We start from the raw sequence: 121,896 nt of genomic DNA, 5'->3' as shown, positions 1-121,896 counted from the left end.
CATTGAGTTGGCTGTGGCAAAAAAAGTCAGGAATGTCAAAGGCTACATACTGTGCAAAAAATTGGACATAGACACACTGACAGACTTGGTGAATAATTGCATTTTGCATAGAGAATATGACTGGAAAATAATTATCATCCATTCACATTAAACTGCGTACTAGACGTATATCTTTAATTTAATTGATTTCCATGAGAATTCCACATGAATACAACCAGTCAGCTGACTTTAGACGCCATTTTGTCAGCGGAGTACAGGACGCCCCATCTGGCCTCGCCTTCTCTGGCCGGGATTAATAAACAGTTACGAACCACGGAAAGACGGTACCCGGGTGGATGAGAGACTGTCTTGCGGACCGGTTCGCACCCAAAAGACGTCTACTTTGTCCCCGAGGACATAAGCGACAAAAGTTAGCCAACAGCCATGGCGTTGAAGATTGTTAAAGGGAGCATCGATCGGATGTTCGATAAAAACCTTCAAGATTTAGTACGTGGCATTAGGAATCACAAGGAAGATGAGGTAAAACGATTAGTTGTGTTTTCGTTCATGTCTGATTTCACACTGTCAGTAAGTAAACATTCGTGTAACACATCTCATTGCAAAATAGTTAACGTTAAACAGATCACCTACTATAATAGTTGATGGCCTTGCCAACGTTAGCTTTCTGCACGGCTGTAATATGCTATTCCTAGCAAGCTGCTATTCACATATGCAGATAAACTACAATAAAAATATGTAACGTTATATAACAAGTTAACCAAGACTGAGTTGTAAATGCACGAATAACGACTAGCTGTCTAATTAGTCAACTCGTTAACTGTCATTACTCCATAATAATCGTCATATGACTAGCTAACTAACGTTAGCTTGATAACGGTAGGTTTCATCGCCCCTTCGAATCGGGTTGTCCGGTCTTGCACGAGTCTACTTCTTACCGGTGGTGAAGCGCTACCTTGTTACGCCTCGTGGCAGTTGGTTTCAGGCGATCACCTTGACCGATAATGTGCCGAACAACCATTCAAACTTTAGTTAGTTAGCTAGCAAGTAACAGCTAGGAAACTAACTAGCCAAAACTATCACCTCAGCTGGTGATGATGCGCGGAATGATAACGCATCTGTCTTGTTCAGCACTATTTTATTCTCTTTAATTTATTTGCTAACGGGCAGTAGTTAAAAAGTTACTTTTGCGTATAATGGCCTTCTATTGCACTAATACAAATAACAGAGACATGCAAACAAGATCTAAAGGCTATTTTATTTTGTAGGCCTCTACAGCTTCAGTCAGTGACGTTGCATAGGTGGACGAAAGGATGCTTCTTCCACACACCTCTTGACAGCCTAGACTGAAAAAAGTTCCCATTTAATTTACCCTTAAACTACCACACTTTCTCCAACTTTAATTAATTTTGTTTGTACCGGTATGCAGATAAAGTGAACTGATATTCAACAAGTCAGACAGATCACCTGATGATGGGTTTATATAAATTCACACACTGTCATAATCATGCTTTAGTAATCTGGTGGTTGTAGATTATACTAGTTATGTATACTGAATAGCAACGTCAGAAGATATTCAATGTGGTTTGGAAAACTTGAATATTCATACAAGAAAATGTTTACACAAATATATCTTTAATGGGCACAGCCTCAATAACCACTGATACAGTTGAAGTCAGAAGTTTACATACACTTTAGCCAGTTATTTACTCTGTTTTCCACAATTCCTGATAATTAATCCTAGTAAAAATTCAGTGTTTTAGGTCAGTTAGGATCACCACTTTATTTTAAGAAAGTGAAATGTCAGAATAATAGTGTAAAAAATTATTTATTTCAGCTTTTATTTCTTTCATCACATTCCCAGTGGGTCAGAAGTTTACATACTAATTGAGTGTATTTGGTAGCATTGCCTTTAAATTGTTCAACTTGGGTCAAATGTTTCGGGTAGCCTTCCACAAGCTTTCCATAATGAATTGGGTGAATTTTGGCCCATTCCTCCTGACAGAGCTGGTGTAACTGAATCGGGTTTGTAGGCCTCCTTGCTCGCACACACTTTTTCAGTTCAAATTTGCAATAGGATTTAGGTCAGGGCTTTGTGATGGCCACTCCAATACCTTGACTTTGTTGTCCTTAAGCCATTTTGCCACAACTTTGGAAGTATGCTTTGGGTCATTGTTCATTTGGAAGACCCATTTGCAACCAAGCTTGAACTTCCTGACTGATGTCTTGAGATGTTGCTTCAATATATCCACATAACTTTCCTTCGTCATGATGCCATCTATTTTGTGAAGTGCACCAGTCCCTCATGCAGCAAAGCACCCCCACAACATGATGCTGCCACCCCCGTGCTTCACGATTGGGATGGTGTTCTTTGGCTTGCAAGCCTCTCCCTTTTTCCTCCAAACATAACAATGGTCATTATGGCCAAACGGTTCTATTTTTGTTTCATCAGACCAGCGGGCATTTATCCAAAAAGTACAATCTTTGTCCCCATGTGCAATTGCAAAACGTAGTCTGGCTTTTTTGGAGCAGTGGCTTCTTCCTTGCTGAGCAGACTTTCAGGTTATGTCGATATAGGTCTTGTTTTACTGTGGATATAGATACTTTTGTACCCGTTTCCTCCAGCATCTTCACATGGTTCTTTGCTGTTGTTCTGGAATTGATTTGCACTTTTCGCACCAAAGTACGTTCATCTCTAGGAGACAGAACGCGTCTCCTTTCTGAGCGGTATGACAGCTGCGTGGTTCCATGGTGTTTATACTTGCGTACTATTGTTTGTACAGATGATCATTGTACCTTCAAGCGTTTGGAAATTGCTCCCAAGGATGAACCAGACTTGTGGATGTCTACAATTTTTTTCCTGTGATTTCTTTTGATTTTTCCATGATGTCAAGCAAAGAGACACTGAGTTTGAAGGTATGCCTTGAGATACATCCACAGGTACACCTCCAAATGACTGAAATGATGTCAATTAGCCTATCAGAAGCTTCTAAAGCTAATTTTCTGGAATTTTCCAAGCTGTTTAAAGGCACAGTCAACTTAGTGTATGTAAACTTCTGACCCACTGGAATTGTGATACAGTGAATTATAAGTGAAATAATCTGTCTGTAAACAATTGTTGGAAAAATGACTTGTGTCATGCACAAAGTACATGTCTTAACCGACTTGCCTAAAGTTTGTTAACAATACATTTTGTGGATGGTTGAAAAACCTAAGTGTATGTAAACTTCCGACTTCAACTGTGTATAGTTCCCTGTGACGTACTGACAGTTTTTATGCTAGGTAGAAGTGCTCCTGTCTTCATGGGTGTTGCGCCAGTGTTTTCAGAATGATGTCAGTGAAGGTGTTTGGCTAATTACGTTAGATCATCACAGAATCAGCATCCATACAGAGTGGGTCGACAGCGCACTGTGGGTCGACAGTGCACTGTTGTTAGGATGAGGTTTTGGAGGAAGAAGTTACTCCAGAATGAATTCCTTTAGGTTTAAGAAATGATGTCACTTAGCAGAGACCATTATGCTCTTAGGCTGAATATATTGCCACCATTCAATAAAATGATGCCAGTCAGTAGCTAGGACATAGGGAGTATTTTATTGCTGAATGCTCTTAAGCAGCAGAGTGAGCATGACCAAGCCTACTAAGAAATGTTGAATTGGGAATGAGATTTAGGCCTAGGTGTGACATCTAGAGTTTACCTGTTCTAACATTTCAAGTTGTCTGTCTTGGGTTATTTTTATACACATCTTGACTGGTCACTGCTGCTGGTTTCAGCAGAGTTGTGGTGGCCACTGAGTGCTAATATGCCCTGGCAGTTATCTAGCAAAAGAAAGTTCATGTTTTGTCATGATTTTGTCCATTGCTTAGACAGACATAGAAAACATAATAACTTTGATTGTATTTGACCACTGTACTAAGCCATGATCTTTTGATTCGGGTCCTAATGCATTCCCCTTTGTGTAACCCAACCCTGCATACCTAGATACGGTGGTTACCCAGCCAACAGTGGACAACTCACTAAAATATTAATTGTGTGTTCTGCCCAAGGTTTCTCATGAACACTCTCGATTTACTTTACACATATATGCTGACGGAAATAACACAGATCCATCTATTCTGTCACTCCCTCATTTTGAAGGCAAGCACATCTAGGAAGGTGTGAAAGCACACTGAATGCAATTGACATTAAATCCCAGATTTTTAGAAGACAATATGTAACACTAACAAGTATGGCAGGTATTTTATTTGCCTATTCGTGTCCCCTGATTAAAAATAGTGTCTCTCCACTGTCTCCCCATACCTCCTTTGGAACCTGTTGTGCTGTAGAATTGTAGGTCTTGGCTCTAGAACAACAATTACAAATATATCAATTGGATCTGATTCAGGGCCTAAATTTTACACCTGGCAAATGTGGGTATATTTTGGCATTGGCGTGTCTATTTTCACCACCCACGTTGGCAGGTAGTCAGAGTTCCACAGTGTGACAATTTCACTGGCATTTGTGAATAAAAATAGTCAAGTATGATCACATTTATTGTAAAATAGATGCTGCAGTAGCTGTTTTCAAAGTATTTCACAGCCAACATAATCTCACTCAATTTGTGCAAATATGTACAAAAAGTATTTCAGCAGATTTTGTGTGTTTGTGTGGTTTAATTCGTGTGATACACATGTATTTGTTTTGTGGTATCGATGAAGGTATTTGATATGTCTAGTGAACAATGGATAAGCAGCAATGGGCATAACTGATACAAGTAGTCACTACAGGTGTGATCAAGCCTTACATCAAAGTTGCCTGAAAGTTCAATGACCTGACGAGTTATTCAGAAGTAAATCCTCTGTGACTGTATCATTTGAATAAATTAACTTACTAGTGTGGACCCAAGACAACCATTAAAAACAGGTAGTTTGTAAATGTGTCCTTTTGTTACGGAAGCTTTTTTTTAAAACATTGTTATTTAACCTTTATTTAACTCTTCAAGTCAGTTAAGAATGATTTCTTATTTACAATGACGGCCAAACCCTAACCCGGACGACGCTGGGCCAATTGTGTGCTGCCCTATTGAACTCCCAATCACGTCCGGTTGTGATACAGCCTGGAATCGAACTAAGGTCTGTAGTGAAGCCTCTAGCACTGAGATGCAGTGCCTTAGACCGCTGCGCCACTCAGGAGCTTATACAGTGCATTTGGAAAGCTTTCAGACCACTTCCCTTTTTCCACATTTTGTTACGTTAGACTTATTCTAAAATGTTTAACAATTTTTTTTTTTAATCCCTCAATCCATACACAATACCCCATAATGCCAAAAGAAAAACAGGTAGACTTTTTATTTACTTTTGCTAATTTTATTACAATTTTTTTTTTTAAACATCACATTTTACATAAGTATTCAGACCCTTTACTTGGTACTTTGTTGAAGCACCTTTGGCAGTGATTACAGCCTCAAGTCTTCTTGGGTATGACGCTACAAGCTTGGCACACCCATTCAATCATAGACTGAAAACCCTCACAAGCCTAAAACACATGTGATCAGAAGCTTGGGTTTATAACCTTTTATATATGTGTAAATTTAATGAAATATCAATTGCTGTAAGACTCCTCCCCTTAGCCTGTGTTTTAGCTGGTTCACTGAGGTAAATCAGTGGTGAAAAGTAATCCATGAGTATCATGTGGAGGTTGTCATTCAGTCTGATGTCCTGTCTGGTTTCTGTGTCTCCGCTCAGGCTAAATACATCTCCACCTGCATCGACGAGATCAAGCAGGAGCTCAAGCAGGACAATATTGCTGTCAAGTCCAATGCCGTCTGCAAGCTCACCTACGTAAGATCACAGATCAGCACCCCTCACTGAAACTGCCCTCACTGTGGACAACAACACAGAGATGCACAACCAAAAACACTTCAGCTATATCCTAGGCCTGCTATGCATTATTTTTTTGCTGGATAACAGCTACTTTGAATACTGCCCATACTCAGTAAAAGCTATTTGAGAATGCATTTAGCCTGTGAGCTCTCACTGTCCACAGGGACAATGTAGTGGATGTCCAGTGCTCTGACTCCCTCTCTCTCCCCTTGTGCGTTAACAGTTGCAGATGCTGGGCTATGACGTCAGCTGGGCTGCATTCAACATTGTGGAAGTCATGAGCTCCTCCAAATTCACATACAAGGCAAGATAATCTGTATGTGTGGTATATTTAAAAAAATGTGGGATATTCGAGAGCATTTGAGGTTAAATATGGTGCTTCCTCTCTTCAGAGAATTGGTTACCTGGCCGCCTCCCAGTGCTTTCATGAGAGCACTGATGTAATCATGCTGACAACCAATCAGATCCGAAAGGTCAGTGATACTTTTTTATCTTGCACCTTTGGCCTACCTGTCTATGATGTATTAAAGACCATCTCTGATACCGGCTACATTATATACACAAAATGAGTGGATTCAGCTATTTCAGCCACACCCGTTGGTGTATAAAATCAAGAATACAGCCATGCAATCTCCATAGACAAACATTGGCAGTAGAATGGCTTTACTGAGTTCAGTGACTTTCAACGTGGCACCGTCATAGGATGTCACTTTTCCAACAAGTCAGTTGTCAAATTTCTGCCCTGCTAGAGGTGCCCCTATCAACTGTAAGTGCTGTTATTGTGAAGTGGAAACCTCTAGGAGCAACAACTGCTCAGCCACGAAGTGCTCGGCGACACAAGCTCGCAGAACAGGGCCACCGAGTGCTGTAACGCGTAAAAATCATCTGCAACACTCACTACTGACTTCCCAAACTGCCTCTGGAAGCAACGTCAGCACAATAACTATTCGTCAGGATATGAAATGTGATTCCATGGCTGAGTAGATTCACACAAGCGTAAGATCACCATGCGCAATGCCAAGTGTCAGCTGGAGAGGTGCAAAGCTCACCGCCATTGGACTCTGGAGCAGTGGACACGCTTTCTCTGGAGTGATGAATCACGCTTCATCTGGCAGTTCGGCGGACGAATCTGGGTTTGGCTGATGCCAGGAGAACGCTACCTGCCCGAATGCATAGTGTCAACTGTAAAGTTTGGTGGCTGAGGAATAATGGTCTGGGGCTGTTTTTCATGGTTCGGGCTAGACCCCTTAGTTACAGTGAAAGGAAATCTTAACGCTACAGCATACAATGACATTCTAGACGATTCTGTGCTTTAACTTTGTGGTAACAGTTTGGGGAAAGCCCTTTCCTGTTTCAGCATGACAATGCCCCTGTGCACAAAGCAAGGTCTATACAGAAATAGTTTGTCAAGATCGGTGTGGAAGAACTTGACTGGCCTCTACAGAGCCCTGACTTCAACCCCATCAAACACCTTTGGGATGAATTGGAACGCCTACTGCGAGCCAGGCCTAAATGCCTAACATCAGTGCCTGACCTCACTAATGCTCCTGTGGCTGAATGGAAGCAAGTCCCCGCAGCAATGTTCCAGCATCTAGTGGAAAGCGTTCCCAGAAGAGTAGAAGCTGTTATAGCAGCAAAGGGGGGGATCAACTCCATATTAATGTCCATGATTTTGGAATGCAATGTCCTCCCCTCCCCTATCCTTTTTTTCTCCTTTCACTTTCCCTACCTCTTTCACATCCATTTCTTTCTTTCAGGATCTGAGCAGTCCTAACCAGTATGACACCGGCGTGGCTCTCACTGGCCTCTCCTGCTTCGTGACCCCTGACCTGGCTCGGGATCTGGCCAATGACATCATGACTCTGGTGAGTTACATTCTCCAGCTCAAGAGTTCTTGCTGCACATTTTTGTCTGTGGTTTCATGCTTCTCTGACCTCTTTCTCTCTCGGTCTGTGCTGCAGATGTCCCACACAAAGCCTTATATCAGGAAGAAGGCAGTCCTGATCATGTACAAGGTGTTCCTGAAGTACCCCGAGTCTCTGCGACCAGCTTTCCCCAGGATGAAGGAGAAACTGGAAGATCCTGACCCTGGTGAGAGAGACTAGTACATACCTGCCTACTCTGTTGGTTGGGGCCAGACACATTTTATCACCTAGAATCCTAATGTATGCAGTAACTAAGGAAATGATTGTCTTAACTGGATGGAAGCTGTTTTAAGTATTTTGGATGTATTTGATCTAATTCGTGTCCTAATGATTCCTTCAGAATGGATGTTATTGATCTCATCTGTGTGATGCCTCTTTCCTGCAGGGGTCCAGTCAGCGGCTGTTAATGTCATCTGTGAGCTGGCCAGGAGGAACCCTAAGAACTACCTTTCTCTGGCCCCGCTTTTCTTCAAGCTCATGACCTCATCCACCAACAACTGGGTCCTCATCAAGATAATCAAGCTGGTGAGTGAACAGGAAGGGATCTGTGAAAGTCACTGTCAGTAGCTAGGTTTCCATCCTATTGGTGATATATTTTCATGTGAGCATTTTTTACATCAGCCTAAAAAATATGCACATAGGCTGACTTAGGTTGTCAGTCGAATGGTGTTTCCTCTGACAAATTGGTGCGGCTGGCTTCCGGGTTAACCGGTCGGGTGTTAAGAAGCGTGGTTTGGCTGGTAATGTTTCGAAGGACGTATGACTCGACCTTCCCCTCTCCGGAGCCCTTTGGGAAGTTTCAGCGATGAGACAAGATCGTAATTACAAAAAAATTACTAAATATGCACATTTTCCCACCAGTGGTGTGTTTCCACCAAACTGACTGTTTGTGGATAGAAAGCTATGCGTTATGATATAGAAGATTACATGTACCGAATAAAAAATGGGAATTTTAAACACCACTGATAGTTCTATCACAAACTATTGCACTAAATAGTTAATGTGCCTACTTGTGTCTTGGCACAAGCACTCTAGCCAACAGCTCACAGATACAGTGTTGGTAGGCTAGCCTACATTATGAGATTATGGATAAGAGCAAGATTATTTGTCAAGCTGCAGCCAGGGATCGATCATAATGTCACCAGAATAAGACCCTCGATATGAAATTGGAAAGGAGCATCAAACTCATCCCCTTGTACTTTCACTACTCTGTGAAGTTCATTCGCTGGAGACTCCTATCTCCCTCACTAACTTTAAGCACCAGCTGTCAGAGCAGCTCACAGATCACTGCACCTGTACATAGCCCATCTGTAAATAGCCCATCCAATCTACCTCATCCCCATACTGTATTTATCTTGCTCCTTTGCACCCCAGTATCTCTACTTGAACATTCATCTTCTGCACATCTATCACTCCAGTGTTTAATTGCTATATCGTAATTACTTCGCCACCATGGCCTATTTATTGCCTTACCTACCGTAATCTTACCTCATTTGCACACAATGTATATAGACTTTTTCTGCTGTATTATTGACTGTATGTTTGTTTACTCCATGTGTAACTCTGTTGTTGTTTGTATCAAACTGCTTTGCTTAATCTTGGCCTGATTGCAGTTGTAAATGAGAACTAGTTCTCAACTAGCCTACCTGGTGAAATAAAAGAATAACAGTGAGCTACAAAGAAATTGTCAATGTCCCAATACTTGTTGTTTTGGCTCTGTACTCCAGCACTTTGGATTTGAAATGATACAATAACTATGAGGTTAAAGGGTAGACTGTCCGCTTTAATCTGGGGGTATTTTCATCCATCGCAGGCAAACCAGCATAGTCCCCCCATTTTTTTTTAGGGGACCAAAAGTATACAAATTCACTTATCTGTATTAAAGTAGTCCCCCAAGTAATTACTCCCAAGTAATGCTAACCTCTCACCATTACTACGTAAGCTTAACTTTCTGAACATTCGAGACGTGTAGTCCACTTGTCATTCCAATCTCCTTTGCATTAGCGTAGCCTCTTCTGTAGCCTGTCAACTATGTGTCTGTCTATCCCTGTTCTCTCCTCTCTGCACAGACCATACAAACGCTCCACACCTCGTGGCCGCGGCCACCCTAATCTGGTGGTCCCCGCGCGCACGACCCACGTGGAGTTCCAGGTCTCCGGTAGCCTCTGGAACTGCCGATCTGCGGCCAACAAGGCAGAGTTCATCTCAGCCTATGCCTCCCTCCAGTCCCTCGACTTCTTGGCACTGACGGAAACATGGATCACCACAGATAACACTGCTACTCCTACTGCTCTCTCTTCGTCCGCCCACGTGTTCTCGCACACCCCGAGAGCTTCTGGTCAGCGGGGTGGTGGCACCGGGATCCTCATCTCTCCCAAGTGGTCATTCTCTCTTTCTCCCCTTACCCATCTGTCTATCGCCTCCTTTGAATTCCATGCTGTCACAGTTACCAGCCCTTTCAAGCTTAACATCCTTATCATTTATCGCCCTCCAGGTTCCCTCGGAGAGTTCATCAATGAGCTTGATGCCTTGATAAGCTCCTTTCCTGAGGACGGCTCACCTCTCACAGTTCTGGGCGACTTTAACCTCCCCACGTCTACCTTTGACTCATTCCTCTCTGCCTCCTTCTTTCCACTCCTCTCCTCTTTTGACCTCACCCTCTCACCTTCCCCCCTACTCACAAGGCAGGCAATACGCTCGACCTCATCTTTACTAGATGCTGTTCTTCCACTAACCTCACCGCAACTCCCCTCCAAGTCTCCGACCACTACCTTGTATCCTTTTCCCTCTCGCTCTCATCCAACACTTCCCACACTGCCCCTACTCGGATGGTATCGCGCCGTCCCAACCTTCGCTCTCTCTCCCCTTCTCTCTCCTCTTCCATCCTATCATCTCTTCCCTCTGCTCAAACCTTCTCCAACCTATCTCCTGATTCTGCCTCCTCAACCCTCCTCTCCTCCCTTTCTGCATCCTTTGACTCTCTATGTCCCCTATCCTCCAGGCCGGCTCGGTCCTCCCCTCCCGCTCCGTGGCTCGCGACTCATTGCGAGCTCACAGAACAGGGCTCCGGGCAGCCGAGCGGAAATGGAGGAAAACTTCGCCTCCCTGCGGACCTGGCATCCTTTCACTCCCTCCTCTCTACATTTTCCTCTTCTGTGTCTGCTGCTAAAGCCACTTTCTACCACTCTAAATTCCAAGCATCTGCCTCTAACCCTAGGAAGCTCTTTGCCACCTTCTCCTCCCTCCTGAATCCTCCCCCCTCTCTGCAGATGACTTCGTCAACCATTTTGAAAAGAAGGTCGACGACATCCGATCCTCGTTTGCTAAGTCAAACGACACCACTGGTTCTGCTCACACTGCCCTACCCTGTGCTCTGACCTCTTTCTCCCCTCTCTCCAGATGAAATCTCGCGTCTTGTGACGGCCGGCCGCCCAACAACCTGCCCGCTTGACCCTATCCCCCCTCTCTTCTCCAGACCATTTCCGGAGACCTTCTCCCTTACCTCACCTCGCTCATCAACTCATCCCTGACCGCTGGCTACGTCCCTTCCGTCTTCAAGAGAGCGAGAGTTGCACCCCTTCTGAAAAAACCTACACTCGATCCCTCCGATGTCAACAACTACAGACCAGTATCCCTTCTTTCTTTTCTCTCCAAAACTCTTGAACGTGCCGTCCTTGGCCAGCTCTCCCGCTATCTCTCTCAGAATGACCTTCTTGATCCAAATCAGTCAGGTTTCAAGACTAGTCATTCAACTGAGACTGCTCTTCTCTGTATCACGGAGGCGCTCCGCACTGCTAAAGCTAACTCTCTCTCCTCTGCTCTCATCCTTCTAGACCTATCGGCTGCCTTCGATACTGTGAACCATCAGATCCTCCTCTCCACCCTCTCCGAGTTGGGCATCTCCGGCGCGGCCCGCGCTTGGATTGCGTCCTACCTGACAGGTCGCTCCTACCAGGTGGCGTGGCGAGAATCTGTCTCCTCACCACGCGCTCTCACCACTGGCGTCCCCCAGGGCTCTGTTCTAGGCCCTCTCCTATTCTCGCTATACACCAAGTCACTTGGCTCTGTCATAACCTCACATGGTCTCTCCTATCATTGCTATGCAGACGACACACAATTAATCTTCTCCTTTCCCCCTTCTGATGACCAGGTGGCGAATCGCATCTCTGCATGTCTGGCAGACATATCAGTGTGGATGACGGATCACCACCTCAAGCTGAACCTCGGCAAGACTGAGCTGCTCTTCCTCCCGGGAAGGACTGCCCGTTCCATGATCTCGCCAACACGGTTGACAACTCCATTGTGTCCTCCTCCCAGAGCGCTAAGAACCTTGGCGTGATCCTGGACAACACCCTGTCGTTCTCAACTAACATCAAGGCGGTGGCCCGTTCCTGTAGGTTCATGCTCTACAACATCCGCAGAGTACGACCCTGCCTCACACAGGAAGCGGCGCAGGTCCTAATCCAGGCACTTGTCATCTCCCGTCTGGATTACTGCAACTCGCTGTTGGCTGGGCTCCCTGCCTGTGCCATTAAACCCCTACAACTCATCCAGAACGCCGCAGCCCGTCTGGTGTTCAACCTTCCCAAGTTCTCTCACGTCACCCCGCTCCTCCGCTCTCTCCACTGGCTTCCAGTTGAAGCTCGCATCCGCTACAAGACCATGGTGCTTGCCTACGGAGCTGTGAGGGGAACGGCACCTCAGTACCTCCAGGCTCTGATCAGGCCCTACACCCAAACAAGGGCACTGCGTTCATCCACCTCTGGCCTGCTCGCCTCCCTACCACTGAGGAAGTACAGTTCCCGCGCAGCCCAGTCAAAACTGTTCGCTGCTCTGGCCCCCCAATGGTGGAACAAACTCCCTCACGACGCCAGGACAGCGGAGTCAATCACCACCTTCCGGAGACACCTGAAACCCCACCTCTTTCAGGAATACCTAGGATAGGATAAAGTAATCCTTCTCACCCCCCCCCCTTAAAAGATTTAGATGCACTATTGTAAAGTGGCCACTGTGTTCCACTGGATGTCTTAAGGTGAACGCACCAATTTGTAAGTCGCTCTGGATAAGAGCGTCTGCTAAATGACTTAAATGTAATGTAAATGTAATTACAATAACAGGGGAGGTTAGCATTTTTTGGAGGGTATGCTATTTATGCCTCTAACTTTCTCCCTTGTCTTTATTTACAATTCAGTCAGGATTATCCGTAATCATGGTAGCATCCACATTAACGTAGAAGTGTTTAGAAAAATCTGATATTCTTATTTACAGTAAGTGTCTCCAAAATGACTACATTATTTACAATTCACTTCTATTAAATCCAAAGTGCTGGAGTACAGAGCCAAAACATCAAAAAATGTGTCACTCTTCCAATACTTTTGGAGCTAACTGTATATTAATCTGTAGCCTAATAATCAGCATGCTTTCTTGGGTCGTAGTGGGAGGACCATACAACATCATCGCGTTCGATAGGATGGTTATTGTATTCATATTTGCTCATTATTAATTTTATCGACACAAAGATCTCACCTTTTCTAGCGTATATTGTTTTGTCGACATTTGGAATTTTTTACCAACATTTGCTGTTTACATCAGGTCTGTTTTGACTTTTTTTATCCGACATACTTTACCCACATAAAGGTTGGATGGAAACCTGGTTAGTGAGTCAGTGGAAGTTACAAATGATTGTCCTTATCACAACATGGAGAGGTGTTGTTCCTTTAGTGTGTGTAATGGTGACGTGTGTTTTTCAGTTTGGTGCCCTCACACCCCTGGAGCCTCGCTTGGGGAAGAAGCTGATAGAACCCTTAACAAACCTCATCCACAGGTGAGACACCTACAGAGATTCCACAACCAATATGGGTTTTGTTGAATCACAAAAAGTTGTATGAGGAAAATATTGACCTTCTGTCCTTCTCTACCCCTTTTCTTACCCTTTCTTCCTCTCACAGTACCTCTGCTATGTCACTTCTATATGAATGTGTCAACACTGTGATAGCAGGTCAGTAATTCCTCTTTTCACTTGTTATTCTTGTATCTCTGTTTAGTTGTCTGGTTATCTGTGTGCTGGGTAGCTGTACATCTTTGTGAAGCTTGTGTATAAACTGAAGATGTGCGCAGTTGAACCAAGCTATTTTCTCATAACATTATTTTTATAAAAAATGTAAATGTATATTATACACCTTGCCATGTCTATAGTCTTCAGTGTGGGCAGTTTTGTTTGCCTTTGATGTGCTACTGAGGAGGTTGTTGACTCAATATAGTTTGTTTTATGTTAAGTGAAAAACCTCACTGAGCTTTCAAGATCACATCTCTAACAGTGAACATTTAGTTTTTGACATGTATATAAAGTTGTTGGCACAGCAGGATCTTATTGTTTGTCCTGTTTCAGTGTTGATTTCCCTGTCCTCTGGGATGCCAAATCACAGTGCTAGTATTCAGGTAAGTCCCAGACACCATGTCCACTTTTTCTCTTTTGTCGCTAATGATGTGAACGCTTTCCACTCCAGTTTGATAACAATGCATGTTTACATCTTCTTTGTTTTATCATCACAAGTCTATCAGTAGATGAACACCAAAAGATTGCGCAGGCTAGTGAAATTGTGATTAAAAAGCATTCATTTCTGAGCTCCTAAAATGTATAGAAATTCAAACTGTTCAAATGACTTTAGCTGGGTTCTATGTCCAGTGGGTTTCACCCACTTTCTGTGAATGTGCAGAATTGCTGTGCGCACGTGCCAATACTGGAGCTTGTTTGGAAAGGTTTATATTGATAGTAATGGCATGTTTCTCTCTCTCTCAGCTCTGTGTCCAGAAACTGAGAATCCTGATTGAAGACTCGGACCAGAACTGTGAGCCCTCTGTCAATGCCTGCAGTGTGTCATTCTCTCATTGTCTGTGTGTTTCTGAGTAGCCATCCATCTAGTTTACAGCGATCTAGATCCCAAAACTCTGGATAACAACATTTTGACCACTCCCCTGAAATGCGGGCCGTTTGAAATGTCACTGTGCATAGTTGCAATTGCGACTGTCACAAGGTAGGGTTTTGTCTTTATACCTTTTATTATACACCGTTACTTCAACAGGCTATTTAGTTTCTAAACATTGAGTATATTTGAGCAGTTATTCATCAGTCTTAACAGGTTACAGCTAACAGTAAGTTAAAACCTCTACTATCATTATGATGCATCTGGTGATTCGAGTTATCTGGGCAACTTGGTTGTGTGTAGATTAGATATACGTGGGCAGCTATGTTTAAAAATAATAATAATAATTGAGTTCTCTATACTGATCCTCAAGGCTGTTTTGCTAGTTAGGATCATAACATCAACAGACTCTTGCCTTCTTTTGCTCCCATCGACACCTTTAAACTGTTAGTCTCAAACATAGTACTGTTTACAGGGATGCTCCTGACCTGCTCTGATGAAACCAAACCTGTATCTGCACAGCGATAGCACTTTACTTCAAGGTTGCATTCACACATATTGATCCATAAACCTGATATACAGCGATCTTTTCCGGAGGTATCAACCGCTCCGATAAGAATCTATTTAGTGGATGTTATATATTGCCTGATTCCGCAAAAAAAATGGTGTCTGTTATCAGATTAGTCCACTGTAGCTACATCTACCCATGACTCAAGTTGGTGGCAAAAAAACAAAACTTCCATGTGTATATGTGGTCTCGTGTGAATGTCGCCATCGTTCTGTTTGTTTGTATTTTCCTTTTCTTTGTGTTTTTAATTTCATGTTTTGTAGAGAAAATCTAATAGATGTGAAAATATCAGGTTAGTCAGTATGTTATGTATGGGCTATTCCATGCTAACAGAGACTCAGATTTTTCACTTTAGAATGTATGCCAAACAAAACATTGATTTCAAAGTTTAATAAACCGTACAACTCTATGCACTGACTACTTTGAAAAATGTACACTGGTAACAGAATTACGGCAAACCATTCCTCTGTTTTATTCTGTTACCAAACTTGTATCTGTACAGTTCTTCCTATAAATGTGTTTTTGTAAAATGTTCGGTGGGATTGTTAAAAGTAGTCCTTGTGCATAGAGTTCTACGGTTTGTTAAATGTTGAAATCAATGTTTTATGTTTGGTATATATTTTGTGGAGCTGACCTTCCTAATTTAGCCTCTGTTTCAATTGTCCTCATTAGAAAATGTGACAGAACAAGATCTGGGTCTTGGGAGGCGTGCTTTGATGTCTGTGTACTGTGTGTTTGAACTTGGGAAACCTTTGTACTTTCACTCTGCCAAAACAGTACCCAGCTAGTCACTTGAAACAGTAATCTAGAAGGAAGTAGCCTAGACTTAGAGTCTAAGCTACTTTCAGGTCTTGTGTTTGGAAGTAGCCTAGACTAGCTGGCAAGCTAGTCAACTTCTTTCGCCATTTAGCTTCAGCTGGCCGTTGTGCGACTGTGGCAAAGTTGATCTGACTTTGGATAGCTTATCGCTGGGGCTAGTTGGGGACTGTCAATCTATGGGACAATATTTTCATGTTGCACGTCTTTGTCTTATTAAATGCTTTCAATATTTCTATTTGAATTTCTACAATTTGTAGTTGGTTTGAGGTTAAGTCATTGAAATTTGCAGCTACAGAAATGTTAAATATTGTCCCATATACTGTACATTGTGTAATTTACTTATGGTCCCTAACTAGCCACATAGGGATATCGAATGTCAAACCAGATTGACCATTGGTATTATGATCGGGATGCGTGCAGCTGCGCTTTGAATTGAGGACTACTTGGGTGCTGTGGGCAGGATTGAAATAAACCCAAGGAAAACGTATGGTCCCATTAATTCCGTGACGTACCATTTCTTTCGTAATTATCTCGTAAATCTCAGTTTTGGATGAGAGTGACTATGACATGTATCCTATTTACACTTTGTAGTCAATTTTGACAGAATAAATATTTTGGAATAATATCGATGCCACATAGGTAACGGCCTATCAGAGAAGTTGTTTACTGCCTTCAAAGTGAAAAATTTGATTCTCAGTGTAATTATATAAAACAGGCATTCAGAATAGTGACACGGGCCTACAGTAATGAGTCTAATGTAATCCGTGAGGTTTCAGTGGATGAGAGCGGCTAGTGGAGACAGACTGCATTTGGGAAGTATTCAGGCCCCTTGACTTTTTTCACACTTCGTTACATTACAGCCTTAATCTAAAATGGATTAAATAGTTTTTTTCCCCCCAATCTACACATAATACCCCATAATGACAAAGCAAAAACGGGCTTAAACATTTTCTGTGGGAGGGACTATACATTTACTTAAGTATTCAGACCCTTTATTCAGTACTTTGTTGAAGCACCTTTGGCAGCCATTACAGCCTTGAGTCGTCTTGGGTATGACGCTACAAGCTTGGCGCACCTGTATTTGGGGAGTTTCTGTCATTCTTCTCTGCAGAGCTTCTCAAGCTCTGTCAGGTTGGATGGGAAGCGTCACTTCATAGCTATTTTCAGGTCTCTCCAGAGATGTTCGATTAGGTTCAAGTGTGCGCTCTGTCTGGGCCACTCAAAGGCATTCAAAGACCTATCCCGAAGCCACTCCTGAGTTGTCTTGGCTGTGTGCTTAAGGTCATTGTCCTGTTGGAAGGTGAACCAATCGCCCCAGTCTGAGGTCCTGAGCAGGGTTTCATCTTTCCCTCTATCCTGACTAGTCTCCAAGTCCCTGCCAGTTAAAAACACCCCCACAGCATGATTCTGCCACCACCATGCTTTACCGTAGGGATGGTGCCCGGTTTCCTACAGACGTGACGCTTGGCATTCAGGCCAAAGAGTTCAATCTTGGTTTAATCAAACCAGAGAATCTTGTTTCTCATGATCTGAGAGTCTTTGGGTGCCTTTTGACGAACTCCAAGCAGGCTGTTGTGCCTTTTACAGAGGAGTGGCTTCCGTCTGGCCACTACCATAAAGACCTGATTGGCGGAGTGCTGCCGAGATGGTTGGCCTTCTGGAAGGTTCTTTCATCTCCATAGGAGCTCTAGCTCTGTTAGCGACCAAGGCCATTCTCCCCCGATTGTTCAGTTTGGCCAGGCGGCCAACTCTAGGAAGAGTCTTGGTGGTTCCAAATTTCTTCCATTTAAGACTGATGGAGGCCACTGTGTTCTTGGGGACCTTCAATGCTGCAGACATTTTTTCGGTACCCTTCGCCAGATCTGTGGCTGACACAATCCTGTCTCAGAGCTCTACGGACAATTCCTTTGACCTCCTGGCTTGGTTTTTGCTGTGACATGCACTGTCAACTGTGGGACCTTTTTTATATAGGCAAGTGTGTGCCTTTCCAAATCATGTCCAATCAATTGAATTTAACACAGGTGGACTCCAAGTTGTAGAAACATCTCAAGGATGATCAATGGAAACAGGATGCACCTGAGCTCAATGTCGAGTCTCATAGCAAAGGGTCTGAATACTTATGTAAATAAGGTATTTCTGTAAAAAATATATATATATATATACACATAAATGTCTATAAAACCTTGGTTTTGCATTGTCATTATGGGGTGTTGTGTGTAGATTGAGAATTTTTAAAATGTATTTAATACATTTTAGAATAAGGCTGTAATTTAACCATGTGTAAAAAGTCAAGGGCCCTGAGTACTGGGAGGCAGGCTATAGCCATAAGGTAATGTATACTACAGAGTGTAAAGGCATGATGTATTGCTCGTGGACCAGTCTCCATAGTGCAGAAACGCTACTCTAGTGCATGTGGAAGTAGAATAGAAGGCCCTGTGTATAGTGTCCAGGCCACTCAGTGTGTTGTCTCTGTTCGTAGTGAAGTACCTGGGCCTGCTGGCCATGTCCAAGATACTGAAGACTCATCCCAAGTCTGTCCAGTCCCACAAGGACCTCATCCTCCAATGTCTGGATGACAAGGACGAGTCCATCCGCCTGAGGGCTCTAGACCTGCTCTACGGCATGGTGCTTGTCACTGTCATAACACACGGTCATTGAATACACACTGACCCTACCCCCATGTCTTCACCACCTATATCTACTCATGGGGAAATGCCCTAAGCTCAAAAACTGAATTTCATTGATATCTACAGTACCAGTAAAATGTTTGGACACTCCTACTCATTCCAGGGTTTTTCTTTATTTTTACTAATAATGAAGAGATCAAAACTATGAAATAACACATGGAATGATGTGGTAACCAAAAAAGTGTTTAATATATGAACATATATTTGAGATTCTTCAAAGTAGCCACCCTTTGCCTTGACCACAGCTTTGCCCACTTGGCATTCTCTCAACCAGCTTCATGAGGTAGTCACCTGGAATGCATTTCAATTAACAGGTGTGCCTTGTTAAGTTAATTTGTGGAATTTCTTTCCATCTTAGTGCGTTTGAGCCAATCAGTTGTATTGTGACAAGGTAGGGGTGGTATACAGAAGATAGCCCTATTTAATAAAAAACCAAGTCCATATTATGGCAAGAACCGCTCAAATAAGCAAAGAGAAAGGACAGTCCATCATTACAAGACATGACGGTCCGTCAATATGGAACATTTCAAGTACTTTGAAAGTTTCTTCAAGTGCAGTCGCAAAAACCATGAAGCGCTATGATCAAGTTACTTCTGCTACCCAAATAAATGCTTCACTGAGTTCAAGTATCAGACACATCAACATTTTAGAGGAGACTGTGAATCAGGCTTTCAGGGTTGATTGCTGCAAAGAAACCACTACTAAAGAACACCAATAATAAGAAGAGACTTGCTTGGGCCAAGAAACACGAGCGATGGGCATTAGACTGGTGGAAATCTGTCCTTTGGTCTGATGAGTCCACATTTTTGGTTCCAACCGCCGTGTCTTCATGAGACGCAGAGTAGGTGAATGGATGATCTCCGCATGTGTGGTCCCCACCTTGAAGCATGGAGGAGAATGTGATGGTGCTTTGCTGGTGACACTGTCAGTGATTTATTTAGAATTCAAGGCACACTTAACCAGCATGGCTACCAGCAGTCCCACTAAGCCTAAACCAGATGGGATGGTATCATTTGTTTTTCAACAGGACAATGACCCAAAACACTCCTTCAGGCTTTGTAAGGGCTATTTGATCAAGAAGTAGAGTGATGGAGTGCTGCATCAGATGACCTGACCTCCACAATCACCTGACCTCAACCCAATTTGAGATGGTTTGGGATGAGTTGGACCACAGAGTGAAGGAAAAGCATTCAACAAGTGCTCAGCATATGTGGGATCTCCTTCAAGACTGTTGGAGAAGTATTCCAGGTTGAAAGAATGCCAAGAGTGTGCAAAGCTGTCATCAAGGTAAAGGGTTGCTACTTTGAAATATATATTTTGAAAATATATACGACATGATTCCAAATGTGTTATTTCGTAGTTTTGATGTCTTCATTACAATGTAGAAAATAGTACAAATAAAGCAACACTCTTGAATGAGTAGGTGTGTCCAAACCTTTGACTGGTACTGTATGTGTATAGCCTAATGCCTCCCTGATCACAGTACAGTTTCTGATGTCCCCATTGCTTTGTTTCTCATTGACTACTCATTGGTGTGTTCCCAGGTGTCCAAGAAGAACCTGATGGAGATAGTGAAGAAGCTGATGCTGCACGTGGACAAAGCCGAGGGAACCACTTACAGAGATGAGCTGCTCACCAAGATCATTGACATCTGCAGCCAGAGCAACTACCAGTACATCACCAACTTTGAATGGTCAGCACAACTTACTGGCAGGGCAAATATATTGGTCTCTGATTCTTTTAGATTCATACTTTCTGTGAGTTTGAGTCTCCGTGTCTCTCAAATAGAGTTGAAATGCTCACGAGTCAAAACGCATTGCAGTAATGTGTCTTGCTGTAAATAATTCACAAAAGTTTTTGCATCGTACTGGCCCACTACTTATCTTATTTTGGGGGGTTTACCTGCCATTTAGGGGCCTACCTTCCACTGACTTTCTCACCTGTCTCTCAGGTACATCAGTCTGACCGCCTGTCTCTGCTTCCGTCTCTCAGGTACATCAGTATCCTGGTGGAGCTGACTCGTCTAGAGGGCACGCGGCACGGCCACCTCATCGCCTCCCAGATGCTGGACGTTGCCATCCGGGTGAAAGCCATCCGAGCCTTCGCCGTGGCCCAGATGGCTACTCTGCTGGACAACGCCCACCTGCTGACCGGCAACACACAGCACAGCGGCATCTGTGAGGTGCTCTACGCCGCCGCCTGGATCTGTGGAGAGTTCTCAGAGTATGTATTCATCCAATCCTCCTCTACAAGAACACATGCAGACACATACGGTTTTTAGCAAGAATGTTTTCCACTAAGTCAAAGTAGCTAAAATCATGCCAGTTCAGCCCTGTATCATTGGCTCATCCCTCATCCTGTGCCATCCTCCTATCTTCCCCAGACACCTGGAGGACCCCATGGCGACTCTGGAGGCCATGCTGCGTCCCAAGGTGGCCACCCTGCCGGGCCACATCCAGGCCGTGTACGTGCAGAACGCTGCCAAGCTGTTTTCTACGGTGCTGTGCGGCCAGGAGGGGGCACCAGCGGACAGCAAGGTGGCCCAGGAGACCAGCCAGCTGCTCATTGACAGGCTGCCTGTGTTTGTCCAGAGTGACAACCTGGAGGTGCAGGAGAGGGTGAGTCACATGGCTAACATCGGTTAACCTCGGGGCTATTGGCCGTTTGAAAGGAGAATACCTTTTCCAGTACACTTCTCTCTCTGTGCTCCCCTCCCAGGCCTCCTGCATCCTGCAACTGGTGAAGTACATCCAGAAGCTGCAGCAGAAGGACGTGGAGGTGGCTGAGGAGGTGACAGCTCTGTTTGCTGGAGAGCTCAACCCTGTGGCCCCCAAGGCACAGAAGAAAGTGCCTGTTCCTGAAGGGTCAGTCTGCCTGCCGCTCTCCCCTACTCACAATTAAGCTTATAGTAATACACAACATCAGAAATATATTTTATAGTACTACACTGAACAAAAATCTGAACACAAACAGTTTTGTCACACAATGCCACAGATGTCTCAAGTTTTGAGGGAGCATGCAATTGGAATGCTGACTGCATGAATGTCCACCAGAGCTGTTGCCAGATAATTTAATGTTCATCTTCTACCATAAGCCGCCTCCAATGTCGTTTTAGAGAATACAGGCAGTACATCCAACCGGCCTCACATCCTTATACCACGTGTGACCATGCCAGCCCAGGACCTCCACATCCGGCTTCTTCACCTGTGGGATCATCTGAGACCAGCCCCCCTGGACTTTTTAAATTATTTTTATTTCTTGGACAGCTGATAAAACTGTGTTTGAACAACCAAAGAATTTCTGCACAAACTGTCAAACCGTCTCAGTGAAGCTCATCTGCGTGCTTGTCATCCTCACCAGGGTCTTGACCTGGCATCATTACCTACTTCAGTGGGCAAATGCTCACCTTCGATGGCCACTGGTATGCTGGAGAAGTGTGCACCTCACTTATTTATCCCGGTTTCAACTGAACCGGGCAGGTGACAGACAGCGTGTATGGCGTCATGTGGGCGAGCGGTTTGCTGATGTCAACGCTGTGAACAGAGTGCCCCATGGTGGCGGTGGGGTTATGGTATGGGCAGCCATAAGCTACAGACACCAAACACAATTGCATTGTGTTGATGGCTATTTCTATGCACAGAGATACCGTGACTAGATCCTGAGGCTCATTGTCGTGCCATTCATCCACCGCCGTCACCTCATTTTCAGCATGATAATGCACGCCCCCATGACGCAAGGATCTGTACACAATTCCTGGAAGCTGAAAATGTCCCAGTTCTTCCATACTCACCAGACATGTCACTTATTGAGCATGTTTGGGATGCTCTGGATCGACATGTACGACAGCGTGTTCCCGTTCCCGCCAATATCCAGCGACTTCGCACAGCCATTGAAGATGAGTGGGACAACATTCCAGTAGGCCACAATCAACAGCCTGATCAACTCTATGCGAAGGACATGTGTCGCACTGCATGAGGCAAATGGTGATCACACAAGATACTGACTGGTTTTCTGATCCACACCCTTACCTTTTTTTAAGGTTTTCATAGATAAGGACCTAATGAATTTATTTAAATTGACTGACTTCCTTTATACAGTACATTCAGAAAGTATTCAGACCCCATAAGGACAAAGCAAAAACAGGTTTTCAGAAATTTTTGCAAATGTATTCAAAATAAGAAACTGAGAACACGTTTAAATAAGTATTCAGAATCTTTACTCAGTACTTTGTTGAAGCATCTTTGGCAACGATTATAGCCTTGAGTTATCTTGGGTATTACGCTACAAGCTTGGCACACCTGTATTTGGGGAGTTTCGCTCATTCTTCTCTGCAGATCCTCTCAAGCTCTGTCAGGTTGGATGGGGAGCGTTACTGCACAGCTATTTTCAGGTCTCTCCAGAGATGTTCGATCGGGTTCAAGTCTGGACTCAGGCTGGGCCACTCAAGGACATTCAGTCTCGTCCTGAAGCCACTCCTGCATGGTCTTCAAATCAAATTTTTTTGGTCACATACACATTGTTAGCAGATGTTAATGCGAGTGTAGCGAAATGCTTGTGCTTCTAGTTCCGACAGTGCAGTAATATCTAACAATTCCCCAACAACTACCTAATACACACATCTAAAGGGGTGAATGAGAATATGTACATATAAGTATATGGATGAGCGATGGCAGAGCTGCGTAGGCAAGGTGCAATAGATGGTATAAAATACAGTATATACATGTGATATGAGTAATGTAACATGTAAACATTGTTTAAAGTGACAAGTGATCCATTTATAAAGTGCCCAATGTAGTCTCAATGTAGGCAGCAGCCTCTGAGTTAGTAATTGCTGTTTAGCAGTCTGATGGCCTTGAGGTGCTGTTTTTCAGTCTCTTGGTCCCAGCATTGATGAACCTGTACTGACCTTGCCTTCTGGATGATAGCGGGGTGGACGGGCAATGGCTCAGGCGGTTGTTGTCCTTGATGATCTTTTTGGCCTTCCTGTGACATCGGGTGCTGTACGTGTCCTGGAGGGAAGGTAGTTTGGCCCCGGTGATGCGTTGTTCAGATCGCACCACCCTCTGGAGAGCCTTGCGGTTGAGGGCGGTGCAATTGCCGTACCAGGCTGTGATACAGCCTGACAGGATGCTCTCAATTGTGCATCTGTAAAAGTTAATCCGAGCTTTGGGTGACAAGCCAGATTTCTCCAGCCTCCTGAGGTTGAATAGGCGCTGTTGTGCCTATTCAACCTGTATGTTGTCTCGTCGTTGTTGGTAATCAAGCCCACTACTGTTGTGTCATCTGCAAAGTTGATGAGTGAGTTGGAGGCGTGCATGGCCACGCTGTCGTGGATTAACAGGGAGTACAGGAGAGGGCTGAGCACGCACCCTTGTGCGGCCCCAGTGTTGAGGGTCAGCGAAATGGAGTTGTTTCCTACCTTCACCACCTAGGGGCGGCCCGTCAGAAAGTCCAGGACACGTTTGCACAGGGTGGGGTTGAGACCCAGGGCCTCCAGCTTGATGACGGGCTTGGAGGGTACTATGGTGTTGAATGCTGAGCTGTAGTCAATGAACAGCATTCTTAGATAGGCATTATGTTCGTCCAGATGGGATAGGGCTGTGTGCTTAGGGTCGTTGTTCTGTTGGAAGGTGAACCCCAGTCTGAGGTCCTGTGCACTCTGGAGCAGGTTTAAATCAAACATCTCTTTCTACTTTGCTCCGTTCATCTTTCCCTCAATCCTGACTAGTTTCCCAGTCCCTGCCGCTGAAAAACATCCCACAGCATGATGCTTCCACTAGGGTTGCACATTTTGGGGAATATTCAGAGGTGGAAACTTTCTGTGGAAATTAAATGGAATATATATATGAATTAGGGGAAATATATGCAAATTAATATTAATACCATTTAAATGTAGATGTTTTTGGCATTGGATATATTTACCATATCTTATGGAGACAGAAACATAAACCTTTTACCTTATTATAAGTACACATAATTGCAAATGATTAAATCCTTCCAATAGAAATATTTTAAAAACAATTTAGTTACGAATTGAACTTTAATTAAATGAGATGATTTCACTGAACAACAAAAGAAAGGGAATATTGAATGATCCATAGCATCTCCCACAAACGTTTTCAACATGCATCTGTAAAATGATAGGCTAGAAACAAAATCTTTGGTTGTCTTCCTCTCAGGCTTCCATGTCTTCTCCCTGGACCTCCTCAATGTACACCTCTTGAACATCAGACTGAGGGCTCATCTTCACCTTCCAACCTTGACAACGAGCCATCCTGAACAAGCTCATAAAGCCTCAAATTTGCCCGGATGGCCACCTATTTTTCAAGCCTGTTGCGTGCTTTGGTGTGTGTGTTCCCAAACAAGGACCAGTTGCGCTCTGAGGCGTCTGATGTTGTTGGGATTTGGAGGATGATGGAGGCAACAGGGGAAAGAGCTTCAGATCCACAAAGTCCCTTCCACCAGGTGGCTGATGAGATATATGTTGGCACGACTGCCATATTGCATCTCCATCCCAAAGCCCTTGCTTGGAAGTGTACTTTGCCAGACTGCCAAGAATCTTGCCCTCATCCAGGCCAAGGTGGTGAGACCCGGTAGTGATGACACCATAGGCCTTGTTGATCTCTGCACCACAGAATGCTCTTGCAAGCATACTTGGGGTCGAACATGTACACTGCGGCGTGTATGGGCTTCAGGCAGAAATCTTCACGCTTTTTGATGTATTTCAGAACTGCAGTTTCCTCTGCTTGGAGCAACAGTGAAGTGGGCAGGGCAGTACAGATTTCTTCTCTTACATCTGCAAGCCGAGTCTGAACATCAGACAGGATGGCATTGTCTCCCTCAATCCGTGCAATGGCTACTGCTATAGGTTTCAGGAGTTTCAGGCTGCTTACCACCCTCTCCCAAAATCAATCCTCCAGGAGGATCCTGTTGATGGGGCTGTCCGTATTGGCAGACTGTGATATGGCCACTTCTCGGAGAGACTTCATCCCCTCCAGGAGACTGTGAAACATGATGACAACACCACCCCAATGGGTGTTGCTGGGCAGCTTCAATGTGGTGCTCTTATTCTTATCACTTTGCTTGGTGAGGTAGATTGCTGCAATAACTTGATGACCCTTCACATACATGCATTGTCTTCAGTGCCATGATGTCCTTGAGGAGCAGATTCAATGCATGAGCAGCACAGCCAATGGGTGTGTTAGGTGAGGGTAGGACTCCTCAACTTTAGCCCAAGCAGCCTTCATGTTCGCAGCATTGTCTGTCACCAGTGCAAATACATTCTGTGGTCGAAGGTCATTGACTACTGCCTTCGGCTCATCTGCAATGTAGAGACCGGTGTGTCTATCTTCCCTTGTGTCTGTGCTCTTGTAGAATACTGGTTGAGGGGTGGAGAGGATGTAGTTAATTATTCCTTGCCCACAAACATTCGACCACCCATCAGAAATGATTGCAATATAGTCGGTTTTCTCTATAACTTGCTTGACCTTCACTTGAACTCTTGAACTCTGCATACAGCAAATTAGTAGATAAACCATGTCTGGTTGGAGGGGTGTATGCTGGGGGAAGAAACATACAGAAATGTCTTCCAATACACATTGCCTGTGAGCATCAGAGGTGAACCAGTTGCATACACAGCTTGAGCAAATCATTATCAGCATTTCTGACTTCATTCCCCCATTGAGTCAAAAAAAATATTCCAGCAGAACCATAAGCTTTTGCTATCGATAAGGTTTCTGATTCATAATTTTCACCCCGAATAGAAGTAGATGGACTTTTGTCAGAGGTTGCTTGTTGTGAGTGCTGAGGGAACTTTATGCACTTGGCCAGATGATTCTGCATCTTTGTTGCATTTGTTACATATGATTTGGCACAGTATTTGCAAATGCACACAGCTTTTCCTTTCACATTAGCTGCAGTGAAATGTCTCCACACAAAGAGTAGAAAAAGAAGAGTAAAAAAGAGACCATACACAATTGGGGTTTTAGGCTGGGTTTCTGTACAGCACTTTGAGATATCAGCTGATGTATGAAGGGCTATATAAATACATTTGATTTGATGTACAGATATAGTTAGGCAGTTAGATTAAACAACTCCTTTGTAAGATAAACGTTTTAAAATGAAACATGTATGGAAACAGGTGAATTAACACCTGAAATTGTTAACAAGTTAGAAATGATTTAAACACACTTTGTTGTAGGCTATTATTTACTAGTTAACAAAAAAATCATGCATGTCATATAAAATATTCACCCCACCCAGTATTGTAATCAAAACTTACCAGAAAGCATGTAGTCCTTGGCTCAGACAGTGTAGTAGTGTGGGCTCAATAGCATCTCATTAGTGTGCAAGATCTTGAATCAGCTGTACATGTGATGGAAAAATGCACTGTGCATGCAGAGGGTTGCAGTTCCATTGAGTTGGAGATTGTTTAACCACAATATGCCACAAGACCTAGAATTGCTTTGTGTCTCCCACAAAAAAAGATTTTAAGCAAAATTCCCCAAATTCCCGGGCTTAGCTACCCATGGAAAATTTCCAGAAAAGTTTCCGACCCTTTGCAACCCTGGTTGCCACCACCATACTTCACCGTAGGGATGTTGCCAGGTATCCTCCAGACTTGGCATTCAGACCAAAGAGTTCAATCTTGGTTTCATCAGACCAGAGAATCTTGCTTCTCATGATCTGAGAGTCCTTTAGGTGCCTTTTGGCAATCTCCAAGCATGATGTCATGTGCCTTTTACTGACCACTCTACCATAAAGGCCTGCCTGATTGGTGAAGTGCTGCAGAGATGGTTGTCTTTCTGGAAGGTTCTCCCATCACCACAGAGGAACTCTGTCAGAGTGACCATCAGGTTCTTGGTCACCTCCCTGATCATAGCCCTTCTCCCCCGATTGTTCAGTTTGGCCAGGCGGCCAACTCTAGGAAGAGTCTTGGTGGTTCCAAATTTCTTCCATTTAAGACTGATGGAGGCCACTGTGTTCTTGGGGACCTTCAATGCTGCAGACATTTTTGGTACCCTTTCCCAGATCTGTGCCTCAATACAATCCTGTCTCAGAGCTCTACGGACAATTCCTTCGACCTCATGATATGGTTTTTGCTCTGACATGCACTGTCAAATGTGGGAACTTTTTATATAGACAGGTGTGTGCCTTTCCAAACCATAACCAATCAATTGAATTTACCACAGGTGGACTCCAATCAAGTTGTAGAAACATCTCAAGGATTATCACTTGAAACAGGATACACCGGAGCTCAATTTTGAGTCTCGTAGCAAAGGGTCTTAATACAGTTGAAGTCGGAAGTTTGCATACACCTTAGCCAAATACATTTAAACTCCGTTTTTTTTTACAATTCCGGACATTTAATCCTAGTAAAACTCCCCTGTCTTAGGTCAGTTAGGATCACCACCTTATTTTAAGAATGTGAAATGTCAGAATGATAATATTTGAGCTTTTATTTCTTTCATCACATTCCCAGTGGGTCAGAGGTTTACATACACTTACATAAAATTTAAATACAATTAGTATTTGGTAGCATTGCCTTTAAATTGTTTAACTTTGGTCAAATGTTTTGGGTAGCCTTCCACAAGCTTCCCACAATAATTTGGGTGAATTTTGGCCCCTTCCCCCTGACAGAACTGGTGTAACTGAGTCAGGTTTGTTGGCCTCCTTGCTCGCACACGCCTTTTCATTTCTGCCCACAAATCTTCTATAGAATTGAAGTCAGGGCTTTGTGATCGTCACTCAATACCTGGACTTTGTTGTCCTTAAGCCATTTTTTCCACAACTTTGGAAGTATGCTTGGGGTCATTGTCCATTTGGAAGACCCATTTGCAAGCAGGCTTGAACTTCCTGACTGATGTCTTGCTGTTGCTTCAATATATCCATATAATTGTCCTCCCTCATGATTCCATCTATTTTGTGAAGTGCACCAGTCCCTCATGCAGCAAAGCACCCCCACAACATGATGCCACCCCCGTGCTTCACGGTTGGGAAGGTGCTCTTCGGCTTGCAAGCCTTCCCCTTTTTCCTCCAAACATAACAATGGTCACTATGGCTAAACAGTTCTATTTTTGTTTCATCAGACCAGAGGACATTTCTCCAAAAAGTATGATCTTTGTCCCCTTGTGCAGTTGCAAACTGTAGTCTGGCTATTTTATGGCGGTTTTGGAGCAGTGGCTTCTTCCTTGCTGAACAGCCTTTCAGGTTATGTCGATATAGGACTCGTTTTACTGTGGATATAGATAATTTTGTACCTGTTTCTTTTGCAATTGCAATTCTAATTGCAATTCATCTGATCACTCTTCATAACATTCTGGAGTATATGCAAATTGCCATCATACAAACTGAGGCAGCAGACTTTGTGAAAATTAATTTTTGTGTCATTCTCAACTTTTCGCCACGACTGTATGTAAACTTCTGACCCACTGGAATTGTGATACAGTGAAATAATCTGTCTAAACAATTGTTGGAAAAATTACTTGTGCATGCACAAAGTAGATATCCTAACCTACTTGCCAAAACTATCGTTTGTTAACAAGAAATTTGTTGAGTGGTTGAAAAACTAGTTTTAATGACTCCAACATAAGTGTATGTAAACTTCTGACTTCAACTGTACTTATGTAAATAAGGTATTTCTGTTTTAGATTTTTATTTTGTTTTTATAATCATTATGGGATATTGCGTGTAGAATGATGAGGGGGGGGAAATGTATTCAACGTAACAATGTTGAAAAACTCAAGGGGTCTGATTACTTTCCAAATGCACGGTATGAACTGTAACTCAGTAAAATCTTTGAAATTGTTGTATGTTGCGTTTTACATTTTTGTTCAGTATACTTTATGCAGCCCGTTGGACAATTTTAGGTAATGCAAAGTAGCTTAATGCAAAGTAGCTTTTTATTCGAGTAAAGACATACCATATAAAAAAAAACTGGATGATTCGGTACAATTTTATAAACACGGACAGACAATTTATTGTCTTGGTTTTGTCTCCAGTCTGGACCTGGATGCGTGGATCAATGAGCCTCCGTCTGGGAGTGAGTCTGAGGATGAGGGTAGGAAGACCAAGGGCAAGGCTGTGTTTGCCAAGGAGGAGTCCAGACACACCAAGCCACGCTACACTGAAGTGGACGAGAAGGAATTGGCTAAGGTAAGATGGGAATTTACAAGCCAATAATCCGTGCTGTGTATACATTGAGATACGAGCTCCTCAATTCTTTCAACAGTTGATCTGTTGTTAAATCTTTGGTGATACTATAACAGTCAGACACTGAAGAGGTACACCGGTAAACACAGCATTTTCATATGACTGACTTGATACTGTTTCTCCCTCCCAACAGAGGAGAGAAGTAAGGAAGGCAGAGCAGGCCAACAACCCCTTCTACATCAAGGCCTCCCCGTCCTCTCAGAAGGTACGCACTGAATCATCACCCAATCGGCAGCTCGTCTTCTGTGTTAACCTGACTCTTACAGAAATGTAATTCATTACACATTTCAAACCACTTAAATATACAGTACCAGTCAAAAGTTGACACACCTACTCATTTCATGGTTTTTATTTATGCTATTTTCTACATTGTACAATAGTGAAGATGTCAAAACTATTAAATAACACACATGGAATCATGTACTTAACAAAAAAGTGTTTTTGTTATTCTTCAAAGTATTCTTTTATTTAATCATTATTTAACTCGGCAAGTCAGTTAAGAACACATTGTTATTTTCAATGACGGTGGGTTAACACACACACCCTCTGCCGTTTGTGAATGTGTTATTCTATGGGCTTTAGTAGTACTGGCCAAAATCAATATTTTATCCAAAAAATGTTTTGTGTGTGTGTATATACACACATGGACACCTAAAGGGGTCCTAAAATTCTAAATCAAATAGCTAAGTTATCCATAGTATGACCATCTTAAAACAATTCCATATGTCCGCTTAGCACCCCCATCCCCCAACGTCTTAGAATCTAATGAATTAAATTGACTAGAAGCCCATTGACATCTCTGTTATTGTGTGTGCGCAGGTATACCAGGAGGCTGTTGGTGTGGAGCACATTCCAGTGGTGCAGATTGACCTCAGTGTGCCTCTCAAAGTCCCAGGTCAGTTACTCTGGCCACTACTTAATAACCAATTGATTTCAACATAGTGTATCAGTCAGTGGCTCTGCACACAGGACTCCAAACCTAACCCTTATCCCTCTTTCTCTCTTCGCCTCTGTCATAACTAAACCCCTCTTCTGTACCTCTTTCTGTCTCGCCTCTTTCTTTCTGTGTAATAACTTGACCCCACTTCCTCTTTCTTTCTCTTCCTTTTTCCCTCCCGTTGGGTTTAGGGATGCCAATGTCAGACCAATATGTGAAGCTGGAAGAGGAGCGTCGGGAGAAAAACAAGACAGACAGGAAGAAGAAGGACAAGAAGAAGAGGAGGGAGAAGGGCCGGCAGAGGAGGGGGGACTCGGGCCCAGAGAGTGAGGAGGACATCACCCCTGCACACATGGTGGACATCGTCACTGAAGAAATGCCAGAGGTACAGTAGGCCAGGCAGAGGTACAGTAGGCCAGGCAGAGGTACAGTAGGCCAGGCAGAGGTACAGTAGGCCAGGCAGAGGTACAGTAGGCCAGGCAGTGCCGGTGGTGTACAGTAGGCCAGGCAGAGGTACAGTAGGCCAGGCAGAGGTGCAGTAGGCCAGGCAGAGGTGCCGGTGGTGTACAGTAGGCCAGGCAGAGGTGCCGGTGGTGTACAGTAGGCCAGGCAGAGGTGCCGGTGGTGTACAGTAGGCCAGGCAGAGATGCCGGTGGTGTACAGTAGGCCAGGCAGAGATGCCGGTGGTGTACAGTAGGCCAGGCAGAGATGCCGGTGGTGTACAGTAGGCCAGGCAGAGATGCCGGTGGTGTACAGTAGGCCAGGCAGAGATGCCGGTGGTGTACAGTAGGCCAGGCAGAGATGCCGGTGGTGTACAGTAGGCCAGGCAGAGAGGCCAGGCACTTTCATAGGTGGTTCAGAGTGTTGCAGATAATAGACATGGCATACCTTTGATAATAATTGCATATGCAAGGATGATGTTTTGCTCTGTCACTCCATTCTCTTCCTGTCTCAGAATGCCTTGCCCAGTGATGACGATGACAAAGATCCCAACGACCCCCACAAAGCTTTGAACATCGACCTGGACAAGTGAGTTAACTCATCACTGACCTCTCGCTGTATTACAGATGTCCACTAATGGATTAGTATGAAAGTATAGGATATATAACCTGGCTGTGTTATTGTCTACTCTGTGGGGGTGTATAATCTCTTCCTGGCTCCACTGATGAGAGGCTGGTGCTGGCCTGGTCCTCTTCATCCTCACACACTCCCGCTCGCTGTGCTGTGCTCTGCTCTGGTTTTTTCCCTCTGTCTCTCTTATGCACACACACACACATCTGTTCTCTTGACTGTGCAGTTTGCTGGTGGCATCTCACAGGTGAGTACCTTCCCAGCCTCAGGAGAAGCCCCGTCTGGGCCTGGACTCAAGACTGACTGATCTGCTTCCTCTCTGTCTGTGTCTCTCTCTGTCTCTCTGTGTTTGGGCATGATGTGACTTTTACAGTTTGAAGTTTGATCCTTGTTTTCAACAACACTCTCTCCTCCTGCTCACCCCTCCTCCATTTGAAACCTTCTACAAGCTCACTTCAGAATATCAGGATTCCCTCCATACAAAACTCTGTTAATGTGCCCGCTTTGTGGCTGGAGCTGAAGAAAAGCGCTCTCACTTCTCACTAACATGAACAGATTGATGTGATAAGATGAGAGCTTATAGATTTCTCAGTGGAACTGCTGATTTTCTCAAGTCATGACTCAATCACCATTACTAATCATGGATGACTACTGTTGTTTTTACTAGTCAAATCCCCAAATCAAATCCTCACCCAATCCATGGATCTTCTTCAACATAATGTTAATCGTTAGTTACTGAGTATGGTAACAATATGATTGTTGTGGATAGTCAGATTAATATAATGGTTCGATTAAAACGTTTACATGCTTTGCAAGAAGAGAAATGTCACATAATCCTGTTTACATGGACACATCTGAAATCCATCTACCTGATGTCACTCTGATCAATGCAGAAATTCCCCTATCAAAATAAACATTCTACCCCAGTGACAATTCTGAGGACATATAAAGTTTGAATGTGTAAACTACTTCAAAGACACATCCATTCAGTTGTTCCGAACTCACTTCACTCTCGCTAAAGAGGGAGGCTCGCTCGGTTGCTGCTAGCACATGCAGATCAAATACACTGCTAGAACGCCGATTTAAGGTGTTTAAATGTCCTAATAATTTGAAAGATTGCTCAGAAAACCAGGTGTTTTAATCGGCATATACTTTGATTTTGACTGTTCGCTGATTTAAGATAAGCAGAGTAGTGTTTACATGACTATTGCATAATTTGCCTGCTGCCATAATCAGTTTAATATCGAATTATTGCTGTGCATGTAAACATACTCAGTTACTGCAGTTACCAACAGAGGCCTCAATCCAGTTCTGATCTTGGATAAACCTGTTAATGGTGGTCTCCCTCCTGACTTCCCAGCTCTGCCTGAGGAATGGCTATGAAGGTTTGTGCTGAGCAAGTTTGCGTTTGAAATGTCATGCACCTGAGTGGAGTGGATGGGCTTGTCTCAACTAGCTTCCTTTCCTAATCTCCTTTCCTTCACTGGCATTGGTAAGTGAATCGACTGGATAGGTTTTCACCATGCTGCTTTTACCCTGTCTTTTCCTCCCAGATCAGTGGTCATGGAGGAAAGGAGGCTAGTTAAGACTATTGAGACATAGCCGATGGCTGTAGTGTGACCAGAATCACCATGTACACTCAGGGCTGTGGTTTTATGTGTCTCCTCTCTGTGCTCTCAGGCCCCTGGCAGACAGCGAGAAGAAGCTGCCAGTTAGGACACACCGTCCCGATGAGGTCCTCAAGAGCCCCATAGAGGACGCGGAGGGGTTGGAGGTCACTTCAGAGCCCAAGAAGAAGAGCAGGAAGGAAAAGAAGGACAAGGAGAGTAAGGTGAGGCCCTATTCTTTATATCCTTGGAATATTTTTCATAACTTTGATGTTTCTGTTTTTTGTGACCTTATTGTCTAAAAGGATTTTTTTTTTTTCATTATAGAAGGATAAAGAGAAGAAGAAGAAGAAACACAAACAAGAGGAAGGGGAGGATCTTATGGAGGCTGGGTCAGAGGAGCCTGTCCAATCAAAAGTGACCAACGATGTGGCAGCCCAGCCTCCTGCCTCCACACCAGAGGTATGACATCACAAAGGGAGGGACTACCTTTTTTACAGGGACAAGATTTGCACAATGTCATTCTGTGTAGGATATTGAAGAATTAAGGCTGACACTAAATAATTTAACTAAACTAAGAATTTGATTTAATTAAATTTATATAAAATAATCTGTCAAGCAAACACATTTCTTTGGTCATTTTCATTTATCAATCATTGTCATTGCTTCTTTCAAGCCCCCTCACCATCCTATCAGCAATAAAGATTAAATCAAGTATCAATCAGTATTTAAGATTGCAGTATGTCTAGTCGCTATCTTGAAATACTTGATTTATTCATGAAAATAACAGTGTAATCTCTGTATCCATTTTCATGAAGAGGTAGTGCTAAAATGTTAACCTCTCTATCCCCCCTCGCTCTTGCTCCCTCTCCCTCCCTCACTGTTGTAGGCTTCGGATCTGGATTTCTGGCTCTCAAATGCTCCAGTGCCCTCTGACCCTCAGGTTGAGTTCCCCTCTCTCTCTCTTTTAGTCACTCCTTGTCCTTGTCATTTATTTGTGTTCTAACAGTACCTCTTCATCTATCCTCTGCTCTTGTCTGATCCTCTTCGCCATGTGTGGTTCTTTCCTTCCTTCCATCCACTTTTCTCTTGCACCCTTGCATTACTGCCACTCTTTCTGAGGTCACGTAACCCTACTCATTCTGGGGTTGTCGTGTTTCTTAGTGTTGGTTCTCTCTGTTTTGGTTTTGCTCGATGTGTCTGTTTCTCGTCAGTGGTGGGGTCACAGTTGTTGTCAAGTGCAGGGGCCTCCGTGTCTGGAATCATGCTGACGGTTCTTGTTGTTCCTATCAAACCAATGCAACAGTAGCACAGCTCTTCATGTGTAGTAGGACTACATATAGGCAGTGTTTTTTACTACATACTGAGTGCTTGTGACTGCGTGTGTAACTGCAGAGCAGCTGTTAGACCAGGTGGAAGACTAATGACAACAGTACATTATTCAGTTTAAAGCCAGACTAGTTCATAAAGTTTAGCTCTGTGACCCCACACTCTCTGTCCTCTGTTCTGAACTACTGTATGGGACTGTTTCAAGCAGAATCTGATCATTAGATATACATTGTTCAGGGGCTCTGCGTGTTGATTTTGTGTTTACACCACACCAACTGTCTGCCCTCAGGAAATAAGCTACGTCTAGCAGTCACCCAAATGTGACGTCACAGTTCACACATCCTGTCAGAACATGTTTCTGTATTTCTGTTTTTTGAGTCGATTATTGTTCCATTTAAGTACAGATGTGAAGGGATGCTATCGACAATGGGTCCATTGGAACAATGTCAGGATTTGACAACTTCAAAACAACACACAAATTACGACTAACCCAAACTAATACTACCTGTACTTGTATATGATCAATAAATGACAGTGTGTTGTATGTCAATAATCCTCCTAAATGTGTCCATACTCATTTTGAGGGCTGTGTGTGTGGTGACAGGAGGCCGCAGCAGTAACAGACGCTCCCCCTGCCTCCACTCCTGACGCTGCGTCTGGTGTGGCTGCCGTGGTCCCAGACTCTGAGCCTGAAGAGACTGTGAGTCACTCCACTTTACTGATGATGTCAGAATCACGAGACAGAAATCTCAGCTGTTACTAATTTGTATTTTATATTTTATAAACCTTACAAAACATACACATACAAACGACAGCATCATTCATTACTAAGGATTCTACATTAAAGACTAGCGCAACAGGATACTGTATTTTGACAGATCTTGTTTGAGCACAGAAACTCTCCCTCCCTCTTTCTGAATAGACTGCCCTTTACACCATCCCCTGCTTGTTTCCCTCTCAGAAATCCTCCAAGCACAAGAAGAAGAAGCAGAAAAGGGAGAAGGACAAGAAAAAGAAGCACCACCATCATCATCACCATAGCGATGGAGCCAGAGAGGAGTCTGTGCAGAACGGCACGGTGGAGGACGAGGAGCCTCTGCCAGTCAGTAAACAATCACCTTTTAGTCTGTCCACTCAGTCCAATCCCTGTCCACTGGACGTTCAAGTCATAAATCAAATCAAATTAAACTTTAAACTGTCACATGAACCGAATACAACGAGTGTAGACCTTACTGTGAAATGCTTACTTACAAGCCCTTAACCAACAGTGCAGTTCAAGAAGAGTAAAGAAAATATTTACCAAATAAACTTAAGAAAAAAGTAACACAATAACGAGGCTATATACAGGGGGTACCGAGTCGGTGTGCGGGGATACAGATTAGTTGTGCCCCCACAATACTGTCCATATAAAACTTCCCTACCTTCACCCATTTGACACAAGTATGTCAGGTATGCAGTGTGTATACACTCCCTATCTCAAATAGCATATATACATAGTCCAGACCTGGGTCTAGTTCCCTTGTTTGCATATTGAGTGAGAACTGACCAGGCTCTTCTCTCTTTACAGCCCATGTCCAATTACGCCCTGCTGGCTGAGAACTCCTACATCAAGATGGTGAGTGGGATGGAACGAGACGCTTGGGTCCACTGGAGAAGTATACTATTGTTGTGTATCTTCTATAGCCACTCATATTGGAGCTGGGAGGAGTCGTACCATTGAGAGAGAGATATATATATATATATATATATATAAAATACAGTGCATTCAGAAAGTATTCAGACCCCTTCCCTTTTTCCACATTTTGTTACGTTACAGCCGTATTCTAAAATAGATTTTTAAATCTACCTACACACACTACCCCATCATGACAAAGCAAAAACAGGGTTTTAGAAATATTTGCACACTTTATTCAAATTAAAAACAGAAATATCTTATTCAGTCCCTTTGCTATGAGACTCAAAATTGAGCTCAGGTGCATCCTGTTTCCATTGATCATACTTGAGATGTTTCTACAACTTGATTGGAGTCCACCTGTGGTAAATTCAATTGATTGGACATGATTTGGAAAGGTACACAACTGTCTATGAAAATGTCCCACAGTTGACAGTGCATGTCAGAGCAAAAACCAAGCCATGAGGTCGAAGGAATTGTCCGTAGAGCTCTGAGACAGGATTTTGTCGAGGCACAGATCCGGGGAAGGGTACCAAAAAATGTCTGCAGCATTGAAGATCCCCAAGAACAAAGTGGCCTCCATCATTCTTAAATGGAAGAAGTTTGGAACCACAAAGACTCTTCCTACAGCTGGTAGCCCGGCAAAACTGGGCAATCGGGGAAGAAGGGCTTTGGTCAGGGAGGTGACCAAGAACCTGATGGTCACTCTGACAGAGCTCCAGAGTTCCTCTGTGGAGATGGGAGAACAAGATTTGAAGTGTGTAGATTGATTTTAGAATAAGGCTGTAACATAAAAATGTATATACTGTAAGTGGACCCCTCCTTATGCTCCCTATTTTTCTCTCTTTCAAGATGAAGCAGGATGCTGATGAGGTATTGGCTGAAGTTCTATGAACTGCAGGCTATGGGTTTTACAGGAGAATCTTCTAGATGTTCTGTGTTGTTGTGCTTTTTCTCAGACTGTGCCCCCTGGCTTAATCACAATGTGATAACCAAGCTGTTATGCAGAGACGTGTATATTGGAAAATGTAACCCTGTTATTCACAACACCATAAGCCAGGGGCATCCTCTTTGAGTGTGTGACGTTATGATTCTACTGTCCTATCAGTGCTGTTTCCAGGTTGCTTCATAAAAATCACATGGGATTCATGTTGGGATTGGAATGGTTGAATCGATTTGCTGGTTTGCATGCAAGTCAATTTGCTGGGCTCCTTGTGTGAACACTGCTGGCTACGGAGTGGGTTGACCTCCGCTTCATCCCTCTCTTTCCCTCTTTAGGTGTGTGACATCCAGGGGAACCTGCATGACGGTAGCCAGGTGGTGGTCTCTGTCATCTTTGAAAATAAGTGTGACAGTTTCATCAAGTCCATGGAGTTCAATGTGATGGACTCTCTCAACTCCAAGCTGCAGCGGCCTGAGGGAGCCGGCCCACATGACAGCCTCACCGTGCCCTTCCATCTGCCCCCCGGTGAGGAAGCAGGAGAGACTGGGAGGAGGAAAAAGCTATGGAAACTTGTTGAAATAAGAGCTAAATTCCCATCCAAATATTCCCATTCCCAGTTTACATCCAAACAAATCTATTTTTTCTCTCTTGTTCCTCAGGGATCTCTAACGAGGCACGGTTCATCTTCTCAGTGCAGAGCATTGTGATGCCTCAGAAACTGAAGGGAACCCTCACCTTCATAGTCAAGGTGAGTAAGTCTTGCTCTCCACAAAGGCATCACATTCCCCCACTATCCCTCTTTGACTCTGGGTACAGTCTATTTCACTGCTCAAGGTTCTACTGACCTTTTTCCTCACTTGTAAAAGTGTATTGTTAACCTTCTGCTGTTATAATGTTCTCCCACAGACTGAGGATTCCTCCACTCACGAGAAACTAGACTTTAAACTGCACTTTACCTGCACCTCATACCTGATCACCACTCCCTGCTACAGGTCAGTGCAGCTAGCTGTCCCCAAAGAACCTCATTCTGCTGTTTTAATAATAATGAACGTTACCTAACTGTAGATTTGGAGCTATTGGCTTAGTGTGCTGTGCCCTGATCTGAACTTAAGATTAAACTGCTTGTGAGCTAGTATGTGATGCGTAGTGAATGTGATTGTTGTTGTTTACAGTGACGCGTATGCTAAGCTGTTGGAGTCAGGGGACCTCAAGGGAAGCTCTCTGAAGCTGGAGGGAATCAACCAGCCTTTCCACCATCTACTGGCTAGGATCTGCTTCCACCACCACTTCTCTGGTGGGTACACTGGGACTGGGGAATACAGGGGGAGAAGGTGTGGGATATGATAGGGACTGGGGAATACAGGGGGAGAGGGTAGGGCATTGGGAGGTATTAGGTGGAGAGTGGACATATTTATTGAGGTGATTTGTAGTTCACTGTGTCGTCTTGCAGAAATCTCCCTCTTTGAATGAACATTAACATGATGTGGTAAATAAAGACCTTTTAGATTTTGAGTTGTTTAATGAGCTTACGGTTGTGTTCCTGTCTCAACCAGTGGTGGAGAGGATTGATTCCTGTGCCTCCATGTACAGCAGGTCAATCCAGGGTCACCATGTGTGTCTGCTGGTCAAAACTGTAAGTAGCTCCCTTACTCCTTGTCAGTCAGGGGGCCAGACATCCAAATATTGGTCTCCATTTTACTCAAATGAGATCTTCTCCTCAGACATCCTTGTAACGTTTGCCCTCTCTGTCTGTCTGTGTCCCTGTCCATCTCAGGCTGATCAGACCGTGTCTATCGATGCTAAATGTGACGAGCCGGGGCTGCTTAGGAATGTGCTGGATGAGATCAAGCTGACCTTCTCTCAATGCTGATTGTGTCTGACAGCCCCTTGGTGCCCCCCTACCCCCTGCTCAACCCCTCCCTCACTGAAACACATGTAATCAAGTTACAAACACTGCGGCTGGCACTCCCAGGTTCACCCTATTAATTAGTCCTCAGAATCACTTCCTTCCTTTGATGCCCCTCTTGCACTCAGAACTGCTCTTTCTCCTTCACTGATTTGCTCTATACAAACCCCCTCTGTGCGCTTTTAGTTTCAAACTGGTTTTCCCTGCTCCCCCCACTCTCTCTCTCTCATCGTCATTACTCTCATCGTCATTTAATGTAATCTGACAACTGGACTTTTTTTGTTGTTGGTTGAATTGTGTTTTCACTGTCTTGATTTGTTTTTGTTTGTTGCTGTTTTTGTTTTCTGACGTCCGTCTCCGCCTTTCCCCCTGTTGCATTAAACATCAGCGTGTTACTGCTACTCTCCTCTATAGTCCTGTAGAATGTGTGACTTCTTCTGACTGGCCCAAGTTGGAAATGTCATGTCAACTTTAAACTGCTCTAAGCTGAAATCCTACCTGACCTGATCTCATGTCTGAAGGAGACTGACCTACCCTCTGGTGTCACTGCTCCATGCTTCAACTATGCTCAGCTTCAGTTTGACCTGTGTCACAGGAACATATCAATCCCTATAAGAATTTTAAATGCCTGAGCTGGAACGTTACACTAAGAGTTTATTGGGAAAAGAGAATGCAGGCGGTTACACTTTGACCAGGTCAGAACTTAGACACGCTGGCACTCCTCGAAAAAGTATGTTTCTGCAACCTTTTCCAAAAGTGAACATTGTCCGGCTTCCTTACTCTCTCTTATTATCGACATGGGTAAAAGGGCGTCTTTTTACAATTGTATGATTTATCGCTTTGATTATGCTGTAATCGTGGAAGGGTATTGTACTGCTCATCTGCCACTCTCTCTTGCCTCAGACATGTCTACAGTATCTGAAATGAGTGACAAAGTAATATAGAACTTGTGGGAAATGAAGGCCCGCTATCACATATTGCAGCTAGCGCCTCTCACGTGGCTTTGCTATAATAGCAGGCTCTCCATACTTTACTGCTAAAGTTATCCTATGTGTTGATAGGCTTAGTTTGAGATCACCTATGGGGATGGAAGGCTATTCTAGTCATAATTCATTCTGGGATATCATTGGTACTTAGTTGATACATTTTATTTTGAATCAGTATTAACCAATGTGGCTTCTTGTTTACTGTATCTTTCTTGAGAAAGCCAACAAGTCGTCAGTCAAGACGTTTGTCTTTCATATCATCCAAACCTCTTGCGTCTGTGCCACTAACTCTCGCACTATACGATACATCCTACATGTCACTGATAGTCATAAACCGATGTTACTTCAGTGTTCTCTTCTCTCAGAACTACCCTGCTGCCACATGTGCATTGGCATAATGATGAACATGAATGGTCATCATTTAAATGGCTTCTTCCTTTCATGACTTGCTCAGAGGTACTTGCTGTCTAGTTACACTCAACGCGTCTCACTGCCTGGTCCAGCACGATGTAGTAGCAACTTTAACCTGATCCCATCATGTTTTGTTTGTATTCCAACTTACCCGCATTCCTTTCTTACAAGTGTAGATGAGCCATTCCATGAGTTTCTTCTTCACCATGTTAGTGTGAGTACAAAGTGAAGAACATACAGGGATGTTATCCACAAACCCATATCCTTCCTGGAAAAGTGCTTTGATTGATTTAAGTTATAGAATGGCAATGAAGAAATTACTTGTAATCATATGTTGTACTAATTAAAAAGTTCTGTGCAGAGTATTTCATAAAAATGTGTATCTTGCATGATTAGGAAATGTATACTTAAATATATATATATATATATTTCCCCTATCCAAGGACACACACACATACAAAACTCCCATGTCATTTCTTGGTTGTCTTTTTCTTTTATAGTTTTTTTTAATATGAAGTGAAAGTTGAATGAATCATGCTACAGTTTTTGATGGTGTTGTATTTTTATCTATTACAAGTTCATACAATTCAAATGATATCTTTGAATATTTTGAATTATTTAACATCAGGGGAAGGAGGTTCTATTTGGTGTCATGGCGCTGAGAGGAGTAGAGAAGAAAAGGTGTTGTGATACAGGTCAGAGAAGCTACCCACTTTTTTTCTGGTCAATTATAGTGATTATCTTGCGGAGTTTGGCTTATGACATTAAAATATATTCTCATTTCTCCTTGTTTGAAGGTCTGGTCCAACTCCTTCTTTGTCTATTCTCCAGCTATATGATGTAATATGTTTTAAGAGGGGACTACATGAGCAAGACAAAATTAGTCATATACTATCAACATTCACTTTTAGAACAGAGAAGTCTACCCAAATTGAAATAAAGGCTGAGCTGCTCTGTAGTCTGTTAAGGTGAACCAATAAACTCCCACATATAATTATTTCAGGCTTTTTATTCACATATTATCACTATGTATGGTGTCTGTGTATCAAACATGCTGTATATTCAAAGGATATGCAAATACTACCTTATCAAGGATATTTAGTTGGCCAACATCTCACTTCAGCATGCACGAGAGTGGCCTTTCCCAAAAACCTGCCTTCCCCAATAACTAATACAGTTCTCTGTGTGAAACTGCATATTCTTTCTATGTGTGCAAGTGCCTTTAAATTATAAATGTCAATATAGCCTAAGTGATTTGCAGGCTGTGTGTAGGTACTGTCTAACTTCAATTCCCATATGGAAAGAAGTGGAGTTGCAACCACAAAACACTCCCAACATATATATTTTTTGACGAGATTCAAATATTAACGTTTCGGGGTTCATGATTCTGAAGAATTCAATTGCAGACCGAAACAATATTTTAACATTGCAAAGAGGTTAAACTTAAACTGCCGAATAAGTGTTGTGCCTTTTCAATTAACACCAACTCCCAGAAAGCTTTGCGAGCACTTCACAACTCATAGCATCAAGCTTTGTGGGACCAGCTTGAGCGACTTTAGTGGCGACACCGTGAAGTAGCTACTGTTGTATTATCGAGGGGAGATCCCTACTCAGACAGCCGTTAATTTGTTTGTTTTCTAGTTTGCTTTGACCACTCAAATTTACTTCGAGCAATTCTGTTTTACGGTGAATGAGGATCAACAACAGGGAGTAACTACTGTAGCAAGCTAGCTTTGGGTTTGTGGGTTGGTTGGTTGTCAGCGAGAGGTTTACACGTTGGTTTGTTCGATCACAGTGCAAGAGAACCGAACGCGAACGTAATAACAGTCGACATTTTTGTAGATGTGAGGAAACGTGTGAACAATCAAAAGGTTTCTCAGGGGTTGGTTGTGGCGGAATTAGATAACTACCTTTGTTCTCTAAAAAGGTCTAGATAGGTTTTTGTTTATACAGATCGTCGCGGACTATGGCTCATGGACATCATGTAGCCAGTTCCCAAAAAGCACTCATGTTAGAGATGAAAAGTCTTCAAGATGAGCCAGTTGAAGGGTTCAGGATAACTTTAGTGGACGAGTCGGACTTGTACAACTGGGAAGTTGCAATATTTGGACCCCCAAATACTCACTACGAGGGAGGTTATTTTAAGGTGAGTATGGAATTGCTGAATATTTAAGATGGCCATCAAATCACTCAAATAGTTATTGCAGTTGTTTTGTTCAACCTTGGTTAACCAGAACAAATTGTGCCTGGTCAGTGTTCTCTTGCCCCTGAGTTACAGTAGAACGTCTGTAAATATTATGGCGAGAAGAGTTATATTTTGTCACTTTTGGTTGTGACGTAGCTAACGATTGACAACCAACCTGGCTTAGTTTGAGATGGCCAGCTCGAGCAACATGTGACGATCCACAAAACATGTTAACGTTTTCATGGAAAACTTTGGAGGAAACAGACATTGTCAACTTATATTACTGTATTCAGCAGGGCCGGACTACCGCATTTGGGGCCCCGACACCCATCTCCAGTGCCCCCGCCAACACATTTTGCCATGGGGCAGAGAGAAACGTTATGGATACACATCTGCTCATAATGATAAAGATCAAATCGGACCTATTTCTATTGTATTTTCTTATATAGTGTAATAGTAATGGTGTCTATTTGTTGGCACTAACTGGCTCGTTGGCCAAGACCTATGGGGTAATTGTTTTTTTTTTGGATACGCTGAGATGATCACATTTAGTTTATTATGAAGCATTTATGTATCCAAACAAGCACGTAACGTCTTCATAGTTCGTAAAGGTCTGGTTAACTGACTGATATTACCTCATAGAACAAAACGTATCATATCTCGTAAGCCTTTGTTAACCTCAGACCTTATTTTATGTATTTATCCCAAAACTCCATTCTTTCCCCCTTAATTTCCCCCATTGGAATGGCTGAACTAACCAGCGGTAACTTATTTCCGTTTTTTAGAACTAAAGCTGCCGATCTCGATAAGCCATCAAACAGTTCCTTCGTTTTCATAGTTAAGCAATAGCAGCTGGTAGCATTGTCCATCCTGTTTGAAATAGACTAAGTTGGGCTGGGTGACATGGCCAATATATATCACAGTATTTAAAATAAAATGGACCGTTTTAAATTTGCTTTATAAGTAGTGCATGACCAGACGGTGGCAACATACATTCTAAGTGATTTAAAAAGGTATTTCTCCATTCTGATTGTTTTAATAATTTTCTGCATTGTCATACATTTCTGCATTTCCTGCACTGATTTGAGAGCATTTCCACACTGCCATGGACTGCACGATATGGGCAAACAATCTAGGCCTTATTTTTAACCAAATGTTGCAATTACGATTAAGACTTGTGATTTAGAGCAAAACACTTGAGTGAACTGTTGGAATCATGGCAATATAATGATTATTTTAATTTATATAGTTAGAATATAAGAGGTCGCTTTGAATAATGTTTGACATGACAACAAATGACAATTCCAGGGAGGAGTTATTGTGAAAGGGTAGGAACCAACGTGTTAAGTGTTTCCTAGGGGACCCTATAATCTTTGGCTACATTTAATGTTTTCTTTTAGCTACTTTATGTAGCTTTATTATTCTTGCTTTGTGAATTCCTCGTCGTTTTAGAAGAAACTGTGGCACAAACAACATGCTGATTTAGGTCTCCACCATCACTAGTATTAGGCTGTATAGCTAATACTAATATAGCTCTGACTCAGTACAATTATTAGCTAGCTAGTGATTAGCATTAGCGGCTAATAAGATTTAGGCCCAACTTGTTAAGAAAAATACAAACTAGCTTTTTGCATATTTTAGAAACAAACTAATCGTGTAATTGTAAACATTAGTGGAGTTATAATTAAGAAGCAAAGTGAACATCATTGTTATCAACATTGTTAAATGTGCTGCATTGACCATGCAGACTGAACGCATGTGTCTTGTGGTCGAGGAACAACAAATGCGCTTCTTGAGTGACGGTGCGGGGCTAGGTCTATGTGGAAAGCGGCATGGAGAGATGACTCAAGTAGCGAAGTAAACTATAAAAGTCAACGTTACACACAGAATATCACATTTAAGGAAACACAAATTAAAATACCGTTAAAGAAGGTAAAGTAAAAACCCAAACCGGTTCATGCATCAATACCGGTATATCGTCAAATACAGTATATCGCCCAGCTGTCACTCTAAGCACCTAGAATTATAGCCTAGTCTCAATACCTACATATATTTTCTTATTGATATTTGGATTGTAAACACTCAAACGATGGCGTGTTTGTTTCTTGTAGACTGAAAATGTGGGGTTTTCTCTCAATGGGGTTTAACTGACTTTGCATCCAACCTGCAGATTTTGTGTGTCCCTCTCAGCAAAGGCAACTAGAAACAAACTCATCTGTATGTCGATAGTACCCCTAACTCTATGTATTAACCTCTTGGATTTAGGGGGCGCTATTTACATTTTTGGATGAAAAACGTTCCCGTTTTAAACAAGATATTTTGTCATGAAAAGATGCTTGACTATGCATATAATTTACAGCTTTGGAAAGAAGACACTCTGACGTTTCCAAAATTGCAAAAATATTGTCTGTGAGTGCCACAGAACTGATGTTACAGGAGAAACCCAGATAAAAATCCAACCAGGAAGTGCCGCATTTTTTTAAACCGCCTCATGCCAATGACTCCTTATATGGCTGTGAATGAGCTACGAATGAGCTTACGTTTTCCACGTATTTCCCAAGGTGTCTACAGCATTGTGACATCTTTTTAGGCATTTCCATTGAAGAATACCATATATATAGCCATATATAGCATGTGGTCACATGGTGTCTCCCGCAGAAAATGTCACGTAAAATACTGAGGTAGCCATTTTTCCAATCGCTTCTTATGAGACACCAATTGCCTCGACGGATATATTATTGAAAAATATGTTAAAAACACCTTGGGGATGGATCCTAAACAACGTTTGCCATGTTTCTGTTGATATTATGGAGCAAATTTTGAAAAAAGCAGCATTTTCCGGTCGATTTCTCAGCCAAGCATGATGAAGAAACGGGAGCTATTTCGCCTACAAAAATAATCTTTTTGGAAAAAAGGAACATTTGCTATCTAACTGGGAGTCTCCTGAGTGAAAGCATCTGAAGTTCTTCAAAGGTAAATGATTTCATTTGGTTGCTTTTCTTATTTTCGTGAAAATGTTGCCTGCTGCCAGCAGAGCCTAGCATAGCATTATGCCATGATAAACTTACACAAATGCTTGTCTAGCGTTGGCTGTAACGCATATTTTGAAAATCTGAGATGATTGTTGTTAACAAAAGGCTAAGCTTGTGTTTGAATATATTTATTTCATTTCATTTGCGATTTTCATGAATAGGAAAAGTTTCTAGGGGTATTTATGTCCGTTGCGTTATGCTAATGCATTTGAGGCTATGATTACGCTCCCGGATACGGGTTTGCTCGTCGCAAGAATTAACAAGGGTTGTTTACCATTTAGTCTAAAATTTATATCTGTTTGTAGCTACTGTATTATAGTACTAACCAGTGTGGCAGATTTAAGTTCAAAAGTAAAAAAATAACTACAACAAGTATGAATAACTTACCCAAACTGTATGAATAATTAAATCGCTCTATTGGAAAACAGGTCTAAAGACAGATACAGATTGTGAGAAACATTTTCTTTTTCCATTATCTTGTAAACCCTACCCATATGAAAAAAGATTGCAGTCAGAGTGCAGTATTACTGCATGAATTTTGCAGTGTAACTGCAGTTAAAGCGCAGTATAACCACGGACAGATAGAAGGGACCAGATGTCGCACAGGATGTATAAATCTGAAGCCTCTGTTTAGAACGTTCAAATAGGGTGATGAGAGGAAGTCCAGTGGGATAATAATAATTCTTTGTCTGATTTCACACATGTACACGTGTGTAAATTGGAAATACATTTTTTTGCGTATCCCTCAGAGAGTTGGGTCACTGCCAGGGTCTGCCATTTCAAACAGTGACTGTGACGCAATTAGGGTTATGTGCCTTGCTCAAAGACAGGTAGGGGATTCGAACTAGCGACCTTTCGGTTACTGACCCAATTCTCTAACCGATAGGCTACCTGCCAGCCACATAAGAGACAAGATGGAGCTAGATAAAACTTTTCTGACATTCTGCAAATTTTCTCATTGATGAAACATTAGATCTCAATGCAAGTTTATTTTCCCTAAACCAGAATCTGTTACGAACGCTGTGCAATAAGTTTTGTAGACATTGCCAAAATTTCAAAAAATGTTGTGTTGTTTAGGAGTGCAAGGGTCAATTGAGTTATTGTACACACGCAATTCACAGAGAAGACGTTCCCTAACAGATATATGCAAATGCATGCTAAAACATGCCAATAGGATCTCGCTAGCTCGTGCTCTGCCCACCTCCTTGCTTGTTCTGCCCACTATACTAAATTTACTCCCATTGGAAATGACGCAGATGAGATATCTTAGGTTAGTTACCGGTATATTTGGTATAACTGCAGTTCAAGTGCAGTACACTGCAGTTATGCTGCAATAACTGTGTCAACAATACCACAGTTGACTGCAGTCACTAACTTATTGCAGTGTAAGTATTTTATTTGTGTGTAAGGGTATTGTTTAGCCTGCCTAAGACCTTTGTGTAAAAGAAGGCTCATGTCCTCTGTTTTGCCCGGCAACAGGGGGTGGTATAGCTTACAGAGGGAAGTGCAGTAGGTTAGACCTCTTCATTACTTGCCTAGCTCAGAAAGTACACTGAAGAAAAATATAAAAGCAACATGCATAATTTCTATGATTTTACTAAATTACAGTTCATATAAGGAAATCAGTCAATTAAGTACATTCATTCGGCTCTAATCTATTGATTGCACATGACTGGTAGTACAGATCTGCACCCGTTGATCACAGATATAAAATAAAAAGTAGGGGTGTTGATCAGAACTAGTCAGTATCTGGTGTGACCCATTTGCCTCATGTAGCATGACACATCTCCTTCAAATCAAAGGTTATTTGTCAAATGCAACAGTGTGTGTGTGTGTGTGTGTGTATATATATATATATATATATACACACAACCTTACCGTGAAATGTTTACTTACAAGCCCTTAACCAACAATGCAGTTCAAGAAATAGAGTTAAAGAAAATATTGACTAAATAAACTAAATGTATATATAAATGACAACTATAAGGAGGCCATATACATATATCGCATGGAGTTGGTCAGGCTGTTGAGTGTGACTATTGTCCCACTCCACTTCAATGGCTGTGCGAAGTTGCTGGATATTGGTGGGAACTGGAACACGCTGTTGTACACGTCGATCCACAGCATCCCAAACATGCTCAATGGATGACATGTCTGTTGAGTATGCAGGCCATGAAAGAATTGGGACATTTTTCAGCTTCCAGGAATTGTGTACAGATCCTTGCGACATGAGGCCGTGCATTATCATGCTGACATGAGGTGATGGCGGCGGATGAATGGCACGACAATCGACCTCAGGATCTCGTCACGTTATCTCTGTGCAGTCAAATTGCCATAGATAAAATGCAATTGTGTTCGTTGTCCGTAGCTTATGCAAGCCCATACCATAACCCCACCACGGGGTAGTCTGGTGACAATGTTGACATCACCAAACCGAATTCCCACACAACTCCATACACGCAGTCTGCCGTCTACCCTGTACTGTTAAAACCGGGATTCATCTGTGAAGAGCACATTTGCCCACTAAAGTCTGTTATGACGCTGAACTGCTGTCAAGTCAAGACCCTGGTAAGGACGATGAGCACGCAGATGAGCTTCACTGAGACGGTTTCTGACCGTTTGTACAGAAATTCTTTGGTTGTGCAAACTCACAGTTTCATCAGACTTCGGATGACTTGTCTCAGACGATACCGCAGGTGAAGATGTATGTGGAGGTCCTGGGCTAGTGTGGTTACACGTGGTTTGCGGTTGTGAGGCTGCTTGGACGTATTGCCAAATTCTCAAACGACGTCGGATGCGGCTTATGGTAGAGAAATTAACATTAAATTATCTGGCAACAACTCTGGTGGACATGCCTGCAGTCAGCATGCCAATTGCATGCCCCCTCAATTTGACATCTGCAGCATTGTGTTTTGTGACAAAACTGCACATTTTAGAGTGGCATTTCATTGTCCCCAGCACAAGGTGTACATGTGATCATGCTTTTTAATCTGCTTCTTGATATGCCAGACCTGTCAGGTGGATTAATTATCTTGGCAAATGAGAAATGCTCACTGTCAGGGATGTAAACACATTTGTGCACTAAATTTGAGAAAAACGCTTTTTTTGGCAAACTTCTGGCGCCTTTTATTTCAGCTCGTGAAACATGGGACCAACACTTTACATGTTGCATTTATATTTTTGTTCGGTTTTATTTTAGCCTATATTTGCATGACTGTTGAAGATGGTGAGCATTTTCTTTTCCGATATAGGGCAAGAGCTCTCGTTACAACGATAAACAGGCATCAAAGTAGGCAGTGGTGTAACAAATACTTTAAAGTACTACTTAAGTAGATTTCTGAGGTATACTGTTTTTATTTTTGTCAACTTTTACTTTTATTTCACTCCATACATTTTCCCTGACACCCAAAAGTATTTGTTACATTTTGAATGCTTAGCAGGACAGGAAACTTGTCAAATTCATGCACTTATCAAGAGAACAGCCCTGGTCGTCATCCCTATTGCTTCTGATCTGGCGGCCTCACTAAACACAAAGGCTTCATATGGAGCGTGCCCCTGGTTCTCCGTAAATAATGAAAAAATGTATGAAATAAATAAATAAAAACAAGAAAATTGCTTAATATAAGGAATTTGAAATTACTTTTACATTTGATACTTGAGTACATTTTAGCAATTACTTTTACATTTGATACTTGAGTACATTTTAGCAATTACATTTACTTTTGATACTTAAGTATATTTAAAACCAAATACTTTTAGACTTTTGCTCAAGTAGTATTTTACTGGTCACTTTTACTTTAGTCATTTTCTATTAAGCTGTCTTTACTTTTACTCAAGTATGAGAATTGGGTACTTTTTCAACCACTGGAAGTAGGTCGGGGAAAGTGCTTTTTTTTCATGTATTTTTTTAAAACTACAGTAGTAGGCCTATGTTGTAAATGTGAACTCTTTTTCTGAATGAAGGTTTGTGAATAAAGATAACCTAGACTAATGACGGTCTCCTAGGTACGCCACTATTGTTCAGTTAGGGTTGTTTGCACCTGATTGCATCAGTCAGAGGTAGTGTTTCCAAATGACAAATTTGTGATACATTCTGCTGATCTATTTCAGCTCAGCTAAAGATCCCAGTTATTCAGAGACCTGTTTAGGCTTCCAGTCTTTTCTGAGCGGCGCAGTAGGTTAACCCGGCACTGTGTTAGCTAGGAACATTTGCATTGTGGGTGCTATGTACAAGCATTGTTGGCCCAGGAATGCACAGCTTGGCTGTGAAATGCACAACAGGCTTGTGACTCATTGTTCCTTCTAACAAACCACTCCAACAAACCAGTTTCCCTGTTCTAAGACCCTCCCTATCTACACAGGTTGGACAAACCCTCTGTTACGTGCCGCTTTTACATATTTATTGAAAAGAGTCAGTCAAACAATGACGTATGCCTATTCAATACCGGAGCAAAACATTTACATCAGGGTGAAACTCCTCTGAATGTGTCACCAGACCAAACAAAATATTGATGGTACACTATATATACAAAAGTATGTGGACACCCCTTCAAATGAGTGGATTCGTCTATTTCAGCCACACCCGTTGCTGACAGGTGTTTAAAATCGAGCACACCGACATGCAATCTCCATAGACAAACATTGACGTAGAATGACCTTACAGAAGAGCTCAATCACTGTCAATGTGGTACTGTCATAGGATGCCACCATTCCAACAAGGCAGTTCATCAAATGTATTCCGTGTTAGAGCTGCCCCGGTTAACTGTAAGTGCTGTTATTATGAAGTGGAAACATCTAGGGGCAACAACAGCTCAGCCGTGAAGTGGTAGGCCACACAAGCTCACCGAACAGGACCGCAGAGTGCTGTAGGGTGTACAAATCATCTGTTCTAGGTTGCAACACTCACTACCAAGTTCCGAACTGCCTCTGGAAGCAACGTCAGCACAATAACTGTTTGTCAGGAGCATCATAAAGTGGGTTTCCATGGCGGAGCAGCCGCACACAATCCTAAGATCACCATGCGTAATGCCAAGCGTCGGCTGGAGTGGGGTAAAGCTCACCACCATTGGACTCTTTCTTTCTTTACCATCTGGCAATCTGACAGACAAATCTGGGTTTGGCGGATGCCAGGAGAACCCTACCTGCCCGAATGCATAGTGCCGTCTCTAAAGTTTGGTGGAGGAGTAATGGTCTGGGGCTGTTTTTCATGGTTTGGGCTAGGGCCCTTAGTTCCAGTGAAGGGAAATCTTAACGCTGCTTCATACAATGATATTGTAGACAATTCTGTGCTTCTAAATTTGGGGCAACAGTTTGGGGAAGGCCCTTTCCTGTTCAGAATGACGATGCCCCTGTGCACAAAGCCAGGTCCATACAGAAATGCTTTGTCAACATCGGTGTGAAAGAGCTTGACTGCCTGCAAAGAGCCCTGACCTCAACTCCATTGAACACCTTTGGGAAGAATTGGAACGCCGACTGCAAGCCAGGCCTAATCGTCCAACATCAGTGCCCGACCTCACTAATGCTCTAGTGGCTGAAGGAAGCAAGTCCCTGCAGCAATATTCCAACGTCTAGTGGAAAGCCTTCCCAGAAAAGTGGAAGCTGTTATAGCAGCAAAGGGGGGACAAACTCCATATTAATGCCCATGATTTGTTCGAGATGTTCGACGAGCAGGTGTCCACATACTTCTGGTCATATAGTGTAGGTCTGAAAACAACACTAAAATAGAACACAATAAGGACTAAAGTGGAAGTAACCTAAACTGCTTTTCCAAATACTCAATGCACTTGACATTTGTATGGAGGGAACTCATCTCATTCATTGCCAATGTGTACATATTCAGCCAAGTTCTGCATTCATTTAAATATTTGCCCATTGCCAACACTCTTTGCTGGATCACACACTCACACACAACTACCCTATTCTCACTAGCTGTGTCCTCAGCAGTGCTAGGGCCTGAGAGGCTGCCTTTCCTGGTCAGCTCGGTCAGCCCAGGGTCTGAATCCTAATGCTGAGTGACACTGGCAGCAACACTGCATTCCCGCCCGGGTTGACCCTGTCCCTGGGACATGGGCCGAGGACCCAAGTCACCTGCCCAGAGAATTGATTCTGTCAGGGCCAGAGGGTAGAATCACTGCTGCCTGGGCTGGTAGCACTGACTTTCCCTCAAGCTCAGGGGAGATCTGCTCTGTCCATCAAGACCCAGTCTGTTCCTGCCCTCTCTCATGTTCGCTCTCTTCATCTTGGGGACTGCATTGTCTTCCCATTCCCTTCATTAACACACCAGCAATCCTATTAGCTTAGCTGTCCCTGGCAACCTTCCACTGTGCCAGCCAGCCCTTTACGCTTATCGTCAACAACACATCTCCCAAGCAGTTCCCTCAAGCAGAGTAGGCCAAAGACGGCCCTCTTGTTTTTCTTTCGACAACAGAGCCTTCAGCTTTAAGATGTTCATATTGTTTTGCTTGAGTTTAAAGGCTGTCATGACGAGGAATAGCTTTTGCTCCCCTACTTCCTTTTAAGTGATGTCATAGAGTTTCTAAACCCAGAGATGCAACATCGCAAGACTTCCAGGAACGCTCTCGAAGCAGACCAGGCCAGAGTTTGTGGTTCGAGGAGGCAGTGAGGGAAGTGAAAAGTTATTCCTTAGGTTGTGCTTTTAGATGAAGAAAATGTAAAACTAAGATTCGAGCTTATGTCTTAAGTATTTGAGCATGTTATTACTCCAACGTCGTGAACGTGACGAATGGACACATTTTTTATCAAAACTACTTTATAGCAAAGGAACGCCTTTGATTTGACGGCCTGCACATGCGCAATTCAGCGTGAGATGACCGTTCGACACGATTACGTGTTTCAGCGCATGAGCTTAGCTAGCCAACGTCACCTACAACCGTGATCAGGGATTTCTATTGGAGTAGCAGTTTCTGATCATCTTCATACTGTACTGTCTTTTGGTGACATACATACTTCCTCAACCACAAGGTCATATTCTATTTCAACTATGAGATTTCTGCCACGAATGGTGTATTTCAAAATGTACATTTTTGCACAATTAAAAACCACTTGGTTATGTCCGTGAACCGCAAGCTAGAGAGCACAGTAATTGCCTTCAATGTAATGTGTGGCCGCTGCATTGACAGTCAGTTGACAGACACTCATTCAACACCAGGCTGTGGCAGTCTGGTGGCCTTAGGCTGGTCAGAGATGGAGGAGGCGGCCTGCGCAGGGCTGGGCTGTCCTGCCTTGGCCGATGGAGTCATGTTTCCCCCCCTAGCTGCCTGGCTCGCACACAGAAATGAGAGCTGGGAGAAGGGGATAGAGAGAGAGAGAGAGGCAGTGCCATTCCTGGCCCTGCTCGAGCTGGTGCCCCTGGGGGACCTGTGAAGAGCGAGCCTGCCATTAGAAAAGGGGGCCCATGCAGAGGTAGTCCTACAGTACTCCTTCCAACAGTCAGCCTAATTATGATCGTGTGCTTACATGTTCCAAGCCTGGGGGTGATATCCTACTAAGAGAACAGAGCTCCATTGATAGGCAGCCTGTTCCAGCTTTTGTTTATTTCAGAAATAGGCAAAAGTTTCGGCTAGTTTAGCATATCTCCAGATATTCCTTGACTGGATCAGGTTGAATGCAAAGCACTTGCACATCCAATGTTTTCCCTACATGGATAAATTGCTCATGTAGCCTACTTCCATGGGAAATAGGCCCACCAGTAATGCTTTGTGTCAGAAAGTTTTAAATAATGATTGGTGTTTTGGTCCACAGCTAATTCAGTCCTCATGTCCCAGGGAACCTTATACTAGAGCCATTACAGTTGTGTACAGCATTGCTGCATTGTCTTTTTACAGTACATAGGGGTCTGGGTTTTGACAGGCCCTCTCGTCATCGTGTCAAGTTGGTTGGTAGCTTGTAATTAGGCTAATTGCATTTGTGAAGTGGGCCGCCGTTCAGTCTTGACAGTAGTTCTGGTGTCGCGTGTACTAGTGACTGTATTTCTCCTCCCCCACACTAAAAGGGTTCTGTTAAATGAGGCAGGACCCTGGTGTGTCTGGGTAGGATCATCTAAAGCACCTCTATCACATTCTAGTCTACAAAGACGTGTGGGGTGCACCACTGTTCTCAAGGGCATGTTCCTCTTTTCATTCATACTCTGTAGAGCAGCCAGGAGAGGGGTAATAAGAGTGAGACAATCTGAGAGCGAGGGACAGCAAGCTTGGGGACTGGTAGAATGGTGTCGGCAGACGGGGAAGGTGGTGCGTTGAGAGAAGAACAGAATGATTAGTTCTGTGAGGGTTTATGCTGCTTTAGCTGACCTGGTTTACTTTTCCCTGATTCCAGCCTACCTTCACAGGGTGTGTTCTCTCTGACTGGCTTCGCCACACGTGTTTTTAGGTCACCATCCAAGAAAGATGGGTCTAGGTAGGTTACAAGGTAGATGCTGAGCCTTGCAGTTCTGCTCTAGATCCTGTTCTTCCTGTGCCAGCCTCTCTTCCTCCTCCTCCTGTCTGCCTGGCTGACTGAAGCAGCAACACATCCTCCCAGTTCTGTACCTGTTACTAGGTGATACATAAAAGCAGCTGCCGCTTGTTTCCACAGGGCTCTCAGGAGAGCCTGACTTCAGAGAAACATGGAGCTGAGCAGCCAGGGGAGGAGAGGCTTGGTGGGATGCCGCCAGGGGAGGAGAGGCTTGGTGGGGTGCAGCCAGGGGAGGAGAGGCTTGGTGGGATGCAGCCAGGGGAGGAGAGGCTTGGTGGGATGCAGCCAGGGGAGGAGAGGCTTGGTGGGATGCAGCCAGGGGAGGAGAGGCTTGGTGGGATGCAGCCAGGGAGGAGAGGCTTGGTGGGATGCAGCCAGGGGGAGGAGAGGCTTGGTGGGATGCAGCCAGGGGAGGAGGCTTGGTGGGATGCAGCCAGGGGAGGAGAGGCTTGGTGGGATGCAGCCAGGGGAGGAGAGGCTTGGTGGGATGCAGCCAGGGGAGGAGAGGCTTGGTGGGATGCAGCCAGGGAGGAGAGGCTTGGTGGGATGGGAGGAGAGGCTTGGTGGGATGCAGCCAGGGGAGGAGAGGCTTGGTGGGATGCAGCCAGGGGAGGAGAGGCTTGGTGGGATGCAGCCAGGGGAGGAGAGGCTTGGTGGGATGCAGCCAGGGGAGGAGAGGCTTGGTGGGATGCAGCCAGGGGAGGAGAGGCTTGGTGGGATGCAGCCAGGGGAGGAGAGGCTTGGTGGGGTGCAGCCAGGGGAGGAGAGGCTTGGTGGGGTGCAGCCAGGGGAGGAGAGGCTTGGTGGGGTGCAGCCAGGGGAGGAGAGGCTTGGTGGGGTGCAGCCAGGGGAGGCTTGGTGGGGTGCAGAGGCTTGGTGGGGTGCAGCCAGGGGAGGAGAGGCTTGGTGGGGTGCAGCCAGGGGAGGAGAGGCTTGGTGGTGCAGCCAGGGGAGGAGAGGGGTGCAGCCAGGAGCGGAGAGGCTTGGTGGGGTGCAGCCAGGGGAGGAGAGGCTTGGTGGGGTGCAGCCAGGGGAGGAGAGGCTTGGTGGGGTGCAGCCAGGGGAGGAGAGGCTTGGTGGGGTGTGCAATGAGAAGCTAAGTTCAGGGGTGTGTATGTTGCATGTACTTACTATGTGATTAGAGACAGCCAAGCCTCACGGGCATGGAGGGGATATTTGAGTGCGTTTGTGTAGAGTTCAGAATTTGGTAGATAAATGGAGCAATTATCCCTATTCTGAACCTCTCTTGTTTGTCTCCTCCTTGGGATGTACTTGATGAGGTAGGCAGGGTGCAGCAGAAAAAATGAGCAAGGCTAGCTTTTTAAGCCCAGTCACACTACACTGTTTTCCCTCTCTCCTCTCATCCCTCTGGGCTTGGTGTCAGTTTTGCAGACAGGTCAGGGTTTTCTCTGCTGCCATGGAAAGTTTCCCTCCCCCCGTCTCTGCCTGTGAGTGCAGCCTGCCTGTCATGGGCATTGTGAGTGTCAGTGCTCTCTATGGAGGATAGACCCTACTTTCTGTTTTCTGTTTCCCTTATCTCCCTTTCGATTACCCATTTCAGACCGAAGATGTAGTAGCATATACAGTCGGGCAAAAAAGTATTTAGTCAGCCACCAATTGTGCAAGTTCTCCCACTTAAAAAGATGAGAGGCCTGTAATTTTCATCATAGGTACACTTCAACTATGACAGAAAAATTAGAAACAAAATCCAGAAAATCACATTGTAGGATTTTTAATGAATTTATTTGCAAATTATGGTGGAAAATAAGTATTTGGTCAATAACAAAAGTTTCTCAATACTTTGTTAGATACCCTTTTGTTGGCAATGACAGAGGTTGCCAAGAAGTTGGTATAAAAAGCATGCATGATAAATTACAGGGATTTTTGACCAAGAGTCCCGCCTGGATCAGCCATTTTCTATATTTTAATTAACTCATGCAAATAAATAAAACCCTGGGTTATGTCTAGTGTGGGTTGCATCTAGTGTGTTGTGATGGCATCGTATGCTGTTTTATAACGTGTGTCTTTGTTCCATTCCTATGATCAGGCAGAAAGTAGGCTATGTTGGGCAGAGTATGAGTGTGTTCTATTGAGATCCATGTCGTGGCTCTATGTGGACAGGGAAAGTGTGAAAGGCCCTCTATAAGCCGCGTGGTGAAATGTTATACCATTACCATCTTACAGGGACTCCTCTTCCTGCTTTAAGCCACTTGCTTTTATATATTGCACTCAGAGCTCACATTACGGGGCTTATATGTCCCTCTGTTTCCACTGGCCTCAGCACCCTCACTGAGTGCTATGCTAGCTGGAGCTAGGCTGGTATGTAAGCTGCACGGCTGTTGTCCCTGTGTTGTGTTGCCCGGCTCTGTCTGTATGTGGAGTGTTTACGTGAAGCCCAGTCATTCTGGACCCGAGCCAATTTGGAGGCATTGCCCCAGACTTTTACAAGCTAACAGGATTCTATTAGGCCTGTGTCAGGCTTTCCACTCTGGGCTTGATGTTGTATGGGCCTGGTAGATATGGCAACATCCCCCTGTTCAATTTGCTAGTCACTAAGGGCTCGTACAATGCAATCAGCAGTAGGCCACAAGTAATGGTCTAATGTCGGCGAAGGCTTGTGTGGAGTTTGTGCACAACCCCCACCCCTTACATGTTCTGCCCCTCCCTCTCGAAAAATAAGTTATTATCTCGAGACTAACCTGGTTGACCCCAATTAGTCCACTGATCGACTGCTGTTGGTCGATGATTGTTTTAGTCGTGCAGATATATATGCGCCACTCTGTGAACTTATCCATTGCGGAGGTCTAGACTAAAAGCCAATGTATGCTTGATTCTACAATGTGGTCTGAGGCTTCATATGGAGGGTGTATCAATTGCAGAGGCCAAATCGTGCTCTGTACCACATCACCATCACTTTCTTGACAACAGCTTTGAACTGCTCCACGAAGTGCAAGACGTATGAATGCCCTGACTTCTGAGGCCATATCACTGTAAATGCCGCATGGCCAATGCAGATGTCGGATTGACCATGATCCCAGATGCACAATACACTTCTCTCTCAAGAATGCGCTCTCTCCTGCCAATTTGTGCACATTCATTGTTTCATAACTTCGTTGTGGGAGTTGTTTGCGTTTGATTGTTTAGTGTAGATCAATTCCCCATTACATATTTCACCAGTGGACACAGAGTGGACACATTGTTTGAGGAGTGCACAACCTATGTTACATTTGTGAGAAACAAGTTTTGGTTTATTTAATTCCATCCATTCTGTCAATTTAGTCATTGACAGGAGCACTGCAAACAAAAGACAATGTTGAGTAAAGATGTGCACACATAGAAGTGGTCCTACCTGGCCTGCTCGCAAATGTAGGCATATAAATGTGCCCATTTGGGGATCTGATTTCTGATTGGCTTAACACACCACCACTCAGTCATGTTTTCTTCACCTCAAACAGCAAGCAAACAAAATCTATAGTTCCTCAATGTATTAGAAAAATCTTTCGAGCTCTCTCCCTTTCGACAACCACTCTGAGTGAAAGGGGAAAAATGTAATGCTCTGGTCCAGTGGAAACGTCATAAAATAGGCTGCTTGACTTAGGAAATAGGTTCTGGTACTGTTTATATTTAGGTGCAGGAGCACCACAATACTTATTTAATGTAAAAAATATATATTAAAAAATAAATAAATGTATACCCCATTTTCTCCCCAATTTTGTGGTATCCAATTGTCTCATCGCTGCAACTCCCGTATGGACTCGGGAGAGGCGAAGGTTGAGAGCCGTGATTCCTCCGAAACACAACCCAACCAAGCCACACTGCTTCTTCACACAATGCCCACTTAACCTGGATGCCAGCCACACCAATGTGTCGGAGGAAACACTGTGCACCTGGTGACCGTGTCAGCATGCACTTCGCTCGGCCTGCTATTGGAATTGCCAGTGCACCATGGGACAAGGACATCCCTGCCGGCCAAACCCTCCCATAATCCGGACAACGTGCCTTAAACCACTGCGCCACTCGGGAGGCCCTCGCCACAATACTTTTGAGCTAATATTCTATAAGTGGAACAGGAGCTCAAGCAGTAGAACATTTGAAGTGCCGGGATTTAGGCCCAGAATATTTTATACAATGTTGAAAGTTTACTAGTGCAAGCTTTGGGCAGAACCCAGTTAAATAGTTGATACAATGTTTCAAGTTCGTTTTACCTGCAGGCTGCAATGTTTTTATTTGTTTCCTTTATGGAGGCTCTTTTCACATAGTTGGCAATAGCAACAGAAGTTACTTTATAGGTTTATCATTTTTATTTAGATTTGGATAGAATTTTGATTAACATGTGGTTAACATGACAATGATTTTGAGATAAGACATTGTAAATTTAAAATAATCTGTTTCACATGCCATGCAGATCGGTAGAAATGATAAGATACATTTTCATTCCACATGAATGCTGACTCCATGTGTTATTACAAGCAACTTCAGGAGAGTGATGGCAGAATCTGAAAGCCAGAAGGAGTGGGAGGAGTTGGGCCAGGTTTTTTTCTTCTGGTTATCTGGATCTCTGGCGTATACTTGAGGCATCAAACCGTAAGGTTAAAGCATCAGACAAGCTCAATGCATATAGTTGATTTTATTAAAGCACATGGGGTGTCTATTGAAAAATACATGCTTAAAAATGTTTAGCAATCAATTGGTTGAAAGAACAGACTTTCGGTCGACCAAGATTTTTGGGGGGGTGGGAACAGCCCTAGTGAGAGGAAACAACCCCCCTCCTCCCAGCCCGCAATTCGGGGCGTTCCTGATTATGGGCATACCCCCCCTCCCTCAAGCATCCCATTGGTTCTTTCATGAACACCGCCCCCTCAAGCATCTCATTGGTTCCTGCATGAATGCACAGTTTGTTCGCGACACTTTGTGCTAATTAGCTTGCTAGCTACCACATGGTATCACTCCTGGTGTCGCTCTGAACGGAGTACTTCTTAGGACTAGCTGACTCATAGTGTCCTTCGCTCCCGTCTGCCGAACACCTGCCCTCGCCGTCGTTAAACAGAACTGCGGGAAAACAATGCGACAGGTGGGGGGTGAAGGATACTACCGGTATGTACTAGCCACCTCTTCTTCTGTGGGGTTTATTGGTGGTTGGTCTCCAACTTTATGGTGCATTACTGCCATCTACTGTACTGGTGTGCCCCTGCCTCCCGCCTATGTACTGGAGTCATAGCTTATAAATGTACAAATAGATGTATAAAGAGGTGTTTGAATGCCCCGAATTGCAGGCTGCATTTGGACCCTTCTCCTCAGATTGCGTCTCTGACTCTGTCACATTAAGATGAGGGTTGGTGACGATTTCAAAAACTGTTCTGGGAATGGGACAGCTAAATCGGGGCTGAAGTCATGTAGTGTACACCCGGATTAGTCGTTTTTATTTTCCTTAAAATGATCATGAGTATTGCATTGTAGGCTACATCATTGAAATTTGTGGGGGGGGGGGGGGGGTTCTATTCTGTTTTCTCACTGAAAAGTGTTTCTTGTTCTCTTAGCCTTCGTCGGTTTATTTCATTTTTTTAAAGCTCCATCTTTTTTTCCTGAATGTTTCAGCACCGGGGACTCTGGATGTGGCTGCGTTATTGATGACATATTAGTCAGGCTTTTTGATTAGAACATATGGATTGTTTTTGTAGGCTACCTATTTCATTTATGGATCAAGCCTTAGCAGTCATTCTGATCTCGTTCCCAATGATCAGTGCTTTAGTTTATTATGTTTCTTTCCAGCAGTTCTGAATTTCCGATGCACCCGACTAAGTTTTTCTGTGCCATAGCCTTTTGATTTGAACATTTTTGAAAAAGTTTGTGTACTAGGCTATTGGATTTCATTTAAATATGTTAGAGCACTTTGGTTTCACTAATAAATATGTTGAAATGGAACCAAATTACCCGTTTCTGATAGATGGGCTATATGGTCTATTACTGTATAGGTTGAATGTGATAGTCGACCTATAACCAGCCTGAGTAGGCCTGTAACTCATTCCTATTCTATTCAGAGTAGAGAAATGTTATCAAATTGGAAATGAGCTATTATCAGGCTGGTTAATGCAATGCATGTCTGTTGAATTTGGAAAGATCCACTTGCACTTGGCCCCGCCCCACCTACTCAGGCCAATCCTATACATTTCAAAACTGAGCACATGTTGGTGCTCATCGGTCGTTTTGAATGGAAATTACCCATAGCCTCGACTCCAATGTCTATGGCATGACAATGATAGAGGAGTTGACTAAAGCATACTGATCTGGTACCAAGCTAAGACGGGCCTAAATAAAGTAGTTATGACTAGATATTTGACCAGAGTTATACTCTTACACCTTATTCAGCTGGCCTCTGCCTCTTGCATCACTAATTAGTGTGCTCTTCTTCTCTCAGGCTCAGATCAAGTTCCCCATTGACTATCCCTACTCTCCTCCGGCCTTCCGCTTCCTCACCAAGATGTGGCACCCCAACATCTACGAGGTAAGAGACTCACCCTATCTGTCATTACACAATCATCTCTTTCTTTGGCTTTTCCCCTACATAATCTACATAATAGTGCAACGTCCTTTTGTCTCTGAATAGCTTTAACTTGTTATCTTCTATTATTAATACTTTGACTCTGTTGCTATCATATACTTTAACAGTGGCCTAGTGTATGTATAGATGAGGGGTGTCAAACAATTTAGACCTAGACAACCAGGTGAGGGAAGTTCCTAACTAATCAGTGACTTCATTGATCAATAAAAATTGCCTGGCTGGGCTGATGAGACAGTAGATTGTGCAGTCCAATGGAACAGAGTAAATTGGCATCTTAACCTCACAGATTTAGCCGGTGGTAACTTGTGGAATAGACATCGGCTGGAATGTGGTTTTAACCAATCAGCATTCAGAATCAGACACACCAGTTGTGTAATGTATAACAATCACACTTAATAGACTTTTTAAGGAGGGTTTATAGCAAGAAAAACAACGGTACATATGGTTTGTGTTGGTTTTTTGAAATCCATATTATTTAATTGACAAAACACCTATCTTCAACACAAATTATATGCTTCAGAAATAAAAGGATAACAAAATAACCCCCACAAATACTATAATTTAAATGCGTAATTTTAGCAAACACACCCAAATATTCAATAACCATCGCAATGACCCAATAACCTTGTTTTGGTTAATCTCAAGTTCAGATGGGAAATGACAAATGACAACACAGCTCTTAGCTCCCTCTGTAGATGCCTACTGGACAACTTTTATTTGTTTTGCTTTTAAATCTTAAAAACATTTTTTTTTATCCTATTAACACTTTGTTCTAGCTAGCTATTTGTGTAGGTAGCTATCAAGTAAACGCAATGAATAATAAAAGCCTATTGAGTTTCGCCCAACCAGGAAATGATTCATTTATAAGTCTGTTCTTCATTTCCCCTTTTTGATCCCCTTTAGATAATTCAGTTCAGTTAAGTCTTTAAATAATATTTCTCCCCCAGAAAGCAAAAAGATAGCCAGCAGTGGATGATCACAAAAACAATGAGGGGGAAAAAGGACGGATCTCCCCGGAGTTTAGAAGTCATGTCCACTCATTAAACTTTCTCTGTGATCCATTTAGTTCATCCCAAACAAGGAAATAATCACATTTCAGGAACACATTCCCAGTGCCAAACGATACATCCCAACAAAGGAAGGCACGGACTGTGTTTTGCAGGCTTCAGTTCTCGTCTTGCAATTTGTAACTGGTGCCTAATGCGGTTTATCCGGTGTCTTCATCTCCCAGGTACGCTATGGAAAAACCCACCTCCCCTCTGTTCCTCAATTCCTCATTCATACATTTTTAGGCTGCCCTTCTTAAAGCAGTAGTGCTCTTTTTAGGCCACAATCTCTATCATCCATACAGAATGGAATTATTTTAAGAATCATTGCCGGACCGGAAATGGACGAAATAGTTAGATGAAAAGTGGACGTGCCTTTACCCAGACCAAATATCCCGACAGGAAGTGTGCATGTTTCTTGCAGGTGTTATAGTATTTGGTTTGTCTGGCCAGGCAAATGCCCACTCTCCGTTTGACTTCTTTTGCCATTGCCTGCTGTCTCTGAGGTTGTAAGGCGGCTGGTGCGGAGATGGAGCTGTTGAGGTCATCCTCTCCAGAGGCCCTTGGAGATTCCTCTCCATGGAAAGCTCAGCAGGGATCTTTCTGGTTGTTTCATGTTTTGCTATGTTGATGGTTTAACGGAACTCAGAAATCCATTTAGGCCAGTTCTGGTGATTATCTTTTATAAAAGAGGCAATCAGTCTTGATGGTACAATTGTCTCTCTCTGTAAGATTGGCTTGTGGACGGTAACTTGTGGTGAACTTGTGTGTCACCCCCCCATGACTTACAAATATCCTCCATAACCGTTCCTGTGAATTGGGGTCCACAATCAGATATGAGATACTGAGGGACTCCTAAGTGGGTGACGGTGTGTATTGTTGGCAAACTGTACAGGCCTTCACATGTTCCCATACGTCCTGGCAACATCCATCCAAGATGGCAGGCAAGTGGAAGGCCATAAAACTAATCCAGATAAAGGGAGTCAAGGCCTTTTGGTTACCACAAGTTGATATTTATTGACTTCTCCTTTTAACAGGGATCCTCCTGTACAGGATTCCTCTGAGTACTTCAAATCCAAACCGACCTGGATTGCTTCACTGGAAGCTTCTTTGTTCTTCCTAAGGTCACTAACCTCTTGGTCCTGAGCTTGAGTTTCAGCAATCTCAGCAATAGAGGTGGGAAGAATGCAGAGGCTTTGAGTGGTAGTGTCTGCACCGTATGCTACTTGGCTTGCTGCTGGAGCCACTGCTCTGGACAGAGCATCAGGAACAATGTTCTGATGCCCATTCCGGTAATTCACTCTGAACTGGAATTCCTGAAGGCGCAACATCCAGCGTGTGAGCCTGGAAGACATTTTGGGGCTGTTGAACACCCATGTAAGTGCAGAGTGATCATTAAATACATCCAACTCAACCCCCTCAAGATAATGCCTCCCCTTTTCGATTGCCCACACCACTGTGAGGCACTCCTTTTCTGATGTTGAGAAGTTGCGTTCAGCTACTTTAATTCTGTGAGGCATATGCAATGACTCTTTCTCCACCTTCCGTCAGTTGAGTGAGGACCACACAGAATCTACATCACTGGCATCTGTTTGGACTTGGAATGTCTGCGATAGGTCTGGCAGAGCCAACACTGGTGCATTAACAAGAGCCTGCTCCAAATGCTCAAAACTGTTCTGGCACTCATTCAATCCATTTCCAGACCACTTCCTTTCCCTTAAGCCGATTCAGAGGGGATGCTACATCTGCAAAGTGGGGAATGAATTTGAAGTACCAGGCTTACCAGCTCAAGAAACCTGTGTTGACTTTTGAGGTCCTGTAGAACCGGATAGTCCGTCATCACTGTCATTTTGGCCGGATCTGTCTCAACACCTCTCACAATGTGACTCAAGAACTTCAGCTGGTCTTTGAATACCTTAGCGTCATGAAGCATTGAGAACACAGCCTCCAAGTCTTTCACAGGTTGCTCTGGGTTGGGAGAGGACACAGTCATATAACAGAATGTAGACAAAACAGATCTGCCCTCTCAGGTTCCCCAGAACATTCTCCATAAGGCGCTGGAAGGTAGCACCGGCGTTCTTAAGCCCAAACGGCATCGCTTTGAACTGATAAATGCCTATCTGAGTGATGATCACTGTCTTGGCCTTTCTCTCCTCAACCATTGCTACTTGACAATACCCTGACTTCAGATCCAGGGCAATGAAACCAGTAGCTCCATGTAGACTCCAGGAGGTTGTACATGATGGGCAAAGGATAAGCATCCTTGTGCGTCTTTGCATTCATCCCTCTGAAGTCAGTGCAGGACCTCTGGGAACCATCCGGTTTCCCCACCAGCACTACAGGAGCAGCCCAAGCAGATTGTGAAGGCTCAAGGATTTTGTCCCATTTCTTCCACTTTATCTACAATAATATTTCTCTTGTAGGGTGACACTCTGTAGTCCCTGAAGCGGACTGAGACTTTGTCTTTGGTGTAGATCTTGTGTGCCTCAACCGTTGTGTTCCCCAGTCGACCAGAACACACAGGGCCGTGATTGGAAGAGGAATTGAACCTCTGACTTCAAGTTGGAGAAAAGAGCAGAACACTGGATCTTCTAGGATTGTCGGGGGTGTAGTAGGCACAGCCATGTACGGTCGTGGTCAAAAGTTTTGAGAATGACACAAGTATTAATTTTCACAAAGTTCCTTGCCTTAGTTTGTATGATGGCAATTTGCATATACTCCAGAATGTTATGAAGAGTGATCAGATGAATTGCAATTAATTGCTAAATTCCTCTTTGCCATGCAAATGAACTGAATCCCCCAAAAACATTTCCACTGCATTTCAGCCCTGCCACAAAAGGACCAGCTGACATGTCAGTGAGGAAACCTAAACCCACACATTCTAACAAACTCCAAGCATTGATTATGCAAGAATGGGCTGCCATCAGTCAGGATGTGGCCCAGAAGTTAATTGACAGCATGCCAGGGCGGATTGCAGAGGTCTTGAAAAAGAAGGGCCAACACTGCAAATATTGACTCTTTGCATCAACTTCATGTAATTGTCAATAAAAGCCTTTGACACTTTTGAAATGCTTGTAATTATTCTTCACTATTCCATAGTAACACCTGACAAAAATATCTAAAGACACTTAAGCAGCAAACTTTGTGGAAATTAATATTTGTCATTCTCAAAACGTTTGGCCACAACGTGTACTTGGATTGTTGTTCCATATTTTCGTGCTCTTGTTTCCCCGGTATGACCTCACTGGGCTTGAGCCTCAAAGGAAAAAATAAATAAAAGTATTTTCTTTGATTCCACACCCCATACTTATTTTCCCCAAGGTCTGTTATGGTTTTGGTCTTGGTGAAGAAGTCAAGACTCAAGATAATAGGAAACGCCAAATGGTCATCCTCTAAGACGAACATTTCCAAAGACCACATGCTGTTATGCCAGTTGTAAAGGAGCTGAACTTTTTCCAAAGCACCATGCACTTTCCCATCTGCCAGGGGAGAACTTTGGTTCTCACACAACTGCTCTCCTGGACATGTGATTTTCTGCCAGAGGCTTTTCTGCATCAGGGTGAAAGTACAACTTGTATCAAGTATCGCTTCATATTGGAAATTCCTGACCCCCACTGTTCCTCTGAAGCAGACGGCCACCCGAGGGTTACAGTTGAGAACTTTTCTCTCCAGCTCTGGTTCTGTGATGTTAGGCTTCCACTTCAAACAAAATGCCCGGAAATCATAAGCAAAGTCCCTCAAAGACTGAGTTGAAAGTTGAACCATATCTCTTAGTTTCTTCTCTACCTCTGTTAAGTAGTCAGTTGGCAAAAAATGCTACTTGGAACACCTCTTTGAGCTTCACCCAGGTGGTGATTTTCTTATTTTCTGCCATCCACCAGCTCCTGGCTGGTCCTTTGTTTGAGAACATTAGATAGGGTCCCCATCAGCTCAGGGTTTGACATAGGTCTCACGGATAGGAAATTGTCACATTGCTTCAAAAAGTTCAAGATGTCTGAGATCTCCTTGGAACCATCAAAGCGAGGGAACTCCATGCAGCTTGGAGGTGTGGAGAAATTATTGGCACCGGAAGCATGGCCTTGTGAACCAGCCAGAGTGCTCAGACCTGGGGTGCCTAGGCCAAATGCACCAGGACCAGGAATACTAGTGGTAGTTCTTGAGTTTGTGCACCTCATTTTTCCATTTCTCATCCCTCCTCAAGATGCATTCAAACACCCCTTGTTCCAGTTGTTTATGGAATCCTTTGTGGTTCTCCATTTCGTCAATTTTTGCATTGACATAGCCTCTCATGCTTTCCTCTCTATTTATGGCACTCACCAATGAGTTCTTAAAATCATCCACAAGACCATTAACTGTGGTTAGTCATTTATAAAGATTATTGCTGACCAACTCAATTTCCTCCCTCAGAGTAGGCTGATTTTGGTGGCTCTTCACTCTGTTCATCCCCGCTTTCCCCTTCCTCTTCATGGTCTGAGATATACAGTGAGCTGAGCAATAAAGTTATTTCCCCCACAGGATTTCTCATTGTGACGAATGAACCAAAGATGGGTGTAATTTGGATAGGGACACCCGAGTGCTGTTGGTTCATGTCCTCAGGCTCGGAGCCTAGCTGTAGTTCATGAAAGGGACCATTTGGCATCTCGTCCTGAGACATTTTCTTGATTTGCGCACTGTTAGATATGTGGCAGTGTCACAAATGTATTGCTGGTAACTGACCTGTTTGTGTTCCTGTAGAACGGGGACGTGTGTATCTCCATCCTGCACCCCCCAGTGGACGACCCCCAGAGCGGAGAGCTGCCCTCTGAGAGATGGAACCCTACACAGAATGTCAGGTACTCTATGCACCACACCTTTCCCTCACACAATGATAATTCTCTCACTCAACCCATTCTCCCCATCTTTGATTTATGGTTGACTATTAGTATAAATGTGGAATTTATCAAACATAAAACAAAATCTATAATACATTTTCACTTGATTCACATACTTTTTACACACATTTAATCTTACTTTCCATTGTCTTCATTTTTTTCTCTTCCTCTCGCTCACTTACTCCACACACAGCAGGATATATAATTACTACATTGGGTCTCCTCGGTGGCGCAGCAACTACTGTAAATACAAATGGCCTCACACGTCTTTGCCCATAGAGCAGTGTTGTAGTGGTCCCGAGACCACATATTGAGTGTTTCCGTCTGGATACATTTGTACTCTCTTGACTAGGTCTGACAGTGAGGACTCATAATTTCTTCCCGAGACCAGCCAAGAGCGGAGTAAAACATACTCAATTATCAGCTTCCATTCAGGGAACGCATAAAACTGCTTCGCCAGGCCAAATATATATACTCCTTTCTTGAAACATTAATACAGTATCTTAAAACCCTTTATATCTATTTTATTCATGTTTGCACAGTGGTGAACCTGTAGGCCTTCAGTGTGTAACAGGTTGGTGATTCTGAAAGGACAGCAACCATAATACCATATCATGTAGGAGAGTGCACTTTTTGTAAAACACAAAGGGCCAGTGGTGTAGTGGAGGGTATCACTTACTACTTAACCCCTACTGATGCGTATCAAAGTAGTGTAGTGAAGGTATACAATTGATCAATTATGTAGTACAATGGAGAAATCATGCACAAAGTAGCCTACACAATCACAAAGCACGTGAAATATATTCACATGCGCGCACCGCACACATCCAAGTTTCAGCAGAATATCATCTCCAGGCAGCAAGAGTGTGCAGCACTCAACTGGTTTTGGCATGGAGCAGCCCACAGAAGAATGACATCGGTAGCTAGTAGGGTAGGAAAGACGTTTCAGTGTATGATATCTACCAGTAAATTCTTACTAAGGCAACAATCGGTATGCAAACTAGGTATTGAAAAAGTTTAGTCCGAAGTGTTGGTTAGTAGGCTATTTATGATGTGCAATTGTCATCATGAGCTGTTTGCATCATGGATGGACCTGGGTGGACAGAGGCCCACCCACTGGGGAACCAGGCCCTGACAGGCCCTCCCAATCAGATTGATGTGGTTTAAGCATTGTTGTGGACTTAAACCATGACATTTTAGTTTTTTTTTTTCTGAAAAAAGGGTGAATCTGGGAGTAAAAATCTGAAAAATATATAGGAAAACAGGATTTTTCACACAGGGTGCCTTTCCTTCACTGGGTGGGCCGTTTGGGAGCTTTTTGCAACATTTGAGTATACCCACTTCTCCAGGTACCACAACACCACTGCATAGGGCAGATGGAAAGACAGCAGTCAAACACAGCATGATGTTAAAGGATAAGCAGTCATAAACTCAAAATAATCCAGTAGGTCACAATTATAAGAATACAAAAACATAACCATTAAGCATTTCCCAATCAAAATGTACAACTATTACTTCCCACAACATTTCACGTTAAGCACACAAAATAAACGGTGACCTAATGTTTAAAATGGAACTGACAGCGTTTTAACTACTTTGCCAATATGAAACAAACACATTTCAGTCGAAAATATGTCATTCCCAGTTTATGCTACAAAACCAACTTCATAAGCGGTTTCAAAAATAGGTTATATTTGACTCGTTCCATGACGTACACTAAGGCGTTGGCTGAATAGATGGATGCAGATCAATGCATGATTAATATAACCAATACATTTCTTGGTAGTCCCAAAAAATATTGCTATCAGTTTGTAAATCACAGCTGGCCTGATACATTATTTGCTGCCTCCATACAGGATACACGGTTTCAGTTTCAATTACTCAGTATTCTGGACAAAAACAGACAAATGTAACTAAGGCTGGGAATGTCGATACAATCAAACTAGCAAGAGCAATGATCACTAGTCAGTCATAACGTGGCTAATAGGCTAGCGTATGTATTTATGTAGCAAGCTAAAAACACGGAGCCTAACGTTAGCTAGCTTAGTTGCTAGGAGGATGTCATGCCATTGGAGGAGTGGGTGAGTGACAGACTTTTTTCCCTCATAATTTTTTTTGTGACTACACAGATGGAGATGCGGGTGTCATTTGGTTAGCTAGCAAGAACTTGATTGACTGTTATCCAGTTAGCCACAGTGAATTTGCGAATGCAAGAGATATGCTATCTACTCAGATTTCAGAGCACTCTCATCTGAGTGTGCCAGAGCACAGAACAACTAATGCATTTAGAACAACTAATGAATTTACGAATGCGCAACACCCGCTGACTATTACCGGTGTCAGTAAACGTAGACAAAAAAAGAAGTAGTCAAGAACAGTCTAGATAAACAGCTTAACCAGCTCTGCTACGGCGAGTCAAATTGTCAGGGGGGTGTATTCTCATTTGTGTCTGGAAGTAGGCAGTTAGCAAGCTAGCCAACAAGCTGCAGAAGGACGAGGAGGCTACAATTCCCCATCGTTTATCAGTGCAATTTTGACGGCCAACTAGCTGAAACAGTTTGAGGGTTTATCTAATGTACCTTCGTTAGATTTTATCTCCTCTTGCCCTGGCTAGCATTAGTTGTTGATGTTGTTGATGTGCATAACTGAGGGAGAGGGAGCCTACCTTTTCATGGTTGTTTGATCAATAGGACTGTAACGTTCCCAAATGTAAGAGGACTCCCATTGTATTTACATATTTGCACAAATCCATTCAGGTTTATTTTGTGGCTTTTGGCAAATACATTATAATGATCTAAAGTCACGCTGTTGCAACTGCCTGTAAACACAGTCCAATTCAAAGTGAATGATGGTAGGTCCGTTTGGAAAATGGCTTGTTTTGTATAAAGGCCAACTATAACTGTGATTGGCTATAGCTCACCGGTCTGTGTCGACTCTGGTCCTGGACGAGACAATGTTTTTATTCGGTTTTATTTACTGCAGAGTCTATTAATTGTGCAAATGCACATCTGCTTTCCCACTATTTTGCTATAGAATTTTCACAAATGCCTTAGCATATGTAATTTCCAAACATTCTATGAATTCATGAAATCTTGAAAATGACCATATCTAAGTGGTCGCTTGTCAGAATTTTTTTAATGTCATTCTTCCTGTCAGTTCCACTTTAAATGCAATAACGTTTCACACACAAGTTATTTTCAAAGGAATGGCTAACAGGAAGCATGCTGCAATAAGAAACACAGTTCCACTCACCAGATTATGATAATTTGAAATTTAACTTGTTGAAAGTTATTCTTGAAAAGGGAGAAGCTAACAAATTATCAACAAACTCTTTGATATCACCTGCTGCAGCCAATGCAAACGAGCCAACAACAAAAGCTAGAAGGGGCAAGTTTCCATACGTTTTGGTAAAAAACTGTCCCACCTTTTTTAAGTCAAAATGTGATTGGCTGATTCCACTGTCATTCCAAAATGTTTCCCTAATGCAGTTGAATGGCAGATTCCTTTATCTAGCTTCTGATTGCCTAGCTGATGGCTGACTTACCTAGCTAGATTTATCTCCCCAGAGACCAGCAAAGGAAAATCCTGATTGAATATTTTATTATTTTCAATGTTAACCCTTTCTTTTCCAACAAAAACTGACGTGATTAAATCAGAACATAATTGAAAATATTATTATTATTATGTTATTAATCCTTAGCACTTCTCTGAAGGCGTAGAAGGCCAATTGTACCCCACTGTGTTTGGGTTAGTAATAATTTGTAGAGTGGCTCTATTTTTCCTCAGCACTGATTTTTTTTTCAATATTTCAAATGTCTAAAGAATCTATATGTTGTTCTGAAATATGAATGCAGAAATACTGGACATTTTGAACTCTTATGGAGGTGCTTTGACAAAATGACAATCATGGTCTTGAATTTGTATATTTCTGGTCTTGACTTAGTCTTGAATCGGTCTCTCTTTAGGTAGTCTCAAACACAACACTGCCAGAGAGAGACCACAGGTGTGAAAAGGTTGGTTATGACTAGATGGTATACAGCTGCAGATGGAAGTGACACAGAAATGTACATTTTCTCGGCATGCGATTTGGAGGTTTTCGTAGTTAGAGAGTTAGGTTAGTTAGTTAGCTAGTCCCTAGGCGATGACAGCAAATTTACTTTAAGCTAACGTTTACCCATTCATCTGTGAAGACCGCTAGCTGGTGTTCATATGGATGTCACCGTGACATGCCAATTAACTAACGTTACTGCCCTCAGTTAGCATGACGACAAGGCAAGCCGATGACGACAAGGCAAGCCGGTGCTAATGCTTTCCACTTGGCAGCTGTTTCACGGTGTCGCCTATGGTAGCTTGTAACGTGGTCAATTGTTTTTCCCTCCCAGGATTATATTTCAAGTAGAATGGCAGCCTACACAAGAAATAACTAATATTAGTAACCATCTAGATGTCTCAGTGATGGTCTGCTCAATGGGGAGCACATTAACGGCAACTAGTGTTACTCAGGTAGGCTGTTTGTTCATCTGCCCGCAATTGCTAATAACCCACCTGCATCTATATGTGATAAAGTGAAAATCTGATGCCCGCACCCAACCCTATCTCGCTAATATAGAAAATGCGCTGTAGATTTCAGGTAGTCTCGAATACATATTTTGTGGTTGAAAAATACTATCAGTTTTTATGATACTGATAAAGATGGCACCTCTAAAGACATATCGAACTGTGCATTCTCTCAGATGCTGAAAGAAATCATATTTCTCCACTCCTGAGTCAAATTTTTGCCTACATTTTGGTGTATCATTTTACTGCAAGAAATGCTTAATTATACAGGAGTTAATATTAAGGCTATGTGAGAGGTATAATAGACCTAGAGTCAGTTTCCAGTTTTCAGGTTCCATTCAACTAATCTGAACACAGACAGGTCACCCGTGATACAAGTCAGTATTCAACATCCTGAACAGTAGACTACAGTTCCCTTTATGTGCCATAGGCCTATTTGAAGTCCCCATCTTGTGACTGTCGAATTTGTATAGCTCTTCATAATCATCATAGTCGGCACTGCTATCATCCTCTTTTACCAGTTCGCATTACTTTTCTTGCCTTCTCTTTATTTTCAACTCTCCATTTCACATCTGGCCAAGTGCATGAAGTTCCCTCAGTGCGCATAACAAGCAACATCTGACAAAAGTTCCTCTACTTCTATTCAAGGCGAAAATGATGAATCAGACACCTTATCGATAGCAACAGCTCATGGTCCTCCTGGAATCAGAAGTTATTTTGACTCAATTGAGGAACGTACTCAGAAAAATGCTGATGAATTTCTTGCTCGACCTGTGTCTTCAACTGGTTCACCTCTGAAGCTCACAGGCAATGTGTATTGGAAAGAGTTCTGCATTTTCTTCCCCCAGCATACACCCCTTCAACCAGACATGCTTTATCTACTAATTTTCTGGATGCAGAGTTCAAGTGAAGGTCAAGCGAATCATAAAGAAAGCAGACTGTATTGCAATCATCTCCGATGGGTGGTCAAATGTTCATGGGCAAGGAATAATTAACTAAATCATCTCCACCCCTCAACCAGTATTCTACAAGGGCACAGACACAAGGCACAACAGATACACCGGTCTCTACATTGCAGATGAGCTGAAGGCAGTCGTAAATGACCTTGGACCACAGAAGGTATTTGCACTGGTAACACAAAATGCTGCGAACATGAAGGCTGCTTGGTCTAAAGTAGAGGAGTCCTACCCTCACATCACACCCATTGGCTGTGCTGCTCATGCATTGAATCTTCTCCTCAAGGACATAGTGACACTGAAAACAACGAATACACTCTACAAGAGAGCCAAAGAAATGGTCAGGTATGTGAAGGGTCATCAAGTTATAGCAGCAATCTACCTCACCAAGCAAAGTGAGAAGAATAAGAGCACCACATTGAAGCTGCCCAGCAACACCCATTGGGGTGGTGTTGTCCTCATGTTTGACAGTCTCCTGGAGGGGATGAAGTCTCTCCGAGAAGTGGCCATATGACAGTCTGCCAATACGGACAGCCCCATCAAGAGGATGATCCTTGATGATGTATTTTGGGAGAGAGTGGTAAGCAGCCTGAAACTCCTGAAACCTATAGCAGTAGCCATTGCACGGATTGAGGGAGACAATGCCATCCTGTCTGATGTTCAGACTTGGCTTGCAGATGTAAGAGAAGAAATCCGTACTTCCCTACCCACTTCACTGTTGCTCCAAGCAGAAGAAACTGCAGGTCTGAAATACATCAAAAAGCGTGAAGACTTCTGCCTGAAGCCCATACACGCCGCAGCGTACATGTTGGACCCCAAGTATGCCTGCAAGAGCATCCTGTGGTGCAGAGATCAACAAGGCCTATGGTGTCATCAATACCGTGTCCCGCCACCTTGGCCTGGATGAGGGCAAGGTTCTTGGCAGCCTGGCGAAGTACACTTCCATGCAAGGGCTTTGGGATGGAGATGCAATATGGTAGTCGTGCCAACATGTATCTCATCAACCACCTGGTGGAAGGGACTTCGTGGTTCTGAGGCTCTTTCCCCTGTTGCCTCAATCATCCTCCAAATCCCACCAACATCAGCCACCTCAGAGCGCAACTGGTCCTTGGTATGGGAACACGCACACAACTTGCTGACCAATGCAGGGTTGAAAAATAGGTGGCCATCCGGGCAAATTTGAGGCTTTTTGAGCCTGACAACAAGCCATCCTCAACAAGTTTGGAAAGTGAAGATGAGCCGTCAGTCTGATGTTCAAGAGGTGGACATTGAGGAGGTCCAGGGAGAAGACATGGAAGCCTGAGAGGAAGACAACCAAAACGTTAGTCTAGAAACTATCATTTTACAGATGTATGTTGAAAATGTTTTTTTGGAGACACTATGGATCATTGGGGATCATTCAATATTCCCTTTTGCTGTTCAGTGAAGTCATCCCATGTGAAGAGGCAACTAATTTAATTAAAGTTCAATTTGTAACTAAATTGTTTTTATTTCTATTGGAAGGATTTGATCATTTGCAAGTGTCTACTTATGGTAAGGTAAAAGGTTTATGTTTCTGTCCATGTGATATGGTAAATATATCCAATGCAAAAAACATCTGCATTTAAATGGTATTAATATTAATTTGCATATATTTCCGTTAATTCCCATATTCCTGTTAATTCCCACGGAAAGTTTCCACCTCTGAATATTTCCCAAAATGTTCAACCCTAGTTGTGACCCATTTTTTGTTGGTTGTTTTGTCATAGTTGTCTCTAGGGGGGCATAATTTGGAAGGGAATAATGTGGGCTGAGAGTATCAGGTTATTGTCCAGTTCCTGCATTTAGGTCGCCACAGACTAGTACATGTCCCTGAGCCTGGAAATGGTTGATCTCACCCTTTAGGATGGTGATGCTGTCATCGTTAAAGTATAGGGATTCTATTGTCGGGATTAACAGTTGAAGTCGGAAGTTTACATACACTTTGCTTGGAGTCATTAACTTGTTTTTCAACCACTCCACAAATGACTTGTTAACAAACTATAGTTTTGGCAAGTCGGTCAAGACATCTACTTTGTGCATGACACAAGTAATTTTTCCAACAATTGTTTACAGACAGATTATTTCACTTATAATTCACTGTATCACAATTCCAGTTGGTCAGAGGTTTACATACACTAAGTTGACTGTGCCTTTAAACAGCTTGGAAAATTACAGAAAATTGTCATGGCTTTATAGGCTAATTGACATCATTTGAGTCAATTGGAGGTGTACATGTGGATGTATTTCAGGCCTACCTTCACCTCCTTCAATGCTGTTAGATGTTCCTCTCCCTCCTCCTTCACTGCTGTTAGATGTTCCTCTCCCTAATCCTCCTTCACTGCTGTTAGATGTTCCTCTCTCACCTCAGTCCGGAGTGCAGCCAGTCTTGGTATCTTAGTAGCCTTGTTTACTAAGCTTTATATAACAAAATGACCTAGAAATAGTATTTTACTTTTTGACTTCAGAAGGAGGTTCAGACTGAACAAAACTCACTCATTCTTGTGTTGGATGGAATTTTCAGTTTTCTGCTGTTTCTTCTGCAGGTTTTGGTTTGTTAGAAGTTTTTTCCTGATAGTCCTTCATAGTAATAATCCATTCAGGTAATTCTGTCCAAAATCAAGGTTTTAGGTATGGAATTTGGATTTAATGTTTTGATGTAGAGGGTAGTATCCTGTATAAGTCTTTATGAAAAAATCCAAGTTTTTCTACATTTATCCAACTTTTAATTCAATTTATTTTCAGAAGAACTCAGGAGCTCATGACCACTTTTTTTTCCCGGTTCCTTCACTATCACTCTATCCCTCCCTCCTTCACTCTATCCCTCCCTCCTTCACTCTATCCCTTCCTCCTTCACTCTCTCCCTTTCCCTTTCTCCATTTCTTCTCACTCTCTCGCCATATCTCCTTCACTCTATCCCTTCCTCCTTCACTTTCCCTTTCTCAATTTCTTCTCACTCTCTCGCCATATCTCCCTCCCTCCCTCCCTCAGGACGATCCTTCTGAGTGTCATCTCTCTGCTCAACGAGCCTAACACATCCTCCCCGGCCAATGTGGACGCCTCCGTCATGTACCGCAAGTGGAGGGACAGCAAGGGCAAGGACAGAGAGTTCACAGAGATTATCAGGTGGGCACACATACAATCACACACACACACACACAGATGATGGCCAGGCACAGAAAGAGTGACGAGATCATCAGTTAGGTGGACACATGCGCACCCATGGACACATCAAGGGTGAGAACAGGGTACATTCAAACCATCAGGTATACCCTGTACCACTTCCACAGTTCACCCTTTGTCGCTCCACTGTCTCTTAACAGGAAACAGGTCCACGCCACCAAAGCGGATGCTGAGCGGGACGGTGTGAAGGTGCCAACCACCCTGGCAGAGTACTGCGTCCGGACCCGTGCCCCACCCCCAGACGAGGGCTCCAACCTCTTCTACGATGATTACTATGACGATGAGGACTTGGAGGACGAAGACGAGGAAGATGGCGAGGACTGCTGCTACGACGAAGATGACTCGGGAACCGAGGATTCCTGACGACCCGCCTCCCCATCCCTTCCTCACCCCCTGTCACCACACCCCCCTTAAACTGAACTCATACTCCACCCTTCGTGTATACACCCTTACAGATCCCCCCCACAGCAGTGCAGCCACACCTGCACGTTAAACTCAGATGCGTTTAAAAGCTACGGAGTTAGTTTGTCCATTTGTTTCTGGTGTTTTTATTTTTCTGTTGGTCAGTGGAGTGTTAGAGATAATGTTAGACCTACATATTATTCACATGGTTTGCTCTTAATGGCGAAGACACTCAATTCTCAATTACCACTTGCTTTTGAAAGTTTTGAGTAAGGCCTCTGTCTCCCGTAGAGTGTCTGTACCCAGACAGAGGCAGGCAGGCCTGAGCTAGTGATGGTCATCTTAGCTGTGTGACCTCTCACCTGGTTGACAGCCGTGTGAAGCCAGCCTCCCTGGCACACAAGGCTAGCTGAGGCTAGGGGACCCTGACATTTCACTCTTGGGGACCCTGACATTTCACCTGTCTGCCTCAGGTCAACTTAGCTCAAAAGCCAAGTCTTACTGAATGAATTGATGGCCTGTAATGATGAGATGGGTGTATTGCAGATGGTTGCTGTTATGATACTGATTGATGTACTCTTTCGGAGACCGTTGCACCCTTTCATACACATTTGTTACGGTATGTTAAGTGGCAGTGGTCTGAGCTCGGCGTCTTTACCCATAGCCTGAACAACCGAGTTAAACACACAGCTCCTAACGCTTCTCACCACCACATGCTTTTTCACAAGTCCAACACCACGTGCTTTCATCTCATGTAATTCCTCACCAGCCACCTCAACTGCTCATTTAAAGATGGGAGTGAGGGATAGTGTCTCAATGTGTGTCTATATGGGTGTTTTGGTGGTTGTTCGTTATTTTATTCAAATGTAGTGCAGGGAATGCTTTGCAGAGAGAAGTGAGTTATAGACACCTCCCTCTGGCAAGTCTGTGCAACAGTGATGGCCTCGCACAGCAGCCATCTTGAATTAGCTGATTTGTTTAGATTACATCCTCAGTCAGTCACTTCCCCAAACATTTCACATGACTAGAAGTGCTCGTAAAACGAGTAGCTCCATCACAGGATTTTACACACGGACTAAATACAAACTATTGAACATTATTCACACCACCCCACATTTCTGTTTCAGTAGTGTGTAAATGTTCATTCGTTGTTACAACATGACTATTTGATGCTAAGTTTTAGAGATGAAAAGTGCATTTCCCAGCTGATGCTAGGGATGTGGATAGGGAGGTCAGTAGTATATTTTAGGGACAGGTCAAACAGCCAACCCACTAGCATGTTGGGTGGTATCAGGCTCGGCATAGTGCGGTTGGGAAACACTGTGATGATTGAGAATGGGCCGAGGGCTCCCCTTTTGGTTCTTTTGATGTAGTCTTTTACTTCAGACTTAAGGTGTTAGCAACTATATATTTTCCCCTTACATGTACCAAGTGCAATGATTCTCAGCCTTTTTGTTTTAAACACCATGTCATGGGGGTTATTCATTGGACTTATCAGTACATTTACCACCCGTTTGTTTTCGATACAGAAACAGTCAGGTATTCTATGTTTTCCAATAGAGAAAAACAGGTGATTACTGAACACTCATACTTTTTATGTTGTGTTAACATCTTGAGTATGAAGTATGTACACATCAATCCAATCATCATGAATTCATAGAACTGTTTTACATTCACCATATACAGATGTTAAGTTATGTGAATAACGCCTATTTTGTTTTACTGTAATGTTTGGGGCAATTGGAATTTTGTGAAGCTGCTGATTTTTATCATGTAATTTCCCTCCCAATGTCCTACCTTCCCATCTATAGACATTTTCTTGGTGGCAGCATCAGCAAGGGACCCCCGGCTGTTACCAAAATTCCTCAGGAAAACAAAACCACCAACTTTTTCAGAGTGAATCTGACCGTGTGTGTGTGTGTGTGGACAACTGTTCTCCTCAACGCTGGTCCCCTAAACCTATCACCTCTGCTTCAAAGACTGTTTATAATCTTTACCTTGATATTAATATGCACATGTGGAGATTTCAATGATAATTTGATGTATTTTTGTTCTTATTTGTATTTTCTTTTCTAATGTTTTGTACATCTATTTAAAACCTAAATAAAGATCTTTATTAGAGTGTTGAGATGTTTCTTAGACCAGGAGTGAATGAATGTATTCTAACAGATGAGAACTTAGTTATCCATCCTTTTTATGGTCTATTAATATATTTTGATTGACTAACAATAATTTGAATAAGATTCTGAACTGTATTATTTATTCATCCCTATTTTCCCTTAGACACTGTGGGAATTTATGACTCAGGGATAACTCTTGAGGTAAGACTGTTATTCCTCTACTCACTCTTATCCTGAGTGTTGAATGAAGCCACTGGCTCAGTTATGGACCCCTTGTGATGTCAGAGGTCAGGTGACCCCAGAGTGGATGAGGAAAGCGGAGATCTGTACCATGCAGTCACCTTTAGAGTTGGAGATGTGGCAACTGTTAATAAATTATTAAGAACACATTGTGTGTCATAGCATTTATTTATTACATTCTCTGTGTTCCCTTACAGACACCATGGGGATGTATCACTCAGACACTGATGTTGGGCGATTAGGCCTGGCTCGCAGTCGGCGTTCCAATTCATCCCAAAGGTGTTCGATGGGGTTGAGGTCAGGGCTATGTGCAGGCCAGTCAAGTTCTTCCACACCGATCTTAACAAATCATTTCTGTATGGACTGTGATTTTTCCACAGGGACATTGTCATGCTGAAACAGGAAAGGTCCTTCCCCAAACTGTTGCCACAAAGTTGGAAGCACAGAATCGTCTAGAATGTAATTGTATGCTGTAGCGTTAAGATTTCCTTTCACTGTAACTAAGGGGTCTAGCCTGAACCATGAAAAACAGCCCCAGACCATTATTCCTCCTCCACCAAACTTTACAGACGGCACTATGCATTGGGGCAGGTAGCGTTCTCCTGGCATCTGCCAAAGCCAGGTTCGTCCGTCGGACTTGCTGATGGTGAAGCATGATTCATCACTCCAGAGAATGCATTTCCACTGCTCCAGAGTCCAATGGCGGCGTGCCAACACTTGGCATTGCGCATGGTGATCTTAGGCTTGTGTGCGGCTGCTCGGCCATGGAAACACATTTCATGAAGCTCCCGACAAACAGTTATTGTGCTGAAGTTGCTTCCAGAGGCAGTTTGGAACTTGCTAGTGAGTGTTGCAACCAAGGACAGATGATTTTTACGCGCTTCAGCAATCGGCCTTAGTGTTTTGTGAGCTTGTGTGGCTTACCACTTTGCGGTTGAGACGTTATTGCTCATAGACGTTTCCACTTCACAATAACAGCACGTACAGTTGGCTGGGGCAGCTCTCACAGGGCAGAAATTTGATGAACTAACTTGTTCGAAAGGTGGAATCATATGACACTTGTCAGCAAAGGGTGTGTCTGAAATAACCGAATCCACTAATTTAAAGGGTTGTCCACATACTTTTGGCGTATGATCCACTATTGCTAGAGATCCTCAGGAACAACCACACGAATGTGACAGAGGAAAGAAAGGTAAACTCACAATGTAATGGAATGATGCAAAATGTAAGGAAACTAACACTGAAGTCGGTGACAGTTATACATGTACAGTATGTGGGTATAACTGACAGTGGCTACAGATAGTGTAATCAATGTTGTTTCCATGTCATTTCAATGAAATTACGTTGAACCAACGAGCAATACACGTTGAATTGACGTCTATGCCCAGTATGAAATTAACTCGGTAGGTTTGGCTCAGTACCATCATATCCGCATGACTACAGAAGTCGATAGCTTGGGTCTCCACATTTCATCCCAAGTTATAAGGCCAGCATTTAATGAACTTCAATGTGGAAAAGGTGACATGTTGATCAGGCTGCTGAGGGGAGGACGGCTCATCACAATGGCTGGAACAGAGCGAATGGAAACCATGTTTGATGTATTTGGTACCATTACATTGATTCTGCTCCAGCCATTTACCACGAGCCTATTCTCCACAATTAAGGTCCCATCAACCTCTTGTGATGTTGATATGCTTCAGTTTGCTGCCATATGACTGTTTTCACCTGTCCAGCAATCATAAGGTAAAATAGATCGAAAACTGTTTATTTATATATCCAAATGGCTTATTCATTTACCTAGCTCTTCTCAATATCTCTTCTCAATGTGTAGATTACAGTGCATGGAGAATGTTATTTCTATCGGAAACAAATTAAGTAGATGTTCTACTTGGAACCAACAAGAAAAGTTGAAGATGAGATCCATACCCTGCAGTTACCCTGAAAGATACAGAGTGGTGGTGACCTATAAGATTTCCTGATGCTCTCATTGGCTAAGCTTTTCAAACATGCCTTCATGCCGAAAATGGATGAGCGATAAACTAACATGGTTCTTCAAACAATAGCCTTGTAATAAGAGAATGTATGTTGGTTCTGTAAATAACTCTTATTAGGTTGGTGTTTTCATTCCTCAAGGGGGCAGCATTACATTACCTTTCCCTAGAATCTGGAGTAGATAACAGTGGGGAGTAGATTACTAGTGTCTGTTTACACATGGTTTCAATCTGCTGACCCAGTGAAACTGCTTTACATTCAACAGTAAATGTTACAGACAATTGACCTTAACTTTCCACCATAGTCATATCATAACTTGCCTAGTGAAATAAAGGTTCAATAATATACAAATGTAAAATAATTGTCAGGTGGTTCTCTTTCACTTAGAAAATGGCTCCTATTGCAGTAGTGTGGGCAACAACACCAAAATAATGTGTATGCAAATAGTAAATTAAAACCAAACTGTTTCAGTTTGATTATTTGATGGTTCTATGTCATTGCAAAGGCTACCTCACCTGTTGGGCATCGAGGGAGAAGAACCCATCCTTGTCTGATTAGAGATCAAATGGACCAGTTGGACCATATCCTAACTTCAGAAGACACACACACACACAGAGAGACATGAGTCACATGACTGACAGACAGACTTTTTGCATTTTGAAGTCTTAGAACCCCCTGGTGGAGATGCCCCATTTCACATCAATGTGTTTTTCATCTGCCACAATCCAATGAATCACAACTCTCTTTCCTCTGATGTCAGAGTAGTAAAGACAGCAGCACCTGTGCCTCAGTATCACCATCACTTTGTACTTCAGACTATAGTTATCATGACCACTTTTTCTCAGCCTTAGCTCATCTTTGTCTTCTCAGATCACTCCTATTCCCCAGCGACACACTCTCCACCCTGCAGTGTCCCCCACTCACTCACCCACACCGGACCTGCGCTCTGCCCTGTATGTGACTGAGTGGTGGACGGAGGTCTGGTCCTTGTGAGTCATATGTTCTCACCTCTCAATGGCTGACTGCTACAGAGCTCCATATGAGAGGCCCTGAATCACAGCTCTATACCATAGTCCGGCTGTTAGACTGGAGGGAGAAGAGTAGGGCCTGGTGGGTGGTGGTCCGTGTGTCAGTCCTTTCCTCATATGAAATGAACTGTCACAGATTGGAGAGGTGAAAAGTGCTCCTTCCATATGGTGTTTCTGTGTGTGTTAATTATATAAGTCTGACGTGTGCGTACATGTGCCTGTGTGTTGTGGGTGGTAGGGGGAAACGTCGTGCCTTACTGTATGTCGGGATATGCAAAGCTTGTTCTCAAAGGCAATTGATAGGGAAGAGAGAGAGATATGGTAACAACAATAAAAATCATAAAAATGGACTGTGTGACGTGTAATGCCTCTGTCGACTCCCCAGCCGTTGTGTCTGTCTGTGAGGGTGAATGGAGCCGTCCTCTCTCTATGCAGCACACAAACTTCAACAAGTGCTGTGCTTCGGCAAAATTAATTATGCGAGAAATGTCGGTGGAAACGATATATATATAACCATCAATTCGAAGTAAACTTGGGAAGTAAACTTGGCGATGACATGTTACGTGGTCCTCCCACTACGACTCGTTGGGAAAACATGCGTTTTTTTAGGCTACAGATTAAAATACAGTATGAGTACTGTTGGCTAGAGCGCATAATATCAGTGGCACACACTATATAACGCAACCGTTTTTTGTGAGAAAGCCATCAGTTGAGTTGGGGGAAAAAATATTGAACGTGTATTGGTAATTTAAACGCAAAAATATACAGTATTTTCTGTACCCTACGTCATCACGCATAGCCTTTTATTTGCAACAAGTCAATTTGATGGAAACATCTCTGGTTGGAAAATGTGCATATTGTTTTGATGTGGATTTTAGAATATTTGCATGAAAATCAGATTGCTGTACACAAGACTGTGATCATCTCAAGGACCTTAAACAGTGTTTTACCAAGTGACTTGGTAAGAGTTCTGCAATCCATAATAAATTAGCTGGGTTATGTCATAAAAATTACACTGGCAATGGACTGTAACGGTTTGACATGGTTGCAGCAAAGCATACAATGATAGTCAAAAGCTAAGATGTTTGTCATCCTATATGCTCTAAAAGTTAGGGGTTCAACAGGGGTTCTCCTACGATCCTCAAAGTTCTTTGGAGAACCATAGGGTTCTTGGCACTGAAATCCGCCCCCAAAAGGTTCTTCCAAGAACCCCATAGGAGGTGGGGTTCATCGAGGAAAATACTTAGTTGGTGGGGGTTCTTGCAGGAACCTGACTGCCCAACTGAAAAATGTGGATTTGAATTTGAAAGGATAGCAGGTGCAGGCACTTAACTGAAAAATGTAAAGATCTCCTCAATGTAAGGTAAGGTTTGTCCCTTGTATGATCAAAATGTATATTGTTTTCTGATGATACTATCTATCTTTTCATATTTGTGCAAATCTTTCCATGACAGAAAATGGACACAATTCAATGGATATCAATCAACAAAGTGGTAACAATATGTAGGCTATAAGAATATGTTGAAGGCTAACTGTATTGGGTGCAGATGGCTCATTTTTGTGTCTGTCTGCAGGTATACAGACGAGAACGCATACAAAGGTACAGTATGTCAATTGGTATTGGTATGTTATGCAGATCACATTTACCATCCTCCTTCCTTACCTCTTCAATGAATATCCCATAGGCCTCTACATTATGGACAAGCTATATGTATGAAAACCATTATCAAAACAGTTTTTTTCATTCACATTTACCACAAAAACCAAGGTATGAATACTGTTGTGTGCATGTTTTGTTAATCATCAGTATAATTACTTTTTTTTTTATTCACAGACTTTACCCTCCCGACATCTCTGAATATAACAGAAAAGATCATAATAATAATAATAGGGGAGGGGGTAGTTCAGATATTAGCCCCAAAGGGTTATTTGAGGATCCATTAAAAGGGGTCATTTGAAGAACTGTGGGGTTCCCCCACAGTTTCAATTTGAAAACCCCTGAAGGATCCTCCAGGAACCTTTTGTTTTTAGAGTGTACATGTGTTTACCTCTTCAGAACAGGTTGAGTCATGAAGTGTCAGAGTTAAGACTGTGTTTGTCATAAGGCCATAAGTTCTGTCTCTTCAGTGTCTCTGTTAAAGCGTCAGGTGTGTTATGGTTAAAGAGACTGACAATTCCAATTAAAGTCTAATCCAATTGTTAATTTACTATAGGGCCTCCTGTTTGTGTGTCAGCACCCAATTCAATTAGGTGCAGATAAAGGGCATCGTCTGCCCCAGGAGCAATGAGGTACCTGTAGGTTTCCATAGGTGTCTGTGTGTCTGGCTATACCTCTCACAAACAGGTAAGGAAGAATAGAAGCAATGGTTATATTTTGGGAGAATAAATGACATGCTGATGAAATGTTCATTGTATTTCACAACACAATTCATGGGCCACAGAGTGGCACCTCTGACAGTTGCGAGGCCTTTTCAGAAAATAAACTGACAACTAAGTGAAAAATGTGAAAAATGCAATAGAAAAGGTCAAACTGAAATGAAATGTTTATGAAAAGTGTCTGTAGTAGCAAGTCACTGACCTTTTGGTCAGGATATTGTGTTGCGCTCAAACATAGATTCTTTGATAAAACAATTTGTGGGCCTATGTGCCTTCGCCATCATCCACCTGATCTTTTCTAAAGAATCTTCTTCCTCCCATTTTTAGACACAGAAAATCTATTTGTTGCTGAGGCAAGGTTTCCAGGGAAACAGATGGGTTGATCTAAACCTGAAGAAGGACCAAACATCTGTAAATTAAATCATACAGCCAGCTGCACTGGGATATGCTCCACTGAGTTCACGTTCTACTGCTGTAGGTATACAGTAACCTATATCACAATAAATGTCTAAACATATTTGGCCATGTCAAATCATGTTCCATTGAGAGTTCCAATATGTGAAACAGCACTTGATTCATGTCTGGAACTCTAAATCACTGGAAATGTCTGCATTATACAGAAAGTGAAAAACAGATCGAAAAAACTGTAAGATGGGAGCCACATGTTAACCATTTTGTCATTTTGCTGTATGTTTTTCCTTCTCTTTTCCACCAGTGTATCATATTTTTATTTTAAAGGCTATATGGTTTTGACTGATGCTGGAAATTGGTGCAAACTATTTGATGTTGCAGTGTATCTGATATAGATTGTTGTTGTTTTAATTGTATTTGTCTCCATCAAATAAATTAATGGTCACTCTTCACACTAACTACATAGGGTAATTACTCATGAGGGATGATCAACTGGTCAATTATTGATCCCACTTTCCGCATGATGCGATCTAAACACAACAAGAACAACTTAATAAGTTTATACTCATGTCTAAACTTGTGTGCTCAAAGCCTGTTGATTCCTTCATATATATCATGTAAACACGTCCTGTAAGAGTGTATCTTCTGACTAATTCATGAGCTTCAGTGATTGTGACTGGCTCTCTTGAGGATCTCATCATTTTCTCCTATTGGTCGGCACCCAACATCGCCCGGGAGAGTGTATAAAAAGCATCATATTATTCCATCTAGCGCAAGTCGATCTCTAGGGTGCGGAGGAGACTATATAGTTCTGCAAACAGTGCGCGATCCAGAGGAGGCGGGAGAAAACACCTGTTACGGAAGAATCAATTCGACAAAGCAGCCTCCACGTCTTCAGTAAGTTTCTTAAGCTGAATTCAACCGTTGTCTAAAATTGAATATTTGTCTCACTCAAGAGCGCATAATGAAATATATTTCGGCACCGAGAGCATATAATAAACTTCTAATTTTCACTTGTTGCACTTTATTTCCGCGTTAAGATAGGCATAGGCTAATGTAAACTACTACATTATTTACTTTTTAAATAATACATTGAATTTCTTCCAGTGCACTACGTTTTGCTAAAATCTAAGGAGATCCGTCTTGATTCTCTATAAAGGCAGAGTTATTATAAATTCAAGCTTGTGCAAATTCTTCACAGACCAGACCTTTAGCCTATAATTTTGTCCTATCTTCCATATCGTAGTTAATATGCACAACATATCAGTTAAATGTAATTTAACTGAATACAATACAATAGAATACCATGACTGTTAATAAAGTGGATTTCAATGTGCTAATTAAGGGTGTTTATTTTTACGTAAAATTTTAAAACGAACCAAATCAAACCTCATCTAACTTAACAGTGGTTCTAAGATGAATAAATGTAATCTATTGAAAAAATCATGAGTGAAGGCTACGTGTGTTATTCTGACTAATGCAGCAGTCTTTATTATTCCACAGGAGCAATATCCTGTGCAGCATGTTGACATATACTCACTGCTACCTAGACAACATGTATGAATGTACTACTGTATGAGTACAAATAATAGTGTTTTCTTAGCCTTTGTAAATAAATCATGTGCTAACATTGCATGTATTCTTTCAGGGATGCAAACTAGTCACCTTTCGGTGAAATTCGGCGTTTTGAATCCAAAATAGGTGACCTGCGTGATTCGTGAAACCGAAAAATTACTGTCGTTTGGAAAGTTTGAGGTGAGGGAGAAAGTGTGGTGGAACAGGTATTAGCATTAGTATCTTGCTAGCTGGATTGAATTCTCCGTTAGCTAGCCAGAGAAATTTTGAGCAACATTAGCCAATTTATCTGATCAAATAATTGAGTTAATGGTGTGAAAATTAGCTTGCTTAATAACGTAGACAGCTAGCTAACGTTACAACATCAAGTTAGCTAACATTACTAACCTAACCAATTCTATATAGTATTGTAATGACCTGACTAGATCATAAATGAACAATTGTCCAGACAGAGGCTTGAGTTTGCGAATTGACGGTTTATTGAACCAACTTTACACAGGCTACTGTTTGGGCCGTAGCACACGCCAAATAGATGACAGATAACCCACAAGCCAATCGTGACCTTCTCTTGTGAAGCCCAGACATAAGAGAGAGAGAACAAAGGCTGAACCTGGTCTTAACTTCCAATGCCCAACCCCCCTCCACGCCACTCCGCCAACCACCAGGATGCCCGGCATCAGAACATTCCAGGCATTCCCGTGATTGGCAGATAGCAGGTTGATTGACATGTCGGACCCCGCGAACACCGGGTACTGGTCAGTACAACACAACCACCTCCTAGCCTAGCACATAACACACAGCTGTCTGTGCGGGTCGCTACACAGCCCCCCCACCACAAAGTCCCTCGTCCCCGAGGGAACAAACAAAGTCTCTGAAGCGACCCGGAGGTCTCCTTTGCCTGCGTGGCCGTGATGGTCGCAGAGTGCCCCTCTGGGAACCAGGGGATGAAGGCAGGGATATGGGGGACAAGGAAGCGGGAACGGGTAATACAGTCCGTGGTTCTGGGGAACCACGCGGTGACACAGGGGGAGACAGGGGAGTGGGCTGACTGGAGCCTTGTCTGCGGCACCTGAGGGTGGGTGCCTGGAGAATGTCATTGCCAGAGAGGGGAATTGTGGGGGTTCCTGGGGTTTGGGAGAAGAGGCCCCTCTGTATGGGGCTAACCTGTCCCGGTGCAGTGCCACCTTTCTCCCCTGGGAGGAAGCTGCACCCGGTACACAACCTCCCCTACCCTCTCCAGGACACTGCAGGGTCCCACCCAGTGACTGTCCAACTTGGGGCATCTGCCTTTTTTCCTTAGGGGGCTGTAGACCCATACCAGCTCCCCAGCCACAAAGTGCCTTCCGGGTGTGCACGTCATAGTTCCTTTTCTGCCTCACACCTGCATTCACCAGCTGCTCTCTGGCGAAGGTGTGGGCTGTCTCCAGGCGGTCCTGGAGTCTCCGGGCATACTCCGGCCCCGGAGGAACATGAGGGCTATCCAGGGGCCGACCAAACGGCATCTCCGCAGGGGTGCGGATCTCTCTCCCAGCATGAGGAGGGCAGGCGTGCAGGAGGTGGAGTCTTGGACAGCGGAGCGGCATGCCATGAGGACCATAGGCAGGTGCTTGTCCCAGTCACGCTGGTGTTTGGAAGAGACGATGGCCAGCTGCTGTCCAAGCGTTTTGTTGAAGCGCTCCACAAGGCCATCACTTTGAGGATGGAGAGGAGTAGTGCGGGTCTTGTGCATACCCAGCCTCTCACACATGGTGGCGAACACACGGGACTCAAAGTTTCTGCCTTGGTCGCTGTGGATGGACTCTGCAGCTCCAAACCTGCTGAACATCCCCGCTGTCAGGGCGTCGACGATGGTCTCTGCCTCCTGGTCAGGCAGAGCATAGGCCTCGGGCCATTTTGTGAAATAGTCCATGGCCGTGAGCACCCAGCGGTTTCCACTGTCTGTGGTGGGGAACGGCCCAACTACATCCACTCCCACCCTCTCCATGGGAGCCCCCACTGGGAACTGTTGGAGCTGAGCATGAGAGCGGCCTGGGGGCCCTTTCTCGCTGTGCAGTTGTCACAGCGGCGACAAAAGTCCTCCACATCCCTCTTGTGCTGCCCCCAGTAGAAGCCCTGACGGAGACGGCGCAGTGTTTTTGTGACCCCAAAGTGTCCAGTCCCCACCCCCCATGAGTACTCTGGAGCACAGCCTCCCGCAATGCTTTTGGGACCACCACCTGCCACCTCTCCTCTCCCGTAGCTGACTCCTTCCATGCCCGCTGTAGCACGCCATCAGCCAGCCGCAGTCTCTCAAACTTTGACCACAACCCTTTGGTCGCGAGTGAGAGCGCTGTCACCTCTTCCCATGGTGGCCTCACCTGCGCCTCTACCCACTGTAGCACTGGCTGTAGGTCTGTGTCCCGTCCCTGCTGCTGCCGCCATTCAGCCACGTCGACAGTCTGCAGCTCACAGCAGACAGGCCCGCTCGCCCGACACACTGTGGCACAGACACCCTCCTCTGCCCGCAGCTCTCTCTCCCGTCCCTCTCTCCGTTCACAGTGACGGCAGCCGTCTGCAGTACAGGGCCGACGGGACATGGCGTCGGCGTTGGAGTGGCGTGCCCCTGCCCTGTGCACCACCGTGAAGTCATACGGCTGAAGCTCCTCCAACCAGCGTGCCACCTGCCCCTCTGGCTCTCTGAAAGACATGAGCCACTGGAGAGCAGAGTGGTCAGTCCTTACAGTAAAGGGCAGACCACCCAGGTAGTACTTGAAGTGTTTGACGGAAGCCACAACAGCCAAGAGCTCCCGCCGGGTGACACAGTAGCGGCGCTCATGTTTGTCAAATGTTTTGCTGAAGTACGCCACCACTCTCTCCCCTCTGGCCCCACCTGGGCCAGCACCCCACCCATGCCCACATTGCTCGCGTCTGTGTCCAGGATAAAGGGCAAGGTGAGGTCAGGGGCGAGCACGGGGGCCTCGATCAGTGCACGTTTGAGGGTGTTGAACGCCTCCTCACACTCCACTGTCCAAGTGAAAGCCTTGTCCTTCGGCAGCAGGCGGTTCAGTGGAGCAGCAACGCTTGAGAAGCCCCGTACAAACCTCCTGTAGTACGAGGCCAGGCCCAGGAAGCTCTTCAGCTGACGCTGGTCGGTGGGGGTGGGCCAGTCTCTGACAGCCCCTACCTTGTCCTCCATGGTGCTGATCCCCTCCTTCCCCACTCGGTGGCCCAAGAAGGACACCTCTCTCCTCATGAAGTGGCACTTCTCGGGGTGGAGCTTCAGACCTGCGGCAGCCACCCTCTCCAGCACACGCCCGTAGCGCCCCCAGGGCTGACTGGAAGGAGCTGCCATGGGCCAGGATGTCATCGAGGTATACCAGACACTGCTGTCGGGGGATGCCATCCAGCACCCTGTCCATCAAACGCTCAAAAGTAGCTGGAGCGTTGCACAGGCCAAAGCACAGGACCTTGAACTGCCAGTGTCCTCTGTTAGTGGAGAACGCAGTTTTGGCTCTGGCCTCTGGGGAGAGGGGCACCTGCCAGTAGCCACTGCGGAGGTCTAGTGAGGAGAACCAGGAGGACCCCTAACCAGGTCCAGCGACTCATCGATACGTGGTATGGGGTATGAGTCCTTCCTGGTTACCTCATTCAGCCGCCTGTAGTCCGCACAGAACCTCAGCTTGCCCCCTTCTTCGGAACCATGACGACTGGCGCCGCCCAGGGGCTGTCTGAGGGCTCAATGAAGTCTGCCCGCTGCATCTCCAACACAGCCTTGTCTGCCGCCTCCTGGCGTGCCAGCGGGATACGGCGGGGACGCATCTTGATGGGTCGAGCATCACCTGTGTCGATCTCATGCTGCACCAGAAGAGTCTGACCCACCTCTTCCTCACTCAACGCAAAGCTGTCTCTGAATTCAAACAGCAACTGCCACAACCGTTCCTGCTGCTCAGGGTCAAGACCAACACAGTTCCTCCCCATATCTCCCTCACTGCAGACAGTGTCCTCTCCTCTCCCATCTGGGGTAGCTGGGCTGGGGGTGCGGCCCCGGGCTCACAGAGGGCTGTGTCATGGAGGTAGCTGGGGGAATGTAACACACCGCCGTAGGTGACAGGGGGACTGGGGAAAAGTCACACACAGCTGTGGGGGGGGCGCAGCCATGAGTCTCTGCTGCTTTAACTGTTGGAGTAAAGGGTTTGTTGGGTTGAGTGAATGTGACATTAGGGGGGGGCATGGTGACTTCCGTCCCTCCCTGGAAGCTCAGTGTGCCCCTATTTAGGTCTAACTGGCAGCCTGTGCTCCTAAGAAAGTCCAACCCCAGGATACAAGGGTCCTGCACAGCCGCCACCCACACAGGATGACGCACAGTCCTGCCCCCTACTGTCAGAGTCATTATTCCCTTCCCTTTCATAGGTGCCAGCTCACCTGTGACTGTGCGGAGCTGCACAGTTGTAGGCTCACACTGAGTCCAACCTGGCACAATATCTGGCCTCACCAGGGTTACTGTGGACCCAGTGTCCACCAGGGCGGAGCAGGGCACCCCCTCCACAGTGACAGGGACATGACAAAAGTCCCCAACACAGGTCCGGCCCACCACAACAACAGGCTCCATCCGCTTGCCCTCGTCTGCTTCTGGGGAAGTGGAGCCTTGCTTCCCCGTCTGTGCCGGTGGGCTCCTCCTGAAGATGATGGTGGTTGGGATAGAAAGCCAGGGGTCCGCACTACCCGGTCTATGCGGACCCCGAGCCGTTTCCCTGAGCTCTGGGGACATGGGGCAATCTCGGCGCAGATGGCCTGGCTGGCCACAACCCCAGCAGACCCTGGGACCAGGGCTTGTGTTTCGTGCCGCCTGTAGCGACACAGCCCGAATGAGTTCTGTCATTTCGGCCACCCAAGCAGGCTTTTCCGGCTCCGGGCTGCTCTGCCCCCAGCTCGCACAGAGGGTGTGTCTCCCTGCACCCCACCAAAGCCCCAGCTGAAGCCCCAGCCCACACCAGCTCCCTCTCCAAAGCCATCTCCAAGGCTGTCTGCAATGACTCAGGATGAGCCAGCTGGGTCTGTATGCGCAGCTCCGTAGGGGAGAGCGCCTGTATGAACTGGTCCCGTGCTAGCTCGCTCTGCACGGAGGGGGCATGTGAGCATATGCCCGCCGAGAGAGGCTCTCAATGTCATTAGCTAGCACCCGTAGAGGCTCTCCAGGCTGCCTGCGTCTATTCCTCAGTTCTGAGTGCAGTAGCCCGGGCTGTACACACTGTCCATAGCGCCTCCTCAGTGCTCCCACTAGAGCACCATAATCATGCCTGTCCTCGGGGCTAATCAATATCAAACAGGCCAGAGCTTCATCCGTGAGGCATAAAGCCAACTGCAGTGCCCTTTCTTCATCCGACCACCCCTAAAATGAGCTAACAGTTCAAACTGAGCATGAAAAGCTTCCCAATCCGCCTTACCGGAATACTTCGGGTCTTAACAGATACGGACGCAGCCGGGAACTGGGCGCCGCCATGTTTGTTTACATCCTGAGCCCCAGATTTCTCGTCACGCCGCGTCGACGTCGCCACTTCGGTCCGCCCACCAGAATCCGCGCGAAATACACTCGACGAAGCACTCCTGCCCGCTTCAGCCGCCATCACTCTAACGTCCTCCCTCAAGCGGCCTCTGCGCTCCGACGCCCTGGCGATCTCCTCAGACAGAACCCCGACGTCCATTCACACGCACCTCCTTGGCCATAATCGTCCCCTACCTCCACCTTCACTTTCGGATTCCCTCGAAGCATTTTCAATCCCCGTTCTCACCTACGGTAGCTAGCCACATAAGTCAGCTAGCTAGCTGGCTAACTTGTATCAACGTTTTTACTTCTGACACCAATGTAATGACCTGACTAGATCATAAATGAACAATTGTCCAGACAGAGGCTTGAGTTTGCGAATTGACGGTTTATTGAACCAACTTTACACAGGCTACTGTTTGGGCCGTAGCACACGCCAAATAGATGACAGATAACCCACAAGCCAATCGTGACCTTCTCTTGTGAAGCCCAGACGTAAAGAGAGAGAACAAAGGCTGAACCTGGTCTTAACTTCCAATGCCCAACCCCCCTCCACGCCACTCCGCCAACCACCAGGATGCCCGGCATCAGAACATTCCAGGCATTCCCGTGATTGGCAGATAGCAGGTTGATTGACATGTCGGACCCCGCGAACACCGGGTACTGGTCAGTACAACACAACCACCTCCTAGCCTAGCACATAACACACAGCTGTCTGTGCGGGTCGCTACAGTATTAACTGGTATACGACACCTTGCTGTTGTTGTGCCGAAAATCTCCCCCTGCCTGTTCTATAGAAAGTATTTGACTCTATAGAAAGTATTTGACTCTGATGTGTGCCACAGAAAGTATTTGACTCTTGCCACAAAGTTAAGGAAATTAGAAGGGGGGGGGGTCAAATTTAGGGAAGCAATAAACATTTCAGAACAACTACTAGTTGAATAAGACATGGATAGATGACGAATTTTGGCAAAGAGATTTATTTATAGACTAATACACTTGTAACAAATAGCCAAACCGAAAACTGCAGACATTACTTGCTCCTCCCCCGAGACCAAACCGAAATAAAATATCAAATGAAACGCAGCCTAATGTATTCAGTAATCTCAACTAGCAAGCAAATTGCAGCAATGTAGAATTGAGTGCGTGCGCGTTCACACGAAGGGGGAGGGGGATTCTGGCAGGGGGAAGATTTTCGGCACAACACTGTTCCTCAAGTTATAACGCGTTAGTTGCTTACTGGACCCTGGAAATCTGTGTGAAATGTTAACTAGCTAACGAACTAACCACTATCTGTTAACTAATGTTTCCCTATACAGTATGTGGTTAATTTTCAGATTGAGAGAATTAGGTGGAAAAGAGGCGTTGCTTGTTAAGCAAGTGGAGCTGGAGCTGGGCCTGGTTTAAACTGGATGCCACTATAGATGTGAAAAGAAAACCACACACTTTCCCTCTTTCTCGCTTTTGCTGGCACATTGTAGAACAGATGTCCACAGGCATAAAGTGTACAATGTAATAATGTGCAGTGTACTCCGAAGATATTGTTTTTGTTGTGTTGAACTTGACAGTAGCATGTGTGTGTGAGTGAGGGGGGATTATATATTGTTTTACTCAGTGAACGTTATTTTTGCACACATGTAGCTTTGTGCACTTGATCGATGTCTATAGTGGCCACTATAATAGAGTAAAAATAGAATGCCTGTTTGTTTCATTCTACTTTAAGATGTTTTTTTCCAAAGTGTGTGGTTTTTTCCCATTTATGTGTGTGGTCACAAGCATTTTATTATAAAGGTTGTCACGGATAACTGCAATGTTAGGGTATTGTTTTTTTCTCAAGACTTGAGTGTCATTTGCAGTGAAGTCTAGGCAACAAATAACATTGGATTGCTTTCTTTACATTTTTTTAGCTGTGAGTTAGGTTCACATGAACCACTTTACTTTACACACAGACTGATCATGTAGATCATATTCTTGGTTGTTTAATTAGTTAAAACCTGCATTTCCCCCTAGCAGGGATTTTTTCCATGTTTCAGTGAAGAAGAAAAAAAAAGTGTCCCTTTTTTGGGCCCTCACCAGTTTGCATCCCTGATTCTTTACATACAGTTGAAGTCGGAAGTTTACATACACCTTAGCCAAATACATTTCAACTCAGGTTTTCACAATTCCTGACATTTAATCCTAGTAAAAATGCCCTGTCTTAGGTCAGTTAGGATCACTACTTTATTTTAAGAATGTGAAATGTTAGAACAATAGTAGAGAGAATGATTTATTTCAGCTTTTATTTCTTTCGCCACATTCCCAGTGGGTCAGAAGTTTACATACACTCAATTAGTATTTGGTAGCATTGCCTTTAAATTGTTTAACTTGGATCAAACATTTTGGGTAGCCTTCCACAAGCTTCCCACAATAAGTTGGGTGAATTTTGGCCCATTCCTCCTCACAGAACTGGTATAAATGAGTCAGGTTTGTAGGCCTCCTTGCTCGCACACGCTTTTTCAGTTCTGCCCACAAATGTTCTATAGGATTGAAGTCAGGGATTTGTGATGGCCACTCCAATACCTTGACTTTGTTGTCCTTAAGCCATTTTGCCATAACTTTGGAAGTATACTTGGGGTCATTGTCCATTTGGAAGACCCATTTGCGACTGTAACGGATGTGAAACGGCTAGCTTAGTTAGCGGTGCGCGCTAAATAGCGTTTCAATCGGTGACGTCACTTGCTCTGAGACCTTGAAGTAGTGGTTCCCCTTGCTCTGCAAGGGCCGCGGCTTTTGTGGGGCGATGGGTAACAATGCTTTGTGGGTGACTGTTGTTGATGTGTGTAGAGGGTCCCTGGTTCGCGCCCGGGTATGGGCGAGGGGACGGTCTAAAGTTATACTGTTACACGACCAAGCTTTAACTTCCTGTCTAAGGTCTTGTGATGTTTCTTCAATAAATCCACATAATTGTCCATCCTCATGATGCCATCTATTTTGCGAAGTGCAAGTCCAGTCCCTCCTGCAGCAAAGCACCCCCACAACATGATGCTGCCACCCCTGTCCTTCACGGTTGGGATGGTGTTCTTCGCCTTGCAAGCCTCACCCTTTTTCCTCCAAGCAGAACGATGGTCACCTTGACTAAACAGTTATATTTTTGTTTCATCAGACTAGAGGACATTTCTCCAAAAAGTACGATCTTTGTCCCCATTTGCAGTTGCAAACCGTAGTCTGGCTTTTTTATTGTGGTTTTGGAGCAGTGGCTTCTTCCTTATTGAGCGGCCTTTCAGGTTATGTCGATATAGGACTCGTTTTACTGTGGATATAGATACTTTTGTACCTGTTTCCTCCAGCATCTTCATAAGGTCCTTTGCTGTTGTTCTGGGATTGATTTGCACTTTTCGCACCAAAGTACGTTCATCTCTAGGAGACAGAACGTGTCTCCTTTCTGAGCAGTATAATGGCTGCGTAGTCCCATGGTGTTTATACTTGCATACTATTGTTTGTACAGATGAACGTGGTACCTTCAGGCGTTTGGAAATTGCTCCCAAGGATGAACCAGACTTGTGGAGGGCTACAATTTTTTTCTGAGATCTTGGGTGATTTGTTTTGATTTTCCCATGATGTCAAGCAAAGATGCACTGAGTTTGAAGTTAGGCCTTGAAATACATCCACAGGTACACCTCCAATTGACTCAAATTATGTAAATTAGCCAATCAGAAGCTTCTGTAGCTATGACATAATTTTCTGGAATTTTCCAAGCTGTTTAAAGGCACAGTCAACTTAGTGTATGTAAACTTCTGACCCACTGGAATTGTGATACAGTGAATTATAAGTGAAATAATCTGTCTGTATACAATTGTTGGAAAAATGACTTGTGTCATGCACAAAGTAGATGTCCGAACCGACTTGCCAAAACTATAGTTTGTTAACAAGAAATTTGGTTGAAAAACGAGTTTTAGTGACTCCAACCTAAGTGTATGTAAACTTCTGACTTCAACTGTACCTCTTATTTAGGCTGCTAAATCATTTTTTTATTCAACAACTCTATAATTAAGCAATAAGCCACGAGGGGGTGTGATAAATGGCCAATATACCACAGCCAAGGGCTGTTCTTAATAAAAATAAAAAATAAATTATTTTACCTTTATTTAACCAGGCAAGTCAGTTAAGAACAAATTCTTATTTTCAATGACGGCCTAGGAACAGTGGGTTAACTGCCTGTTCGACACAATGCAGAGTGCTAGGTCACAGCCCTTAGCCATGGTATATTGGCCTTATATCACAAACCCGAGGTGCCTTATTGCTATTATAAACTGGTTACCAAAGTAATTAGAGCAGTAAAAATAAATGTTTTGTCTTACCCGTGGTATACTGTCTGATATACCACAGTTTTCAGCCAATTAGCATTCAGGGCTGGAACCACACAGTAGTGCCTAAGAACAGCCCTTAGCCGTGGTATATTGGACATATACCACACCCCCTCAGGCCTTATTGCTTAAGTATACACTTGACACATTGGGGTCAATTTCATTGATTTCATCGTTTTTAGATTCAGTTAACCATTTCTTACACAGATATAGCAACAGTTGTAATATGATTTACTCCGTGTGTTAATTCCTGTATTTCATAACTGCTGCCATGTTTGTGCTTTTGCCTCCAGACAGAGAAACACCCTTGTATCCCAGCTGGTGAAGCCCAGTGGGATAATGTGGGTTCTGGACAAGATCCGTGGGTCAGTAGAGACCACTGTTCTCCGGCGGGGGGAGAATGGGGTCAAGGACAGCAATACTCCAGTCTACAGCAACGTCCTCACCCCTGATAAGATCCCTGACTTTTTCATTCCCCCCAAGCTGGTCTGCTGCCCCCCAGAGCCTGAGACCCTGGACGTCGTCAAGCCGAAGGAGGGGCTGCGGCCCTCGGCCTCTGAGCAGACCATTGGCAGTAAGAAAATCAGCAGCCCCCGCAGCCCGCGTCTGGTTGCCAAGCTAGCTGGGGACACCAAGAACCTGTTGAGGGCCGCCAACCGTCACATTATCCAGATAGAGAGCGCTGATGACATGGTGGCAGGGGACACCAACGCTGACCCTCAGTCTCAGACCGCTATGTCACTGCCCTACGTCCCCAAGACCCAGACTTCCTATGGTTTTGCCACTCTGATGGAGAGCCCCCACACCCGCCGCAAGGAGTCCCTTTTCCACTGTGACCAGACCAGCCCCCTGACCTCTCCCAACTCCCAGAGGAAGGGGAAGAGCAGCGTCAGCGAATGCAACCACCTCAACCCCCCTGACTTCAACGCCTCTCACAACCCATACCGCTACTTTAGTGGAGGGGAGAGTGATACCTGTTCCTCAGCTGAGTCCTCTCCCTTCAACTCCCCACTTCTCTCCCGCTCTGCCTCGCTGCTCAAAGTCTTCACCCACGAGACACAGGCAAAGGTGGTGAAAGCCAAGAGGACGTTTGCCCGCCACAGCTCCTTGTCCACAGACGAGTGCAGCTCAACCGAGCCCAGTCCCAATGTGCTGCGGCGGCTCCACTCTTCTTCACTCCATGGCGGTGGGCCGTCGGACCGGGAGCACACCGTCAACCTACACAAGGGCGGCAGGGTGAGGCTCAGCGCCGACTACGATGCTGGCACGGCCCGCCTGCGCATTCGCATTCTGGCTGCCGAAGAGCTCTACGACAAGATGTACGACATTAAGAGCATCAACTGCTGCGTGTCACTGTACCTCAATCCTGGAAAGCTGCAGAAACAGCGGAGCACTATCATCAAGAACAGCCGAAATCCTGTGTTCAACGAGGACTTCTTCTTTGACTCTGTGACCTCAGTGCAGGTGAAGAACCTAGCAGTGAAGATCAAGGTGGTGAATAAGGGCACCAGCCTGAAGAGAGACACTCTGCTGGGGGAGAGAGAGATCCCTCTGGGGAAGCTGCTCCATGGCCTCTAGGTCTGTCCTGACGATGCAGAATAGTACTCTGACTAACACAGAATGAGACTATGAATGATAATGTGCGTGAAAAAAGATATATAACTGGGGTTAGATGTTTGCTTGGTCTTCCCTGTATTCACATAGAACTGTCTGAAAGGAAGTCAATGTCTGGTCTGGTCTAGCAGTTTGTCTCTTAGCTGGTCACCTCCTCAACCTTCTATTCTCTGAACCTAAAGCCCTGCACAGCCCAACTTGTAAATCATGTGGTGGACAATCGAATATGGCACAGGTCAAAAAACACCTGCTCGTTTGAGGGACTCACTTTTTGGACTCTCTTGATCTCGACGTTGAATGTTGCATGGTTGCAATTACATGTGGCTCAGACAATACAGGATGCGAGTCTCTATGATTCAGTTTTTCTTCACCACTACCATGCTTTTATGGATCAGGGCGTCTTTGATGTTGCCACTATAACTTGATGTGCAAATTATCCTTTGATCCTGATTGTTGTTGCGATCCACAGTAGCCTACTACCGGAAGGAAGGCCAGTCTGTTATGTGACCACAATGTCCAAAACCTGGAGAATAGAGATCAGACGTCACCGTCTGCTTCCCTAGCGCTTGGCATGAATATGTAAATGCTGTGATATGTTAGCAGTTTGTACTTCAGTTTCACAACACCCACAAGCCTTACCAAGAGTGATAGATAGACAGAAAGAGAGAGTGACAGAGGGAGGGAGGGTGTATGCATTACATTTTAAAGAGTGTGACATTATTCAAAGGTGTTGAACATAATTTTATACATAGATGTTGTATTTGTATAAGACATATGCTTCAGTATGATGTGTACTGCATGACCAAAAGTATATGGACACCTACTCGTCAAACATCTCATTCCAAAATCATGGGCATTAATATGGAGTTGGTCCCCCCTTTGCTGCTATAACAGCCTCCACTCTTCTGGTAAGACTTTCCACTAGATGTTGGAACATTCCTGCGGGGATTTGCTTCCATTTAGCCATTAGTGAGATTGGGCACTGATGTTGGGCGATTAGGCCTGGCTCGCAGTTGGCGTTCCAATTCATCCCAAAGCTGTTCGATGGGGTGGAGGTCAGTGCTCTGTGCAGGCCAGTCAAGTTCTTCCACACTGATCTCAACAAACCATTTCTGTATGGACCTCGCTTTGTGCATGTGGGTATTGTGATGCTGAAACAGGAAAGGGCCTTCCCCAAACTGTTGCTGCAAACTTGGAAGCGCAGAATCATCTACAATGTAATTGTATGCTGTAGCATTACAATTTCCTTTGACTGGAACTAAGGGGCCTAGCCCAAACAATAAAAAACAGCCCCAGGCACTATGCATTGGAGTAGGTAGCGTTCACTGAAAAGTCACTGAGCTCTCAGTGAGCTCTCATGCTACTGCCAATGTTTGTCTATGGAGATTGCATGGTGGTATGCTTGATTTTATACACGTCAGCAACGGATGTGGCTGAAATAGCCGAATCCACTAATTTGAAGGGGTGTCCACATACTTTTACAACATTATGACTTTGTAAATTATGTACTGCTGGAGAGTGAATGATTAGCAGCCCTCTGACCCTGAAAACCTTATAATTTGCTGACTTCATTATTATGATGGTGTTTTCCACTCCTGGCAGTGTAGACAAGCCACTAGGTCAGAGGACTGGTAAAGGAAAAACATTTACAATAAAAAATATTTACAATAAACATGATTTGACATGAAGGATAGCCTTCTACTCTGCATGTGCTCTGCTGTCCTTTAAAATGAATTACAATACATCTGATCTGATTGCAATTTCAAGAAGGAGACAGAGGAAAGAAGCAGAGGTTGTTTCTGCAGATGGTTAAAGGGTCACCACACACATTCATCTTTGAGATATGGAGTCATTTAATCATGTCAAACATGACTATTTTACAGAAAATAGCCATTGTTTTTGTGAGTTACATTCCCTGTCATGTTTTAACCTAGACTATACAATAGAGCTCTCTACAATACCATTGCGTTTCTCCATGCTTATACTTTATATAACTTTGTTTGGCTCTAACTGTGAGGATTTTGTTATTGTGGAAAATCTGTAATCTGCTACGATACTATTAAATGATTCATCTGTGTGTGCTCAATGCTCATGCTATGCCTTCTGTACATGGGTGTGTGCTCAATGCTCATGCTATGCCTGCTGTACATGGGTGTGTGCTCAATGCTCATGCTATGCCTGCTGTACATGGGTGTGTGCTCAATGCTCATGCTATGCCTTCTGTACATGGGTGTGTGCTCAATGCTCATGCTATGCCTGCTGTACATGGGTGTGTGCTCAATGCTCATGCTATGCCTGCTGTACATGGGTGTGTGCTCAATGCTCATGCTATGCCTGCTGTACATGGGTGTGTGCTCAATGCTCATGCTATGCCTGCTGTACATGGGTGTGTGCTCAATGCTCATGCTATGCCTGCTGTACATGGGTGTGTGCTCAATGCTCATGCTATGCCTGCTGTACATGGGTGTGTGCTCAATGCTCATGCTATGCCTGCTGTACATGGGTGTGTGCTCACTGAATTCTAACCAATCCCTTCTTTGGCTTACTAAATCCCTTCTTTGGCATGACTAAAAAGCTAAAATATTGTCAGTAGATTTTATAATACTTCTTTGTAGTAGGCAGGGTCAAAATGTAGCCTAAGTGCTTTTATTAATTAAATCAAAAAGTGAGTAGTGTATTTTGGGGATTGCCAACTATTTTTGTAATTGATTGTCTTTTCTTGTTTCTCATCTACAGATGTAGGATTTTAATTTGAGCCAGTTTTCTACAGCAGTAAAATAATCCTGTGGCAGCAGGAAATGTGAATTATTATGTGGATTATAATTAATGGACATTGTTGTGGGGTTTGATACATTTTTCGTTAGGGCAAATCAAGTCAAGTTTTCCAAGTGGAAATTGCAATCTTTAGAATCCTTTTTAAAACTCATACACGACAAGTTTGCATTTCCTACTGTGCAGAAACATTCTCAGCAACAAAAGAGTTATCAAATTAAGATCTTACATCTGTATTTAAAAAAGACAGCCCAATGTACATTTGAACTAGGAATAATTCTCCTGAGAAATGAAAACTGTGCTGAAAGCTATCTCACTCAACAGGTTAGATACGTAATTAAAACATGTAAAAAAGATCAGCAAAAATTTCAAATGGATTCAATTAACTTTCTCCTCATGACTGTGTTTTCAATTATGCTATGATTTGAAGTGCTTTAAATACTGTAGGCCAGATCTCCTTGCTGATTATCTTCTATACCAACCACAGGGTTAATTATCCTGGTTGAATACACTGTAAATATATATATCTTGCTGCTTATGATGCCCAGGTGTGTTGTTTTGTGGGATGCCAGTGGGAGGGCTTACTGGCTTACTGTCAGCTAAATAATGGATAAATATATGTTTTATACATGCAGTCATGTATCAAATGAATACAGTGATTTTAGATCTGAGCACCTGATTTCTAACAGTGGAGGAATACCCACTATCCTCTAAGATGTGTGTTTTTCTCTGTTTGTTATGGGGAAGCCCAACACCTCTATTGGGGGTGCAGAAAACCTGCAGATGTATAATGTATATAGCCACTTTAAATGGGTTTGCCATCATAGTATGGACTTCCTTTTTAGAATTAGACCTCTGCTTGATGCATTAGATACACAGTTAGCCAATTTGATTGCCAACCTTGATTTAAGTCTCTGAGGGATTGCCAGAATTAACTTTACAATTAGCTAGCTGTTGGTGTTCGGAAATCCTTCCTCGTTATTCTGTGCTAAATGGCTATTTAATTACACAAGCTAAAAAGGTCTGACTGTCAATTTTTTAAAATTAAACTCGGAAGACTGCTTATGCGAAATAATGAAAGTGGGGAAGATATTTATTTCAGTGATCTAATTTCTGCAGTGGAGAGGAGATGTTTAATATGCTGAACTTGTTCTGTTTCTCAAGAAAATGAAACAAGTGCCAATCCGTCATACTTGATGCCAAATTCATTCATTGTTATCTCAAGGTGTTAGATAAATGATGGATGCTAGTTAGTTTCTATCTACTGTATTGTTATTGTTGGTGTGAGTACTTATGTATTTTATACTATGATGTCATTAGTAATGGACACCTGTGGGTTTTCCTGACTGTTCCTCAAACTGTGTTGATATAGGCCTATGTATGACTATGAAATGCCTTGATTAAAAGCAAATGTATTGTAGATTCTTCATGTCATCATTACTACTTTGTTGACATAATGACATTATACAAATCAATGATATAGCAGTGACCTCACATTGTGTTAATCATCAGATCTGATACAACAGTGATTCTCATATTAGGGCTCTATTCAATTGGTTTTGCGGAAATTCAGCTTTACAGTGTGATTGAAAGTTAAAGGCAATGTTCCCATGTTAGCGGAGACTGCGTTCACGGTAAACGCTGCGTATGTCGGCTCAATCGGAAATTACCTCGCCATTTCTAGCGTGCAATCTATAACGATTCAGTGATACTGCTTGAATAGAGCCCTTAGTGTGCTAGTCAGAATAAGAGTTCAGAGAATACATTACTAATAATGATTTTAGAGTCCCAAAGGCACATGGCTCCATTATCTCCACATAATTGTACACCTCTGCCTAAGAATATGTCTTCTGTGTGAATCAGTAGGGCACCTAATCAGAGCAGGTTCTGATGAAGCAGCAGTCATTAAAGCAGCAGTCCTCTCTACAGTGTCTACGGGTCAGTCCAATTACTGCAGTCACCCACTGTCAGCTCTTTATTACATGAACTCATGGAGTCAGTTAGATCCTGGATTGTGCCAAGGAAACTCATTCTGTAGTATCCCGTATCTTATCAACATATGCTTCGCAGCTGTAATATGTGTCCTATAACTCCATATCTGATCTCCTCTGATGGCAGTTTAAGTTCAAATTATAATCACTAAGAAGTATTTCACATTTTGTTATACTGTCCTGTGAGTGTGAACTTTCTTAAGGTATTATCCGACAAGTGGTCAGGTTCCTTATTAACCTCTAAAAATCTAAGCCGTTGGCTAAATTGTTTTAAGATGGTCATACCATGGATCGTTTAGCTATTTGATTTTTGAATTTTAGGACCCCTTTAGGTATCCCCAAAAAATCAAATCTAAATATTTGAAAAAACATTGAATTTGGCCTTTACTGCTATTGCCCATAGAAACGCATTGAATAACATATTCATAAATGGCAAAATAGACAGTAAAAAGATCAATCATAAGGAAGAAGGTTTTGAAGTGTCTGTCCTGTATCTACAATTCAAAAGTTTGGGGTCACTTAGAAAGAAGCAATACAACTTCTTTAGACTAGTTGAGTGTCTGGAGCATCAGCATTTGTGGGTTTGATTACAGGCTCAAAATGTCCAGAAACAAAACTTTCCTCTGAAACTCGTCAGTCTATTCTTGTTCTGAGAAATGAAGGCTATTCCATGTGAGAAATTGCCAAGAAACTGAAGATCTCGTACAACACTGTGTACTACTCCCTTCACAGAACAGTGCAAACTGGCTCTAACCAGAAGAAAGGTCTTTGTATCTGGCCGTTTTGAGCCTGTAATCGAACCCACAAAGGCTGATGCTCCAGATACTCAACAAGTCTAAAGAAGGACAGTTTTATTGCTTCTTTAATCAGGACAACAGTTTTCAGTTGTGCTAACCTAATTGTAAAAAGCTTTTCTAATGATCAATTGGCCTTTTAAAATGATAAACTTGGATTAGCTAACACAACGTGCCATTGGAACACAGGAGTGATGGTTGCTGTTTCCAGCTACAATAGTCATTTACAACATTAGCAACGTTTTCACTGTATTTCTAATCAATTTGATGTTATTTTAATGGACAATAAATGTGCTTTTCTTTCAAAAAGAAGGACATTTCTAAGTGACCCCAAACTTTTAAATGGTAGTTTATATACAGTACCAGTCAAAAGTTTGGACACCAACTCATTCAAGGGTTTTTCTTTATTTTTACTATTTTCTACATTGTAGAATAATAGTGAAGACATCAAAACTATGAAATAAGACATGGAATCATGTAGTAACTAAAAAAGTGTTAAATAAATCAAAATATATCAAGAATGCCGTTCGGATAGTTTGTACCGTAAGAAGACAGATTTTTGGGTTGTCTCATGGTCTGACAAACACCTCTGTAGCTCGGCCTCCTTCCACCGCAGATGTGGAAGGCCGACATTGGCGAATGCGGAGGATTGAGTCGAAGCCCACAAAAAAAATTGATATCTCTAGCTTAAAGATCCACTATGCAGAAATCTCTCTGCCATTTCCAGGTTGCTAAAATTCTAATAGTTGGCCAAATTTCAGTTTATGTGACAAAATAAGCATTGTATCTAAAACACTGTGAAATATATTTTCCATTACCAAGAATATTGTACATTCTGCTGTTTGAAGCTGGATCGCAAAAGCAAAAGGAAAAGATTCAAAAACTAAACTTCAGAACGGGAAGCATAGAAATAGCACACATAGAACAATCTACTGCTTCTTAGACTTGCTTCAATGTGAATTTTCTATGATACTTAGATTGACACATGGGGCCTCCTACCCAGATGCACGCTCTCTCTCTCTCTCTCTCTCTCTCTCTCTCTCTCTCTCTCATATACTGTATATATTATCTGATCTAGTTGTATGGCAGCATGGCACACCTGTTCCTCCAAATTAGGCCCAGACCCTGTACCTGTCTCTCCTTACCCGGCTGTGCCTTCTATGAAGGAGCCTCTGTCCCCTTCTCTGGGTTTTTGGCTACAGGCTGTTTCCAACCATCCATAAACAGCAACAGCAGATCTTGTTTCTGTTTAATTGGCCGTTTCAGTTTACATATTCTAAAGTCAAACCATTTGTTTGGAAATGTAGAACCAATCTTGGCAGCCACATCAGGAGGGGGGTGAGTGGGAGTTGGTTCCAAGACAGCATGCAGGAGAAAACAGCTGGTACAAACATGGATACAGATGGTAATTGCTGTCATGGCAGAAATAAAAAAATATATAAAATGAAGTAAATAGAAACAACCAGTCAGAACATACAGGTAACTGTCTAAATAATGGAATCACTTGAGTAAATGAGGGATACAAAGTATATTAAAAGTCAGTGCTTCCACACAGGTTTATTAACATCCCATCATGCTTATGGTCATGTATAAAAATGCTGGGCAGGCCATTATTTTGGTTATCAAGGCTATGCCCCCATGGGATGACAATGCCCCCATCCATACGACATGAGTAGTCACTGAAGGGTTTGATGAGCATGAAAACTATGTAAATCATATGCCATGACCGTCTCAGTCACCAGAACTCAACCCAATTGAACACTTATGGGAGATTCTGGAGCGTTGCCTGAGACAGTGTTTTCCACCACCATCAACAAAACACAAAATTATTGTATTTTTTTGTGGAAGAATGGTGTCGCATCCCTCCAATAGAGTTCCAGACCATTGTAGAATCTATGCCAAGGCATATTGAAGCTGTTCTGGCTGTTGGTGGCCCAACGCTCTATAAAGACAGTTTATGTTGGTCTTTCCTTTATTATGGCAGTTACAGTTGAAGTCAGAAGATTGCATACACTTAGGTTGGAGTCATTAAAACTCGTTTTTCAACCACTCCACAAATGTTTTGTTAACAAACTATAGTTTTGGAATGTCGGTTAGGACATATACTTTGTGCATGACACAAGTCATTTTTCCAACAATTGTTTACAGACAGATTATTTCACTTATAATTCACTGTATCACAATTCCAGTGGGTCAGAAGTTTACATACCCTAAGTTGACTGTGCCTTTAAACAGCTTGGAAAATTCCAGAAAATTATGTCATGGCTTTAGAAGCTTCTGATAGGCTAACTGACATCATTTGAGTCAATTGGAGGTGTACCTCTGGATGTATTTCAAGGCCTACCTTCAAACTCAGTGCCTCTTTGCTTGACATCATGGGAAAATCAAAAGAAATCAGCCAAGACCTCAGAAAAACTATTGTAGACCTCCACAAGTCTGGTTCATCCTTGGGAGCAATTTCCAAACAGTTGAAGGTACCACATTCATCTGTACAAACAATAGTACGCAAGTATAAACACCATGGGACTACGCAGCTGTTATACAGCTCAGCAAGGAAGAAGCCACTGCTCCAAAACCACAATAAAAAAGCCAGACTACGGTTTGCAACTGCACATGTGGACAAAGATCGTACTTTTTGGAGAAATGTCCTCTGGTCTGATGAAACAAAAATAGAACTGTTTGGCCATAATGACCATTGTTATGTTTGGAGGAAAAAGGGGGAGGCTTGCAAGCCGAAGAACAACATCCCAACCGTGAAGCACGGGGGTGGCAGCATCATGTTGTGGGGGTGCTTTGCTACCACAGCACTTCACAAAATAGATAGAATCATGAGGTAGGACAATTATGTGGATATATTGAAGCAACATCTCAAGACATCCGTCAGGAAGTTAAAGCTTGGTTGCAAATGGGTCTTCCAAATGATCAATGACCCCAAGCATACTTCCAACGTTTTGGCAAAATGGCTTAAGAACAACAAAGTTAAGGTATTGGAATGGCCATCACAAAGCCCTGACCTCAATCCTATAGAACATTTGTGGGCAAAACTGAAAAAGCGTGTGCAAGCAAGGAGGCCAAAATTCACCCAAGTTATTGTGGGAAGCTTGTGGAAGGCTACCCGAAACGTTTGTCCCAAGTTAAACAATTTAAAGGTAATGCTACCAAATACTAATTGAGTGTACGTAAACTTCTGACCCATTGGAATGTGATGAAAGAAATAAAAGCTCAAATAAATCATTCTCTCTACTATCATTCTGACATTTCACATTCTTAAATAAAGTGGTGATCCTAACTGACCTAAGACAGGGCATTTTTACTAGGATTAAATGTCAGGAATTGTGAAAAACTGAGTTTAAATGTATTTGGCTAAGGTGTATGGAAACTTCCGACTTCAACTAGTTAATACATTTCACTGGCTGTCTGCTTTTCCTCCTCATCAAAACCTCCATCCCTAATTTACCAGAGAGACTGTTAGGTTTCACATAAACAGCAGTGGCAATCAACAGGCGGGCCACCTGCACAGATAACACTGCCATGCTGCTCGAAATGTTTTCACATTTTCTTCATCTGCCCCTGTACATTTCCATCTCCCCTGGTTTGTACATTGATTTATGATGTTGTCTCTGCTGAGTGTCGGGGGTGGATGGTGCTGGCATTAGAATAGAATGGAGCAGGGATTCTGACTGAATGCTTCACTCCCTGTATATTTTGTAACTATGAGCCTCTATAAAATTCAATTGTGGCAATTTCCATCACTGGCTTCCTAGACTTTAGGGAGTTAAGGTTGAGGGCTATTATTGGCATTCAGATTACTATGGCAACCACAGAACATGAAATCCAGAGATGGGTCTGAGTGAAGGAAGGAGAGTGAGAGAAAGATGTTATGTTATGAAACTGTTTCCCTGTAAAAAAAAAATTAAAAAGCCCAAACGATCAAGAACGGATTCAAGTCAACACCCGGCTTCCTTTCAGGCCTGATCAGAAAGTGACTGCACACTGAACATCCCTAATTACCAATGTAGACGTAATGGTTTAAAAAGACTTATAGAGCAGGTGTGTTGTCTTGTTATTATAGAGCAGGTGTGTTATCTTGTTATTATAGAACAGGTGTGTTATCTTGTTATTATAGAACAGGTGTGTTATCTTGTTATTATAGAGCAGGTGTGTTATCTTGTTATTGTAGAGCAGGTGTGTTATCTTGTTATTACAGAGCAGGTGTGTTATCTTGTTATTATAGAGCAGGTGTGTTATCTTGTTATTATAGAACAGGTGTGTTATATTGTTATTATAGAACAGGTGTGTTATCTTGTTATTATAGAACAGGTCTATTATCTTGTTATTACAGAGCAGGTGTGTTATCTTGTTATTACAGAGCAGGTGTGTTATCTTGTTATTATAGAGCAGGTGTGTTATCTTGTAGAACAGGTATTATAGAACAGGTGTGTTATCTTGTTATTATAGAGCAGGTGTGTTATCTTGTTATTATAGTTAGCAGGTGTGTTATCTTGTTATTATAGAACAGGTGTGTTATCTTGTTATTATAGAGCAGGTGTGTTATCTTGTTATTATAGAGCAGGTGTGTTATCTTGTTATTATAGAGCAGGTGTGTTATCTTGTTATTATAGAACAGGTGTGTTATCTTGTTATTATAGAGCAGGTGTGTTATCTTGTTATTATAGAACAGGTGTGTTATCTTGTTATTATAGAGCAGGTGTGTTATCTTGTTATTATAGAACAGGTGTGTTATCTTGTTATTATCAGGTGTGTTATCTTGTTATTATAGAACAGGGTGTTATCTTGTTATTATCAGGTGTGTTATCTTGTTATTATAGAGCAGGTGTGTTATCTTGTTATTATAGAGCAGGTGTGTTATCTTGTTATTATAGAACAGGTGTGTTATCTTGTTATTATAGAACAGGTGTGTTATCTTGTTATTATAGAACAGGTGTGTTATCTTGTTATTATAACAGGTGTGTTATCTTGTTATTATAGAGCAGGTGTGTTATCTTGTTATTATAGAACAGGTGTGTTATCTTGTTATTATAGAACAGGTGTGTTATCTTGTTATTATAGAACAGGTGTGTTATCTTGTTATTATAGAACAGGTGTGTTATCTTGTTATTATAGAACAGGTGTGTTATCTTGTTATTTAGGTGTGTTATCTTGTTATTATAGAACAGGTGTGTTATATTGTTATTATAGAACAGGTGTGTTATTATATAACAGGTTGTTATCTTGTTATTATAGAACAGGTGTGTTATCTTGTTATTATAGAGCAGGTGTGTTATCTTGTTATTATAGAGCAGGTGTGTTATCTTGTTATTATAGAACAGGTGTGTTATCTTGTTATTATAGAACAGGTGTGTTATCTTGTTATTATAGAACAGGTGTGTTATCTTGTTATTACAGAGCAGGTGTGTTATCTTGTTATTATAGAGCAGGTGTGTTATCTTGTTATTATAGAACAGGTGTGTTATCTTGTTATTATAGAACAGGTGTGTTATCTTGTTATTATAGAGCAGGTGTGTTATCTTGTTATTATAGAACAGGTGTGTTATCTTGTTATTATAGAGCAGGTGTGTTATCTTGTTATTATAGAGCAGGTGTGTTATCTTGTTATTATAGAGCAGGTGTGTTATCTTGTTATTATAGAACAGGTGTGTTATCTTGTTATTATAGAGCAGGTGTGTTATCTTGTTATTATCTTGTTAGCAGCAGGTGTGTTATCTTGTTATTATAGAACAGGTGTGTTATATTGTTATTATAGAACAGGTGTGTTATCTTGTTATTATATAACAGGTGTGTTATCTTGTTATTATAGAGCAGGTGTGTTATCTTGTTATTATAGAGCAGGTGTGTTATCTTGTTATTATAGAACAGGTGTGTTATCTTGTTATTATAGAACAGGTGTGTTATATTGTTATTATAGAACAGGTGTGTTATCTTGTTATTATAGAACAGGTCTATTATCTTGTTATTACAGAGCAGGTGTGTTATCTTGTTATTACAGAGCAGGTGTGTTATCTTGTTATTATAGAGCAGGTGTGTTATCTTGTTATTATAGAACAGGTGTGTTATTTTGTTATTACAGAGCAGGTGTGTTATCTTGTTATTATAGAGCAGGTGTGTTATCTTGTTATTATAGAACAGGTGTGTTATCTTGTTATTATAGAGCAGGTGTGTTATCTTGTTATTATAGAACTGGTGTGTTATCTTGTTATTGTAGAGCAGGTGTGTTATCTTGTTATTATAGAGCAGGTGTGTTATCTTGTTATTACAGAGCAGGTGTGTTATCTTGTTATTATAGAACAGGTGTGTTATCTTGTTATTATAGAACTGGTGTGTTATCTTGTTATTGTAGAGCAGGTGTGTTATCTTGTTATTACAGAGCAGGTGTGTTATCTTGTTATTATAGAACAGGTGTGTTATCTTGTTATTATAGAACTGGTGTGTTATCTTGTTATTGTAGAGCAGGTGTGTTATCTTGTTATTATAGAGCAGGTGTGTTATCTTGTTATTATAGAACAGGTGTGTTATCTTGTTATTATAGAGCAGGTGTGTTATCTTGTTATTATAGAACAGGTGTGTTATATTGTTATTATAGAACAGGTGTGTTATCTTGTTATTATATAACAGGTGTGTTATCTTGTTATTATAGAGCAGGTGTGTTATCTTGTTATTATAGAGCAGGTGTGTTATCTTGTTATTATAGAACAGGTGTGTTATCTTGTTATTATAGAACAGGTGTGTTATATTGTTATTATAGAACAGGTGTGTTATCTTGTTATTATAGAACAGGTCTATTATCTTGTTATTACAGAGCAGGTGTGTTATCTTGTTATTACAGAGCAGGTGTGTTATCTTGTTATTATAGAGCAGGTGTGTTATCTTGTTATTATAGAACAGGTGTGTTATCTTGTTATTACAGAGCAGGTGTGTTATCTTGTTATTATAGAGCAGGTGTGTTATCTTGTTATTATAGAACAGGTGTGTTATCTTGTTATTATAGAGCAGGTGTGTTATCTTGTTATTATAGAGCAGGTGTGTTATCTTGTTATTATAGAGCAGGTGTGTTATCTTGTTATTATAGAGCAGGTGTGTTATCTTGTTATTATAGAACAGGTGTGTTATCTTGTTATTATAGAGCAGGTGTGTTATCTTGTTATTATAGAGCAGGTGTGTTATCTTGTTATTATAGAGCAGGTGTGTTATCTTGTTATTATAGAGCAGGTGTGTTATCTTGTTATTATAGAACAGGTGTGTTATCTTGTTATTATAGAGCAGGTGTGTTATCTTGTTATTATAGAACAGGTGTGTTATCTTGTTATTATAGAGCAGGTGTGTTATCTTGTTATTATAGAACAGGTGTGTTATCTTGTTATTATAGAGCAGGTGTGTTATCTTGTTATTATAGAACAGGTGTGTTATCTTGTTATTACAGAGCAGGTGTGTTATCTTGTTATTATAGAGCAGGTGTGTTATCTTGTTATTATAGAACAGGTGTGTTATCTTGTTATTATAGAGCAGGTGTGTTATCTTGTTATTATAGAACAGGTGTGTTATATTGTTATTATAGAACAGGTGTGTTATCTTGTTATTATATAACAGGTGTGTTATCTTGTTATTATAGAGCAGGTGTGTTATCTTGTTATTATAGAGCAGGTGTGTTATCTTGTTATTATAGAACAGGTGTGTTATCTTGTTATTATAGAACAGGTGTGTTATATTGTTATTATAGAACAGGTGTGTTATCTTGTTATTATAGAACAGGTCTATTATCTTGTTATTACAGAGCAGGTGTGTTATCTTGTTATTACAGAGCAGGTGTGTTATCTTGTTATTATAGAGCAGGTGTGTTATCTTGTTATTATAGAACAGGTGTGTTATTTTGTTATTACAGAGCAGGTGTGTTATCTTGTTATTATAGAGCAGGTGTGTTATCTTGTTATTATAGAACAGGTGTGTTATCTTGTTATTATAGAGCAGGTGTGTTATCTTGTCATTATAGAGCAGGTGTGTTATCTTGTTATTATAGAGCAGGTGTGTTATCTTGTTATTATAGAACAGGTGTGTTATCTTGTTATTATAGAGCAGGTGTGTTATCTTGTTATTATAGAACAGGTGTGTTATCTTGTTATTATAGAGCAGGTGTGTTATCTTGTTATTATAGAACAGGTGTGTTATCTTGTTATTATAGAGCAGGTGTGTTATCTTGTTATTATAGAACAGGTGTGTTATCTTGTTATTATAGAGCAGGTGTGTTATCTTGTTATTATAGAGCAGGTGTGTTATCTTGTTATTATAGAACAGGTCTATTATCTTGTTATTATAGAGCAGGTGTGTTATCTTGTTATCATAGAGCAGGTGTGTTATCTTGTTATTATAGAGCAGGTGTATTATCTTGTTATTACAGAGCAGGTGTGTTATCTTGTTATTACAGAGCAGGTGTGTTATCTTGTTATTATAGAGCAGGTGTGTTATCTTGTTATTATAGAACAGGTGTGTTATCTTGTTATTATAGAGCAGGTGTGTTATCTTGTTATTATAGAACTGGTGTGTTATCTTGTTATTGTAGAGCAGGTGTGTTATCTTGTTATTATAGAGCAGGTGTGTTATCTTGTTATTGTAGAGCAGGTGTGTTATCTTGTTATTATAGAACAGGTGTGTTATCTTGTTATTATAGAGCAGGTGTGTTATCTTGTTATTATAGAACAGGTGTGTTATCTTGTTATTATAGAGCAGGTGTGTTATCTTGTTATTATAGAACAGGTGTGTTATATTGTTATTATAGAACAGGTGTGTTATCTTGTTATTATATAACAGGTGTGTTATCTTGTTATTATAGAGCAGGTGTGTTATCTTGTTATTATAGAGCAGGTGTGTTATCTTGTTATTATAGAACAGGTGTGTTATCTTGTTATTATAGAGCAGGTGTGTTATCTTGTTATCATAGAGCAGGTGTGTTATCTTGTTATTATAGAGCAGGTGTATTATCTTGTTATTACAGAGCAGGTGTGTTATCTTGTTATTACATAGCAGGTGTGTTATCTTGTTATTATAGAGCAGGTGTGTTATCTTGTTATTATAGAACAGGTGTGTTATCTTGTTATTATAGAGCAGGTGTGTTATCTTGTTATTATAGAACTGGTGTGTTATCTTGTTATTGTAGAGCAGGTGTGTTATCTTGTTATTATAGAGCAGGTGTGTTATCTTGTTATTATAGAGCAGGTGTGTTATCTTGTTATTATAGAACAGGTGTGTTATCTTGTTATTATAGAGCAGGTGTGTTATCTTGTTATTATAGAACAGGTGTGTTATATTGTGATTATAGAACAGGTGTGTTATCTTGTTATTATAGAACAGGTGTGTTATCTTGTTATTATAGAGCAGGTGTGTTATCTTGTTATTATTGAGCAGGTGTGTTATCTTGTTATTATAGAACAGGTGTGTTATCTTGTTATTATAGAGCAGGTGTGTTATCTTGTTATTATAGAGCAGGTGTGTTATCTTGTTATTACAGAGCAGGTGTGTTATCTTGTTATTATAGAGCAGGTGTGTTATCTTGTTATTATAGAACAGGTGTGTTATCTTGTTATTATAGAACAGGTGTGTTATCTTGTTATTATAGAGCAGGTGTGTTATCTTGTTATTATAGAACTGGTGTGTTATCTTGTTATTGTAGAGCAGGTGTGTTATCTTGTTATTATAGAGCAGGTGTGTTATCTTGTTATTACAGAGCAGGTGTGTTATCTTGTTATTATAGAACAGGTGTGTTATCTTGTTATTATAGAACTGGTGTGTTATCTTGTTATTGTAGAGCAGGTGTGTTATCTTGTTATTACAGAGCAGGTGTGTTATCTTGTTATTATAGAACAGGTGTGTTATCTTGTTATTATAGAACTGGTGTGTTATCTTGTTATTGTAGAGCAGGTGTGTTATCTTGTTATTATAGAGCAGGTGTGTTATCTTGTTATTATAGAACAGGTGTGTTATCTTGTTATTATAGAGCAGGTGTGTTATCTTGTTATTATAGAACAGGTGTGTTATATTGTTATTATAGAACAGGTGTGTTATCTTGTTATTATATAACAGGTGTGTTATCTTGTTATTATAGAGCAGGTGTGTTATCTTGTTATTATAGAGCAGGTGTGTTATCTTGTTATTATAGAACAGGTGTGTTATCTTGTTATTATAGAACAGGTGTGTTATATTGTTATTATAGAACAGGTGTGTTATCTTGTTATTATAGAACAGGTCTATTATCTTGTTATTACAGAGCAGGTGTGTTATCTTGTTATTACAGAGCAGGTGTGTTATCTTGTTATTATAGAGCAGGTGTGTTATCTTGTTATTATAGAACAGGTGTGTTATCTTGTTATTACAGAGCAGGTGTGTTATCTTGTTATTATAGAGCAGGTGTGTTATCTTGTTATTATAGAACAGGTGTGTTATCTTGTTATTATAGAGCAGGTGTGTTATCTTGTTATTATAGAGCAGGTGTGTTATCTTGTTATTATAGAGCAGGTGTGTTATCTTGTTATTATAGAGCAGGTGTGTTATCTTGTTATTATAGAACAGGTGTGTTATCTTGTTATTATAGAGCAGGTGTGTTATCTTGTTATTATAGAACAGGTGTGTTATCTTGTTATTATAGAGCAGGTGTGTTATCTTGTTATTATAGAACAGGTGTGTTATCTTGTTATTATAGAGCAGGTGTGTTATCTTGTTATTATAGAACAGGTGTGTTATCTTGTTATTATAGAGCAGGTGTGTTATCTTGTTATTATAGAGCAGGTGTGTTATCTTGTTATTATAGAACAGGTGTGTTATCTTGTTATTATAGAGCAGGTGTGTTATCTTGTTATCATAGAGCAGGTGTGTTATCTTGTTATTATAGAGCAGGTGTATTATCTTGTTATTACAGAGCAGGTGTGTTATCTTGTTATTACAGAGCAGGTGTGTTATCTTGTTATTATAGAGCAGGTGTGTTATCTTGTTATTATAGAACAGGTGTGTTATCTTGTTATTATAGAGCAGGTGTGTTATCTTGTTATTATAGAACTGGTGTGTTATCTTGTTATTGTAGAGCAGGTGTGTTATCTTGTTATTATAGAGCAGGTGTGTTATCTTGTTATTGTAGAGCAGGTGTGTTATCTTGTTATTATAGAACAGGTGTGTTATCTTGTTATTATAGAGCAGGTGTGTTATCTTGTTATTATAGAACAGGTGTGTTATCTTGTTATTATAGAGCAGGTGTGTTATCTTGTTATTATAGAACAGGTGTGTTATATTGTTATTATAGAACAGGTGTGTTATCTTGTTATTATATAACAGGTGTGTTATCTTGTTATTATAGAGCAGGTGTGTTATCTTGTTATTATAGAGCAGGTGTGTTATCTTGTTATTATAGAACAGGTGTGTTATCTTGTTATTATAGAGCAGGTGTGTTATCTTGTTATCATAGAGCAGGTGTGTTATCTTGTTATTATAGAGCAGGTGTATTATCTTGTTATTACAGAGCAGGTGTGTTATCTTGTTATTACATAGCAGGTGTGTTATCTTGTTATTATAGAGCAGGTGTGTTATCTTGTTATTATAGAGCAGGTGTGTTATCTTGTTATTATAGAGCAGGTGTGTTATCTTGTTATTATAGAGCAGGTGTGTTATCTTGTTATTATAGAACAGGTGTGTTATCTTGTTATTATAGAACAGGTGTGTTATATTGTTATTATAGAACAGGTGTGTTATCTTGTTATTATAGAACAGGTCTATTATCTTGTTATTACAGAGCAGGTGTGTTATCTTGTTATTACAGAGCAGGTGTGTTATCTTGTTATTATAGAGCAGGTGTGTTATCTTGTTATTATAGAACAGGTGTGTTATCTTGTTATTACAGAGCAGGTGTGTTATCTTGTTATTATAGAGCAGGTGTGTTATCTTGTTATTATAGAACAGGTGTGTTATCTTGTTATTATAGAGCAGGTGTGTTATCTTGTTATTATAGAGCAGGTGTGTTATCTTGTTATTATAGAGCAGGTGTGTTATCTTGTTATTATAGAGCAGGTGTGTTATCTTGTTATTATAGAACAGGTGTGTTATCTTGTTATTATAGAGCAGGTGTGTTATCTTGTTATTATAGAGCAGGTGTGTTATCTTGTTATTATAGAGCAGGTGTGTTATCTTGTTATTATAGAGCAGGTGTGTTATCTTGTTATTATAGAACAGGTGTGTTATCTTGTTATTATAGAGCAGGTGTGTTATCTTGTTATTATAGAACAGGTGTGTTATCTTGTTATTATAGAGCAGGTGTGTTATCTTGTTATTATAGAACAGGTGTGTTATCTTGTTATTATAGAGCAGGTGTGTTATCTTGTTATTATAGAACAGGTGTGTTATCTTGTTATTACAGAGCAGGTGTGTTATCTTGTTATTATAGAGCAGGTGTGTTATCTTGTTATTATAGAACAGGTGTGTTATCTTGTTATTATAGAGCAGGTGTGTTATCTTGTTATTATAGAACAGGTGTGTTATATTGTTATTATAGAACAGGTGTGTTATCTTGTTATTATATAACAGGTGTGTTATCTTGTTATTATAGAGCAGGTGTGTTATCTTGTTATTATAGAGCAGGTGTGTTATCTTGTTATTATAGAACAGGTGTGTTATCTTGTTATTATAGAACAGGTGTGTTATATTGTTATTATAGAACAGGTGTGTTATCTTGTTATTATAGAACAGGTCTATTATCTTGTTATTACAGAGCAGGTGTGTTATCTTGTTATTACAGAGCAGGTGTGTTATCTTGTTATTATAGAGCAGGTGTGTTATCTTGTTATTATAGAACAGGTGTGTTATTTTGTTATTACAGAGCAGGTGTGTTATCTTGTTATTATAGAGCAGGTGTGTTATCTTGTTATTATAGAACAGGTGTGTTATCTTGTTATTATAGAGCAGGTGTGTTATCTTGTCATTATAGAGCAGGTGTGTTATCTTGTTATTATAGAGCAGGTGTGTTATCTTGTTATTATAGAACAGGTGTGTTATCTTGTTATTATAGAGCAGGTGTGTTATCTTGTTATTATAGAACAGGTGTGTTATCTTGTTATTATAGAGCAGGTGTGTTATCTTGTTATTATAGAACAGGTGTGTTATCTTGTTATTATAGAGCAGGTGTGTTATCTTGTTATTATAGAACAGGTGTGTTATCTTGTTATTATAGAGCAGGTGTGTTATCTTGTTATTATAGAGCAGGTGTGTTATCTTGTTATTATAGAACAGGTCTATTATCTTGTTATTATAGAGCAGGTGTGTTATCTTGTTATCATAGAGCAGGTGTGTTATCTTGTTATTATAGAGCAGGTGTATTATCTTGTTATTACAGAGCAGGTGTGTTATCTTGTTATTACAGAGCAGGTGTGTTATCTTGTTATTATAGAGCAGGTGTGTTATCTTGTTATTATAGAACAGGTGTGTTATCTTGTTATTATAGAGCAGGTGTGTTATCTTGTTATTATAGAACTGGTGTGTTATCTTGTTATTGTAGAGCAGGTGTGTTATCTTGTTATTATAGAGCAGGTGTGTTATCTTGTTATTGTAGAGCAGGTGTGTTATCTTGTTATTATAGAACAGGTGTGTTATCTTGTTATTATAGAGCAGGTGTGTTATCTTGTTATTATAGAACAGGTGTGTTATCTTGTTATTATAGAGCAGGTGTGTTATCTTGTTATTATAGAACAGGTGTGTTATATTGTTATTATAGAACAGGTGTGTTATCTTGTTATTATATAACAGGTGTGTTATCTTGTTATTATAGAGCAGGTGTGTTATCTTGTTATTATAGAGCAGGTGTGTTATCTTGTTATTATAGAACAGGTGTGTTATCTTGTTATTATAGAGCAGGTGTGTTATCTTGTTATCATAGAGCAGGTGTGTTATCTTGTTATTATAGAGCAGGTGTATTATCTTGTTATTACAGAGCAGGTGTGTTATCTTGTTATTACATAGCAGGTGTGTTATCTTGTTATTATAGAGCAGGTGTGTTATCTTGTTATTATAGAACAGGTGTGTTATCTTGTTATTATAGAGCAGGTGTGTTATCTTGTTATTATAGAACTGGTGTGTTATCTTGTTATTGTAGAGCAGGTGTGTTATCTTGTTATTATAGAGCAGGTGTGTTATCTTGTTATTATAGAGCAGGTGTGTTATCTTGTTATTATAGAACAGGTGTGTTATCTTGTTATTATAGAGCAGGTGTGTTATCTTGTTATTATAGAACAGGTGTGTTATATTGTGATTATAGAACAGGTGTGTTATCTTGTTATTATAGAACAGGTGTGTTATCTTGTTATTATAGAGCAGGTGTGTTATCTTGTTATTATTGAGCAGGTGTGTTATCTTGTTATTATAGAACAGGTGTGTTATCTTGTTATTATAGAGCAGGTGTGTTATCTTGTTATTATAGAGCAGGTGTGTTATCTTGTTATTACAGAGCAGGTGTGTTATCTTGTTATTATAGAGCAGGTGTGTTATCTTGTTATTATAGAACAGGTGTGTTATCTTGTTATTATAGAACAGGTGTGTTATCTTGTTATTATAGAGCAGGTGTGTTATCTTGTTATTATAGAACTGGTGTGTTATCTTGTTATTGTAGAGCAGGTGTGTTATCTTGTTATTATAGAGCAGGTGTGTTATCTTGTTATTACAGAGCAGGTGTGTTATCTTGTTATTATAGAACAGGTGTGTTATCTTGTTATTATAGAACTGGTGTGTTATCTTGTTATTGTAGAGCAGGTGTGTTATCTTGTTATTACAGAGCAGGTGTGTTATCTTGTTATTATAGAACAGGTGTGTTATCTTGTTATTATAGAACTGGTGTGTTATCTTGTTATTGTAGAGCAGGTGTGTTATCTTGTTATTATAGAGCAGGTGTGTTATCTTGTTATTATAGAACAGGTGTGTTATCTTGTTATTATAGAGCAGGTGTGTTATCTTGTTATTATAGAACAGGTGTGTTATATTGTTATTATAGAACAGGTGTGTTATCTTGTTATTATATAACAGGTGTGTTATCTTGTTATTATAGAGCAGGTGTGTTATCTTGTTATTATAGAGCAGGTGTGTTATCTTGTTATTATAGAACAGGTGTGTTATCTTGTTATTATAGAACAGGTGTGTTATATTGTTATTATAGAACAGGTGTGTTATCTTGTTATTATAGAACAGGTCTATTATCTTGTTATTACAGAGCAGGTGTGTTATCTTGTTATTACAGAGCAGGTGTGTTATCTTGTTATTATAGAGCAGGTGTGTTATCTTGTTATTATAGAACAGGTGTGTTATCTTGTTATTACAGAGCAGGTGTGTTATCTTGTTATTATAGAGCAGGTGTGTTATCTTGTTATTATAGAACAGGTGTGTTATCTTGTTATTATAGAGCAGGTGTGTTATCTTGTTATTATAGAGCAGGTGTGTTATCTTGTTATTATAGAGCAGGTGTGTTATCTTGTTATTATAGAGCAGGTGTGTTATCTTGTTATTATAGAACAGGTGTGTTATCTTGTTATTATAGAGCAGGTGTGTTATCTTGTTATTATAGAACAGGTGTGTTATCTTGTTATTATAGAGCAGGTGTGTTATCTTGTTATTATAGAACAGGTGTGTTATCTTGTTATTATAGAGCAGGTGTGTTATCTTGTTATTATAGAACAGGTGTGTTATCTTGTTATTATAGAGCAGGTGTGTTATCTTGTTATTATAGAGCAGGTGTGTTATCTTGTTATTATAGAACAGGTGTGTTATCTTGTTATTATAGAGCAGGTGTGTTATCTTGTTATCATAGAGCAGGTGTGTTATCTTGTTATTATAGAGCAGGTGTATTATCTTGTTATTACAGAGCAGGTGTGTTATCTTGTTATTACAGAGCAGGTGTGTTATCTTGTTATTATAGAGCAGGTGTGTTATCTTGTTATTATAGAACAGGTGTGTTATCTTGTTATTATAGAGCAGGTGTGTTATCTTGTTATTATAGAACTGGTGTGTTATCTTGTTATTGTAGAGCAGGTGTGTTATCTTGTTATTATAGAGCAGGTGTGTTATCTTGTTATTGTAGAGCAGGTGTGTTATCTTGTTATTATAGAACAGGTGTGTTATCTTGTTATTATAGAGCAGGTGTGTTATCTTGTTATTATAGAACAGGTGTGTTATCTTGTTATTATAGAGCAGGTGTGTTATCTTGTTATTATAGAACAGGTGTGTTATATTGTTATTATAGAACAGGTGTGTTATCTTGTTATTATATAACAGGTGTGTTATCTTGTTATTATAGAGCAGGTGTGTTATCTTGTTATTATAGAGCAGGTGTGTTATCTTGTTATTATAGAACAGGTGTGTTATCTTGTTATTATAGAGCAGGTGTGTTATCTTGTTATCATAGAGCAGGTGTGTTATCTTGTTATTATAGAGCAGGTGTATTATCTTGTTATTACAGAGCAGGTGTGTTATCTTGTTATTACATAGCAGGTGTGTTATCTTGTTATTATAGAGCAGGTGTGTTATCTTGTTATTATAGAACAGGTGTGTTATCTTGTTATTATAGAGCAGGTGTGTTATCTTGTTATTATAGAACTGGTGTGTTATCTTGTTATTGTAGAGCAGGTGTGTTATCTTGTTATTATAGAGCAGGTGTGTTATCTTGTTATTGTAGAGCAGGTGTGTTATCTTGTTATTATAGAGCAGGTGTGTTATCTTGTTATTACAGAGCAGGTGTGTTATCTTGTTATTATAGAACAGGTGTGTTATCTTGTTATTATAGAACTGGTGTGTTATCTTGTTATTGTAGAGCAGGTGTGTTATCTTGTTATTACAGAGCAGGTGTGTTATCTTGTTATTATAGAACAGGTGTGTTATCTTGTTATTATAGAACTGGTGTGTTATCTTGTTATTGTAGAGCAGGTGTGTTATCTTGTTATTATAGAGCAGGTGTGTTATCTTGTTATTATAGAACAGGTGTGTTATCTTGTTATTATAGAGCAGGTGTGTTATCTTGTTATTATAGAACAGGTGTGTTATATTGTTATTATAGAACAGGTGTGTTATCTTGTTATTATATAACAGGTGTGTTATCTTGTTATTATAGAGCAGGTGTGTTATCTTGTTATTATAGAGCAGGTGTGTTATCTTGTTATTATAGAACAGGTGTGTTATCTTGTTATTATAGAACAGGTGTGTTATATTGTTATTATAGAACAGGTGTGTTATCTTGTTATTATAGAACAGGTCTATTATCTTGTTATTACAGAGCAGGTGTGTTATCTTGTTATTACAGAGCAGGTGTGTTATCTTGTTATTATAGAGCAGGTGTGTTATCTTGTTATTATAGAACAGGTGTGTTATCTTGTTATTACAGAGCAGGTGTGTTATCTTGTTATTATAGAGCAGGTGTGTTATCTTGTTATTATAGAACAGGTGTGTTATCTTGTTATTATAGAGCAGGTGTGTTATCTTGTTATTATAGAGCAGGTGTGTTATCTTGTTATTATAGAGCAGGTGTGTTATCTTGTTATTATAGAGCAGGTGTGTTATCTTGTTATTATAGAACAGGTGTGTTATCTTGTTATTATAGAGCAGGTGTGTTATCTTGTTATTATAGAACAGGTGTGTTATCTTGTTATTATAGAGCAGGTGTGTTATCTTGTTATTATAGAACAGGTGTGTTATCTTGTTATTATAGAGCAGGTGTGTTATCTTGTTATTATAGAACAGGTGTGTTATCTTGTTATTATAGAGCAGGTGTGTTATCTTGTTATTATAGAGCAGGTGTGTTATCTTGTTATTATAGAACAGGTGTGTTATCTTGTTATTATAGAGCAGGTGTGTTATCTTGTTATCATAGAGCAGGTGTGTTATCTTGTTATTATAGAGCAGGTGTATTATCTTGTTATTACAGAGCAGGTGTGTTATCTTGTTATTACAGAGCAGGTGTGTTATCTTGTTATTATAGAGCAGGTGTGTTATCTTGTTATTATAGAACAGGTGTGTTATCTTGTTATTATAGAGCAGGTGTGTTATCTTGTTATTATAGAACTGGTGTGTTATCTTGTTATTGTAGAGCAGGTGTGTTATCTTGTTATTATAGAGCAGGTGTGTTATCTTGTTATTGTAGAGCAGGTGTGTTATCTTGTTATTATAGAACAGGTGTGTTATCTTGTTATTATAGAGCAGGTGTGTTATCTTGTTATTATAGAACAGGTGTGTTATCTTGTTATTATAGAGCAGGTGTGTTATCTTGTTATTATAGAACAGGTGTGTTATATTGTTATTATAGAACAGGTGTGTTATCTTGTTATTATATAACAGGTGTGTTATCTTGTTATTATAGAGCAGGTGTGTTATCTTGTTATTATAGAGCAGGTGTGTTATCTTGTTATTATAGAACAGGTGTGTTATCTTGTTATTATAGAGCAGGTGTGTTATCTTGTTATCATAGAGCAGGTGTGTTATCTTGTTATTATAGAGCAGGTGTATTATCTTGTTATTACAGAGCAGGTGTGTTATCTTGTTATTACATAGCAGGTGTGTTATCTTGTTATTATAGAGCAGGTGTGTTATCTTGTTATTATAGAACAGGTGTGTTATCTTGTTATTATAGAGCAGGTGTGTTATCTTGTTATTATAGAACTGGTGTGTTATCTTGTTATTGTAGAGCAGGTGTGTTATCTTGTTATTATAGAGCAGGTGTGTTATCTTGTTATTGTAGAGCAGGTGTGTTATCTTGTTATTATAGAACAGGTGTGTTATCTTGTTATTATAGAGCAGGTGTGTTATCTTGTTATTATAGAACAGGTGTGTTATCTTGTTATTATAGAGCAGGTGTGTTATCTTGTTATTATAGAACAGGTGTGTTATATTGTTATTATAGAACAGGTGTGTTATCTTGTTATTATATAACAGGTGTGTTATCTTGTTATTATAGAGCAGGTGTGTTATCTTGTT

At 42.2% G+C, this 121,896-nt stretch overlaps 3 protein-coding genes across 6 annotated transcripts; all 3 read left to right on the top strand.

Moving 5' to 3' along the window:
• The first annotated feature begins 241 nt into the window (after nucleotides 1-241).
• On the top strand, nucleotides 242-41,641 carry LOC115144921 (AP-3 complex subunit delta-1-like). Of its 4 annotated transcripts, none has more exons than XM_029686064.2 (34): nucleotides 242-519; nucleotides 5,719-5,814; nucleotides 6,080-6,160; nucleotides 6,249-6,329; nucleotides 7,614-7,721; nucleotides 7,818-7,947; nucleotides 8,167-8,306; nucleotides 13,532-13,605; nucleotides 13,730-13,779; nucleotides 14,170-14,219; nucleotides 14,581-14,629; nucleotides 18,571-18,716; nucleotides 20,323-20,471; nucleotides 20,771-21,001; nucleotides 21,162-21,396; nucleotides 21,497-21,642; nucleotides 29,779-29,932; nucleotides 30,123-30,194; nucleotides 30,809-30,884; nucleotides 31,133-31,311; nucleotides 31,882-31,955; nucleotides 33,678-33,828; nucleotides 33,932-34,066; nucleotides 34,494-34,547; nucleotides 35,538-35,633; nucleotides 35,895-36,035; nucleotides 36,501-36,548; nucleotides 37,458-37,478; nucleotides 37,884-38,073; nucleotides 38,208-38,296; nucleotides 38,455-38,540; nucleotides 38,721-38,842; nucleotides 39,102-39,181; nucleotides 39,323-41,641. In XM_029686064.2, the coding sequence occupies exons 1-34, from the start codon at nucleotides 424-426 to the stop codon at nucleotides 39,416-39,418; spliced, it is 3,726 nt and encodes a 1,241-aa protein (XP_029541924.1). In that variant the 5' UTR covers nucleotides 242-423; the 3' UTR covers nucleotides 39,419-41,641. The 4 variants fall into 4 exon arrangements, with proteins under 4 accessions (XP_029541924.1, XP_029541923.1, XP_029541928.1 ...); XM_029686063.2 differs by having other exon boundaries at nucleotides 31,118-31,311; XM_029686068.2 differs by lacking the exon at nucleotides 34,494-34,547 and having other exon boundaries at nucleotides 31,118-31,311.
• A 746-nt stretch (nucleotides 41,642-42,387) lies between these two features.
• LOC115144920 (ubiquitin-conjugating enzyme E2 R2-like) lies at nucleotides 42,388-78,639 on the top strand. The gene is made up of 5 exons (XM_029686062.2): nucleotides 42,388-42,997; nucleotides 60,956-61,042; nucleotides 66,880-66,977; nucleotides 75,539-75,673; nucleotides 75,871-78,639. The coding sequence occupies exons 1-5, from the start codon at nucleotides 42,818-42,820 to the stop codon at nucleotides 76,091-76,093; spliced, it is 723 nt and encodes a 240-aa protein (XP_029541922.1). The 5' UTR covers nucleotides 42,388-42,817; the 3' UTR covers nucleotides 76,094-78,639.
• A 6,477-nt stretch (nucleotides 78,640-85,116) lies between these two features.
• LOC115145461 (C2 calcium-dependent domain-containing protein 4C-like) lies at nucleotides 85,117-101,544 on the top strand. Its single transcript, XM_029686993.2, has 2 exons — nucleotides 85,117-85,196; nucleotides 96,032-101,544. The coding sequence occupies exon 2, from the start codon at nucleotides 96,078-96,080 to the stop codon at nucleotides 97,314-97,316; it is 1,239 nt and encodes a 412-aa protein (XP_029542853.1). The 5' UTR covers nucleotides 85,117-85,196; nucleotides 96,032-96,077; the 3' UTR covers nucleotides 97,317-101,544.
• The last annotated feature ends 20,352 nt before the right edge of the window (nucleotides 101,545-121,896 follow it).

The sequence above is a fragment of the Oncorhynchus nerka genome, linkage group LG17 (genome assembly GCF_034236695.1).
Source record: "Oncorhynchus nerka isolate Pitt River linkage group LG17, Oner_Uvic_2.0, whole genome shotgun sequence".
Taxonomy (NCBI): domain Eukaryota; kingdom Metazoa; phylum Chordata; class Actinopteri; order Salmoniformes; family Salmonidae; genus Oncorhynchus; species Oncorhynchus nerka.
The sequence above is the reverse complement of the archived record's forward strand: the minus strand, read 5'-3'. Positions and strand labels throughout refer to the sequence as shown.

What these genes read in the sequence shown, in the direction of transcription:
- LOC115144921 (XM_029686063.2), top strand. Translation starts at nt 424, where the DNA reads ATGGCGTTGAAGATTGTTAAAGGGAGCATCGATCGGATGTTCGATAAA. An exon ending in CCGTCTGCAAGCTCACCTAC is followed by an intron (nt 5,815 to 6,079) that starts GTAAGATCACAG and finishes GTGCGTTAACAG; the next exon opens with TTGCAGATGCTGGGCTATGA. An exon ending in TGAAGCAGGATGCTGATGAG is followed by an intron (nt 37,479 to 37,883) that starts GTATTGGCTGAA and finishes TTCCCTCTTTAG; the next exon opens with GTGTGTGACATCCAGGGGAA.
- LOC115144920 (XM_029686062.2), top strand. Translation starts at nt 42,818, where the DNA reads ATGGCTCATGGACATCATGTAGCCAGTTCCCAAAAAGCACTCATGTTA. An exon ending in GGCACCCCAACATCTACGAG is followed by an intron (nt 61,043 to 66,879) that starts GTAAGAGACTCA and finishes GTGTTCCTGTAG; the next exon opens with AACGGGGACGTGTGTATCTC. An exon ending in AACCCTACACAGAATGTCAG is followed by an intron (nt 66,978 to 75,538) that starts GTACTCTATGCA and finishes TCCCTCCCTCAG; the next exon opens with GACGATCCTTCTGAGTGTCA.
- LOC115145461 (XM_029686993.2), top strand. Translation starts at nt 96,078, where the DNA reads ATGTGGGTTCTGGACAAGATCCGTGGGTCAGTAGAGACCACTGTTCTC.